General features: G+C 42.4%; 5 protein-coding genes across 16 annotated transcripts; all 5 read left to right on the top strand.

The window, feature by feature from the left end:
• The first annotated feature begins 16325 nt into the window (after positions 1–16325).
• On the top strand, positions 16326–48770 carry LOC110501413 (glucose-6-phosphate exchanger SLC37A1). 2 transcript variants are annotated; one of them, XM_036958756.1, is made up of 19 exons: positions 16326–16414; positions 25133–25214; positions 25905–26010; positions 26258–26336; positions 32892–33027; positions 33200–33276; positions 33415–33581; positions 33723–33781; positions 34371–34451; positions 34549–34677; positions 38183–38273; positions 41475–41537; positions 41785–41870; positions 42094–42142; positions 42332–42405; positions 42538–42616; positions 42765–42862; positions 45971–46047; positions 47148–48770. In XM_036958756.1, the coding sequence occupies exons 4-19, from the start codon at positions 26290–26292 to the stop codon at positions 47161–47163; spliced, it is 1329 nt and encodes a 442-aa protein (XP_036814651.1). In that variant the 5' UTR covers positions 16326–16414; positions 25133–25214; positions 25905–26010; positions 26258–26289; the 3' UTR covers positions 47164–48770. The 2 variants fall into 2 exon arrangements, with proteins under 2 accessions (XP_036814651.1, XP_036814650.1); XM_036958755.1 differs by having other exon boundaries at positions 16328–16564.
• A 232-nt stretch (positions 48771–49002) lies between these two features.
• On the top strand, positions 49003–84637 carry LOC110501414 (high affinity cGMP-specific 3',5'-cyclic phosphodiesterase 9A). Of its 6 annotated transcripts, none has more exons than XM_036958759.1 (19): positions 49003–49633; positions 61517–61587; positions 61890–62000; positions 63355–63398; positions 64927–64981; positions 65283–65353; positions 74154–74238; positions 74726–74786; positions 75642–75716; positions 76049–76135; positions 76289–76393; positions 77065–77147; positions 77266–77422; positions 77515–77628; positions 77855–77959; positions 83683–83811; positions 83926–84021; positions 84141–84199; positions 84316–84637. In XM_036958759.1, the coding sequence occupies exons 1-18, from the start codon at positions 49571–49573 to the stop codon at positions 84186–84188; spliced, it is 1560 nt and encodes a 519-aa protein (XP_036814654.1). In that variant the 5' UTR covers positions 49003–49570; the 3' UTR covers positions 84189–84199; positions 84316–84637. The 6 variants fall into 6 exon arrangements, with proteins under 6 accessions (XP_036814654.1, XP_036814653.1, XP_036814655.1 ...); XM_036958758.1 differs by lacking the exon at positions 75642–75716 and adding an exon at positions 75794–75868 and having other exon boundaries at positions 49017–49633; XM_036958760.1 differs by lacking the exon at positions 75642–75716 and adding an exon at positions 75794–75868 and having other exon boundaries at positions 49024–49633; positions 61923–62000.
• A 12303-nt stretch (positions 84638–96940) lies between these two features.
• On the top strand, positions 96941–105603 carry LOC110501412 (fibrous sheath CABYR-binding protein). 2 transcript variants are annotated; one of them, XM_021578962.2, is made up of 7 exons: positions 96941–97071; positions 97488–97573; positions 98145–98244; positions 102361–103509; positions 104893–104956; positions 105063–105187; positions 105274–105603. In XM_021578962.2, the coding sequence occupies exons 2-7, from the start codon at positions 97529–97531 to the stop codon at positions 105303–105305; spliced, it is 1515 nt and encodes a 504-aa protein (XP_021434637.2). In that variant the 5' UTR covers positions 96941–97071; positions 97488–97528; the 3' UTR covers positions 105306–105603. The 2 variants fall into 2 exon arrangements, with proteins under 2 accessions (XP_021434637.2, XP_036814649.1); XM_036958754.1 differs by having other exon boundaries at positions 96986–97071; positions 97508–97573.
• A 2514-nt stretch (positions 105604–108117) lies between these two features.
• Positions 108118–112396, top strand: LOC110501411 (NADH dehydrogenase [ubiquinone] flavoprotein 3, mitochondrial). The gene is made up of 3 exons (XM_021578961.2): positions 108118–108455; positions 108894–108999; positions 112034–112396. Exons 1-3 carry the CDS (start codon positions 108411–108413, stop codon positions 112201–112203), a joined length of 321 nt encoding a protein of 106 aa, XP_021434636.1. The 5' UTR covers positions 108118–108410; the 3' UTR covers positions 112204–112396.
• Positions 112397–112776: 380 nt separating this feature from the next.
• On the top strand, positions 112777–125669 carry LOC110501410 (homeobox protein PKNOX1). Of its 5 annotated transcripts, none has more exons than XM_036958752.1 (11): positions 112777–112923; positions 114517–114628; positions 117014–117144; positions 117357–117528; positions 121601–121789; positions 123442–123547; positions 123694–123791; positions 123878–124006; positions 124132–124208; positions 124388–124548; positions 124805–125669. In XM_036958752.1, exons 2-11 carry the CDS (start codon positions 114575–114577, stop codon positions 124975–124977), a joined length of 1290 nt encoding a protein of 429 aa, XP_036814647.1. In that variant the 5' UTR covers positions 112777–112923; positions 114517–114574; the 3' UTR covers positions 124978–125669. The 5 variants fall into 5 exon arrangements, with proteins under 5 accessions (XP_036814647.1, XP_036814646.1, XP_036814648.1 ...); XM_036958751.1 differs by lacking the exon at positions 112777–112923 and adding an exon at positions 112939–113184 and having other exon boundaries at positions 114570–114628; XM_036958753.1 differs by lacking the exon at positions 112777–112923 and adding an exon at positions 112940–113184.
• Positions 125670–126526: the final 857 nt, after the last annotated feature.

Raw genomic sequence — 126526 nt, 5'->3', positions numbered from 1 at the left:
AGCTGAGGCTGAAAGTTAGAGAGCGAGATATAAGACTCCAGCTTCAGTGATTTTTGCTATTTGTTCCAGTCATTGGCAGCAGAGAACTGGAAGGAAAGGCGGCCAAAGGAAGTGTTGGCTTTGGGGATGACCAGTGAAATATACCTGCTGGAGAGTGTGCAATGGGTGGGTGTTGCTATGATGACCAGTGAGCTGAGATAAGGCAGGGCTTTACCTAGCAAAGACTTATAGATGACCTGGAGCCAGCGGGTTTGACGACAAATATGTAGTGAGGGCCAGCCAACGAGAGCATACAGGTCGCAGTGGGGGTAGTATATGTGGCTTTGGTGACAAAACGGATGGCACTGTGATAGCCTACATGAGTAGAGTGTTGGAGGCTATTTTGTAAATGACATCGCCGAATTCAAGGATCGGTACGATAGTCAGTTATACGAGGGTATGTTTGGCAGCATCGGCGAAGGAATGCTTTGTTACAAAATAGGAAGCCATTTCTAGATTTAATTTTCAATTGGAGATGCTTAATGTGAGTCAAGAAGGAGAGTTTACAGTCTAACCAGAAACCTAGGTATTTGTAGTTGTCCACATATTCTAACTCAGAACCGTCCAGAGTAGGGATGCTAGTCAGGCGGGAGGGTGCGGGCAGCAATCGGTTGAAGAGCATGCATTTAGTTTTACTAGCATTTAAGAGCAGTTGGAGGCCACGGAAGGAGAGTTGTATGGCATTGAAGCTCGTTTTGGAGGTTTGTTAGCACAGTGTCCAAAGAAGGGCCAGATGTATACAGAATGGCTTCGTCTGCGTAGAGGTGTATCAGAGAATAACCAGCAGCAAGAGCGACATCATTGATATATACAGAGAAAAGACTCGGCCTGAGAATTTAACCCTGTGGCACCCCCCTAGAGACTGCCAGAGGTCTGGACAACATGTCCTCTGATTTTTACTCACTGAACTCTATCTGAGAAGTAGTTGGTGAACCAGGCGAGGCAGTCATTTGAGAAGCCAAGTGTAACCAGAAGTGGTCTTGTGATAATTGTTTGTTTCTGCTGGCTTGAGGGAGAAGGTGCTCTGCGTTAAATGAATGGGGGCAAGAAATGTGAAATGTTTTGCTCTCAAGAAAAGTGTGCCATTGAAAGGAGTGATTACTGCGGTAGCAGTAAATGTAAAAGTTGACCAACTGAATTGGAAGATTCCTGGTGTTTGTGATGCTCATCGTTTGGTGCGACACAGACAGGGTGGCATGAGTGGTGAAACAGAGGAGTCATTTTCTGTTCTTTTGAATTTTTATGTGGAGTCTTTGCCCAACAAAGTGATGTTAGGATATATAAATTATCATGTACGTGCTTTTGTGCCAAATACATTACGTTGTTACAGGTGTCAAGCTTATGGGCATGTGGCAGCAGTGTGTAGGTGGGAGGTACCTTGGTGTGAGAAGTGTGCATAAGGACATAATACAAAGAAATGTGTAGCTTTGGGGAAGGTAGTGATATGTGTTAATTGTAGGGGTGCCCATGGAGCTGGGGATCAGAAATGTTCCGTGCGAGAGAGGCAGGTTGAGGTTTCCAGGGTTAGAGTTGTGCAGAAGTTGTCAAATGCTGAGTCAGGGAAGAAAGTAGAGGAAGATGGGTCAAGGGGTAGGGATCCTGAAAGAAGTGGTGTGAGTAGTAGATCTGTACCAGTACAGAGGGATAGGCCAACAAGTGAAATATGTTCCAGTAAGATTGGATTTTTCGCAGATAATTGAGATTGTGGTGGCAGCTGCAAAGAGGTATTTGGGTGTGCGAGACATAACATCAGGAGAGTTACAGGGTGTGTTAAGTGGTGGTGTCTCATCCTTTCAGGTTGTTGGCCTGAGGTAGGACTAAATAGATTTAAATAGTGGAGTAGGGTGGTGGTATTATTCTTCTTCTTTTTTTCTGAGTGTAGCGTTAGATGGTAGGGGATTTATTTTTTCAAGCAAAGTTGTACTCCAGCCTAGTAGGTGGTGGTAATGCCACATTTATTGGATGCCAACTGCCGTTAAACCTCATCAAAGAAGACACACACACACACACACACACACACACACACACACACACACACAGAGAGAGAGACACTTGACGTGGGGAGGAGTTGGAAATGTCGGCGAGTAGTGCGGACAAAATGGAGGAAAAGGATAAAAAGTTGGTGAAGCAACAGCTGTGCTGGAATGCGAACAATGTGTGTGTCAATTCTGATGGTATGGAGCAGGAGTATGAGGGTCAAGGAACGTAATGGTCGGTTGTGGAAAGACATGGGAAGAAGAGAGATCATGATACAGAAAGCAATCTTGTAAAGAAAGCAGAAAGAGGGCCAAGGTAGGAAGCAAGAGTAAAGTGTTGGAGTGGAAAGTGGTGATAGTTTTTGATGAGACCACATGGCCTCACTTACACCCTATCCAACTAACTAATACAGTAGAAAAAGAGGTAGGTGAAGTGAAATTGGCTCGGTTCATTGGAAATGGTAGATTGTTAATATTTTGTGGTAGCCTGGCAAAGCAAGAGAAGACTCTGAAAATAGAAAAGCTTAATGGGAAGAAGATTAAAAGCCATGTCCCTGGTGCTTATGCTAGGTTGAGGGTAGTCATCATTGATGTCCCAATATCTATTTCCATAGATTATATTAAATCAAATGTGAAGGGAGTGATGGAGGCCAAAAGGTTAATCATTAGGAAAGAAGGTAAAAGAAGTGAAAGCCTATCAGTGCTGCTGAGGTTTGAGAATGTTATGCCTGGGAAAGTACAGATAGGATTTCTTTGTTTCAATGTGAGATAATTTGTCCCATCCCTTTAAATGCCAAATAATGGGATTATGTAGCTAGCGGTTCAATGTATAGGAAGGTAAAGAGTTGTCAAGTGTGGAGGGGAACATGATTATGGTCAATGTGGGAGCAATGTGAGGGTTAAGTGTTGTAATTGTGGTGGGGAACATAGTGGTGCAGAAAGAGGCTAGAGAGGCTCAGAGATATATAGTTAGTCATGATTGCATGCAGAACCTGTAAAACAGATTGGTGGAACTACATTGTGGAAGGATGGAGCTTCCATGGTTGGCACTGTAGTAAGTTGACCTAATGTCTGGGTTGGTGTTTCTGCTGGATCAGGCATGGTTAGGAGGCCTCTTCAGAAATCTTGCGCTCATGAATGTGCAGTGTCAAAGGACACTTTGATAATGAAAAAAAGTTGACTGCATAGTTTTTATTGGTAAGGTTATCAATACGACTCGGGTTGTGGAAAAATACACTGCTCAAAAAAATAAAGGGAACACTTAAACAACACAATATAACTCCAAGTCAATCACACTTCTGTGAAATCAAACTGTCCACTTAGGATGCAACACTGATTGACAATAAATTGCACATGCTGTTGTGCAAATGGAATAGACAACAGGTGGAAATTATAGGCAATTAGCAAGACACCCCCAATAAAGGAGTTGTTCTGCAGGTGATGACCACAGACCACATCTCAGTTCCTATGCTTCCTGGCTGATGTTTTGGTCACTTTTGAATGCTGGCGGGGCTTTCACTCTAGTGGTAGCATGAGACGGAGTCTACAACCCACACAAGTGGCTCAGGTATTGCAGCTCATCCAGGATGACACATCAATGCGAGCTGTGGCAAGAAGGTTTGCTGTGTCTGTCAGCGTAGTGTCCAGAGCATGGAGGCGCTACCAGGAGACAGGCTAGTACATCAGGAGACATGGAGCAGGCCGTAGGAGGGCAACAACCCAGCAGCAGCAGGACGGCTACCTCCGCCTTTTTGCAAGGAGGAGCAGGAGGAGCACTGCCAGAGCCCTGCAAAATGACCTCCAGCAGGCCACAAATGTGCATGTGTCTGCTCAAACGATCAGAAACAGACTCCATGAGGGTGGTATGAGGGCCCGACATCCAGAGGTGGGGGTTGTGCTTACAGCCCAACACCGTGCAGGACGTTTGGCATTTGCCAGAGAACACCAAGATTGGCAAATTCGCCACTGGCACCCTGTGCTCTTCACAGATGAAATCAGGTTCACACTGAGCACATGTGACAGACGTGACAGAGTCTGGAGACGCCGTGGAGAACGTTCTACTGCCTGCAACATCCTCCAGCATGACCGGTTTGGCGGTGGGTCAGTCATGGTGTGGGGTGGCATTTCTTTGGGGGGCCGCACAGCCCTCCATGTGCTCGCCAGAGGTAGCCTGACTGCCCTTAGGTACCGAGATGAGATCCTCAGACCCCTTGTGAGACCATATGCTGGTGCGGTTGGCCCTGGGTCCCTCCTACTGCAAGACAATGCATGTGGCTGGAGTGTGTCAGCAGTTCCTGCAAGAGGAAGGCATTGATGCTATGGACTGGCCCGCCCGTTCGCCAGACCTGAATCCAATTGAGCACATCTGGGACATCATGTCTCGCTCCATCCACCAGGAGCATACAGGAGTTGGCGGATGCTTTATTCCAGGTCTGGGAGGAGATCAAATCAAAATCAAATCAAATATATTTATATAGCCCTTCGTACATCAGCTGATATCTCAAAGTGCTGTACAGAAACCCAGCCTAAAACCCCAAACAGCAAGCAATGCAGGTGTAGAAGCACGGTGGCTAGGAAAAACTCCCTAGAAAGGCCAAAACCTAGGAAGAAACCTAGAGAGGAACCAGGCTATGTGGGGTGGCCAGTCCTCTTCTGGCTGTGCCGGGTGGAGATTATAACAGAACATGGCCAAGATGTTCAAATGTTCATAAATGACCAGCATGGTCGAATAATAATAAGGCAGAACAGTTGAAACTGGAGCAGCAGCACGGTCAGGTGGACTGGGGACAGCAAGGAGTCATTATGTCAGGTATTCCTGGGGCATGGTCCTAGGGCTCAGGTCCTCCGAGAGAGAGAACGAAAGAGAGAATTAGAGAGAGCATATGTGGGATGGCCAGTCCTCTTCTGGCTGTGCCGGGTGGAGATTATAACAGAACATGGCCAAGATGTTCAAATGTTCATAAATGACCAGCATGGTCGAATAATAATAAGGCAGAACAGTTTAAACTGGAGCAGCAGCACGGCCAGGTGGACTGGGGACAGCAAGGAGTCATCATGTCAGGTAGTCCTGGGGCATGGTCCTAGGGCTCAGGTCAGTTGAAACTGGAGCAGCATCACGGCCAGGTGGACTGGGGACAGCAAGGAGTCATCATGTCACGTAGTCCTAGGGCTCAGGTCCTCCGAGAGAGAGAAAGAAAGAGAGAAGGAGAGAATTAGAGAACGCACACTTAGATTCACACAGGACACCATCCGCCACCTCATCAGGAGCATGCCCAGGCGTTGTAGGGAGGTCATACAGGCACGTGGAGGCCACACACACTACTGAGCCTCATTTTGACTTGTTTTAAGGACATTACATCAAAGTTGGATCAGCCTGTAGTGTGGTTTTCCACTTTAATTTTGAGTGGGACTCCAAATCCAGACCTACATGGGTTGATAAATTTGATTTCCATTGATAATTTTTGTGTGATTTTGTTGTCAGCACATTCAACTATGTAAAGAAAAAAGTATTTAATAAGAATATTTCATTCATTTAGATCTAGGATGTGTTATTTTAGTGTTCCCTTTATTTTTTTGAGCAGTGTATATATTTAATATTTGAGATTCTTCAAAGTAGCTACGCTTTTCCTTGATTACAGCTTTGCACACTCTTGACATTCTCTCAACCAGCTTCACCTGGAATGCTTTTCCAACACTCTTGAAGGAGTTCCCACATATGCTTAGCACCTGTTGGCTGCTTTTCCTTCACTCTGCGGTCCGACTCATCCCAAACCATCTCAATTTGGTTGAGGTCGGGGGATTGTGGAGGCCAGGTCATCTGATGCAGCACACCATCACTCTCCTTCTTGGTAAAATAGCCCTTACACAGCCTGGATGTGTGTTGGGTCATTGTCCTGTTGAAAAACAAATTTTAGTCCCACTAAGCCCAAACCAGATGGGATGGCGTATCACTACTGAATGCAGTGTGCCTTGAATTCTAAATTCTAAATAAATCACAGACAGTGTCACCAGCAAAGCACCCCCACACATAACACTTCCTCCTCAGTGCTTTATGGTGGGAAATACACATGCGGAGATCATCCATTCACCCACACACGTCTCACAAAGACACGGGGGACTCCAGACCAAAGGACAGATTTCCACCGGTGTCCTTTTTTTGCAGCAATTCGATCATGAAGCATTTATTTGGGCTGCAATTTGTGAAGCTGGAAACTCTAATGAACTTATCCTCTACAGCAGAGGTAACTCTGAGTCTTCATTTCCTGTGGCAATCTTCATGAGAGCCAGTTTCATAATAGCGCAAGATGGTTTTTGCGACTGAACTTGAAGAAAGTTATTGAAATTTTCCGCATTGACTGACCTTCATGTCTTAAAGTAATGATGGACTGTCGTTTCTCTTTGCTTATTTGAGCTGCCATAATCTGGACTTGGTCTTTTACCAAATAGGGCTATCTTCTGCATACCAAACCTTGTCACAAAACAACTGATTGGCTCAAACGCATAAAAAAAAAAAGAAATTCCACAAATGAACTTTTAACAAGGCACACCTGTCAATTGAAATGCATTCCAGTTGACTACCTCATGAAGCTCGTTGAGAGAATGTCAAGAGTGTGCAAAGCTGTCATCAAAGCAAAGGGTGGCTATTTGAAGAATCTCAAATATAAAATATATTTTGATTTGTTAAACACTTTTTTGGTTACAGCATGATTCCATATGTGTTATTTCATAGTTTAGATATCTTCACTATTATTCTATAATGTAGAAATGAGTAAAAATGAGTAGGTGTGTCAACTTTTGACTGGCACTGTATGTACAGTATTTGAAACACTGCCGATTTTGCAGGTTTTCCTACTTACAAAGCATATAGACGTCTGTAATTTTTATCATAGGTACACTTAAACTGTGAGAGACGGAATCTAAAATAAAAATCCAGTAAATCACATTGTATGATTTTTAAGTAATTAATTAGCATTTTATTGCATGACATAAGTATTTGATACATCAGAAAAGCAGAACTTAATATTTGGTATAGAAACCTTTGTTTGCAATTACAGAGATCATACGTTTCCTGTAGTTCTTGACCAGGTTTGCATACACTGCAGCAGGGAGTTTGGCCCACTCCTCCATGCAGACCTTCTCCAAATCCTTCAGGTTTCGGGGCTGTCGCTGGGCAATACGGACTTTCAGCTCCCTCCAAAGATTTTCTATTGGGTTCAGGTCTGGAGACTGGCTAGGCCACTCCAGGACCTTGAGATGCTTCTTACAGAGCCACTCCTTAGTTGCCCTGGCTGTGTGTTTCGGGTCATTGTCATGCTGGAAGACCCAGCCACGACCCATCTTCAATGCTCTTACTGAGGGAAGGAGGTTGTTGGCCAAGATCTCGCGATACATGGCCCCATCCATCCTCCCCTCAATATGGTGCAGTTGTCCTGTCCCCTTCGCAGAAAAGCATCCCCAAAGAATGATGTTTCCACCTCCATGCTTCACGGTTGGGATGGTGTTCTTGGGGTTGTACTCATCCTTCTTCTTCCTCCAAACACAGTGAGTGGAGTTTAAACCAAAAAGCTCTATTTTTGTCTCATCAGACCACATGACCTTCTCCCATTCCTCCTCTGGATCATCCAGATGGTCATTGGCAAACTTCAGACGGGCCTGGACATGCGCTGGCTTGATCAAGGGGACCTTTCGTGCGCTGCAGGATTTTAATCCATGACGGCGTAGTGTGTTACTAATGGTTTTCTTTGAGACTGTGGTCCCAGCTCTCTTCAGGTCATTGACCAGGTCCTGCCGTGTAGTTCTGGGCTGATCCCTCACCTTCCTCATGATCATTGATGCCCCACGAGGTGAGATCTTGCATGGAGCCTCAGACCGAGGGTGGTTGACCGTCATCTTGAACTAATTCCATTTTCTAATAATTGCGTCAACAGTTGTTGCCTTCTCACCAAGCTGCTTGACTATTGTCCTGCAGCCCATCCCAGCCTTGTGCAGGTCTACAATTGTATCCCTGATGTCCTTACACAACTCTCTGGTGTTGACCATTGTGGCGAGGTTGGAATCTGTTTGATTGAGTGTGTGGACAGGTGTCTTTTATACAGGTAACGAGTTCAAACAGGTGCAGTTAATACAGGTAATGAGTGGAGAACAGGAGGGCTTCTTAAAGAAAAACTAACAGGTCTGTGAGAGCTGGAATTCTTACTGGTTGGTAGGTGATCAAATACTTATGTCATTCAATAAAATGCAAATCAATTACTTAAAAATCATACAATGTGATTTTCCAGATTTTTTTTTTTTAGATTCCGTCTCACACAGTTGAAGTGTACCTATGATAAAAATGACAGACCTCCACATACTTAGTAAGTAGGAAAACCTGCTAAATTGGAAGTGTATCAAATACTTGTTCTACCCACTGTATATATCCTATAGCACAACGTGTGTATATTTTCATTTACAATTTAATTCATCCATGAAATAAATAATACTAGCACATCAAATTACGTTACTATTGTACACTAACATTCTCCCCTATTAACACAAGACATATTTAGGCATACTGTGTTAAGGCAAATTTGGTTTATTTGAAAATAACATATTTATTGTTGATAACGTATTGTCAAAAGCACGTAGGCAATATAATTTCCTAACAATATTGTTTAAATACTTAAATACAGCCCACTTACTCCTCAATCGAATCAAGGACATCTTGGTAATTCTTTTCATAGTTTCCTTAAAGACAATCTGGGGCAGACACTCTCTAAAACCGTGTCTGCCAAACGAACACTTTAATATCTGTGTCACAGCCGAGCTCTCAAAATCTATGCCTGTGTTTCACTCTATGTATGGTCCGTGCTATCCGGATTCCTTGGGACGTCCCTACCATGACCCCTAAACTATAACTCTTATCTTAACCATTTCACATTTCTACTTGATTGAGGTAGGGACATCACAAGGATCCCAAATAGCAAGTATCCTCTGGGAAAGCCTATGAACTCCTCTATTTGACTGAAAGCCACAGACACAACTCTTATGGTGCTGTAATGTAGGCTACTGGGAACTGGTAACAACATAGTCTGTGATTGGCCAACAACATTTAGATCTGTATACAGCAAGATAAGATAACATGCTTTCCCATGGGGTGTTGAGGGAAAGACAGATTACCTATAGATTGGACATAATATTTTTTAGGCCATTAGCGATAACAGGAAATACACAAGCCGTAGGCTACACTATAGCTCAAGGTGGCTACATCCGAATGTTGGCTTGCACGGGAAAAACTAAGTTTCTAACATTTATGGTTGAGATTTAATTAATATAAATTTAAACCATGCACCTTATGACTTTCATTAACACGCAGGCATCACGCAGACGTTAGTAAGGCATTGGTATGACGACATGTTAGTTACACGTTCAATGGTAGGTGACAGCCACACAATGGTACTGTTAACTAGGCTGAATTTAGGCCTTTATCACCCCGCATAGGAGAGCATAGATGTGAGAAGGAATACAATATGGCTGCTATGAAAGTGAACTGTGTTTATGATTGATCAGGGGTGTATTCATTCCGCCAATTCTGTTGAATAACTTTTCTTAAACGGAAGCAAACGGAACGAAATGGAGATAAACATACCTGAATTTGTCCAGTAGAAGCTCTCGTTTGCAACTGTTTGATTAATGATTACACCATAGATCAGCTAGATACAGGCAAGAGTGTGCAAGGCGGTATTGAATGTGTCACTGTCTGTCACCTCAAATTTTCTCTTGACCTGTGCACCTACATTATAAACTTTCATTCACAGGCTAGGTTGTAGCAACCTCATGATGTGTACAGGGAAAATGTTAGTATCATGTAGTAGCCTAAACCTATCAATGTTACATTGAACTGGGTGAATGGAATATGAATGAGAGTCATCCAATATGCTGTATTATAAGGCCATGCTCATGAAAAGTAAAGATCATCCTCCCTCTTAAACGGCACCGACCGCCACTAATATATCATGTACAGTGTATATAATATATATTATCTTGTTACCTCTCATTCACAGGTATCCATCTCAATGAACCATGGAGTACCTGGAAGTACTGACACCCTTGTTGTCGGAGAGTCAAAGAATGCATTTGGCATCATGGCTGCAAGGATTCTTAGTCATCCAATCAGTGTACCCCTGAAATGGTCATGTGTGGCCCTCCACAACTATCTGTCCTCCACGGATGAAGCCCATGAGCCAAATGCAAGATACGTGGCTCTTCTGTATGTTGTCAGCACTGGATGTTCAAATAGAATGCATTGAAATTGACCTTTGTATTGAGATGAAGAAATGCCAAAAGAGCTTTTTCAGCACACAAAAATAATCCATTATTCTTTCTTCTGGGCTCTGAAAGTAAACCACAATACAAAAGTGTCTGCTGAGAACAGATAAGCCAACATGTTTCTATGGCCTAGCTGCTACTCTCTAAAATATACTATGCACAGTCATCAAAGAGAAAGAGGACCAAGTGTTGACCATGCTATGCACAGTGTTGGTATACGCAGGGGATTAAGGATAACATTGCATTGAATTCGAAAGGCATCATGTCTGCACGCAACTCCATGTCTCTTCGCATGAATATACTCTGTACATATATGTAAATATATTTTGAATTCCCCTCATATACTGTGTGTACATATATTATAATATATTAGTTTTTCCGTATGAGTTCAAACATTTATTATATGTTTCCATATTTTATTTTATGGAAAAGAGATTGTATGTGTCTGGACGATGCACTACGCTACCTTGGTGACCAAATGACCGAGCGGCGCAGATTACTGTTCGATTTGATAACAGTGCTCTTCCCTTCACGTTTTTGTACTATGACGTGGCAGGTTTTGGCCGGGTTCAACCGGGCCAGTATAAAATGACTCCCTCAATGTGTGACTCGGGTTCAGACACGTAACCTATCGAGAATATTGGTAAAAACATAAATAAACCCGCAAAAAAAAAGAATAAATAAACATCAATATGTTCAAAACTGTTGCATTAAGATCCTAACTTTTTTTTGTTCCATGTAAAATATGTTCAGGCTTATCATATATTGACAATATGTATCCGTTACTGGAAAACCAAACAGGGCTAATCTGGCCTATTTGAACAGGATGATATATCCTTATCATTAAATCCCATTAAAATAGGCCAACTACAGGCTTTTTGGTTTTCCAGTAACAGATACATGTTTTATCTAATTCCCTTCTTGATTCACTTTGTTGCCACACCAAAATGCTTTCAAAAAAATATATAGCCAGGAACATCAGACACAGCGGTTCCTTGTACTATTCTGACGTCATTTGTAGACCAAAGGAGCGGTTGGGCGACCAGTGTGATTGGGCGGATTCGATTATGCTGAGCCGCGGGGCACCGGGCAAAGGCCCGTCACGTCATCGGGAGAAAGCGGGGAGGGAGGAGCCCTGATATCAAATCAACCAGTTGTCTGTGCCACTTGGTCATTATGTCAACAAGGCAGCATGGTGCATCGTCCAGAAACATATTTATATTCCCTAAGTAACTGTTTGAATGTTCTGACTATTTTTCATTGGGAAGGCAGATAATAAAAAAAATAATAAAAAGCCATCACTTTCGCATGGGAAACAAAGATTCCAACTAATTACTACACATGCTTAGATACGTCACTTTTGCTTTGAGCCTACTTCGCCGTGGGCTTTGAACGGGACACGTGGCTCACGCCTGGGAGGCAGCGCGGTTTCATATTAAATGCAGTCACATTTCAACCAATGCAAAACACGCCTACACCGGCGAGATTTATCGAAACCCCTCACTGAAGTGTGACAGTTACACCTTGGTCTGAAAGAAGAAGGAAGTTGTAGTTGACAACCTGCCGCCTTTTTGGACGAGAAACAAGACGTGTCTTTTGGTTTCCCCCCTGTATTTCAACCACGGCAAGTTTGATAATGTCTCTCGGTGTCTGTGAATTGATGGGCGCGGCGATTTTCCACAGATAGACCTCCTTTTCTGTCAAGCGTCGAACGCACGAGGATGAGCAGAAAGTGAATTGGAGAGCACGGTTACGTGCACACAATAATGCGATTATTGTGTATAACGTTAGTCGAATTAATAGAATAGTTAGATTCACAAATTTACATGTTTTGCAAGAATAACGATTAACCTAATAGTCATATTTTACATGGGCACATCTGAAATCAAGCTACCTGATGGCACTGATCAATGCAGACCATGTTAGTTTTGGGAAGGATATTTTATTCTAAGTAAGGACATACATTTTGTATGTGAAAACTACTTCAAGACCCACACATTTTTTTCCTGACTCATTTCGCGAGGGAGGGAGGCTCGCTCGGCTGGTGGTAGGACATGGGCAGATTAAATAAATTGCTCGAAGGCGGATTAAAAGTGTTTACATTTCGAAAGATTGCCCAGAAAACTAGGTGTTTTAATCGGTTTTGACCTTATGACGATTTAAGATGAGCAGAATAAGGTGTTTACATGACTATTGCATAATGCCTACTACCATACTCAGTTTAATATCGAGTTATTAGTGTACATATAAACATATGTAAGGAAATTGGAGAAACGATTGGTTACAAAGTAGCTGATGATCATAATCATTGAAAACATAGTATGGACGGTGGCTTACTAGCAAATATCCTGCAGTATGCTTCTCTCTTTGATGGCTGTCACACAAGGACGTCCTATTTTGATTTTATATATATATATATATATATATATATATATATATATATATATATATATATATATATATATATATATATATATATATATATATATATATATATATTTTACAACAACCCAAGATAATTAGTATTTGGCTCTGTATACAACTGATCTCAATTGGGATGCTAGATAATAAGTCCCTAAATTAGGAAAAATATATTTATTTTAAAATAACAGGTTACACCAGTATTGACTACTGAAGTTCAGTTGCCTAATTAACTTCAGTAAATCATTTAGAGGCTCTGCAACTGCCACACATCTAAATATAAAGCCTGGTCCAGTTGATGTGCAGTCCAAGATTCCAAGTATGAGGTTTTGCAATTAGCTCTACTGCAGGCTGCTGTAGTGAATGGTTGTGGTGGAGCAAAAGTTTTAGCGTGTTACTTAGTAGCCTGTGTATAATTAATCCATTCAACTTTCACTTTAAGTACTAAAATGACGGTGACCATATCAGTAGTGTAAATGACTAATGTCGTGGCAGAGACCCATGATGGAGTTAAATAGTACAGTAGGTGTAGCTACAAGCAAGCCAAGCTGTCGCTAGATACACAGTTGGTGGTTCAGTGCTTGGCAACGTCATGTTTTCAGACCAAGATTCCAGCATAGTAGGTTATTCATGTCTGGTAATAAAAGCAATGATACTTCTGCTCTCCTCTGCTACACATCTGATCCCCAGAGTACGAAACAGAAGTTGTTTGAATGCCAGGAATATATCTGATCCCTACTGAGATGAGTTGCTTGGTGGAAAGTTTACTGTAGCCTACAATGCCTTCCTTGGACATGTGCAGTGCATTTGGAAAGTATTCAGACCCCTTATTCCACATTTTGTTATGTTACAGCCTTATTATAAAATGTATGAAATATTATTTTTCTCACCAATCTACACACAATACCCCATAATGACAAAACAAAAACAGTTTTTTAGACATTTTTGCAACTGTAGTTCAGTTTTGTATTTGTAATATCACATTTGCATAAGTATTCAGACCCTTTACTTAGTACTTTGTTGAAGCACCTTTGGCAGCAGTGACAGCCTCAAGTAGGGTTGCACATTTTGGGGAATATTCAGAGGTGGAAACTTTCCTTGGGCATTTAACCGGAATACCAGATACACGGCACGCCACTGTATTAATACCATTTAAATGTAGATGTTTTTTGCATTGGATAAACACCTTTTACCTTATCATAAGTAGACATAATTGCAAATGTTTAAATCATTCCAAAATAAAAATAAAAAACAATTTAGTTACGAATTAAACTTTTAATTAAATTAGTTGACTCTTCACATGGGATGATTTCACTGAACAACAAAATAAAGGGAATATTGAATGATCCCAAATGATCCATTGTATGTTTTCAAATTTAAATTGATAGTCTAGAAACTAAAGCTTTGGTTGTCTTCCTCTCAGCCTTCCATGTCTTCTCCCTGGACCTCCTCAATGCCCACCTCTTGAACATCAGACTCTGAGGCCTTATCTTCACTGTCACTTCCCAACCTTGTTGAGGATGGCTCATTGTCAGGGTCAAAAAGACTCAAATTTGCCTGGACAGCCACCATTTTTTCAACCCTTGTATTGGTCAGCCTGTTGTGTGCTTTTGTATGTGTGTTCCCAAACAAGGACCAGTTGCACTCTGAGGCGGTTGATGTTGGTGGGATTTGGAGGATGATGGAGGCAACAGGGGAAAGAGCATCAGATCCACAAAGTCCCTTCCACCAGATGGCTGATGCAATATGGCAGTCGTGCCAACATATCGCATCTCCATCCCAAAGCCCTTGCTTTGGCAGCTTCAATGTGGTGCTCTTATTCTTCTCACTTTGCTTGGTGAGGTAGATTCCTGCTATAATTTGATGACCCTTCACATAACTAACCATTTCCTTGGCTCTCTTGTAGAGTGTGTCCATTGTTTTCAGTACCATGGTGTTCTTGAGGAGCAGATTCAATGCATGAGCATCACAGCCAATGGGTGTGATGTGAGGGTAGGACTCCTTCACTTTAGACCAAGCAGCCTTCATGTTCAAAGCACCAGTGCAAATAACTATTGTGGTCCTAGGTCATTGATGACTGCCTTCAGCTCATCTGCAATGTAGAGACCGGTGTGTCTGTTGTCCCTTGTGTCAGTGCTCTTGTAGAATACTGGTTGAGGGGTGGAGATGATGTAGTTAATTATTCCTTGTCCACAAACTTTTGACCACCCATCAGAGATGATTGCAATACAGTCTGCTTTCTATATGATTTGCTTAACCTTCACTTGAACTCTGCATCCAGCAAATTAGTAGATGAAGCATGTTTGGTTGGAGGGGTGTGTGCTGGGCAAAGAACATTCAGAAAAACTTCCAATATACATTGCCTGTGAACATCAGAGGTGAACCAGTTACATACACAGCTCAAGCAAGACATTCATCAGCATTTCTCTGACTACGTTCCTCCATTGAGTCAAAAACACTTCTGATTCCAGGAGGACCATGAGTTGTTGCTATCGATAAGGTCTCTGATTCATCATTTTCACCTCGACTAGAAGTAGAGGAACTTTTGTCAGAGGTTGCTTGTTGTGAGCGCTGAGGGAACTTTATGCACTTGGCCAGATGATTCTGCATCTTTGTTGTGTTCTTCACATATGATTTGGCACAGTATTTGCAAATATACACAGCTTTTCCTTCTACATTAGCTGCAGTGAAATGTCGCCACACATCAGATAGTGCCCGTGGCATTTTCCTGTAAAGATTAGGGAAAAAAGGAGTAAAAAAACAACATACAATTCCATGTACAGATAAATAGTTAAGCAGTTAGAAAAGGAGTTGTTTAATCTAAGAAATGTTTTAAAATAAAATGTGAATGGAAACAGGTGAATTAACACTCCCTCAGTTAGCAGGCTCAAGCAAGCTAAAACCCACACGGTAGCAAAAACGAACTAGCAGAAATTAAGTTAGAAGGGATTTAAACACACTTTGCTGTAGGCTACTGTTTACTAGTAAACAAAAAATCGTGCATGTCATAAAATATTCACCCCACCCAATATTGTAATCAAAATGTACCAGAAAGCATGTAGTCCTCAGCTCAGATAGTTGTAGTAGTGTGGGCTCAATAGCATCTCATTAGTGTGCAAGATCCTGAGAATCAGCTGTGCATGTGATGGAAGAGTGCACTGTGCATGCAGAGGGTTGCAATTCCATTGAAATGGGGAGAGTTTAACCAAAATATGCCACAAGACTGAGAATTGCCTTGTGTATTTGATGAATTTAAGCAAAATTCCCAGCAAAGGGTCTGATTACTAATGTAAATAAGGTGTGTGTGTATATATATATATATATATATATATATATTTTAATCAATTTGTCTAAACCTGATTTCGCTTTGTCATTGTGGGGATTGCTGAGTAATTTCCTTTATTTAATCAATTTTAGGATAAGACTAACGTAACAAAATGTGAAATAAGTCAGGAAAGTATTCAGACCCCTTAACTGTACATCGACAAAGTTGAAGTTATAGAACTTACATTATGGAATGGAGAGAGATGCCAATTTCAGAGACCCTGCTCTGTTTGAAACGTTCTTTTGTTGTTGTGCCTTTTAGGAGAACACTTCTGAGGGGTTATTCCAGAAGGTTCTTGGCCATGTCTCCCAGGCCTAGTGTTGAGCTCACAGGGTTCTTCTGGCCAGAGGTGAGCTGCAGTTCTGTGTGTTGGTCATCATTGCTGTGAGATCTACCTATCTGTTGACCCCTGACCCCGCAGTGCCCGTTATCACCCAATCATCATGGCCCCAGTGCCACCTGGCATCCGCTTTTTGGCCTCCTTCAACAGAGACCAGTGGTGAGTTTTGTATGTCTGTCTGTCAGATCAATACTTTCTGTTGGTTTGTCAGTACAGGTCTGGCTTACACGTGAACTGGCTTACACGTGAACTTAGTTGTAAATTGTTGATGACTTATGATGAAGAGACCTCAGGGCTCAAGCCATAATGTTCACGTGTGTGCCTGTGCAGGAGTGTACATGTGAGTGTGTCTGTGCTTGTAGCTGTTTCTATTTAGTCCTAATTACGTGTTTTCTGCAAGAGAGTGAATTGGCCGGGACACAGAGAAAGAGAACACTGTGCAAATAACAGAACTGTCCTCTAAGTTCCCATACCTCATGTAGAGTAAGGGCATACGTACCATCTACTGTATAGCCCTGTATACTTGCAGGAAGCTTAATGATCATGTATCCCAGTCATTATTAGGGCCAGGAGTTGTTCCTGGTCAGGAAAAACTCCTGATCTTATTTATTATCAAGAACCCTGTTCTGAACCTGACTTTGAAGTATTTCTTATAGCTTTATCACATTTAATTGCGTTCAGACTGACTTGTTATACAGTGTGAGTGACTGGCTGTAGCCAGTCCAGTCTCCCTCTGCACTGTCTCCTATATCATATTTTTTATTTAACCTTTTATTTAACTAGGCAAGTCAGTTAAGAACAAATTCTTATTTACAATAACGGCCTACCAGGGAACAGTGGGTTAACTGCCTTGTTCAGGGGCAGAACGACAGATTTTTACCTTGTCAGCTCGGAGATTCGATCCAGCAACCTTTTAGTTACTGGCCCAATGCTCTAACCACTAGGCTACCTGCCACCCCGTATGTCTGGTCCTATCAGAGAGTTGGCACCAGAGAACATGACTGACGTTTTACATTCTCCCAACCAATTGTGCAATTTTTGGGGATTTTTTTTTTGCGTTTTGTGGAACTTGGTTTTTAACTTATTGTGTACATAATGTTGGTGCTACTGTCTCTTATGACTGAAAATAACTTCTGGACATCAGAAAAGCAATTACTCACCGTGGACTGGAAGAAACTTTTTCCTTTAACGAGTCCAACGAGAAGAATATCCTGCTTTCACTGAAACAGTCCCAGATCCAGGCTCTTGCACGAAAAGGGGACGCAGATCGGGTATCCTTCTGAGAAGCCGGAGGCGAGCGAGTAAACTCCCAATGCCTTCCATTCTTCTTGCTAACGTGCAATCGTTAGAAAATTTAAATTGATGACCTACTATTAAGATTATCCTACCAACGGGACATTAAAAACTAACATCTTACGTTTCATCGAGACGTGGCTGAACAAAGAAACAGACAATATAGAGCTGGCGGGATTTTCCCATGCAACGGCAGAACAGAGACGCTACCTCTAGTAAGATGAGGAGTGGGGGTGTGTGTCTTTTTGTCAATAACAGCTTGTGCCTCTAATATTAAAGAAGTCTCGAGATATTGCTCGCCTGAGGTAGAGTACCTTATGATAAGCTGTCGACCACACTATCTACCAAGAGAGTTCTCATCTGTATTATTCGTAGCCGTCTATTTACCACCACAAAGCGAAGCTGGCACTAAGACCGCTCTGAAACAACTCTATAAGGCCATAAGTAAAGAAGAAAATGCTCCACCAGAAGCGGTGCTCCTAGTGGCCGGGGACTTTAATGCAGGCAAACTTAAATCAGTTTTACCACATTTTTAACAGCATGTCACATGTGCAACCAGGGAAGAAAAAAAATCCAAGACCACCTTTACTCCACACACTTTTGTCGCACTGCTTTGCTTTATCTTGGACAGGTCACAGTTGTAAATTAGAACTTGTTCTCAACTGGCCTACCTGGTTAAATAAAGGTGAAATAAATCAATAAAAAACACACAGATGCATACAAAGCTCTCCCCTGCCCTCCATTTGGCAAATCTGATCACTGTCCTCCTGCTTACAAGCAAAAACTAAAGCATGAAGTACCAGTGACTCGCTCAATACAGAAGTGGTCAGATGCCGCGGAAGCTACACTACAGGACAGTTTTGCTAGCACAAACTGGAATATGTTCCGGGTTTCATCCAATGGCATTGAGAAATACACCGCCTCAGTCATCGGCTTCATCAATAAGTGCATCGATGACGTCATCCCCACAGTGACTGTAAGTGCAGTGCCTTGCAAAAGTATTCATCCCCCTTGGCATTTTTCCTATTTTGTTGCATTACAACCTGTAATTTAAATGGATTTTTGTTTGGATTTCATGTAATGAACGTACACAAAATAGTCCAAATTGGTGAAGGGAAATGGAAAGAATTACTTGTTTAAATAAGTTCTCAAATTAAAATCGTAAAAGTGGTGCGTGAGTATGTGTTCACCCCCTTTGCAAGGAAAAGGTCTGGTGCAACCAATTACTTTCAGAAGTCACATAATTAGTTAGTCCACCTGTGTGCAATCTAAGTGTCACATGACCTGTCACATGATCTCAGTGCATATATATACACCCGTTCTGAAAGGCCTCAGAGTCTGCAACACCACTAAGCAAGGGGCACCACCAAGCAAGTGACACCACGAAGACCAAGGAGCTCTCCAAACAGGTCAGGGACAAAGTTGTGGAGAAGTACAGATCAGGGTTGGGTTTTTAAAAAATATCCTAAACTTTGAACATCCCACGGAGCACCATTAAATCCATTATTAAAACATTTAAAGAATATGGCACCACAACAAACCGCCCACCAAAACTCACGGACCAGGCAAGGAGGGCATTAATCAGAGAGGCAACAAAGAGCCCAACGATAACCCTTTAAGAGCTGCAAAGCTCCACAGCGGAGATTGGAGTATCTGTCCATAGGACCACTTTATGCCATACACTCCACAGAGCTGGGCTTTATGGAAGAGTGGCCAGAAAAAAGCCATTGCTTAAAGAAAAAAATAGGCATGTGGGAGACTCCGCAAACATATGGAAGAAGATATTCTGGTCAGATGAGACTAAAATTGAGCTTTTTGGCCATCAAGGAAAACTCTATGTCTGGTGCAAACCCAACACCTCTCATCACCCCTTGAACACCATCCCCAGTGGGGATGTTTTTCATCGCCAGGGACTGGGAAACTGGTCAGAATTAAAGGAATGATGGCTGGCGCTAAGTACAGAGAAATTCTTGAGGGTAACCTGTTTGTCTTCCCCCAGCTGCTACTCGCTGTTTGTTTGTTACCTATGCATAGTTACTTCGCCCCCACCTACATGTACAGATTACCTCAACGAGCCTGTACCCCTGCACACTGACTTGGTATTGTTCTTATTGTGTTACTTTTTATTATGGCTATTTATTTTAGCCTACTGGTAAATCGTTTCTTCTTCTTGAACTGCACTGTTGGTTAAGGGCTTGTAAGTAAGCATTTCATGGTAAAGTCTACACTTGTTGTATTCGGCGCATGTGGCAAATAAAGTTTTATTTGAGTTGGGACAGTGGTGGTGTTCTGTGGTGTCACAGAGCCACTGACATGTTTTTCACTAAATGACTGGCAACAAGGAAGACACACAGCCAGTGTCCTAACTGTCCCCTTCCTGTCATGTCTTATGAACACAACCCCCTCCCCACTCGACACATGGAGAGAGAGATACAAACACGCACACATGCTGCCCAGCTGTTGTGAATGTGTAAAGGCAATCAGTGATTCTTCCCTCTGGCTACTTTCCACTCCTTAGCAATTGGTCTCTAGGAATGGTTTATGGTGGTGTTAAGACATCCAGACTGCCATAAGTGGCTGTGTTTGGCTCGTGCAGGGGCAGACCCACGTCGAGGTGGCTGCGTTTGGCTAGGTCAGGGTCGTCCAGGGGCAGACCCACGTCATGGTGGCTGTGTTTGGCTAAGTCAGGGGCAGACCCACGTCGAGGTGGCTGCGTTTGGCTAGGTCAGGGGCAGACTCACGTCGAGGTGGCTGCGTTTGGCTAGGTCAGGGGCAGACCCACGTCGAGGTGGCTGCGTTTGGCTAGGTCAGGGGCAGACCCACGTCGAGGTGGCTGCGTTTGGCTAGGTCAGGGGCAGACCCACGTCGAGGTGGCTGCGTTTGGCTAGGTCAGGGGCAGACCCACGTCGAGGTGGCTGCGTTTGGCTAGGTCAGGGGCAGACCCACGTCGAGGTGGCTGCGTTTGACTAGGTCAGGGGCAGACCCACGTCGAGGTGGCTGCGTTTGACTAGGTCAGGGCCAGACCCACGTCGAGGTGGCTGCGTTTGGCTAGGTCAGGGGTTAGACGTGTCCGGATATGTTAAACTCAATTTGTTTGCCAATTGCACAAGTCCACAAGGAAATGATTGAGTGAGTGGGAGAGTTAAAGGAACGGCACATCCTGGCCTTTGTTATACTTACCAGTTCTCACTGTGTACTTTAACATTGAATTACAGTTGAAGTCAGAAGTTTACATACACCTTAGCCAAATACATTTAAACTCAGTTTTTCACAATTCCTGACATTTAATCCTAATAGAAATTCCCTGTCTTAGGTCAGTTAGGATCACTCATTTATTTTATGAATGTGAAATGTCAGAATAATAGTATAGTGATTTCTTTCAGCTTTTATTTCTTTCATCACAATCCCAGTGGGTCAGAAGTTTGCATACACTCAATTAGTATTTGGTAGCATTGCCTTTTAAATTGTTCAACTTGGGTCAAATGTTTTGGGTAGCCTTCCATTATCTTCCCACAATAAGTTGGGTTAATTTTGGCCCATTCCTCCTGACAGAGCTGGTGTAACTGAGTCAGGTTTGTAGGCCTCCTTGTTCGCACACGCTTTTTCAATTCTTCCCACAAATTTTCTATAGGATAATTTATAGGCTACTTTCCACTCCTTAGCAATTGGTCTCTAGGAATGGTTTATGGTGGTGTTAAGACATCCAGACTGCCATAAGTGGCTGTGTTTGGCTCGTGCAGGGGCAGACCCACGTCGAGGTGGCTGCGTTTGGCTAGGTCAGGGTCGTCCAGGGGCAGACCCACGTCATGGTGGCTGTGTTTGGCTAAGTCAGGGGCAGACCCACGTCGAGGTGGCTGCGTTTGGCTAGGTCAGGGGCAGACTCACGTCGAGGTGGCTGCGTTTGGCTAGGTCAGGGGCAGACCCACGTCGAGGTGGCTGCGTTTGGCTAGGTCAGGGGCAGACCCACGTCGAGGTGGCTGCGTTTGGCTAGGTCAGGGGCAGACCCACGTCGAGGTGGCTGCGTTTGGCTAGGTCAGGGGCAGACCCACGTCGAGGTGGCTGCGTTTGGCTAGGTCAGGGGCAGACCCACGTCGAGGTGGCTGCGTTTGGCTAGGTCAGGGGCAGACCCACGTCGAGGTGGCTGCGTTTGACTAGGTCAGGGCCAGACCCACGTCGAGGTGGCTGCGTTTGACTAGGTCAGGGGCAGACCCACGTCAAGGTGGCTGCGTTTGACTAGGTCAGGGGTTAGACGTGTCCGGATATGTTAAACTCAATTTGTTTGCCAATTGCACAAGTCCACAAGGAAATGACTGAGTGAGTGGGAGAGTTAAAGGAACGGCACATCCTGGCCTTTGTTATACTTAAATTGTTCAACTTGGGTCAAATGTTTTGGGTAGCCTTCCATTATCTTCCCACAATAAGTTGGGTTAATTTTGGCCCATTCCTCCTGACAGAGCTGGTGTAACTGAGTCAGGTTTGTAGGCCTCCTTGTTCGCACACGCTTTTTCAATTCTTCCCACAAATTTTCTATAGGATTGAGGTCAGGGCTTTGTGATGGCCACTCTGATACCTTGACTTTGTTGTCCTTAAGCCATTTTGCCACAACTTTGGAAGTATGCTTGGTCCATTATTGTATTGTCCATTTGGAAGACCCATTTGCGACCAAGCTTTAACTTCCTGACTGATGTCTTGATGTTGCTTCAATATATCCACATAATTTTCCTTTCTCATGATGCCATCTATTTTGTGAAGTGCACCAGTCCCTCCTGCAGCAAAGCACCTCCACAACATGATGCTGCCACCCCCGTGCTTCACGGTTGGGATAATGTTCTTTGGCTTGCAATCCTCCCCCTTTTTCCTCCAAACATAACGATGGTCATTATGGCCAAACAGTTCAATTTTTGTTTCATCAGACCAGAGGACATTTCTCCAAAAAGTACGATCTTTGTCCCCATGTGCAGCTGCAATCCGTAGTCTGACTTTTTTATGGCGGTTTTGGAGCAGGGGCTTCCTCCTTGCTGAGTGGCCTTTCAGGTTATGTCGCTATAGGACTTTTAATGTGAATATAGATACTTTTGTACCTGTTAAAATGCTGGAGGAAACGAGGTCCTTTGCTGTTGTTCTGGGATTGATTTGCACTTCTCGCACCAAAGTACGTTAATCTCTAGGAGACAGAACGCGTCTCCTCCCTGAGCGGTATGACAGCTGCGTGGTCCCATGGTGTTTATACTTACGTACTATTGTTTGTACAGATGAACGTGGTACCTTCAGTCATTTGGAAATTGCTCCCAAGTATGAACCAGACTTGTGGAGGTCTACCATTTTTTTTCTGAGGTCTTGGCTGATTTATTTTGATTTTCCCATGATGTCAAGCAAGGAGGCACTGAGTTTGAAGGTAGGCCTTGAAATACATCCACAGGTACAGCTCCATTTGACTCAAATGATGTCAATTAGCCTGTCAGAAGCCTCTAAAGCCATGACATTTTCTGGAATTTTCCAAGCTTTTTAAAGGCACAGTCAACTTAGTGTATGTCAAATTCTGACCCACTGGAATTGTGATACAGTGAAATAATCTGTAAACAATTGTTGGAAAAATTACTTGTGTCATGCACAAAGTAGATGTCCTAACCAACTTGCCAAAACTATAGTTTGTTAACAAGAAATTTGTGGAGTGGTTTAAAAACAAGTTTTAATGACTAAGTGTATGTAAACTTCGGACTTCAACTGTATATTACAAAGATTTGCAAATTACTTTGCTTGTGTCTTGGTGACACCCTCCCAGGTGAAATGTTTGATCTCCATTCAGCTCATTTACGCCACTATAAACGAAGCCAGCCAGTCAGTCCAGCCAAGAGGTCCAATGTCCAGTTGTCTTCCACCCTCTCAGAATATAAGTTAACATAAACTCAGCAAAAAAAGAAAGATAATTATTTGTAAAGGGTTTTAACACTGTTTCCCATGCTTGTTCAATGAACCATAAACAATTAATGAACATGCACCTGTGGAAAGGTCATTAAGACACTAGCAGCTTACAGACGGTAGGCAATTAAGGTCACAGTTCTGAAGACTTACGACACTAAAGAGGCCTTTCCACTGACTCTGAAAAACACCAAAAGAAAGATGCCCAGGGTCCCTGCTCATCTGGGTGAACATGCCTTAGGCATGCTGCAAGGAGGCATGAGGACTGCAGATGTGGCCAGAGCAATAAATTGCAATATCCATACTGTGAGATGCCTAAGACAGCGCTACAGGGAGACAGGATGGACAGCTGATTGTTCTCGCAGTGGCAGACCACATGTAGCAACACCTGCACAGGATCGGTACAGCCGAACATCACACCTGCGGGACAGGTACAGGATGGCAACAAGTGCCCAAGTTACACCAGGAACGCACAATCCCTCCATCAGTGCTCAGACTGTCCGCAATACACTGAGAGAGGCTGGACTGATGGCTTGTAGGTCTGTTGTAAGGCAGGTCCTCGCCAGACATCACCGGCAACAACGTTGCCTATGGGCACAAACCCACCGTTGCTGGACCAGACAGGACTGGCAAAGAGTGCTCTTCACTGACAAGTCACAGTTTTGTCTCACCAGGGGTGATGGTCGAATTCACGTTTATCGTCAAAGGAATGAGTACACCAAGGCCTGTACTCTGGAGCGGGATCGATTTGGAGGTGGAGGGTCCATCATGGTTTGGGGCGGTGTGTCACAGCATCATCGGACTGAGTTTGTTGTCATTGCAGGCAATCTCAATGCTGTGCATTACAGGGAAGACATCCTCCTCCTTCATACCCTTCCTGCAGGCTCATCCTGACATGACCCTCCAGCATTACAATACCATACTGCTTGTTCTGTGCATGTTTTCCTGCAAGACAGGAATGTCAGTGTTCTGCCATGGCCTGCGACGAGCCCGGATCTCAATCCCATAGAGCATATCTGGGACATGTTGGATCAGAGGGTGAGGGCTAAGACCATTCCCCCCCCCCCCCCCCCACAGAAATGTCCGGGAACTTGCAGGTGTCTTGGTGGGGGAGGTGGGTAACCTCACCAGATACCGACTGTTACTTTTGATATTGACCCCCCCCCCGCCTTGTTCAGGGACACATTATTCCATTTATTTTAGTCACATGTCTGTGGAACTTGTTCAATTTATGTCTCAGTTGTTGAATCTTGTTATGTTCATACAAATATTTACACATGTTTAAGTTTGCTGTTAATAAACGCAGTTGACAGTGAGCGAATGTTTCTTTTTTTGCTGAGTTTATCTAAGGACATATCTAGGATTACCCTAAACCCAAACCTCACACTGACCATTGTGGGAATGATTCATCCCTGACCGCTCTCAGTGGTCAGGGATGAATGCTACCCACTGATGACCTCCTCCTATCCAGCCCTTCTCACTGCTGCCCCCTTGTGTTGTGTTGTCTCCCTCCAGGTACCGAGCCTTCACATTTAGCCTCACCTTCCTGCTGTACACCAGCTTCCACCTGTCCAGAAAACCCATCAGCATCGTCAAGGTAACGTGTGTGTATGTATGTATGTATGTATGTATGTATGTATGTATGTATGCATGTATGTATATATATTTATATATCTGATGTCCCTATAGGGAATTTACTGGACTATACTGGCATAGCACATAATAAGAGATTTACTAAATATACACTCCTATCCACACATTAAATATACATGTTATCAGCACAGGTGTTATTGTAACCTGAACAGCCTCAATGTGATTCATCCTGCTACTATATCTGGGGCGCAACATTCTGAAATTGCATTTTCGTCCCCCCCAGTTTTATCATTGGAATATGATACAAAACGAGGCAACGGTGTGCTTTCGAACCATGGGACACTTCCGAGCTGTCGGGTAGGCTGTTTGGAGTGTTTATCCGACTGGATACAAAATAAATTGTCCCCCCCCCCACCCCCAAAGTTGCGCCCCTGTCTGTGACAGTATATCAGAATGACAGTATCCCTCCCAAAGCAGAGCCAGGGATCAACTATTTATGTAACCAATGTTATCCACCATTGTTTACCTTGGAACCATAGCATGGCTGGAAGCACCTTGACATTTAGTATTAAATATATTTTAGATTAATGTTTGACCAGCTATATATGTTGGGTTTACTGTAGTTTGTGCTTTTTTTGTTCAGTGCGTGCACACACACGTGAATGTTTGCTCAATATGATTATTTGTTCCACAGAGTGAGCTGCATAAGAACTGCTCAGCTCTCAATGAGCTCTCCACAGCCAGTAGTAACCAGCTGCCAAACCTCCACACAGCTGCAGAGTGCAGCTGGAAACCCTTCGGTGAGACCCCACTCAACCCTTGTTCCCCCCCCCCCCCCCTTTCAGTCTCTCAATCCCTCTTTCTCCCACTTGCTCTACTAAATGTTATGCATCCTCTATCCCTACACTTATCACTAATCACACATTTGTTACTATTCATTCACACATTGTTGTCGATCCCCATAACCAAACCCAGGAGCCTGTATTCAGATGAGTGGTCCTTGGTTGAATTGATGTCATTCTCATGTAAAACTACCTCCATATCTAGATAAAAGCAACTATAAGCAGCTGCTGGGAGCCATGGACTACTCCTTCCTCTGTGCCTATGCTGTGGGCATGTTCCTCAGGTAAGGCTAAAACTAGGCTGTCCACATTACCTGATCAGGAATACCTCTGGCCTCTAGTTATCGGATAAAGCGCTTCCCCCATCTCTCATCCTTCAGTCAGTCAGTCACACTGCAGAGTCTAGGGCTGTTGCGGTGACCGTATTACCGCAGGTGGTCACGAGTCTTGAAGGCAGTCAAATTCCACATGACCGTTTAGTCACAGTGATTAGGCTTCTCCAAGCTCTGATGCTGCTGATGGTCATTAGTAACCTACCAACTTGCTAACTGCCTGGTACTCCGCACTCTATTGTCCCTCTCATCACTCTGACATCAATGCAAATGTCTTCGAAAATCCAATCAAACACTTCATGAGAGTTCATGAGCTCATGTTGTGCAACGTTTTTCTATAGGCTATGAAATGGTGTGAGAAAACAAGAGTGATGGCCTCTTAAAAAGAGGATCCTTTAGCTTTCTATAGGCTAGGCCTACTATAATTTATTTCTCAACTTTCCTAATATTAAGTACATTGCTTATTTTACAACAGGAGGATAGCCTACCTGGCTGGCATGGAAATGAACCACAGGAAAAGTGTCCTCCTTTTGGTACATAGATGACATGCGTTTCTTTTTTTCTCCTGTCACAGTTCTGAGACGGGTGCATGAAAATGGTCCATTCTAAATCAAAACATGTTTCACGCATATATATAGTATATGTAAAGACCAGATTAAATCAAGAATAGTCTGATGGGTGACAATATTAGCATATCACTCGTGAATGATGCCCAGCGTAAGACAATGCCTTTTTTTGTTGTTGCGGCTTTTATTCAAATCATGGTGTCTGTCACACCTTATGTAGCCTGGCCCATAGGCCTACATTTTTTTTGATAAGGTTTGTAATCAACTAACGTGGCCAAAATAACTTCTTAAAATGAAGAACATTCATTCGCTTTACAAGGGGTGTAGAGCCTAACTGGCAGCGTTTGAGTTTCAAGTTTGGGGAGGATAATTGTTCACCATAAAAATGCACCTTTTATAATAAAAGCATTACATGAATAATCACATTTGTGGTCACTTTTGATAATGGTGTTTTCCTGCTAATGGAGCACTTTTGCTTTTAGCCTTCTGCCATGTGCACTTTGCTGCACTTACAGTGTGAAGAAACAGCCTAATAGTTTAGCAACATTTAAAGCTAAACGTTCTGCTCTGTTGCGTCAGCCACATTGCGTCATTTCTTTTTTTTGACTCTCGTGGTTGTATTAATTTGGGACCTATCACATCCCGCAGCTGTCCCGGACTATGTTTGGAATATTTATTTCTCACATAGAGTTGATCAACTTTGGTACTATGGGGGATAGTAGATTGACAGGCTAGTGCTTTTGCTGTTTGTTAGGCCTATTCTTCTTGATGGCTGACAAAGTAAATGTGGACAGTTCTTCCGATATCTTCAATATGCACCTCAGAATTGGATAAGTACGCGCGCAGTTGCGTCCCCAGTGTGTCTGTTTTCACTTGTAACCTAAAAAAAGACCCAATCACGTGATGGAAAGCCATGTGAGTGAGGGGTGCTTTTGAGCACTCTGGGAGAAGGGCACAACCCAGCACTCCGGGCCAAGGACACAACGGCCACGCCGCAAAAGGCATGGCTTTTTTTCCCGGGTGCATTACGGCCACACAAAGGGGATGCAGCCAGGAAATTCAAGGCATTATCAAGTGCTTGTCAGATTGTGAATGAGAGACGACTGAGGAAGTACGTGTGTGTGTGTACAGTCTGTGAAAAAAAACAAAGCGGAGCTCATGCCATTTCAAGCAACTTTTAAAAAATCATTAGAGTTGCATCATGCAGCCTTACAATGTATTAAAAATCTAAACATATAGTCCAATGTTTGTAGAACAACTAAAGTTACACGAATAACTCTAAAATTAAGCAAATAGAAGTATCTATTTCTTTGTTAGCCGCATGTGCGCACTCCCTCACGTCGTTTGGAGAAAATATCCATTCTATTTTATTCAGCTTTGTTCAGTAGTATTCTTCGTACTATAATATAAAATAATTCCAAGGAATTCTAAGAAACTCTTGTCTGCTAAATGAACTGGTGTAGGCCACAGCCATTTAACATAGCCAGATCAGGACCTAACATAAGGACAACTCAGAGTTACTACTACTGTTGCTACTCTGTTCTTCTGAAATGGACTACATTTCCCTATCATGTTTCTTTAGACCTGTCTAAAATAAATAATGGATTTATTGTGGCGGTGTAGGCTATATTACATGGAGTTATTAGACTTTTAAAAATGTAGATGTTCTACAGGTCTGTATCAGTGGCTTGTAGGCCATGTGCGGAAGCCAGGAGATGCTAAATGTGTTTATGTTAATTAACGGTCAATTACCATGAGAGGGCAGTTATTTGCTTGAGAATCACCGGCTGATGAAATTTTGTGACCTCCACAGCGCTAGCAGAGTCTAGCAGAGTGTTTGTCCCATTTTGTGAATTCTTGGTTGGTGAGCAGACCCTGATTCAAAAATTTGAACTGATATCAATTATTTTTAGTCAGATCCTAATTGGGATATTGAATTTTATGTTCCTTTTTATGGCGTAGAAGGCCCTTCTTACCTTGTCTCTCAAATCAATCACAGAGGTAGGTATAGTTTGTGCTCTAGGGAAATGGTATCTAGATGGAATTTGTATTTGTGGTCCTGGTGACGGGACCTTTTTTGCAACACAATTATTTGTCTATTTTTTTTATTTTACTTTTTTACTGTCTGCGCTTCCATTCAACATTTTGGGTCAATTAGAAATGTTCTTGTTTTTGAATGAAAAGCATGTTTTTTTTGTCCATTTAAAATAACATCAAATTGATCAGAAATACAGTGTAGACATTAATGTTGTAAATGACTATTGTTGCAGGAAAAGGCAGATTTTTTAAACGGAATATCTATGTAGACGTACAGAGGTCCATTATCAGCAACCATCACTCCTGAGTTCCCATGGCACATTGTGTTAGCTAATCCAAGTTTATCATTTGAAAAGGCTAATTTATCATCAGAAAACCCTTTTGCAATTATTTTAGCACAGCTGAAAACTGTAGTCCTGCTTAAAGAAGCAATAAAACTGGCCTACTTTAGACTAGTTGAGTATCTGGAGCATCAGCATTTGGGTTTGATTACAGGCTCAAAATGGCCAGAAACAAATAACTGTCTTCTGAAACTCGTCAGTCTATTCTTGTTCTGAGAAATGAAGGCTATAATATTAACAATGTCTACACTGTATTTCTGATCAATTTGATGTTATTTTAATGAACAAAAATGTTTATTTTGACCCCAATCTTTTGAATGGTAGTGTAGGTGCTGCTGTAGGCCCTCCTTGGTTGGTGACAGAAGCAACAGATCATCAGTAAACAGTAGACATTTGACTTCAGATTCTAGTAGGGTGAGGCCTGGTGCTGCAGACTGTTCTAGTGCCCTCGCCTATGTATGTATGTATGTAATGTAATGTATGTACAGTTGAAGTCGGAAGTTTACATACACTTAGGTTGGAGTCATTAACTCGTTTTTCAACCACTCCACAAATTTCTTGTTAACAAACTATAGTTTTGGCAAGTCGGTTAGGGCATCTACTTTGTGCATGACACAAGTAATTTTTCCAACAATTGATTACAGACAGATTATTTCAATTATAATTCACTGTATCACAATTCCAGTGGGTCAGATGTTTACATACACTAAATTGACTGTGCCTTTAAACAGCTTGGAAAATTCCAGAAGATAATATCATGGCTTTAGGAGCTTCTGATAGGCTAATTGACATCATTTGAGTCAATTGGAGGTGTACCTGTGAATGTATTTCAAGGCCTACCTTCAAACTCAATGCCTCTTTGCTTGACATCATGGGAAAATCAAAAGAAATCAGGCAAAAAAAAATGGTAGACCTCCACAAGTACGCAATAGTACGCAAGTATAAACGCCATGGGACCACGCATACCGCTTCAGGAAGGGAGACGAGTTCTGTCTCCTAAAGATGAACTTACCTTGGTGCGCTAAGTGCAAATCAATTCCAGTACAACAGCAAAGGACCTTGTGAAGATTCTGGAGGAAACTGGTACAAAAGTATCCTATATCCACTGTAGAACGAGTCCTATATCGACATAACCTGAAAGGCCACTCAGCAAGGAAGAAGCCCCTGCTCCAAAACCGCCATAAAGAAGCCAGACTACGGTTTGCAACTGCACATGGGGACAAAGATCGTACTTTTGGGAGAAATGTCCTCTGGTCTGATGAAAAAAATAGAACTGTTTGGCCATAATGACCATCGTTTTGTTTGGAGGAAAAAGGGGGAGGATTGCGAGCTGAACAACACCATCCCAACCGTGAAGCACGGGGGTGGCAGCATCATGTTGTGGGGGTGCTTTGCTGCAGGACGGACTGGTGCACTTCACAAAATAGATGGCATCATGAGGGAGGAAAATTATGTGGCTATATTGAAGCAACATCTCAAGACATCAGTCAGGAAGTTAAAGCTTGTTCGCAAATGGGTCTTCCAAATGGACAGTGACCCCCAAGCATACTTCCAAAGTTGTGGCAAACCCAACTTTTTGTGGGAATCTTGTGGAAGGCTAACCAAAACGTTTGACCCAAGTTAAACAATTTAAAGGCAATGCTACCAAATACTAATTGCATGTATGTAAACTTCTGACCCACTGGGAATGTGATGAAAGAAGGAAATCTGAAAAATCATTCTCTCAGATATTATTCTGACGTTTCACTTTCTTAAATATTGTGGTGATCCTAACTGACCTTAGACAGGGAATCTTTACTAGGATTACATTTCAGGGATTGTAAAAAACGGAGTTTAAATGTATTTGGTTAAGGTGTATGTAAACTTCTGACCTTAACTGTATGTATGTTGAAGAGGGTGGGTGTCAAGCTGCATCCCTGCTTCATCACACAGCACTGAGGAAAGAAATCTGTTTGTTTTTAAAATTTTAACCGCACACTTGTTTTGTGGATTTTATGTTGTTTATACCGCATTCCATCAATTTATTTAGCCGACCCCTATGTCAAATTGAGTCAAGCTTTTTTCAAAACAAGAAGATTTTATTTTGTTTGTTTTTAGGGTGTGCTGGGTGAATACGTTGTCTGTCGCATGGTAATTTGGTTAAAAGCCAATTTTTTAATTTGCTCAGGATGTTTTCACTGAGGAAATGTAGGAGGCTGCTGTTAATGATAATGAAGAGAATTTGCTGTTGATGCAGATCCCACAGTAGTTTTTGGGGACCAGTCCTTGGTTCCAAGTATTGGGGAAGATGCCAGAGCTGAGGATTGTTAGATTTGTAATTGATCATGTCTATGTTTTTGTTCTTTCTTCATAGGGCCAAAATGAGAAGTGGTTTATCCAGACGCCTCTGTTTTGGATAGTTAGCTCTTCGTGTTGTTGTTTAGTGTGTTCGGATTTTCCCCGACGTGGTTCGATTCTATGGATTCTTCAATAACATTGAGCTGGTTTCTGGTGTGCTGTTCCTTTTTTCCTTAGTATATTCCTGTACCGTTTCAGTGTTTAAACATAGTAAAGGTGTCATGTTTTCTGGGTCTGTTTTTGGTTGGATATGTTTTTCAATTTCTTTCTTAGGTTTTTGCATTCTTCATCAAACCATTGTCATTTTTAGATTTGATGGTGAAGCTGGAAGGTCAAATATACTGTTTTGGCTTTCTATTGCCAGTTTTACGCATTCACTATTGCAGTGAAATGTTTTGTCCAGGAAGTTGTCTAAAAGCTATTGTTTTTTCCTGTTGTTTTTTGGTATGTTTCTACACTACTTTCTTTCCATCTATAACATTTCTTAATAGTGTGCGGTTTGTTTTGGCTTTGTCTCGTGATTTCAGTGTTGCTCTGTTCAAGTAGAGTAGACTGATTTTGCTGTGATCTGGTAGGAGTGACAGTGGGCTGACTGTGAACCCCGCGAGACTCTGGGTTGAGGTCGGCGATAAAGTAATCTACAGTACTACTGCCAAGGGATGAGCTGTAGTTGTACCTAATAGTAATAGCCCCCTCGACGCCTACCATTGACTATGTACAGGCCCAGTGTGCGACAGAACTGCAGGAGTTGTGACCCATTTTTTGTTGGTTGTTTTTATTGTAGTTGTCAAGGGGGGAATATCTCCCCCCTCGCTCCTTGTGTTCTCTTCTTTTTTTTTTCTTGTCTTTCGCTCTAACCTCTCACTCTTTCCCTCCCTTTCTTTTAGCCCTGAAAGGGTCCTCATTCTGTCTCTCTGTGTTTCCACAGTGTTACAACATGAACACAGTGTGCTTTTCAAGGACCGTGTTGCATAACTAACTCTGTGTCCCAGCAAGGTCAAATGGCTTCTAGCCAAGCTTGTGGTGTGCTGGATGTCATGCCGAATAGTGTTGATATTTTAATGTTTTTTTTTTTCATTCAAAATTGATGTTTCGTTTTTATATAAGGGGTGGATGAAAAATTCTCAATATGCCAGCCTATTTTTATGCTGAATATGCTAGCCATTTTTGTCAGCCTGCATGAACTTTTCTTATGCATTGTTAAAATGTCATTGTGCGTCCTGCAGTGGCATCATCGGTGAGCGCCTGCCCATCCGTCTGTACCTGACGTTTGGCATGCTGATGAGCGGCCTCTTCACCTGTCTGTTTGGCCTGGGCTACATTTACAGCATCCACAGCCTTGGCTTCTATATATTTGTCCAGGTAAGTCACAAAGTGGACCTACTGTAACTACCTACACATGTACAATATCAGTCATAGAAAAGCCATAGAAAATTCTTGGTCTGACATTTCATAGGAAGACTAGTTGAGAATTCAGAGGACAACAGTTCTATATTCTGAATGTTTTTCTAACTCTGTTTCTCCTCTGCCTCAGGTGGCTAATGGCTTGGTTCAGACGACTGGCTGGCCCAGTGTTGTCACATGCATCGGGAACTGGTTTGGCAAGGGAAGGTAAGCCACAAGATCTGTTAAAATGAAACGATTCCTCCATAGTTCAGATACACTGACATTATAGGAGATGCATTGAATATAAAATAGTTATAGAATATACATTTGAAGTTAGAATACTTTAACTGGTGTCTCCAATAGGAGGGGTCTGATCATGGGCATATGGAACTCCCACACCTCGGTGGGCAACATCTTGGGCTCTCTGATCGCAGGCTACTGGGTCTCCTCCAACTGGGGCTTGTCCTTCATCGTTCCCGGCCTCATCATTGCTGCCATGGGAATCATCTGCTTCCTCTTCCTCATTGAACGTGAGTACTGCTACGTGATTGGTTGGACGAGTGAAAGACTTGTTCCATTTGCCTTTGTTTAGCTTTGATGCAGGATTTATGCGACGGTCAGATTTTTGCCTGCTGATATTAAAACATTTAAACTCTGTGTTTTGTCTGTAGATCCAAATGATCTTAGAAGCATCCATGCTGTACAGAACCCTGCTCCCTGCAGGAACAATGTGAGTACTTAGGATGTCTCTCTTGTTCTCAAAAGCATCTCTACTTAGTATAGACATAATATTTAGGACATTTCAGAGGTATAAATTCACAGATATAGACAGGAAAAAGTCCCCATTTGGTTCAATGCTTAGTTTAAATACTAGTTTGAAAATGTGTGTCCAAGAATGGGATCATTGTGTGGATCACACGCCATCAGAATTTACCTGGATAGCATCACATCTGTCGCACATCGCGCCCGACCGTTTCCTAGACAACTGTCGCCCACTTTAGCTCCTTGCGTAGACGTAGAGTACCTGAGTGTCTCTGAGTGTGGGCTGGCTCTGGTAAAAATGCCTCCCTGGAGACGGACACACAAATCAAAAGGGATGAAACATGATTAACTTTTACCATGTGGGCAGATTCCTTGTATAAGCTTTATTTAGGGTTCTTCTTGATTGACAGGTATCATTTTCAGTCTCCCACGCTACTGTGAACTGCATTAGTTTTCTTCACTAGTAGCTGGTGGAACACTGTGTATAATAGTGATGTTAAACTATAGACTCCGTAACATTGTGGTAAACTGTATTGTACATTTTTTTTCTCATGCAGCAAAAGCTGACAAAGAACTGGAATGGGACGAATGGACACAAGCAACTGTACCATTCATACAAACAGGGAGACAAATATGAGGTGTGCCTGTTTTTTATCGGAGTTTGTCTGTGTTTATGTTAGTGTCTGTTTGTGGATCTGTGTTATTAACCAATGTTTTCCCCTCCATCTCTCTCAGAACTGGGACACAGAGCTGCTGCTCCCTCAGGACAACAGTAGTGTTTCTGTCCCAGTACAGCAGGTGGTGGTGGTGAAGAGCGAATCAGAGCCCTCGGCCATCAGCTTCATGGGAGCTCTACGCATTCCGGTCAGTCGCCTGACCTCTCACACCACCCATATCTCTCACACACAATAGCAAAGGCCCAGGCCCTGTTCCCCAAAGCCAGGGCTGTTAAACTCAATTCCTGGAGGGCCATTTATCTGCTGGTTTTTATTATTGCCTTTCAATTCATGTCCAATTCAAGACATAGATAACCAGGTGCAGTGAGTTTCTAACCAATCAATGACCTTAATTGACCAGTCAAGTACCAGGAAGGGGTGAAAACACGCAGATGAGGACATTGGAAAATGGCGACTGTGCTTTAATCGGAAAGTGCGGCAAGTGAAGTGTGATAAGGAATGGAAAATAGTGAAATCAAAGAATGGATCAAAACAAGCAAAAGTTGTAGTAGAAGACAAGGACCGGTCCAATAATGCATTTCTTATTAAACTGTTTTTTGGACAAGGAGGTTCAGTTGCAAAATCCATTTGTATTATCGAGCATTGAAGAAAGCAGTGGGAAAGGTGGGTTCAATCAAGGTGGCTAGAAGCGGCCTTGTTTTGGTTAATTGTGTCATTGAAGAACAGAAGAAGTGTGGACTGGATCTGGCAAATTTGCCCACATCAGAAGTAACATGTATTGCTCTTCGGAGCAGGGTGCCTGCCAAAGGAGTTGTAGCGCTATGATAAAACCGGCTCTCATGAGGACCGCCACGGGAATGGAAGACCCAAAGTTACCGCTGCTGCAGAGGATCAGTTCATTAGAGCTACCAGCCTCAGAAATTGCAGCCCAAATAAATGCTTCACAGAGTTCAAGTAACAGACACATCTCAACATCAACTGTTCAGAGGAGACTGCTTAAATCAGGCCTTCATGGTCAAATTGCTACAAAGAAACCACTACTAAAGGACACCAATAGGAAAAGAGACTTGCTTGGGCCAAGAAACACAAGTAATGGACATTAGACCGGTAGAAATTTGGCCTTTGGTCTGGAGTCAAAATTTTAGATTTTTGGTCCTAACCGCTGTGTCTTTGTGAGACGCAGTGCGGGTGAATGGCTGATCTCTGCATGTGTGTTTCCCACCATAAAGCATAGAGGAGGTGTGATGGTGTGGGGGTGTTTTGCTGGTGACACTGTCTGTGATGTATTTGGAATTCAAGGCACACTTAACCAGCATGTCTACCACAGAATTCTGCAGCGATACGCCATCCCATCTCGTTTGGGCGTAGTGGGACTATCATTTGTTTTTCAACAGGACAATGACCCAACACACCTCCAGGCTGTGTAAGATCTGTTTTTAACAATAATTTGTGATGGAGTGCTGCATCAGATGACCTGGCCTCCACAATCCCCCAACCAAATTGAGATGGTTTGTGATGAGTTAAACCTCAGAGTGAAGGAAAAGCAGCCAACAAGTGCTGAGCATATGTGGGAGCTCCTTCAAGACATTCCAGGCGAAGCTGGTTGAGAGAATGCCACGATTGTGCAAAGCTGTGGCTATCTGAAGGGTGGCAATTTGAAGAATCTCAAATATAAAATATATTTTGATCTGTTTAACAATTAAAAATATTTAAAAAAAAATTACTACATGATTCCATATGTGTTTTCATAGTTTTGATGTGTTCACTATTATTTTACAATGTAGAAAATGGAAAAACCCTTGAATGAGTGGGTGTTCTAAAACTAGTGACCGGTAGTGTAGATGACGAGTACCTTAGTCAGAGAATTCAATGAATGGTCAGTGCATGTCGCCTATTTAACTAGGCAAGTCAGTTTAGAACAAATTCTTATTTACAATGACGACCTACCAAAAGGCCTCCTACGGGCCTCTGATAAAAAAAATATATATATATATATATACAATATAAATATAGGACAAATCACACGAGACACACTACATAAAAAGAGACCTAAGACGACAACATAAGGCAGCAACACATAACACAGCATGGTAGCAACACAACATGACAACAACATGGTAGCAACACAACATGGTAGCAGTAAAAAACATGGTCCAAACATTATTGGGCACAGACAACAGCACAAAGGTCAAGAAGGTAGAGACAACAATACATCATACAAAGCAGCCACAACTGTCAGTAAGAGTGTATATGATTGAGTCTATGAATGAAGAGATGGAGATAAAACTGTCCAGTTTGAGTGTTTTTTGCAGCTTGTTCCTGTCGCTAGCTGCAGCGAACTGAAAAGAGGAGCGACCCAGGGATGTGTGTGCTTTTTGGGACCTTTAACAGAATGTGACTGGCAGAAAGGGTGTTGTATGTAGAGGATGAGGGCTGCAGTAGGTATCTCAGATAGGGGGGACTGAGGTCTAAGAGGATTTTATAAATAAGCATCAACCAGTGGGTCTTGCGACGGGTATACAGAGATGACCAGTTTACAGAGGAGTATAGAATGCAGTGATGTGTCCTATAAGGAGCATTGGTGGCAAATCTGATGGCCGAATGGCGAGAGAACACCCTTACCTGCCAATCTATAAATAATGTCTCTGTAATCTAGCATGGGTAAGATGGTCATCAGAATCTGGGTTAGTTTGGCAGCTGGGGTGAAAGAGGAGTGATTATGATAAATCTAGACTTGGTTTCCTCTAACTTTAGCCAGCAGCTTTGATATGTGCTGAGAGAAGGACAGTGCAACCACTGTATTGGTAATTGAAGGAAGGAGAAAAGCCTATCGATATTATTGTTTGAGGAGACGATACCTGAATATGTGAAGCTTGGATATGTGAGGTATGCGGTGAGAGCGTTTGTGTCCAAACCATCAGTATGGGAATTGTAAAGGATATGGTCAAGTGTCAAATGTTTGCAGGCAGGAGAAGTATGGTATTGAAGAATCAGATAATTTTTTTTGTAGATGTGGTGGGGTTCATACTTCAGACTTCCTTGAGTGCCCTGTTAGGGTGAAGGAGGTTGAGGTGTCAAGGATCAGGGATCTATGTGGAGCCGGTGAAAAAAGTCAAAGGAGCGAGAGGCAACAGTGTTGACGACATGCCTTGCAACCAGTTGCTAGTGTTTTAAGTCAGTCGAGTGATCTGGTTACACTCATTGTGAAGAAGGTAGATATTGTGGCATTTATAGCCACAGTGATTCATTGTACAGCACAAGTGTCAAAGAAGTCCACGAAGCTGGACATCATATCTGCAGATGTTTTTAGGTCTCCAAGACTTCATGGCAGAAGCACTGTCAGGACTATTTTCCTTAGGAAATGTCATGCCCTCACGGGAATCTTCTGAGCCTGTGTGACCTAATTTAGAATGTAAATTTTTTTTTTTACAGAAAAGCAGGTTGGTTTTGTTTAGTTAATTTATATTGTTCATCAAATTGTTGCGAATACCATTTCATACTGTAGAAAAATACCTGCAGACACATGTTCCTTATACACTTAAATAGATCTGAAAGAAATGCATGGGTACTGTACAAGCACCAGGGAAAACCCATGGCACCTAGCATACACCATACAAAGTACCACGCCATTCTATTCTGGAGAAATGTATAGTTTTTATTTGTTGACAGTATGTTTTTCTTTCTCTCTCCAGGGAGTGATAGAGTTCTCGCTCTGTTTGCTGTTTGCCAAGCTGGTCAGCTACACCTTCCTCTTCTGGCTGCCGCTCTACATCACGAAAACGGGTATGTACATTTACACTACATCAGTGGTTCTGAACTGGTGGATTATGGGTTTTGAATGGGTTTTCATATTTTTTAATAAAAGATACTCCTGTCTGAATTGAAACTAATACCAGGTAGAAAGTGTGTAGAAATGACAATGAACCTACTTTTTTGTTTTATAAATTATTCTCTGGAAACTATTATTCTTCAGTCACAGTATTTTCAATATTAACTCAAAAAAGGAACGTCCTCTCACTGTCAACTGCATTTATTTTCAGCGAACTTAACATGTGTAAATATTTGTATGAACATAACAAGATTCAACAACTGAGACAAACTGAACAAGTTCCACAGACCTGTGACTAACAGAAATGGAATAATGTGTCCCTGAACAAAGGGGGGGTGAAAATCAAAAGTAAGAGTCAGTATCTGGTGTGGCCAACAGCTGCATTAAGTACTACAGTGCATCTCCTCATGGACTGCACCAGATTTGCCAGTTCTTGCTGTGAGATGTTACCCACTCTTCCACCAAGGCACCTGCAAGTTCCCAGACATTTCTGGGGGGAATGGTCTTAGCCCTCACCCTCCGATCCAACATGTCCCAGACGTGCTCAATGGGATTGAGATCCGGGCTCTTTGCTGGCCAAGGCAGAACACTGACCTTCCTGTCTTGCAGGAAATCATGCACAGAACGAGCAGTATGGCTGGTGGCATTGTCATGCTGGAGGGTCATGTCAGGATGAGCCTGCAGGAAGGGTACCACATGAGGGAGGGGGATGTCTTCCCTGTAACGCACAGCTTTGAGATTGCCTGCAATCTATAAGTAGTGCCTTTTAGCACATGTTGTGGTTTCAAATAAGTGAGTTGCCAAAATTCTTCATCAAGAATATGAGTAATATGGAATTATTGACAATGAAAAGGTGTGATTGTTGTTCCCTTATCTAATATAATTGCTAAATTTATTGTCTATAGCATTAAAAATTGTTTTCCAGATTGCATTTTGCCCAAACGCGACTGAGATAACATGGTTCAATTTGGGTCCCAAGGCAAAACCAGTTGAGAACCACTACATTACACTGCACCAACACCCTCACCCACTGCTACATTCGTATAGGAACTCTGTCTGTTTGGTCAAGTATACAGTACATGAATCCAGGGCATTGTGGAGAGCTCTATAAGAAGTGTCAGGGCATGCATTCTTTGCTCGCTACCTGCTAGACTTTGTCTGAGACATACTGAATCTATCTGCAATCTGACATTTACAGTGCAGTCGGAAAGTATTCAGACCTCTTGACTTTTCCCACATTTTGTTATGTTACAGCCTTATTCTAAAATGGATTCTATCTTTTTTTTTCTCATTAATCAACACACAGTTCCCCATAATGGCAAAACAAAAACAGTTTTTTTGAAATTTTTGCAAATGTATTACAAATACAAAACTGATATCACAGTTACATAAGTATTCAGACCCTTTACTCAGCACCTTTGGCATCGAGTACAGCTTTTAAGTCTTCTTTGGTATGAAGCTACAAGCTTGGCACAGCTGTATTTGGAGAGTTTCTCCCATTCTTCTCTGCAGACCCTCTCTAGCTCTGTCAGGTTGGATGGGGAACATCGCTGCTAGATATTTTCAGGTCTCTCCAGAGATGTTCGATAGAGTTTAAGTCCGGGCTCTGGCTGGGCCTCTCAAGGACATCAAGACTTATCCCGAAGCCACTCGTGCGTTGTCTTGGCTGTGTGCTTAGTGTCGTTGTCCTTTGGGGCGAAGGTTCACCTTCCAAGTCTGAGGACCTGAGCGATCTGGAGCAGGTTTTCATCAAGGATCTCTCTGTACTTTGCTCCGTTCATCTTTGCCTCGATCCTGACTAGTCTCCTTGTCCCTGCTGCTAAAAAACATTCCCACAGCATGATGCTGCCACCACCATGCTTCACCGTAAGGATGGTGCCTGGTTTCTTCCTGACGTAACGCTTGGCATTGTGACCAAAGAGTTCAATCTTGGCTTCATCAGACCAGAGAATTTTGTTTCTCATGGTCTGAGAGTCTAGGTGCCTTTTGGCAAGCTCCAAGTGGGCTGGCATGTGCATTTTACTGAGTGTCGTCTTCTGTCTGGCCCCTCTACTATAGAGGCCTGATAGGTGGAATGCTGCAGAGATGTTTGTCCTTCTGGAAGGTTCTCCCATCTCCACAGAGGAACTCTGGATCTCTGTCAGTGACCATCGGATTCTTGGTCACCTCTCTGACCAAGGCCCTTCTACCCCGATTGCTCAGTTTGGCCAGGCAGCCAGCTCTAGGAAGAGTCTTAGTGGTTCCAAGCTTCTTCCATTTTTAAGAAGGATGGAGGCCACTGTGTTCTTGGGGACCTTCAATGCTACAGAAATGTTTTGGTACCCTTCCCCAGATCTGTGCCTCGACATAGTCCTGTCTCGGAGCTCTACGGACAATTTCTTCAACCTCATGGCTTGGTTTTTGCTCTGACATGCACTGTCAACTGTGTGTGCCTTCCCAATTCATGTCCAATCAATTGAATTTACCACAAGTGGACTCCAATTAAGTTGTAGAAACATCTCACGGATGATCGATGGAAACAGGATGCACTTGAGCTCAATTTCGAGTCTCATCGCATAAGGTCTGAATGCTTCTGTAAATAAAGAATCTGTTTTTGATGCAAACATTTCTAAAAACCTGTTTTTGCTTTGTCACTATGGGGTATTGTGTGTAGGTTGATTTTAAATTAAAAAAAAGATTTCTACATTTTAGAATACGTATTTATTTTATTTAACTAGGCATGTCCGTTAAGAAAAAATGATTGTTTACAATGACGGCCTACCCCGGCCAAACCCAGACGACGCTGGGCCAGTTGTGCAACGCCCTATGGGACTCGCAATCACAGCCGGATGTGATGCAGCCTGTATTCGAACCAGGTACTGCAGTGACGCGTCTTGCACTGAGATGCAGTGTCTTAGACCACATAACAAAATGTTGAAAAAGTCAAGAGGTCTCAATACTTTCCGAATGCACTGTATGTCTTGATAATCTGTGGTCAAACCAGCTCTACCTGTTAGGACAGAGGTTCCCAAACGTTTTCACTCGGGGCCCCTTTCCAGCAGTTTGGGAACCACTGTGAGAGGATACCTATGCTTTGTTTGTTGTTTTTGTTAGTATCCTGTGTCACTTATTTAGTTTGCCAGAGGGTGTGTGAAGATAATAGACCTGTCTCTCAGCTCACCTAGATGCCAAGAAGGCCGGAGATCTCTCCACTCTGTTTGACGTGGGAGGAATTGTGGGTATGTTCCCTTTTTTTAGTTTTTTCAGTGGTTGTTTGTAGTTCTGATCCTTTTGTATGACTCTTTCTACGAACCAAATAACTTTATGATCTGGATATTTGTGTACTCCTGTGTGTGTTGCCAGAGATTTGATTTGTATGCATGAATGAATGATGTCAGGACTTCCTAATTCATCATTGGAATTGAACTACCCGCAAACCACACATCTTGATTGTTGTGCTAATCTAATCTCTTTCTCTGTGTGTAGGGGGAATATTGGCTGGGGTCATATCTGATAAGCTGGGAAAGAGAGCCACCACCTGTGCAGTGATGCTGCTGCTGGCTGCTCCTATAGTGAGTCTCTTTCCCCGTGTGGCTCCATTTCTTTCTCTCTCTTTCTCTGTTTCTGAGAATCAAACCAACTATCCTGGTGTTGCAAGAACCATGCTCTACCAACTGAGCTACAGAAGATCGCTGAGCTTCAGAGGACTGTTGACCATCTCAAGGGCTAAACATAAGCATGCATCATTAATCTTATAGGACATATTTTTTTTAATGTTTTTGTTCTGTATCTCAGCTTTATGGCTTCTCCATGATCAGCGAGTTTGGACTGGGACCGACCATAGGTAAGGATCTATTTATATTACTAAGTCCAGTTTGTGTTGCTCTTGTGAGAGGGATTGTAGACTGACTTCATGAATCACGCTCCTGGGCCCGTTGACATAATGGCTGTGCTATTCTGACTGTCAATAACGCACAGGTGAACAGAGCTATGATCAAGTGGATAATGTTGTGATGGGCCATTTTCTTCATAGGTATGCTACTGGTGTGTGGAGGACTTGTGAATGGGCCATATGCCCTAATTACAACAGCAGTGGCTGCTGATCTGGTAAGTGTGTAGTGAGTGAGTCTTTCTCACTGTTGTTTTACACTTATATAATCCTCCCTAGTAGTAGTGGGGGGGGGGGGTCTGTCTCTGACCTCATATCCCGTCCCACTCTGTTTTGACCTTTGAACCTAGGGAACACACAAGAGCCTCAAGGGCAATGCCAGAGCCCTTTCTACTGTCACGGCCATCATTGACGGCACAGGATCAGTAGGTCAGTCTCTCACCTCCATCCATACCAGTAGATCCTATGTGATAAGTTAGCTCCATGAGGGGATAGCTAATGACATGGGGTTGCTTTAGAATTTAGCATAGGTCTAGCTCTGTGACTTACAAACTGTCCTGTGATCTGTTCTTTTCAGGTGCAGCAATAGGCCCCCTTCTGGCAGGAGTGTTGTCGTCACAGGGCTGGGATCAGGTCTTTTACATGCTGATGGCAGCTGACTTCCTAGCACTGCTGGTAGGTGCTGATGCTTGTTAAAACCTGTTGGGGCAAGGAGTTCCCCTCAGTCCCCCCCCCCCCCCCCGTTGAGCTGAAAAGGTGGTGCAGGGAATTCAATATATACAGTGCCTTGCGAAAGTATTTGGCCCCCTTGAACTTTGCGACCTTTTGCCACATTTCAGGCTTCAAACATAAAGATTTGTGAAGAATCAACAACAAGTGGGACACAATCATGAAGTGGAATGACATTTATTGGATATTTCAAACTTTTTTAACAAATCAAAAACGTAAAAATTGGCCGTGCAAAATTATTCAGCCCCCTTAAGTTAATACTTTGTAGCACCACCTTTTGCTGCGATTACAGCTGTAAGTCTCTTCAGGTATGTCTCTATCAGTTTTGCACATCGAGAGACTGAAATTTTTTCCCATTCCTCCTTGCAAAACAGCTCGAGCTCAGTGAGGTTGGATGGAAAGCATTTGTGAACAGCAGTTTTCAGTTCTTTCCACAGATTCTCGATTGGATTCAGGTCTGGACTTTGACTTGGCCATTCTAACACCTGGATATGTTTATTTTTGAACCATTCCATTGTAGATTTTGCTTTATGTTTTGGATCATTGTCTTGTTGGAAGACAAATCTCCGTCCCAGTCTCAGGTCTTTTGCAGACTCCATCAGGTTTTCTTCCAGAATGGTCCTGTATTTGGCTCCATCCATCTTCCCATCAATTTTAACCATCTTTCCTGTCCCTGCTGAAGAAAATCAGGCCCAAACCATGATGCTGCCACCACCATGTTTGACAGTGGGGATGGTGTGTTCAGCTGTGTTGCTTTTACGCCAAACATAACGTTTTGCATTGTTGCCAAAAAGTTCAATTTTGGTTTCATCTGACCAGAGCACCTTCTTCCACATGTTTGGTGTGTCTCCCAGGTGGCTTGTGGCAAACTTTAAACGACACTTTTTATGGATATCTTTAAGAAATGGCTTTCTTCTTGCCACTCTTCCATAAAGGCCAGATTCGTGCAATATACGAATGATTGTTGTCCTATGGACAGAGTCTCCCACCTCAGCTGTAGATCTCTGCAGTTCATCCAGAGTGATCATGGGCCTCTTGGCTGCATCTCTGATCAGTCTTCTCCTTGTATGAGCTGAAAGTTTAGAGGGACGGCCAGGTCTTGGTAGATTTGCAGTGGTCTGATACTCCTTCCATTTCAATATTATCGCTTGCACAGTGCTCCTTGGGATGTTTAAAGCTTGGGAAATCTTTTTGTATCCAAATCCGGCTTTAAACTTCTTCACAACAGTATCTCGGACCTGCCTGGTGTGTTCCTTGTTCTTCATGATGCTCTCTGCGCTTTTAACGGACCTCTGAGACTATCACAGTGCAGGTGCATTTATACGGAGACTTGATTACACACAGGTGGATTGTATTTATCATCATTAGTCATTTAGGTCAACATTGGATCATTCAGAGATCCTCACTGAACTTCTGGAGAGAGTTTGCTGCACTGAAAGTAAAGAGGCTGAATAATTTTGCACGCCCAATTTTTCAGTTTTTGATTTGTTAAGAAAGTTTGAAATATCCAATAAATGTCGTTCCACTTCATGATTGTGTCCCACTTGTTGTTGATTCTTCACAAAAAAATACAGTTTTATATCTTTATGTTTGAAGCCTGAAATGTGGCAAAAGGTCGCAAAGTTCAAGGGGGCCGAATACTTTCGCAAGGCACTGTGTATATATATATATATATATATATATATATATATATATATATATATATAACTTTCACACAAGTCCAATACCTCAAATGAAAGATAAACATCTTGTTCATCTACCCATCATGTCAGATTTTTAAAATGTTTTACAGCGAAAACACACAAAACCAAACCAAAGAAAAAACGCAGCCATTTTTTCCAGCCAAAGATAAAATCACAAAAGCAGGATTATAAATAAAATGAATTACTAACCTCTTGAAAATCTTCATCAGATGACAGTCATATGACATGTTACACAGTACATTTATGTTTTGTTCGATAATATGCATTTTTATATCCACAAATCTTGGTTTACATTGATGCCATGTTCAGAAATTCCTCCAAAATATCCGGAGAAATTATAGAAAGCTACGCCAGATAACAGAAATACTCATCATAAACTTTGACTAAAGATACATGTTCTACATATAATTAAAGATACACTGGTTCTTAATGCAACCGCTGTGTCAGATTTTTTTTAAACGTTACGGAAAAAGCCTAACATCGCAATAATCTGAGACGGCGCTCAGACGTAACCGCCATGTTGGAGTCAACAGAAATACGAAATTACAACATAAATATTCCCTTACCTTTGATCTTTCATCAGAATGCAGTGCAAGGAGTCCTAGTTCCACAATAAATTGTTGTTTTGTTCCATAATGTCCAATACTAGTGTCCAAGTAGCTGCATTTGCTATCACTTTCAGCTCACGTGCCCAAAAACTGACTGCTGGTCCAAGATAACTTGCACGAAAACTTCCAAAATATATATTCCAGGTCGACTAAACTGGTCAAACTAAGTAGAGAATCAATCTTCAGGATGTTATTATCATATATATCCAATAACGTTCCAACCGGATCATACGTTTTCATCTGGGGCCGAATGGAACAGCCGTAGCACCCACAGAGAAATGCGCCACAGCAAAATGGCATTCAGTCGGGACACTGACTATTTTCCCTCCCATTAGGTCAAAGTTCACAGCAAATGCTCCATTACACTTTCTACTGCATGAGGACATCTAGAGGAAGGCGTAGGAAGTACTTCCAGATCCATATCTTGTTGGGAAAGGAGGGGGCGATGACGTCAAAGTTGCCCCAACTTTCAGAATTTATTTTCTTGTTTGGAAGATTGCCTGCCCTATGAGTTCTGTTATACTCACAGACATAATTCAAACAGTTTTAGAAACTTCAGAGTGTTTTCTATCCAATAGTAATAATAATATGCATATATTAGCAATCTAGGACAGAGTTTGATGCAGTTCACTATGGGCACGCAATTCATCCAAAGTGAAAATACTGCCCCCTATCCTCTTAATGTTTGTCTTATGTGGATCTTATAGAATGTGGCTTTGTGTGTGGATGTGTTTCCTCTGTAGCTGTTGCTGCGGCTGGTGATGAAGGAGCTGACCTCTGGTAACGTGGTTAAACCTCGTTCTGGCAGCACCACTGTAGAGTAAGTGACTTGTTTATATTCTACTTGTTGTAGTATGGCGGTATCGAGTGGTATCTAGGCTTTGTTATAGTAACTGATGCCATTGATCATGTTCTATGATCTATGTTAATGACTTGTATTTCATTTTTCATTGTCTTCTTTTATGTTGTTTGCTGATGACACCATCTTTTTCTCTGATAAAGACCGTCAGAAACGCATCACTAAATTAACTCCAAATAAATTGTGAAAGGTATTGGTGTCATCAGATGAATACAACCTCTTTTCCCCCCAAAAAAACAATTTGGAATCTGTACTACACCTTACTCTATCCATTTATCTCATATTGCAATATATGCTGGGTCAGTACTCATAAAAGCAACCCCAATAACTTCTTCATTCTCCAAAAACATTTTGTGAGGAAGCGCAACTCAGACTGTCGTGCCAGTTCCTCTCCATTCTTTCATCGCCTTGAAATCCTCAAAATGTATATCAACCAAATCTGTTTCTATAACAAATGAATCTACACCCTGTTTCTTTTCAAATGCTATTCAAATTCAATACTGGGGTTCATTATTCTACAAGAACTGCCACTGATCTCCACATCCCTCCTTCCATACAAGATTAGGTGAATATTCCATCACTTAAAGGTTGTTCTTTATGGGAACAGTCTCCTGGACCACCTTAAGCACTGCAACAGCTTCAACTCTTTCAAATATAAATAGAATGCTTGGCTGCTGTTTGACAAATAAAATGGATTACTCTTTTGTCCATAATCATCTCATCATGTAGGCTATACTTGCACTGTAGCCTAACTGTGAGCTGTTGGCTAGAGCACACGTGCCAATAGCAGTGGGCACACTCACTATATAACATAGCATTTTTTTGTGGGAGAAAAAAAAAGAGTTGAAAATGCATTGGAAACCCATTTTAACTTGTTTTTTTTATTTTTATTCGGTACGTCAGAATTTAACCACAAAATGCATTTATATGTGCACTAGGTCATCACGCACAGCCTTTTTATCAATTTGATGGAAACACATCTCTGGTGGGAAACTGCACATTGTTTTTATGCAGATTTTTGTTTAGGGATCAAAGTCTGTTTTTCTGTTTCCGTCTTGTAGGATGAAGGAGCACTAAGCACTTTGCACTAACTCCAGACCGAGAAGTGAAAAGACTGTGGCCCTCGCTCAGCACAGACACACTGCATCCTATACCACTACCCTGGACCGGACCTTTTAACTGAGATGACCTGAACCCACCCTGCCTGTGGTCACCTCTCAACCTTAACCCAATCCCTATAAACCAGGGCCCAGTTATCTGGATTTTAAGTCAATGATTTGTCTGTTCAATGAATATGCCTTTAATACTATCTGATAGTTTTTGAAACACTGAGCCCAAGACAATAGACAATGTTCACAAAGAGACATAGACAGGCAACACTTCTTTCTAAAGGTCTGTTGTCACTGCGAGCTTGGCTGTATCGCCGTCGATTCAGCAGTAGCTGACATGAACTAGTGTGTAGCAGCACCTATTGGAACCGAATGAAAGTCAATGAAGATGGAAGTAGCGGAGTAGAATAAGCAACCAACCAAGCCATCCAGTCCCTCTGAGCACATACCACTTTTTATTTAGATTTTTTTATATACATCTAGAGCATATTGGGCCCACTTCAGCCTTATGTAACCAAAGATTGTGGGGAAATGCACAGTAATTTATATGGAGAAAAAAAAAAAACATTCTGGTGGTCTATGTATTTTCTCTGTTTAGGAAGTATATGAAGGTACTGATATTTTGTGTTCCTATATGATCAGCAAATTATGGTACAGTTTGTTATGTTTTGGGACTTGAATGCTATGAATGTAACATTTTGTGTTTGAGTATGGAATTCTGCATATCAACTCCCGAGGAGGATCAACCATTTCTCAAATCAGTTATTTATGCAGTGCAATGTTAAACTGTGATAGTAAAAATAACAATGTGTAGAAAACACCAAATGCCATCATCCCAAACCTTAAAATGCTCACATTCATTCTGCCTTTGTGAACATTTTAAAGACGTTCCTGTGACTAATGCTTCCTACCTCCGAGTTTAAAGTGCCAAATGAGTGAAGAAAGGTAGCCTATGTACCTTCATGAAAAAGTAATCTATATTCTTATGAACTTTCATTCTGGCAGATGTGGTTAATTCCAATTCACCGGCCGTATTTAACTGAATTGAAATGGAAGGGACCCCATCCAGTAACGTGTCATTGTTCTTTGTGGCGATAGAGTATTTCTTGGTGGAAGCTGAATCATTATCGCAGTGCTTAAATGGTAGTACTTGAAATACTGTGTACCTTTTTTTTTGGTGTTTGTTCATTGGTCAGGCACTTGCTTTGTTCAGTTACTTGTCTGATTCTTACCTGACTCATAAGTACACGGTCTTGGTGACAATTGTCCATTTCTGAAGATATCTTGGTAGATAAATAAAAAGCGAGTGGCTGTGTTGCTGAATTCTCTGGAAGCTTCTTCACAAAAGATCTGTCTTGGTTTCTAAGCATAATGTTGAATTGTTTTGTTCACCAGGCTAAGTGTGTTCCAGTTAGGCTGAGTGGTCTCAAGTCTCCCAGCTGGAGGTGGCAGGTGGCAAACAAAATGTACACTTCTGAAAGCTAGTCCTCCACTCAGTGACACAGGCAGGCACACACAGGCAATCTCTCTTTGTTTCTGAAAAGTACTGCAGGCCAAATCAAATATGAATTATTATTCTCTGAAACTGTCTTTTTAAAAAAATGAACAATCAGTTATTGGGACTGGTAGGTTCTCATAATAAACCAAAACGTAATTATACCGGATTATACACTACAGTCAATGACGGGTTTTATTGAAAGTATTAGTATGTTTTGATTGCCCATGACTTCTCTCCCACGCATAGCATCACAAAACCCCTGAGCTGACTCGAGCCTACAGGCTTGATTTAATATGTCATCAGGGGAAGCGCGTGGGCGCCCATGCAAGAAACTAAATTACATGTGAAACATCTCTTTTTCACGGCGCTTGCTGGCTGCTTTTTGGTTTTCTTTCGTCGGTTCCTTTCTTCTCGTGTGCTTTGACCAAAAATACCGTTTTTAGAGACTATATAGGATTTGAATAGCCATATTATCAATAGAATATGGCCTCGTTTGTTCGTAAAAGGGAATGAACATCGCGAACAGACTGGGGGCTGTGTGGGCAGGCAAACTACCCCACTCACGCGTCCTTGAGGAGCCCCGGTAACTATGGCGATAAGAGAGAACGTACGACGATCCCTGCTCTTCAGTTTTCCCAGTGTGTGTTTGTCTGCGTGCGACTCATTTGAGAGCGGCTGAGGGAGGGGGTTTATGAGATGAGAGCTCGCTAGGTGCTCCAGAGAGAAAGAGATGTTGAAACGCTAACTTCATTTGCCCATTCAGAGAAGGACAGACGGCTCTCGGGTTTTCCAATTCGGGCACGGAACGGAGTGGTAGCCTATAGCCCGCAATCCGACTCCTCGGCAGCGGCGAGAGAGGCTTGAGGGGTGGAGAGAGATGGGATCAGCTTCTTCGGCGTACCGAGTAATCTACCTGGACGTGGATGGCAGAATTCAGAAGGTATAACTGTCAATCAACCGTTATATCATGTCAGCCTGTTTCATCATCAACCTACACCCTGCCCTGTAGGCCTAACTGGGAAGAGGTCCAATATTGCATAGGAAAGATTTGGAAGAACGGTGCAATGATAGTTATGCTGTCTATAGAATAGGAAACCCTCAATAGCATATTGTATAATATTCATATACAAATCGTGGTTAAAATGAATAGCCTAATGTAATTGATAATGCAAAAAAAATCTATTCACTTTTTGATGGATTATGCATATGCCAGACACTTGATTTACTGTTTAACGGATGCGCAGCTTCACTTTTCGCCCCCGCTTCACTTTTATTAAAATATGTATCGTTTTTTGTGTCCCTTGAGGATTTCCCAAACTGGTGAGAGAGAATCAGAGACCAAACCACCTCAGATCACGCGCTTGTTATGTTCGGGCCTCTGATTGGACACTGACGCACAAACGTTCGGGACCTGTATGTGCAGATGTTAATTTTCTTTCGCATTCCAGCATAGCTGAGGACGACGCAAATTCCTACTATTTGTGTCCAGGTTTACCGTGGTGGGACGTCCCTCGTTATAAACAATCGGTTAAATGCACGGTTAACGCATAATATTTTTACCTATTAGAAGCAATTAATACCCGAAACAACGTCATCATCGAACCAAAACGACTGGCCAGAGATCAGGGCATTCCTCAGCAAAGCTTTTCCTGGCAGCCGGATGAGGCAATCGAAGGAGGAAGCAGTGATTTGACTATATAGGCCTACTGTAAAACTTGCTCTGGAATGGATTTATGCTTTTAATTGCGCATTTTGAATATCAGTTATATTCTGTAGATGATGCTATAGTTTATGGCCGGATTGAAATGTACTTTTTCCAATGCTACATTAATTTGACAGACCTTACTTGAATGATTGTCCCTCTTTCTTCAAAGTAAAGGCCTAGTCTATGATAGGCCTATTCATTTTGTATTACTATTTTGTTGCAGGCTATAGGCTAATAGGTCATGAACACATTATAAATTAACATTTTATTTTATTACATTTATTTATTGTTATTCTTGAATTAGAAAAGCATACATATTCTACTATATAGCCTGTATCGCATTCAATTACATTTTTATCCTGTAGATATGTGTTGAATTGCACTTATTTGATAGCGGTGCTTGACTTACACTAGGAGCCAGTACTCATTTTGGGTGCTGGTACTGTTTATATTTAGGTGCAATACTTTTGAGCTAATATTCTGTAAGAGGAACAGGAGCTCAAGCAGTGGGACATTTGAGGTGCTGGTGAGTTCCTGCCCAAGTCCAGCACTGTTTGAAAGACCTAACTTGAATGATTGGCCATCTTCAGTAGCCTATTTCTCCTATAAAGTGTGGTCTACGATAAGCCTTTTTAATATTTGCATTGTATTCATATTTAATTAAAGTATAGTTAGGCTATACATTTATAGTAATGAACCGATTATACATTTGGTCAAGTTTTTTTCATTTGAAAAAAAAACACTTGATATTGTATTCTATTATACATATGTTAATAATGCTGTTATTGACGTTTATCAGAGATATGTTCAGAATAAAGAAACTGTCATAATGCCCATTCTGTTTCATTTCACGTGATTATATCAATTAACATTGTACCTTCATCTGCATCCTTTTTCAAAATAACACAGGAAAGATTTCCTAGCATAGGTTTTTGCTTGGAATAATATAACTCTTGAAGGCCTAAAGCTTGCACAGATGGGTAGGACAATGTGGTAAAGTACAAATGTATTCATTCTCCACTATTTATGAAAAACTCTCACTTGGAGTCCATTTTATTTTGGGGGATTGTTTTTTTTGCTTCCTCGCCTCACTTTTATGAAGAAGAAAAAAGCAGTTAAACAGTAAATCAACTTTGTCCAGCAATATCAAAAACTGAATTTTCAGAATCTTGTCTGTTGTTTGGACACATTCACTGTCCTCTCTATGTGTATATGCATGCGTGTGTGTTAGATCTTTATCAAGTTTTACACATTTGCACAAGAAACTGCACAGTTTTTGTGAACCTGTGTGGAGTGGCAACATGTAGGGCTCTATTTTTGGCTGGCGTTAAGGCGGCGCTAGTCTCAAACGCACGTTAGTTTGCAATTTCATCATGTAAAAACTGTCAGACTGGCATTTTCTAACCCTAATTTCTAACTTTCTAACTTTTTTCTAATTTTCTAACCCTAATTTGATATCCTTAAAAAACAGTATCCAAAGTACTGATTTCAGGCAGCGCTGCAAGGGTTATTTAAGACCAACCAAAATCTGGTATTAGCAGTAATGCAGTTGGTTATGGCATGGGTTTTTACAGCAGAAAGGCAGCCTGTCCAGCCGTGACGCACAATGCGCATGGAGGAAGAGTAGCCCAATGTGCTTTTGGTGCCTGTATATTTCTTTTTTTTTAATATAAAAACTAACTTTTTCCCCCATTTTGTTTTATTTGATTTAAAACCAAGCATACAGTAGCCTTCCCTCCTCTCAATTGAGGCTTTTGTTGTCTGCCCAATGTTATCGCGAAGTAGGCTAGTCAAGACTGTCGATAAAGGGTTTGGCTCCTGAGACCGCTTGTAAATACATCTTAATCACCAAAGCTTTATTAAAATATAAGGTTTGAGAGGAGTAAAACATTGAGCTGACATTTTCTTTTTATCTATGCATTGAAGGCAGGCCCACATTATTTTAGCCATGCAGGTAACGTTTTGGATGTGCGTAAAACCCCATCCATGATGTAGGCTACGTGTCCATGCCCACCGTGAAACGAGAGATGAGTACCTCGGTGAATGGATACCGGTGAACCTCGTATTTAGAAGTTCTGTAACCTGTAAAATTTGAAAAACCCAAGCCCTCCCTTAGGCCTACCATAACGAAGGCTAATTCAATAGCAATGTGTATTTTTTTAATCCTGGCGATTGTATTACATTTTACATTCATGTATTGTTGTAAAAAAAAAAAAATGCTAGTTTTTTGTTGAATTTTATTACAACCAACCTTTAGTATGATTCACCTTCCTGGTTTCATGGTGACAACGTCAGTGGCGCGCTTGCAATGCAACTTCTGGAGATGTGTGAATTCGAGGTGATCTGTAAAATGTTTCCGATTATTGTCGTAAAGCATAGGCCTATTGTGGAGCATTATAACGGTGAATGGACATTCGCCCTTTCTAGTTATATTCGATTGTTGTCCAGCTACTGTGAAAAGTTTGGATGTGCGTATAACCCTCCGTAGTCTACATTGTTTTAATATTATATACCCACGGGGAGAAATTGTAGTCTGGAAGTGACGTAGGCTATTTAAAACAAGTGGTTTTGTTTAGAATTTGATTAGAATTGTTCATTATTTTTTTTAGGCCTTATAAATAATGAATTTAATCTTGCTTAATCTTGATAATGTTTGGCATGCCAATGCTCAGCCACAATTCAATTTACAGTAGGCCTAGCCCCTATATCAGTGTGAATGCTACTGTTGCCATACAATTACTTAGAACAATGTCGAGTGAAATTGGGTTCAAGTTAATGTATTTATCAAAGATATGTCTACATTTTGTTTCTGTAAGCCATTTAACAAACTATGATGGACTAGCATTGGGAGTGGAGTTGATTCCAAGGCAATACATATAAGACCGTAAATACACAACTTGAAGCAACCACATTTCGCCATGGAACACGTTCTGATTGGCTAGTGATGGGCCAAGCCCCAACACACCCACAGTTTGTTTATTCTTCAAAACCCGTCACTTTCGCGCCAACGCCAGCAAGTACGCTGATAATTGTGATAGTGAAAATAGCAAAAATATTTCTGACACACCCCTGAACCTATAGCGCTACCACCTGCGCTTAGATTTACCATTGCGTTAGGTTTATTAAAATAGAGCCTGTAGAGTTATATTTTGGTGAAAGCATGATAGCTTATCATTCATTTGAGTGGGAAAAAATGACAGCTAATCATTAAATGCTTGATGAAATTCCTTAGAGGAAGAATAATTAATTCTAAGATTAAGATGAGAGGACCAGATATTTAATGTGTTTTACAGTGCAAAAGTATTCATCCCGCTTGGCGTTTTTCCTATTTTGTTGCATTACAACTTTTTTAAATCGTTTTTTATTTGGATTTCATGTAATGGACATACACAAAATAGTCAAAATTGGTGAAGTAAAATAAAAAAACAAATGGAAAAGTGGTACGTGCATGTGTATTCACCCCCTTTGCTATGCAACCAATTACCTTCAGAAGTCACATAATTAGATTGCTCACAGGTGGACTTTATTTAACTAAGTGTCACATGATCTCAGTATACCTGTTCTGAAAGGCCCCAGAGTCTGCAACACCACGAAGCAAGGGGCATCACCAAGCAGGCAACAGCATGAAGACCAAGGAGCTCTCCAGACAGGTCAGGGACAAAGTTGTGGAGAAGTACAGATCAGGGTTGGGTTTTAAAAAATATCCGAAACTTTGAACATCCCACGGGGCACGATTCAAATCCATTATTAAAACATTTTAAGGATATGGCACCACAACAAACCTGCCAAGAGAGGGCCGCCCACCAAAACTCACGGACCAGGCAAGGAGGGCATTAATCAGAGAGGCAACATAGAGACCAAAGATAACCCTGAAGGAGCTGCAAAGCTCCACAGTGGAGATTGGAGTATCTGTCCATAGGACCACTTTATGCCATACACTCCGCAGAGCTGGGCTTTACGGAAGAGTGGTCAGAGAACACCATCCCCACAGTGAAGCATGGTGGTGGCAGCATCATGCTGTGGGGATGTTTTTCATCGCCAGGGACTGGGAAACTGGTCAGAATTGAATTCATGATGGATGGCTCTAAATACAGGGAAATTCTTGAGGGAAACTTGTTTCGGTCTTCCAGAGATTTGAGACTGGTACGGAGGTTCACCTTCCAGCAGGACAATGACCCTAAGCATACTGCTAAAGGAACATTTGAGTGGTTTAAGGGGAAACATTAAATGTCTTGGAATGACTTAGTCAAAGCCCAGACCTCAATCCAATTGAGAATCTGTAGTATGACTTAAAGATTGCTGTACACCAGCGGAACCCATCCAACCCGAAGGAGCTGGAGCAGTTTTGCCCTGAAGAATGGGCCAAATACCAGTGGGTAGATATGCCAAGCTTGCAGAGACATACCACAAGAGGCTTGCAGCTGTAATTGCGGCAAAGGGTGGTTCTACAAATTATTGACTTTGGGGGGTTGAACGCTCAAGTTTTCCGTTTTTTGTTGTTGTCTTATTTCATGTTTGTTTCACAATAAGAAATATTTTGCATCTTAAAAGTGGTAGGCATGTTCTGTAAATCAAATGATACAAACCCCCCCAAAATCAATTTTAATTCCAGGTTGTAAAGCAAAAAAAAATAGGAAAAATGCCAAGGGGGTGAATACTTTCACTTTGCTGGCCCTTTGTACAATTCCAGTCTGGAAAAGTACAGGAACTGTCTATGTAGACTGCCACTACTATCATCTCCCGCACATTTTAAACCCAGCATGTAGTCTACACATTTCTATTACAGTAGATATACCGGCCATTCTAGATTCCAGGATGAAATGCTAGCCCCCGTGCTTCTACGTCTGTATTGCTTGCTGTTTGGGGTTTTAGGCAGGGTTTCTATATTTGTATTTGGCTGATGCAAAAAAGGGCTTTGCAAATACATTTGATTTGATTGAATGCTCAGGTTTCGTACATATATGATCAAAACTTCAGCATGTAGGGGCCACATCTTAACTTGAGATTTGTTTGTGTAAATCACTGGAACAGTCGCCACATGAAACCTCAAGTGACTTACTTTCATCTTATGTAAGGATTTGGCCTAAGGACAGTTTTGTATAGTGTCACAAACTCCTTATTCTACAATGGGTTGATCAAAACAACTATTGTGATTGGTTGAGACTCGTTCTAAACCATACTAAAAAAACTGTTTTAGCACGGGTAAGCCTATAATGCAAAATTGGGAATCTTGTTCCCTGCTCCTCCACAGCCCAGCCAGCCAATTCATTAACTTGATCTCCCCTGTAAAAGGCATCTAGACATTTTTTCCCCTTGCTTCCAGCCTAACATTTGGTTTGCAACATCTGGGGGTTGTACAAACATTGCTGTCTGTCTCTCAACATTTGCAACATAGTTTCAATAGTGAAATTCGTTCAAAGTCATTTAGCACGCCCTCTCGTGTGCAATTGCTTTAATCTCACACAGACTATACCCATGTCAATTAGCCTCCACAAACAGAGCCAGAATGGTGGGTCTAGATCCCGTCCAGAGGGCTCTTTACACTTACACCCAGTGGAGTGGAGGAGACTGAGGACCAGGACAATAAAGGAACAAGACTTTTATGCTCCACTCCGATGGCACTTTGCATTTATTGCAGACCGTGTCACTTGTTATGGAATTCATTCCAAGTCTGCATTATGTTTGTTTGGTGTTTTTCTGTGAGCCTGTTTGTTCAGCTGGTTTAGGAAATGCTGTGGTGTAGGCTCGTAGTCAGTGACTACAACTGTGAGCTCATAGAGATAAGTCAATTCATCTCTGACTGTGTGTAAACTTTTGTTCTGGATTTCTGATATTGTTCGGTTGCCATTGGTCAGTTGTTGCTGGGGTAAAAATATGGCACCTCCTCTCTTTCTCTCCCCCATCCGCTGTTGTTTTCTCTCCCTCTCTCGTTCTCTTGTGTCTATGTGACGCTGCATTTTTCTCACACTGTTGATCTATCAATCGCACACACACACACACACACACACACACACACACACACACACACACACACACACACACACACACATTCTCTCTCTCCTTTCCTTGATCCCTCTCACACACTCCTCTCTTTCTCTCTCACGCTTGCATTCCTTTATCTCCCTCTCTTTCGCTCTCTCTCTCTCGCTCTCTCTCTCTCCTCTCTCTCTCATACTTATTATCACTGCTCAATCATTTCTAAATATGACTTCCCATCAGACTAAATTAGTGTCGTACCTTACTTCTCACAGCTCAGTCATAACAACAGGGACCTATCGGATCTTATCATAGTTCCAGCACAGCTCTGTGCACAGGAGCACATTACTAACCACTTTTCCATCCACAGTTTTTATGCGAGTGGAGTCTTACCGTAGGACCAAAAAATGACAGCTTTAATGTAAACGGGAAGTTTCAGTGCAATTTTATAAATGCCGACAGAATTTGTTTGTTCGACATGGTTGGATCTTTCTGTGTCGGTAAAATTAATTATGCGAGAAATGGCATTGGAAACACCTTTTATGCACAAGTATTGATACAATAACCATCATATCAAAGTCAACTTGGAGTTATGCGATGACTTGGTGTGTGGTCCTCCCACTACGACTCAGGAAACCATGCAGTTTATTAGGCTATAGATGAAATAAGTTATGATGGGTAGTGAAAGTGCACGGTGATGACCTTGATGCTCCTTTCCAATAAATATCGAGGGTCATATTCTGGTGACATGATGATCGATGCTTGACTGCTGTTTGAGAAATATGAATATTCCCACTCTTATTTCATTATGTAGACTAACCTACCCGCACAGCCTACCCATACTGTATCTGCGAGCTGTTGGCTACAGCACACATGCCAAGACCAAAGTAGGCACATTTGCTATTCATTGCAACAATTTTTGTGACAAAACTATCAGTAGAGTTGAAAATGCGATGGAAACACATTGAACTTCTAGATTTTCATTCGGTACATGAAAACTTAAGCGAAAAAGTACATTTTGGGTGCACTATGTCATCACAAGCTGATTTTTATCCACAACAAGTCAGTTTGGTGGTAAACTCTGCCGAGTCCCCAACAACCAGATGTTCCGGTTTTCAGGGGAAATGGAAAGAGAGCCTGTGACCCCACTTCCACTTTTGGACTAAGAAGGCGACACTCCATCTTAACTCTTCCCCACTCCTGGCCTTTGTCTGACCTGAAAGTTGATGATGTTTGACCTACATTCTAATTTGGACTCGAACATTGTGGTTTTAGGGTCTATGTTGGTTTGAACTCATTCAATTATCAGAGATTGTTGTTTTTGTACTGATGCACAGATCATTTGCATCTTAAGGCTATAGCCAGATGGGTTCCAGGCTCCAGTCCATAGTGAATAATGAGGAGTGTTTCATTCACTTGCAGTGTGACTGACTGTGTAGCGCTGCCATTGTGTGTTTTATTATCTAGCTTCCTTGTTCAGAAATTATGCTGATTAGTTCCTGCTTTACGTGCTCCATTGTTCTTCTGCATGTTCTGTGTGTGATTGCATTTGAATACGGTATTTCCTGTGCCGTTGGATAATCAGGAGTGTGGATTTATGTAATTTTGCATGTTGGTTTAGGTGTCCATATACAATGCCTTCGGAAAATATTCAGAACCCTTGACTTTTTCCACATTTTGTTACATTACAGACTTATTCTAACATGGATAGTACAAAGAAAAATCCTCAGCAATCTACACAATACACCATAATGACAAAGCGAAAACAGGTTTTTAGAAATCTTTGCACATTTATTAAAGATAAGAAACAAAGACCTTATTTACATAACTATTCAGACGCTTTGCTCTGAGACTCAAAATTCAGCTCCGGTGCATCCTGTTTCCATTGATCATCCTTGAGATGATTCTACTACTTGATTGGAGTCCACCTGTTGGAAATTCAATTGATTGGACATTATTTGGAAAGACACAAACCTGTCTATATAAGGTCCCACAGTTGACAGTGCATGTCAGAGTAAACACCAAGCCATGAGGTCGAAGGAATTGTCAGTGGAGCTTCGAGACAGGATTGTGTCGAAGGCACAGATCTGAGGAAGGGTACCTAACAATTTCTGCAGCATTGAAGGTCCCCAAGAAGACAGTGGCCTTCATCATTCTTAAATGGAAGAAGCTTGGAACCCCGAAGACTCTTCCAGAGCTGGCCACCCGGCCAGACTGAGCAATCGAGGAGAAGGGCCTTGGTCAGGGAGGTGTCAAAGAACCAGATGGTCACTCTGACAGAGCTCTTGAATTCAGCTGTGGAGATGGGAGAACCTTCCAGAAGGACAACCATCTCTGCAGCACAATCAGGCCTTTATGGTAGTGGCCAGACAGAAGCCACTCCTCAGTAAAAGGCACATGACAGCCCGCTTGGAGATTGCCAAAAGGCACCTAAAGACTCTCAGATCATGAGAAACAAGATTCTCTGGTCTGATGAAGCCAAGATTGAACTCTGGAGGAAACCTTGCACCATCCCTACGGTGAAGCATGGTGGTGGCAGCATCATGCTGTGGGGATGTTTTTCAGCGGCAGGGACTGGGAGACTAGTCAGGATCTAGGGGGGAAATGAACAGAGCAAAGTACAGAGAAATCCTTGATGAAAACCTGCTTCAGAGCACTCAGGACCTCAGACTAGGGCAAAGGTTCACCTTCCAACAGGACAACGACCCTAAGCACACAGCCAAGACAACGCAGGAGTGGCTTCGGGACAAGTCTCAATGTCCTTGAGTTGCCCAGCCAGAGCCCCGACTTGAACCCGATCAAATATCTCTGGAGATACCTGAAAATAGCTGTGCAGCAACACTCCCAATCCAACCTGACAGAGCTTTAGAAGATCTGCAGAGAAAAATGGGAGAAACTCCCCAAATACAGGTGTGCCAAGCTTATAGCGTCATACCCTAGAAGAGTCGATGCTGTAATCACTGCCAAAGGTGCTTCAACAAAGTACTGAGTAAAGGGTCTGAATACTTATGTAAGTTGAATATTTCCATTTTTTTTTTTTTTTTTATAAATTAGCAAACATTTCTAATGACAAAGGGGGAAAAAAACAATTTAATCAATTTTAGAAAGAGGCTGTAACGTAACAAAATGTGCAAAAAGTGAAGGGGTCTGAATACTTTCCGAAGGCACTGTATAGAAACTCAACAAGAACAGAACTCGGGTATTAGAGAGGAACTGGTTATTCATCAGTTATTATTAGATGACATGGAGGGTCCATAAACATCCAGGTTTGTCAGCACTATCTACGGACCTGGTTCCTCATACAAGAGAGATCCTATGCTTACCCTACCACCTTATGCTCTCTGTCCTTTAGCATACTCTCTGCTGTCAAGCTAGCGTCATCCATCATCGAAAACAGAAGCGGGCAGCAGCGCCAGGCTATTACATGAGCACCTCCACATGTTTAAGCACACACAGCAACATACACACACACACACACACGCAATGAAGAGAGTCAGAGCCCTACGTGCATCATGCCATCCTTCCTAAGCATGACAGATGACAAAGACAATGTTTACCCCTGACCCACTTGTATTACTTTTACCAAAGGGCTGTTGTATGTCGCTGTATATTATGCATACTGAGTAGGTTTCCTTGTTGCATCCGCTCAGATGTTAAGGCACTAGTACTGTTACTGTAGAGAGGAGATGGACAGGATGTTATGGTAGGTCTACTACACGTCTCTAGAGAGGAGATGGACAGGATGTTACGGTAGGTCTACTACACATCTCTAGAGAGGAGATGGAACAGGATGTTACTGTAGGTCTACTACACGTCTCTGGAGAGGAGATGGACAGGATGTTACGGTAGGTCTACTACACGTCTCTAGAGAGGAGATGGAACAGGATGTTACTGTAGGTCTACTACACGTCTCTAGAGAGGAGATGGACAGGATGTTACTGTAGGTCTACTACACGTCTCTAGAGAGGAGATGGACAGGATGTTACTGTAGATCTACTACACGTCTCTAGAGAGGAGATGGACAGGATGTTACGGTAGGTCTACTACACGTCTCTAGAGAGGAGATGGACAGGATGTTACGGTAGGTCTACTAACGTCTCTAGAGAGGAGATGGACAGGATGTTACTGTAGGTCTACTACACGTCTCTAGAGAGGAGATGGAACAGGATGTTACGGTAGGTCTACTACACGTCTCTAGAGAGGAGATGGACAGGATGTTACGGTAGGTCTACTACACGTCTCTAGAGAGGAGATGGACAGGATGTTACTATAGGTCTACTACACTTCTCTAGAGAGGAGATGGAACAGGATGTTTCTATTCTTTGTTGAATTACAATTTCACACCAGTGAAAATGGAGCCTACATAGCCTTTATGTATTTCTCTGAAAACGGATATGGGAAATTGATTAACAATAACTAAGTGAAAAGTTATGATTTCTATTGTATTTCATGGTGAATTGTCTGTTTGTGAACATAAGTGGCTCTTGCTTACGTGTCTCTGAACTAAACACATCACTGTCTAACACACCTGACAGCCTGCCACTGACAGACAGGTTTCTGGAGTGCTCTCTGTCTCTCTCATCAGCCCCCCCCCCCTCCTCTCTTCCTTCTTACCCTACACATTTCTCCGTCTCCTTCTTACCCTTGTTGCCTTGGTTCCTTTTGTCACCTATTGTCGACTTTGTTGCCCCTGCCAATGGCATAAGAATCAAGATGCTTTTATCTACATGGGTCAAAGTCGTCTGTGTTGGTGAACCTGGGGCTGACACGAGAAATGACTGACGGAATGAGAGACCTGTTCTTCGTCTCTCCCTAGTGGGGGGGTTGGTCCATTTTTACACTGTACTCTGGTGGTGCTTGAGAGGATAGTAGACTGACTAAATACACCGGTTTGGTGGTCTGCTGTTCCACCCCGATTACTGGGAATGCATTCCACGTCTGGTATCAGTATCTCCAACACTTCTGCATATATATTTTAGAATATATACTCTTAGAGAAAAGGGTTCCAAAAGGGTTGTTTGACTGTCCCCATAGGAGAACCCTTTTTGGTTCCAGGTAGAACCCATTTTGGTTTCATGCATTATATGTCACAAATGTACTAGATCGTGACTATGTTTCATGTCTTTGCTACCCTTCCCGTAGGTGGTCTTCAGCAGATTCTGCAGCCCGTATGATATCAAGGAGTTATTCTGTACCGCTCTAGGTCTTCCAAGGTAATTCTCTGCTCTCTTTTCCCCTCTTCAGTTCTGCTGTGAAGCTTAGAGTCGTCTCTGTCAGCGTCCTGTCGGGATCCTTTAATCTCCCTGTCTGATAGGCTGCTTTTCTAATGTTGTTTTGAGGATCACTTCTATTAGATGCCACGTTGAGAACTCATATTAGTGACAAGATAATACTCTGTAGTGAGTGGCCTAGTCTTGACTAGCTTTCATCTTTCCCTTGGTTTCCTTGATTGATATTTGGAATGTGCCCAACACCTACACTCTCTTCATTGAACCATAGTGGGACACATCCTCAGAGAGAGTGTCCCTGCTTTGTCTGTTTTGGACAGGAACACCACCTTGTCTCTGCTGGATTCCACGGGAGCCATGGTGTCCATCGACCCCACCATGCCACACAACACCGAGAGGTAGGCCCTGATACATCTACATTCAGGGAAGCCCGGGGAGCTAGTGGGACACATTTTCTACTAGCCCGTTCTGAAAAGTACTAGCCATGGGCTAGAGGGCTACCTTCATTTCCATCTGTGTTTACATTTATAGCAGAAAAATACATATGCTGGTCCTTAAATGCATAATCTGTCATTTTGGCAGTCTAAACTCATAAGAAAAAGTTAAATTCATCAAGGGTAAAGGTTTATATTATTGATTTAAATGTCCATTCAACAGCAGGAAATATCCCAGATTGTGCCCTATTGCCTAGGACTTGTTAGGCTGAAAATACTAACCATGGTCAGGGTGTGATCAGTGAGCTAGACACTGCTCACACACACACACACACACACACACACACACACACACACACACACACACACACACACGCATGTTTTACTAACCCTAACCCTAGGCCAAATGGCCTAACTCCTAATTCTAACCCTAAACCTAACACCTAACATGCTGACCAGACCGCTCACGCCATTGCGTGCATGTTGATTTTGTCCACCCACATCAGACGCGATCAGGACACGCAGTTGGAAATATCAAAACGAACTCTGAACCAACTATATAAATTTTGGGACAGGTCGAAAAGCATTAAACATGTATGGCAATTTAGCTAGCTAGCATGCTGTTGCTAGCTAATTTGTCCTGTGATATAAACATTGGGGTTTGTTATTTTACCTGAAATGCACAATGGTGATTGGCAACCAACTTTAAGGTGCATTACCACAACCAACTGGACTGGAGTGTGGACCTCAGTTCATCCTTCAATCACCCACGTGGGTATATGATCCTAAAAACCAATGAGGAGATGGGAGAGGCGGGACTTGCAGATGGTCAAGCGTCACAAATAGAACCAAATTCTATTTTAGCGCCTGGCTGCGTAGACGCGCGCGAGCAGTGTTGGTGCAATTATTGAATAACATGTATGTGTACATTATTTTACAATGCTTGCTCACGTGACGTGAGCGGTATGGTCAGCATGTAAGCCTAAAATAGCATTTTTCCTTGTAGGAACCGGCAAAATGTCCCCACCTTTCCTTGTTTTACTATCCTTGTGAGGACTTCTGGTCCCCACAATGATAGTAAAACCAAAAAGACACACACACAGCCCCCAGCGTGTCCTCACACTTCAGACGCTGAGTAAGAGAGTGGGAGGAAGAGGACATTCACAGCATGTCTGATTAGGAGGAAGGGGGAACACATTTGAGTGCTGCACCACTTGCTGTCTAAACTGACTGGTGTGTTTGTGTGTGTGTGTGTGTGTGTGTGTGTGTGTGTGTGTGTGTGTGTGTGTGTGTGTGTGTGTGTGTGTGTGTGTTGAAGGTCACCGTACAGAGTGGTGCCCCTGACTGGAGGACAGCTAGCTGGTGAGTCCCAGAGGGCCATTGGCTTTTCACACACATGCACTGACTATGCAAATAGACAAGCTTCGCTGACATCACATATGCAATAGCTTATTAGCATATGCATAGGTACCATTTCGTATATAGCATATATGTAAGCAAGCATGAGTACATACACAAAGCACAGCACACTATCCCACATACCTGATGTGCACACTGCACATAAACAAGCATAGTCATCAAAACGTGTAGGCAATAGACACAAGGATGTAAACACACTCAGACACACACACACACACACTATTTATTTATTGTTTTGCTTGGTTAGTGAAGTTACATGGTTCATGACCTCCGTTTATGGGAAATGTCACCTAGTAAACCTGGCTGATTTAACAGTGTGATGAGAACCAGTTCCCCAGTGCAGGGAAGGCGACAAAACAACATCCTTATTTTCGGTCATCACTCACACACAAGAGTACACAGACAGGCCAGCTGAACATCTGGGAAAAATTCCATGAACAGCAGCTTGTGTCTTTGTTCCACACTTTTTGAAAGCTTTATTTTAGCAGGCCCAAGATCTCTTGGACAAGGGAGCCCTGCACTTTTTTACAAATACCACATAATACAAATATTAAACATTAAAGAGAACCAATCACATTCCTCAGTAAAGAGGTCCTCAATCAACAATGTGAACTGCCCAAGAGGCACCAGTACGTCTAGTGGTATGGTGTTACGGTGTACAATAGGACAGCATTAATGTGACACAGTGTACATTAGGACAGCATTAATGTGACACGGTGTACATTAGGACAGCATTAATGTGACACTGTGTACAATAGGACAGCATTAATGTGACACAGTGTACATTAGGACAGCATTAATGTGACACGGTATACATTAGGACAGCATTAATGTGACACGGTGTACATTAGGACAGCATTAATGAGACACGGTGTACATTAGGACAGCATTAATGAGACACGGTGTACAATAGGATCAGTCCAACAGGTGCCAGATGGTTTTACTAGTTCACATACCTGCACTTTTATTGGCCTCTCAGGTGAACTTTGGCCATAAGTCTGCACTGCACCAATAGCAGAGCTTTGTTTTTGTCATGGAGTTATTTTCTGTGTGTGGGAAGGGATATTACAAGTGCCTTGTTAACATATCAAGCTGGCACCATCTCGAAACGCGACTACTGCGTTCAGTAGTGAGACAGAGAAAACACTCTCTCTTCTTTTGCCATCTGTTGTGTTTGTTTCATTCTCTTGTTGTTGCTGGTTTACATAAGGTGTGTGTGTGTGTGTGTGTGTGTGTGTGTGTGTGTGTGTGTGTGTGTGTGTGTGTGTGTGTGTGTGTGTGTGTGTGTGCGTGTGCGTGTGTGTGTGTGTGTTTTGCGTGTGATAAAAGGGGCACTCGATATCTGTTACACCCCCAGGCTCTGATATAATGAAATGCTTCAGACGTGTGCAGTGTTGTCGTTACAGCACAGAGAGACGTGCATGAGTTGTGTTTTTCCTGTGTGTAACGTAGCACCATCTTTTTCTTCCAGATAAAGAGGAACTCTTCCAGAATGTATTGACACAGGTGGCAGAGCAGTTTTCCAGGTAAGAGCACTGATGTAGCTTTTGTGGAAATGTTGCCTCTGGCTTGGTAAATGCTTTTTGTTCCCTTCTTCTCGTAAATGTATGCTATTTGTGTGTCACTGTATTATTGTGTGCTGCTTTCAGATAATGATTGCTCTATGTCCCTTTTGCTCTATCTTTCCCTCTCTCTCTCTCTCTCTCTTTCTCTCTCTCCCCCTCTATCTTATTTTCTCACTCTTTTTCCGTCTCTTTCCCTCTTTCTATCTCCTCTTTCTTTTCTTTCCCCATCTCTCTCTGTCTGTCCTCCACTCTTTCTTTGCAGAGCGTTTAAAATCAACGAGCTGAAGACGGAGGTGACGAACCGCTTGGCCATGTTGGAGAAGAGAGTGGAGTGTGAGTACTGTGTCTGTCTGTGTGTTTATTTCTCCCTAGAGAGGAGACAGCCTCTGCTTAAATCGCAGTATTGTTACCTACCATGGGGAATACTACAGAACAAATACACTGAATGCAGAAAATAGAAGAATACAGTATGGTCCTTTTAACAGATGATTTTGTTCTATGGTGACTCTTAGTTAAAGAGTGGCATACAATGGAGAAAAAAAACAACTTAAATGTAATACCAAGCAGATGCCCTGAAACCATATTCCAAAAATCAAATAATATAAAACGTTATTGGTCACATACACATGGTTAGCAGATGTTAATGCGAGTGTAGCGAAATGCTTGTGCTTCTAGTTCCGACCGTGCAGTAATATCCAACAAGTAATCTAACAATTTCACAACAACTACCTTTTACGCACAAGTGTAAAGGAATGAATAAGAATATGTGCATGTAAATATATGGATGAGCGATGGCCGATTGGCATAGGCAAGATTCACTCTCAGTAAGTTGATGTGTGGCCCGTGTATGAGGCAATCGAACCCTCACTGAAACTCTGCAATAAAGCGTGCAGTGAACATTGTTCTACTACTGTATGTGAGCAGGCATATTTTAATAGGTTTTAATCGCCACTCATTAACTTGGCTGGATGGGAAATGTTAATAGAAATGGTAGCCCTGGGAGATTGAGTCATAAAAAATGTCCCTTTAACATCATAAAAAAATTAAATAAAGAAGTTAAAGGGAAATTTCACCGCTGCTCTATTTCACTATACACTGAGTGTACAAAACATTAGGAACACCTTCTCTTTCCATGACATAGACTGACCAGGTGAATACAGATCCGTTATTGATGTCACCTGTTAAATCCACTTCAATCAGTGTAGATAAAGGGGAGGAGATACGTTTAAATAAGGATTTTTAAGCCTTGAGACAATTGAGACAAGGGTTGTGTATGTGTGCCATTCAGAGGGTGAATTGGCAAGACAAAATATTTAAGTACCCTTGAACAGGGTATGGTAGTAGGTGCCAGGCGCACCTGTTTGAGTGAAACACTGCTGGGTTTTTCACACTCAACAGTTTTCCATGTGTATCAAGAAGGCAGGCCAGTGGTTTAAACGGGTCATTGATGAAAGGGGAAAATGGAGGCTGACATGAATTGTGCAGAGCAACAGATGGGCTACAGTTAGTCAACTGACAGTCCAGTACAACAATGGTGCCCAAAGACCCATAAAAGAATGCACAACTCATCTTACCTTGACATGAATGGGGTATGGCAGCAGACGACCTTACAGAGTTCTACTTCTTTCAGCAAAAAAAAATAACTGTGGTTGCAGTGAGCTAAGGAACGAAAACACTGAACACTGGAGAATTGGAAAAACATTGCCTGGCCTGATGAATCCCGGTTCCTGCTGTTTCACGCTGATGGGAAGACTAGGGTATGGAGAAAACCACGAGTACATGCGTGTCAACATTGAAGGCTGGTGGTGTGTTTTGATGGCACGCATTGGGCCCCTTGACTAAAGTGGAGCCAAGTTTGAATGCCACAGGATATCTCAAAATCATTTCCAATCAGGTGCATCCCTTCATGGCAGCAGTGTATCCATCTGGAAATGATTTTTTTCAGCAGGATAATGCCCATGATTGTCCAGAAATGGTCCCACGAACATGACAGTGAATTCAGCTTACTGCAGTGGCCTGTCACCAGTCACCAGATCTCAATCCAATTGGGGCGGCAGGGTAGCCTAGTGGACTAGTAACCGGAAGGTTGCAAGTTCAAACCCCCGAGCTGACAAGGTACAAATCTGTCGTTCTGCCCCTGAACAGGCAGTTAACCCACTGTTCCTAGGCTGTCATTGAAAATAAGAATTTGTTCTTAACTGACTTGCCTAGTTAAATAAAGGTTAAAAAAAGAAAATAAAAAAAAAAGAAATCTGTGGGATGAGATGGATCGAGCTGTTCGGAGTGGAAGCCATGGAGTCAACATGGGCCAGCGTCCCTGTGGAACGCTTTCTACACCTTGCAGAGTCCATGCCCTGAGGAATCGAGGCTGTTCTGAGGGCAAAAGGGGGGTGCAACTCAGTATGAGGAAGGTGTTCCTAATGTTTTGTATACTCAGTCCATTAATATGTTGTTAATATATTATATGTGTCATAGACATTTTGAATCTCCTCACTACATGCAAATACGAGCGTTTCTGAATTTCACCAGTTGAAACAGGGCAGCTAAATATCCTGGTTGTAAGCAAACCACAATATCCAGAATTTGGAGCGATTCCAGGACATTCCCAGGGCAAAAATTCTGAAATATATCTATAGTGCATAATTATCTCTGAAACACTCTCTCATCCCTTATAATCAAATCAAAATCCAATCAAGTCTAATTTTATTGGTCACACACATATTTAGAAGATGTTATTGCGGGTGTAGCGAAATGCGTGTGTTCCTACCTCCAACAGTACAGTAATATCTAACAATTCACAACAATACACACATCTATAAGTAAATAATGGAATTAAGAAATGTATAAATATTAGGGCAAGCAATGTCGGAGTGGCATTGGCTAAAATACAGTAGAATAGAATACAGCGTTGGCAGACAGCACCAGCCTCTCGAGAGCCCTGCGGTTGCGGGCGGTGCAGTTGCCGTACCAGGCGGTAATACAGCCCGACAGCATGCTCTTAATTGTGCATCTGTAAAAGTTTGACAGTCTTAGGGGCCAAGCCAAATTTCTTGAGCCTCCTGAGGTTGAAGAGGCGCTGTTGCGCCTTCTTCACCACACTGTTTGTGTGGGTGGACCATTTCAGATCAGTGATGTGTATGCCGAGGAACTTGAAGCTTTCCACCTTCTCCACTGCTGTCCCGTCAATGTGGATAGGGGCGTGCTCCCTCTGCTGTTTCCTGAAGTCCACGATCAGCTCCGTTTTGTTTTGTTGACGTATTGTTGTGAATTGAGAGGTTCATTTCCTGGTACCACTCCGCCAGGGCCCTCACTTCCTCCTTGTAGGCTGTCTCGTCATTGTTGGTAATCAGGCCTACTATTGTTGTGTCGTCTGCAAACTTGATGATTGAGTTGGAGGCGTTTGTGGCCACGCAGTCATGGGTGAAGGATCAGTGAAGTGGAGGTTGTTTGCTACCTTCACCACCTGGGGGCGGCCCATCAGGAAGTCCAGGACCCAGTTGCACAGGGTGGGGTTCAGACCCAAGTTTGATGATGAGCTTGGAGGGTATTATGGTGTTGAAGGGTGAGCTATAGTCAATGCACAGCATTCTTACATTGGTATTCCTCTTGTCCAGATGGGATATAACAGTGTGTAGTGCAATTGTGATTCCATCGTCTGTGGATCTATTGGGACGGTAAGCAAATTGAACTGAGTCTAGGGTGTCAGGTAAGGTAGAGGTGATATGATCCTTAACTAGCCTCTCAAATAACTTCATGATGACAGCTGTTCTGCGCATGCTCTGAGGACGCGGCTAGGGATGCCGTCTGGGCCGGCAGCCATGCTAGGGTTAACACGCTTAAATGTCTTACTCATGTCGGCCACAGAGAATGAGAGCCCTGGAGTTGTTGAATTGCGACTCCACTTTCTCTGTACTGATGTTTTGCTTGTTTGATTGCCTTACAGAAGGAGTAACTACACCGTTTGCATTCAAACATATTCCCAGTCACCTTGCCATGGTTAAATGCGGTGGTTCGCGCTTTCAGTTTTGCGTGAATGCTGCCATCTATCCATGGTTTCTGGTTTGGGTAGGTTTTAATAGTCACAGTGGGAACAACATTCCCTATACACTTCCTGATGAACTCAGTCACCGTGTCCGTGTATACATCATTGTTATTCTTACAGGTTACCCGGAACAAATCCCAGTCCAAGTAATCAAAACAATCTTGAAGCATGGATTCTGATTGGTCAGATCAGTGTTGAATAGACCTTAGCGCAGGTACTTCCTGTGCATATAGGAATGGGGGAGCAAAATGGGCGGGGGAGGGCCTTGTAGGTATCCCGGAAGAGAGAATAGCAGTGGTTGAGTGTTTTCCCAGCGCGAGTACTGCAGTCAATGTGTTGATAGAACTTCAATAGTGTTTTCCTCAAATTTGCTTTATTACAATCCCCAGCTACAATAAATGCGGCCTCAGGATATGTGGTTTCCAGTTTGCATAAAGTCCAGTGTAGTTCCTTGAGGACCATAGTGGTATCGGCTAGAGGGGGACTATAAACAAATATAATTTTCTTGGGAGGTAATACGGTCGGCATTTGATTGTGTTCTAGGTAGGGTGAACAAAATGACTTGTGTTTCTGTACATTATCACAGTCACACCATGAGTGGTTAATTATGAAACATACACCACCGCCCTTCGTCTTCCCAGAGACTTCTTTATTCTTGTCTGTGTGATGTACTGAGAACCCATCTGGCCGTATGGATAGGGACAGTATATCCAGAGAGAGCCATGATTCCATGAAACAGAGTATGTTACAGTCCCTGATGTCTCTCTGGAAGGAGATCCTCGCCCTGAGCTTGTCTACTTTGTTGACCAGAGACTGAACATTAGCCTTCTGAGTCGGACTACAAGTCCACTCTGAATACCGTCTTGGAGCAGCCTCTGGGATAAGTTCAATTACCCAGGGGGGTGCGAACAAAGGATCTAATTCGGGAAAATTGTATTCCTGGTCGTAATGCTGGTTACTGCCGCTCTGATATCCAAAATGTATTTCCGGCTGTATGTAATAACACAATTAGCCCAGAATGTTTTTTTTATGTAAGTAACACCCCAAAAAACTAAATACTGCAAAGTTGCTTAGGAGCTAGAAGCAAAGCTGCCATGTCTGTCGGCGCCATCTGTATGCTTTTTAGGGAGACTGGAAAAACACCCCAAATAGTGTCTAGCGGGAAAGTTTCCTTTTAAGGTTAAGAAAAGTAACGTACACCCCTGAAGGAGGGGGATTTAACTATTTAGTAGGGTTTGAATGGGGTGTTTTGTCTTGAGCTATTTAGCAATGCAAATTTGTTCAGCTTTAAAACATACTTGTGTCTCGTGGTTGTTAAACAGTGTTTTTACATTTCAAATAGTGTACAAAACTGTCTACTAACCAAGTTTGGATCTTTGATTTTATATGTGAGCTTTTTTTTAACATAATAGACTGACATACCATACATTCTCTATTCACCTGTTATACACGGGGTGGGTCTAATCCTGGATGCTGATGGGTTAAAACCGCGTTCCAGCCAGTGCCTATTCCACAAGTTACTACCGGCTAAGGCTATGACGTTGAAATGCCTATTTACTGTTCCATCTCACTGTGCTATCCATCAACCCAACCAGGCAATTTATAAACTTTATAAAAATCTCCACTGTAGAAAATCATCTTAGACATGATCTCTAATTTATTTTGGACTAGAATTTGTTTTTCAACAGCGGAGATTTGTATAAACCGTGCTATCTGTCTCTGCGACATTTGCAACATTGTTTCAATATTGAAATTCGATCTCCAGCTGTCCCATATTAATGAACGAGTTGTGAGTCGGGACGAGACAGAGAGGCAGGCAGCTTTTCTCAACCAGCCGAAATCATGAATTAGCGTAATCTTTATGGATATGTATACAAAGAAATGTCAATAGAAAAACAGGTCAAGTTAAATGAAATGCAGCTAGTTTGCTGTATTTCCAGCTTCAGTTTGAATTGATTTTGTTAGCTGTGTTGTTGGCTAGCTCCTCTAAACAGTGTCCTGACGAGAGAGCACATTTTCATTAGCTCATTGTTATAGATGTATCCAAATGCTAGAAAACAGCTTAAATAAATGCAAATCATGCTACTTTTCTGTTATTTGGGTTTCACTGTTTGACGTGACTGTGTTAGCCCAAGTTGGCTGGCTAGCAAGTAAGGGGATAACAACTGGCAATAGAGGGGCCTCCCGAGTTGCGCAGCGGTCGAAGGTGTTGCGGTGTCACGACAGCATGGGGTTTGATCTCAGGCTGTGTCACAACCGGCCATGACTGGGAGTCCCATAGGGCGGCACACAATTGGCCCAGCGTCGTCCAGGTTAGGGGAGGGTTTTTAGGGGAGGGTTTGGCCAGGGGGGCTTAACTTGGCTCATCGCGCTCTAGTGGCGGGCCAGGCGCCTGCAAGCTGACCCTCATCGTCAGTTGAACAGTGTTTCCTCCGACACATTGGTGCAGCTGGCTTCCGGGTTAAGTGAGTGTGTGTTAAGAAGCAGCAGGACTTGGAGGGTCATGTTTGGAGGATGCATGACTCAATCTTCGCCTCTCCCAAGCCCGTTGGTGAGTTGTAGCGATGAGACAAGATCGTAACTGGATTACAATTGGATATCACGAAATTGGGGAGAAAACTGGCTTCTGAGGTTTGACATTTCCAGGTTGAAATTTCTGACTTGATTTTCCCTTATGAAAAATGTATCAGCCTCTACACAAATGTCCATTAATTATAATCAACATAATAATTCACATTTCCTGTTGCAGCAGGATTATTTTCCTGCTGTGGCAAACTGGCTCAAATGAACCTCCTACATCAGTATTATGTTCTCTACTCTAGTTTAACCTCATATTATTATTTTCTGACCTCATGTTATTCACCTGGACATTGACCAAAGAGAAATCACATAGAAAAACTATAGACTAGGTGGGAATTATGCTTTATCATAAACTTGTACAATGCTAGCTGTAGCCTTGACATGTATAGCCACTGCTAGACACTATACAGTTAAAGTCGGAAGTTTACATACACTTAGGTTAGAGTCATTAAAACTCGTTTTTCAACCACTCCACAAATTTCTTGATAACAAACTATAGTTTTGGCAAGTTAGTTAGGACATCTACTTTGTGCATAACACAAGTAATTTTTCCAACAATTGTTTACAGACAGATTATTTCACTTATTTTTTTATTTTATTTCACCTTTATTTAACCAGGTAGGCAAGTTGAGAACACGTTCTCATTTACAATTGCGACCTGGCCAAGATAAAGCAAAGCAGTTCGACACATACAACAACACAGAGTTACACAAGGAGTAAAACAAACATACAGTCAAGAATACAGTAGAAAAATAAGTCTATATACAATGTGAGCAAATGAGGTGAGATAAGGGAGGTAAAGGCAAAAAAAAGGCCATGGTGGCGAAGTAAATACAATATAGCAAGTAAAACACTGGAATGGTAGATTTGCTGTGGAAGAAACTTATAATTGACTGTATCACAATTCTACCTCTGAGAGATGAACGTACTTTGGTGCGAATAGTGCAAATCAATCACAGAACAACAGCAAAGGACCCTGTGAAGACGCTGGAGGAAACTGGTACAAAAGTATCCATATCCACAGTAAAACGAGTCCTATATCGACACAACCTGAAAGGCCGCTCAGCAAGGAAGAAGCCACTGCTCCAAAACCAGACTACGGTTTGCAACTGCACATGGGGACAAAGATCGTACTTTTTTGAGAAATGTCCACTGGTCTGATGAAGCAAAAATAGAACTGGTTGGCCATAATGACCATCGTTATGTTTGGAGGAAAAAGGGGGAAACTTGTAAGCCGAAGAACACCATCCCAACCGTGAAGCACGGGAGTGGCAGCAAGCATCATGTTGTGGGGTGCTTTGCTGCAGGAGGGACTGGTGCACTTCACAAAATAGATGAAGTCATGAGGGAGGACAATTATGTGGATATTTGAAGCAACATCTCAAGACATAAGTCAGGAAGTTAGAGCATGGTCGCAAATGGGTCTTCCAAATGGACAATGACCCCAAGCATACTTCCAAAGTTGTGGCAAAATGGCTTAAGGACAACAAAGTCAAGGTATTGGAGTGGCCATCACAAATCCCTGACCTCAATCCTATAGAACATTTGTGGGCAGAACTGAAAAAGCGTGTGTGAGCAAAGTGACCTACAAACCTGACTCAGTTACACCAGCTCTGTCAGGAGGAATGGGCCAAAATTCACCAAATTTATTGTGGGAAGCTTGTGTAAGGCTACCCGAAATGTTTGACCCAAGTTAAACAATCTAAAGGCAATGCTACCAAATACTAATTGAGTGTATGTAAACTTCTGAGCATTTCTGTAGGGGATGATACACTCTTCCTAAGGGAAAATCAAGTCTGAAATTTCAAAGTGGAAATTAAAAACTTCAGAAGCCTTTTTAAACATCAAATACACTACACATTTTAAATTACCTGCATTGCTGGAAAGTTATCCTACAACATGGTGATCAAATTAAGATCCGACATCTATGCTAGCTGTCCTTGACCCTATAGTAAATCATAGTGCTGCCTATTTAATCTATTTCTGTCCATTTTGTTGTGTGCAAGGAAGTTTGTTTACACTGTCCCACACTATGCTCGCTGGCTTCCCTTTGAGCTTTGATTTGATGTGTTAGATCTCTCTGATCAGATTGTAAAAACAGATATAAAATTGAATTGATATAGATGGCTTGATATGCCTCATTCCGTCAAAGTACCGGTAGTACATTGGATTTCCTCCAATTTTTGCACACTACTGTATGTTTAAAAGGCCTTTATGGCCTTCAACTGTTCTGTCACAATTTGTTCCATACACGCATGGTGCCCCAGCCTCACTGTGCAGTCCAGTGGGAACATTTAATCAGTAATCAATCTTTAATCATTACATCGTCCTTCACTGTGAAGTACTGCTACTGTGATGGCTGGGGGGGGTGTTTTGAGGTTAATTTGTTCCGGGTGACTGACTGCTTCAGGCCCAGGTCACCTGATTATTGGTTACATAGGATATATTAACCCCTCTTTCTCTCTCTCTTTTTTTCTTTCTTTCTTTCCCTCTCTCATTCTCTCTCTGCAGTGGAAGGGATGAAGGTGGTGGAGATAGAGAAGTGTCGCAGCGACATCAAGAAGCTCCGGGAGGAGATGGCCTCCCGGAACAACAGGTTAGTCACATGGTTATCTGATCATCTTTGAACCTTGACCTCTAGCTTTGACTTGAATCATGATAACGATTAATCTTGACCCTTTAGCTTTGACCTGAATCCTGATAAAGATGTCCAATGTAAGCCTGAATGGTGTTTGTTTTCTGCGTCTTACATTGAATAGTCTTTCTTAGCTCCTAGTTAGAGGAAGTTAGTAGAGGAAGTGTTGGAGGAAAACTTCCTCTCCCCTGTCTGTCATTAGCAGGGCTTTAAAACGACTGCCCCCAGATCAGTAAGTAGCTTTGCACGTGCCTTGGCTTGTGCGAGCAGTAATGGCTCATACTGATATTGTTACAGACTGTTACATCCTGTTATATAGGCCTACTGATATTCTTACGAAGGCTTGCTTATATCTTAATATTTAATATTTCATTACAGTCTTCGCACTATGTTGTGTGTGTCTATGGTTGGATTTTATTAATTGGTTACTGCTTGCTTTGTACTGTAGTCATTTCCTGGATGACAACAAGAAGCTGACACCTCGCAGAGATGTGCCCTCTTACCCCAAAGTAAGTGAGTGGTCTGCAAATTCCTCCTACTTCATTGTCACTGTCAGTCTGTGTTTTGTCATTGTCAATGAGCTTGTTATCAGGTATTGTATGTCCATAGCGTCAGAACACCACTTTTGAATGTCCAGAATCAGTTGTGTGATCCTCTGGTCCTCCGTAGCGCAGTTGGTAGATCATGGTTCTTGAAACATCAGGATAGTGGGTTCCATTCCTGGAAACACCCATACGTAAAAAAATGATGCACACATGACTTTGGATAAAAGCATCTGCTAAATGGCATTCAAATTAAAATAGTGTGAGAGATGCACCTCCTATTATCAGACACAGCATCAAAGATGATTTCCATTCAAAAAATGGTCAAGGTTCCTGTCTGTGTAAGTGGGCGTTCCCTCACTTGCGTGAGCATGATTTCCCGTGTGAGCTCACGGTTCCTCTGTAATATCTGGCGTGCTCATAAGATAGAGGGAACGCCCACTTACACAGACAAAATTGCTTTCAATGGGAAACTGCCCAACAACAGTCATCTCTGGTCTACTTATTCCCCCCACCCACGCTCACCCGCCCCGCCCTACCAGAAAAAAATTACCCTGTGAGATGTTCATTTCCGTCTCTGACAGCTTGTCCCTAGTTAGGTGTACCCATCTTAGATGTGCCTGTGTTTCCCCTAGATTTCATTGGTAGGCGGAGTGCAAAGGACCTAGTGGCAAGCTGCCTCACTTAAAGAAATACAGGGTGAAACTAACTGAGGTTAAACCTGTAGTCAGGTATGCCCAGGTGTGTGTGTATGTGTGTGTAGAGGTGAGCCCACAGCCAGCGGAGAAAAACAGGGTTAACTGGGAGCTCTGTCGCCTGCAGTACATGCTCTCGCAGCAGACCATAGATGCCCTCAGAAAGCCTGCCTTTGGCCTCTGGCTGTGGGAGTCCAACGAGGTAAGATGCTGACTTCACTTTGTTCTTCTCTCTCCGCCCCTTCTGTTCTCTATCTGCATGCGTGTGCGTGTGTGTAGTACCACCTGTCTCAGGAGACAGTGGAAGCTCTCAGACAACCCACCTTTGATGTGTGGCAGTGGGAGCCCAATGAGGTGAGGACAGGGGGTTGGGCCCTAGAGGTTCAACTTCCATAAACACTCAACTCAACCATAGAGTTGTTGACCATAGAGGATCAACTACAACCATATATAACTGTTGACCATATGTGGTCAACCGCAACAAAGTATCGCTCACCTTCGGTCTCACTCCTCCTCCTTGCTTCATGTGACCAGATGCTGAGCTGCCTGGAGCACATGTACCACGACTTGGACCTGGTCAAGGACTTCAACATGAACCCCATCACACTGAAGCGGTGGCTGGTAAGACGGCTAGAGATATCTACAACTTTTCAGAATCTGCTGCTGCTCCACTTGTTTCATGTTACGAGTGGTAGGTTTGTTGTTGCTGTCTAGTGGTCTTACACATTCACTCATTCTTCCCTCTTTCTCTCATCCCCTCCTCCCTCCCTGCAGCTTTGTATCCATGACAACTACAGGATGAATCCCTTTCATAACTTCCGTCACTGTTTTTGTGTCACCCAGATGATGTACAGCATGATCTGCCTCTGCAGCCTACAGGTAATACCGCAGTAATACCACAGTAATACTAGAGAGAAGCTGAGAGATGTGTCTGAAAGATAAATTCTACTCCTTTGGAGATGCTCTCTTAGACAGTAATACCACAGTAATACCAAAGGTAATACCAAAGGTAACACAGACGGTAATACCACAGTAATAATACTACAGTAATACAACAGTAATACTGTAGGTAATACCACAGTAATATACTACAGTAATACCTCAGCGCTATAAAAGGGCAGCACTAATACTGGAGGGATGAGAATGAGGGGTTGGTGAGGAAGAATGATGTTTGTACTTGAAGAGGAGGGGCGAGGAGGAGGGAGAGAAAAGCTGAGAGGTGTCTGAGAGATAAATTCTACTCCCTTGGAGACGCTCCCTTAGACATCATCTCGAACCCTGTTGTCATGGACAACCATTCATGACAGGTTTATTAATCAAAGCCTATAATGGCCGATTACAAGACGCCCATGTTAATGATGTGCTAATGAGATCTCACAAACACACACTCTTTCACACAACACACACTCACTTACACAAACATGCATGTACCTACGTGTGCATAGTTGCATGATGCACACACACAAACATACACACACACATGCTAACACAGATGGCCCATTAGTTGTGCCACTTATAATAATAATAATTGTGAATTGTGTGTCTTCCAGGAGACGTTCACCCAGGTGGACATTCTGATTCTGATGACAGCTGCAGTGTGCCACGATCTGGATCACCCCGGATACAACAACATGTAATCCATGCTTTTATTCTCGCTCTCTCTCTCTCTTACTCTACCACTGCCATCTGTCTATCCTAGTTCGATATAGTCCAGGTTCCATTCAACAAACAAGCCCCTCTCTGTCTCTCAGGTACCAGATAAATGCACGGACGGAGCTGGCAGTACGCTACAATGACATCTCCCCTCTGGAGAATCACCACTGTGCCGTAGCCTTCCAGATCTTCTCCCAGCCCGACTGCAACATCTTCTCCACCTTTGACCCCGAGGCCTTCAAACAGATACGCCAGGTAGTGTGTGTGTGTGTGTGTGTGTGTGTATGTGTACTACTATAGCAGTAGTCTAGTCTATATTCTGATCTAACCGCCTATTTCTGTCTTAGGGAATCATCACACTGATACTGGCCACAGACATGGCACGACATGGCGAGATACTGGACTCCTTCAAGCATAAAGTGGACAGCTTTGACTTCACTGATGAAGAGCATGTCACTTGTGTAAGGATACACATGACTATGTATTTGTCCCTACCATAGAATGCATATTTTCCACTCCCTTACAGTTTGTGCAGTGTCTTTGTCCTACTGCCCGATGCAGTAATGCTATATTTACAACTTCACTATGTATGTTTGTTAGTCCTTTGTGCTGCTATCTATGTGAAAAAATCGAGTAGACCCCTTCCCTATACTGAACTCTGCACTGTGTGACCTTTGGCCCGCCCAGCTGAAGATGGTGCTCATTAAGTGCTGTGACATTTCTAACGAGGTGCGACCCATGGAGGTGGCTGAGCCCTGGGCGGACTGTCTGCTGGAGGAGTACTTCATGCAGGTATGTGAATCCCTATCTATACTGTACACTTACCTACCTATGCATGTATTTCAACAGTAGTTCTAACATGTTTAATTTGGCTCTATACTCCAGCATTTTGGATTTGAGATTAAATGTTTCATTTGAGGTGAAATTTGTCCAAATACTTATGACATCTTCAAATGGGGGGACTAGATATATGAAAAATACCCTCAAATAAAAGGTGACATTCTGTACTGTCACTGAATGTGATTTAATCTCAAATCCAAAATACTGGTATAGTATAGAGCCAAATAGAACTGTCCAAATACATACAAATACATACAAAGGGGAGTTTTTTATTTATTTATATAGTACATAGCCTACTGTGTAAACCCCCATATACTGTATATGTGTTTTTATACAGTACATAGCCTACTGTGTAAACCCCCATATACTGTATATGTGTTTTTATACAGTACATAGCCTACTGTGTAATTCAAGGTATGTGTCATACCTGCCTCATATCTCAATATTGATACATTAGTCTGTGTGAAAATGGAACAACACATTTCCTGAAACATTGTATTTTGACATACAGTATACAGTGCCTTCAGATATATCCCTCAACTTTTTCCACATTTTGTTGTGTTGCAAAGTGGGATTACAATTGATTGAATTGCCATGTTTCTAACATTTGTAAAATAAATATGAAAAGTTTTTAAAAAAAAACGAATATAGTATTCAACCCCCTGAGTCAATACATGTTAGAATCACCTTTAGCTGTGATTACAGCTATGAGTCTTTCTGAGCTTTGCACACCTGGATGGTACAACATGTATTATTTGTTTTATTCTTTACGCTCTGTCAAGTCGGTTGTTGATCATTGCTAGACAAACATTTTCAGGTTTTGCCATATATTTTCCAGACGATTTAAGTCCAAACTGTAACTAGGCCACTCAAGAACGTCCAATTTCGTCTTGATAAGCAACTCCAGTGAATATTTGGCTTCCTTTTTTTCACTCTGTCATTTAGGTTCATTTTGTTTAGTAACAACAATATTGTTGATCCATCCTCTGTTTTCTCCTATCACGGCCATTCAACTCTTTCACTGTTTTAAAGTCCAAAAGCTGAAGAACATGCGCACATCCAGGTACTTTCCACAGGTGCTGGAGTTGTAGCCAAACTCCTGGAAAACAGAAAGGAAAACACTGCTCACTGCTGCTCATGCTCCCAGGTGATATTTATTTAGAACTACGTTTCGACCCTTAGGTCCTCATCAGGCATCAACATCTCAGGTGGGTGTAGAAGGTCCTATGTATAGGGGCAGTACTCAGTGACTTCTTGAAACATTAGGTAAACAAAAAAAAAATGTTTAACACATTTCAATGTATCAAAATATATGATCACACTATCACGACTCAGGATATGACCCAGATGCAGAGGAGGAGGCGGAGAGTACAGTTGTCATAATATTTATTATACAAGGGGACAGGCCAGGCCAGGGCAGGGCAGGTCGAGGGCAGGCAGAGGTCAGTAGTCTAGGGCAGAGTCAATGAGGTACAGAATGGTAGGCAGACTCAGGGTCAGGGCAGAGTCAATGAGGTACAGAATGGTAGGCAGACTCAGGGTCAGGGCAGAGTCAATGAGGTACAGAATGGCAGGCAGGCAGAATGGTCAGAACCGGGAAGACTAGAAAACAATAACTAGAAAGACTCAAAACCGGGAAAACACGCTGGTAAAACTTGACGGGACAAGACGAACTGGCAACAGACAAACAGAAAACACAGGTATAAATACACAGGGGATAATGGGGACAAATGGGAGACACCTGGTGGGGGGTGGAGACAGGCACAAGACAGGTGAAACAGATCAGGGCGTGATACATACACAAGGAATGTGATCAATATTTACAGTAATATACATACACATACAATATTCAATTAGGATTCAAAAAAACTATTAGGACATATTGAAACTATAAAAACAGTTTCAAGTCAAACTCCTCGTTAAGGCCAAGAGGAGACAGTGTGTTCAGCCTGTGGATCCAGAAAGAATCCCTTTGAAGAAGTTTACTCTCAATGTCCCCTCCCCTGCATAACATCTTGACCATTTCTATTCCAATGTATCTCAGAGAACTAATAGGATGTCCAGTACAAAATGAACAGAAACCATATTTCTTGTCTCACCTGTCCGTATATTGCTACGGTGCTCACTGATCCGTGTCTTAAGGCTTCTACGGGTTTCCCCTATGTAAGACAGACCACAAGGACATTTCCAACATGTAAATAACATTGGTGGATATGCAGATAATCAGGCCCTTTTAACTTAAATCTTTGTCCCGTGCGGTTGGTGGGTAAATGAGTTGCATTTGTACGTGAAGCTGCATTGAGCTCATTGGCCACATTTGTAATTATCCTCCGGAAAGTCTCCCTTTTCTCTGGTGGGTAATCAGATTTAACCACGATGTCTCTCACGTTTGTGCGTCTTTTTAAAGACCGTATGTGGGGATATTTAAAAATGGGTTTCAATTGTGGGTCATTATCAATAATGTACCAGTCCTTCCTGATAATGTCCTTAAATGCCTTCCCCAATGTTTCAGTATCGGTGAGTATTGGGTGAAGCATGATGGGACACATTCTGCTTTTTCTTGAACTTTTGTTTGAAGGTTTTCTAACTGTGTCCTTCAAACTGATCATTGACATGTTTTACCCGATTGTCTTTGTACCGCATTTCCTTAAACCTTTGCGTGAGGTCCGTGGTCTGGTTCGGATAAGAGGCATCAGAGCGGCATTTTCTTCTGATACGACTGAATTGACTTATAGGGAGACTTTTAATAAGTGGACGTGGATGAAAGCTGTCACCTCTGAGGGTGTTCCTGTCCGTAGGTTTCGTATAGACATCTGTGGAGAGGGAGGTTTTGTCCTTGATAACCATCACATCAAGAAAACTGATTTGTGATAGGTCATAGTTAATGGTGAAATGAAGGTGTTCATTCATATAGTTTTGATAAGCATGGAATTCCAAAAGTTTGTCCTGGGTGCCTGCATAGTTCACGAAAATGTCAACCAAATATCTCAGAATTAGGAGAATATTGGAGAGAAAGGGGTTAAGGTCTGGATTCAGCACCAACTGTTTTTCAAACATTCCTAGAGATATATATATATTTACAGTATAGCAGTCAAAAGTTTGGACACACCTACTAATTCAAGGGTTTTTCTTCATTTGTTACTATTTTCTAGAGTAATAGTGAAGATGTCAAAACTATGAAATAACACATATGGAATCATGTAGTAAGCAAAAAAGTGTTAAACAAATCTAAATATATTTCATTTTAGATTCTTCAAAGTAGCTACCCTTTGCCTGGATGACACCTTTGCGCACTCTTGGCATTCTCTCAAAGGAATGCTTTACCAACAGTCTTGAAGGAGTTCCCACATATGCTGAGCACTAGTTGGCTGCTTTTCCTTCACTCTGTGGTCCACCTCATCCCAAACCATCTCAATTGGGTTGAGGTTGGGTAATTGTGGATGCCAGGTCACCTGATGCAGCACTCAATCACTCTCATTGGTCAAATCACAGACACCAGCACCAGCAAAGCACCATCACACCTCCTCCTCCATGCTTCACGGTGGGAACCACACATGCTGAGATCATACGTTCACCTACTCTGCATCTCACAAAGACACGGCGGTTGGAACCCGAAATCTCAAATTCTGACTCATCTGACCAAAGGACAGATTTCCACCGGTCTAATGTCCATTGCTCATGTTTCTTGTCCCAAGCAAGTCTCTTCTTATTATTGGTGTCCTTTAGTAGTGGTTTCTTTGCAGCAATTTGACCATGAAGGCCTGATTCACGCCGTCTCCTCTGAACAGTTGATGTTGAGATGTCTGTTACTTAAACTCTGTGACGCCTTTATTTGGGCTGCAATCAGAGGTGCCGTTAACTCTACTGAACTTATCCTCTGCAGCAGAGATAACTCTGGGTCCTCCTTTCCTGTGGCGGTCCTCGTGAAAGTCAGTTTAATCACAGCGCTTGATGGTTTTTGCAACTGCAGTTGAAGAAACTTTGAAAGTTATTGAAATTTTCCGCTATCTTCTGTATACCAACCCTACTGTACCTTGTCACAACACAACGGATTGACTCGAACGCATTCAGAAGGAAAGAAATTCCCCAAATTAACTTTTAACAAGGCACACCTGTTAATTGAAATGCATTCCAGGTGACTACCTCATGAAGCTGGTTGAGAGAATGCCAAGAGTGTGCAAAGCTGTCATCAAGCCAAAGGGTGGCTACTTTGAAGAATCTCAAAAATAAAATACATTTTGATTTGTTTAACACTTTTTTTTTGGTTACTACATGATTCCATATGTGTTATTTCATATGTTGTATGTATTCACTATTATTCTACAATGTAGAAAATGGTAATAATGAAAAACCCTTGAATGTGTACTGTAGGTGTGTACAAGCTTTTGACTGGTACTGTATATCTAGAAATGTTTGAAAAACAGGTAGTGCTGAATCCAGTGATGCCGAAACCCAATAAATTACTGGAAGTTTATGTATAGAGTGTGCGACTCTATTTTTTTATAGCTCATAGTTTAGTCAGCACATAAAATAATTATCTCTGGGTGTGTGCCAGCTCATGTTTTTTTATTCAAGTATATAGAATGGTAACATGAAGAGTACACAGAATTTAATTTTCAGGTATATGGTCCACAATTTTTTTTTAAATATGTAAAATCAATAGAGTCTCTAGCATACGTGGGGAGGGAGATCGCCCAGGGTTTCACAAAATGGTTTACAAAGGTAGAGATATTCTCTGTCCGTTACTACTCACAATGGGCCTGCCTGGTATAGGTGGTGTCATGCTCTTGTGAATTTTGGGTAGCGCGTATATGACAGGTATGTTTGGGCAGTCAACTTTCATATACTCATATTGTCTTTGTAATTTCCCCTCCATTCAAAAATTGACAATTTAATATGGATCAGAGTTGAATTGATTAGTAGGGTTCTTTGGGAGTCTTTTGTAAAATTCATCATCACCATGTTGTCTCAGAATTTGTTTTAAAGTCACAATTGGCCTCATGGAGAAATTCATGAGCGGTTTTCATTCTCTCCAGCAACTGAGTTAGGAAGGACGCCTGTATCTTTGTAGTGACTGAGTGTATTGATACACCATCCAAAGTACAATGAATAAGTTCACCATGTTCAAAGGGATATTCAATGTCTGCTTTTTATTTTTACCCATCTATCAATGGGTGCCCTTCAATGCCTCTGAAAACATCCTTGGACTTTTTCCTTGGTTAAATCTGTGTTTGAAATGCACTGCTCGACTGAGTAAGCTTACAATTATCTGTATGTGTGGGATACAGAGATGAGGTAGTCATTAAAATATATGTATGTATATATTGTACACAGAGTGAGTCCATGCAACTTATTATATGACTTGTTAAGCACATTTTTACTCCTGAACTTATGGCTTGCCATAAAGTGGATGAATACTTATTTACTCAAGACATTTCAGCTTTTCATTTTTAATGAATTTGTAAAAATGTGAACTCATCGGATATTGTTGGTATGCCAGTGACACACAATCTTGACTTCATCCATTTTAAATTCAAGCTGTAACACGACAAAATATGGGGAAAGTAAAGGGCTGTGAATACTTTGAAAGTACTGTAGATACACTATTTACCATTTGTATAAAGAATTATGGATTGCACTGACATCTTTCTCTCTCTTCTCCACCCTTTCCACAGAGTGACAGGGAGAAGGCAGAGGGTCTGCCTGTGGCCCCCTTCATGGACAGAGAGAAGGTCACCAAACCCACCGCTCAGATCGGTTTCATCAAGTTTGTCCTCATCCCCATGTTTGAGACCGTCATGAAGGTGAGCCATGGATGGATGGGACTATAAAAAGAGAATGTTGGAGTGATAGGACTGTGATGATGATGATGATGATGGTAAACGCCTGCCTCCTTTCTCTCTCTGTGTGTGTCTCAGCTGTTCCCTCAGATTGAGGATGTGATGGTCCAGCCTCTGAGAGAGTCGCGAGACAGATACGAAGAGCTCAAGCAGATTGACGATGCCATGAATGAGGTCAGAGGTATTTGTGTGTGTACATGTGTTTTTTATATTTTTTATATAAGAAGGACATGTTTGCATGTTCTTATGTGTAGCAGCGGTGACTAACAGTCCTGTGAATGTTTCTACTTTAGGTGCAGAAAAAGAAAAGTGAGAACTTGACTATGGGGAAGAAGAAATGAAAAGCACAAAGGTAGGTGTTTTTAAACTGGCTGCATTGAGCAAAGTCTTTCTCTATACTGTATGGCTCTGGTGCGGTGTAGATGAAATGAATGTGTGTTCCTCTGTTTTAACTCAAACTTCCTACAGTGGTAAAGGTTGAGTCAGCATAGTCTGAGGAATGGGACCAGAGGAAGATGGAAACAGACCAAGCTACTTGACTGACTGGCCGGATGGACAATCCAAAAGCTTTTATCAGGGAATGTCGACTTGTACAGCAGACTACTTCAGTGAACAATATTTAGATTTTCTCTTGTTTTTTTTTATGTTGTTTTATACAGAATGTACAGATTTTTAGTTGCCTTCGTTGTTTCCTACAAAATAAAAGGTTTACTTTAATTATAACCTTTCACATAATGTTTTTTTATTTTGTTTTAAAACATATATTGCCATTATTAAAGCTTATTAGTCTTATTTCTAGACGTATTTATGTTCATTTTAGCTGTGGATAAGTTTCATATGATTAAGATAGACAGAATGGATGAGGAGCACTTGTTACACTCTCTGTTCTACTCTTTGCCATGTAGCGCGTCAGCCTGTGCACTCAGCATTCTGAACATTCCAAACATCATACACACGTGGCCTTGTTGCTGTAGATCAGAAATGTGCCTTCCTTCCATATGCCTCCACTCCCTGTTTACTTTCTGCATATTCCTAGCGAACATAGCAACTATTGAAGGTTTAAGGAGCTGTCAGTGTGGGGGTGACCCATACAAAACGTGACTTAGTCAAACAGGATGTTGAAACACCTAAAGCCTTTCAATGCAGAACATACATGCCAAACATACAAGGGTTTATTTTAAGAAGAAAATGCATGGTAAGAGTATTATGGAGGGTAGACAATGAATGACAGATATGCACTGCCACTGCAGCATGATCAGAATCCTGTTCCCCTGGTTAGACGTTGCATTCATCAACCAATGGTTGCGTGCCACGTCAACGACTTTGATGTCGGGCACCAGATTGCTGTGTGGTTAGCTGATAAGTAAAATACCTATCCAGGCATGGTGAGATCTGGCATGAGTCAACAATACCTGGGCAGGGGAACGTGCTCATGATGGCAACATACTGTACTTTGACAGTGGAAGGACTTGGGCCCCCAGTGGTCAAGGTATGACACTACAGGCACATCCTGACTAGTTCAGAGGGGTATTAGTATTTCAGAAAGATGGTTTAACAAATTCAGGGTTCCCTGAACATATCTGGCTTGTGTTAACCAGGTGAGGGAGTCCAGGATTCCTTGGTTCCAGAACAGACGCTTCTCATTTAAGTTGTTAGCCTAAGTGGAGCGCAGATTGGTTGATCGGGCGCGTGCACGCAACATGAAAAAAGGTCCTCAAGTCGATGACAGAAAAAACAATTGATACGGAGTCAAAAGACAGAGCCCAATATTTCACGTCTACAACAAGAAACAGTTGTAAGAACACACAACGAATATGTTCATATATTCACGAAAACAAGTAATACATCCACTGCCGCAAAAACCATAGAGGGAACCTGGCAGAAAATGGCAGACAGAGCTTGGCCAAGTGTAGTGACACAATTCCAATGTCCAATGTCTAGCTCACACACATGGCTGATTAGTAACAACACTTTGCACTTTATAGAGCACTTTTATTGCACCGCTGGTGATATTAAAGTGTCAAGGCTTTGGCCTAATATGGAAGTTGTTGTAGCCTATGTCACAATTGCAGGTCCATTTCATAGCCTAATGTAGGATTAATAATAATGTATTGAATTCATAGTGCTTTTCATGACAACATGGGCAACAATGAGTTCTCTGTTTAGTTATAACCCAATGGAGGTCACAGGTCATCTGACAAAAGAAGGAAGATCATTTCATGACTGTTTGTGAAAATGATTTGATTTGTGTAGGCTACAGTATTCAATAGCTAGCTACCTGTTTGTTTATGCTGTGAATCGATTTTCTCCCCTTCATTTTGGTCTAGAATGGTCTTTGAATGGAGGATATGTGTCCCACCTATAGCACCAATGACGTTTGGAAAATCTGCGGGATGAATTTGGCTATTTATCATGTTTATTATGTTGCTTAGCTTTATTAATTTGAGGTTAGCAAAGCATCGCTGGCAGTCAACCTATCACAGCCTACTTACTATACCTGCAATTCTGTAAAAGTCCTCATTGATTATTATAGGGACAGCTTGATGGCCAGGGAATGCAACAAATACATACAAATATATATTCAATGCGATGTAGACTCTTTTTACGGTTCTACACACAGTTGCCTTGCCAAATAGTTGAGCATCGCCCACATTGTACAGGAAACTTCCAGTGGAAAAACATACACAGAGTTTGTATAGCAGTCATAGCAAAACCGCGTTGAGTTACATTTGGTATGGGTTGAGTAAATTGACCAGATATATTATTGACTGTGCGGAAAAATAATTCTGAATTCTTTATGGTCTAAAGGATGTATTCTAGGTCCAATAGTTCGTTCCTACTGGAGAGCCCGGCGAACAATTCAGGCTCCGATTTCAAGTGGATTTTCCAAGAAGGGATAGGCGGTAGTGATGAACAAGAATCTGTTTGGCGGAGAAGTCTTATATTTATTCACCGGACAGGCTAAAATCAAGTTGACGTAGTAGGTAGCAGGTTTGATTCAGAGCATTCGTTGCTATGGTTTCTGACCAGGCTCTCTTTCTGGAGCCTGGAAAGTTTTCACAAATTCGGTTTTGACACATTTCGCTAAATCACTAATCCGGTTTTCTGGAATAGTCCTCTGGAATACCCCTCAAGTGTTACGATACTGATGATTTGTCGCGACAGATTATGTTTCTACTGTTGTGGCTAGGTGGAGTAGGCCGACAGTGCCATCTAGTGGCCACATCAGGGAAAACCGTTAAATCAAATGTTATTTGTCACATGCGCTGAATACAACAGGTGTAGACTTTACTGTGAAATGCTTACTTACGAGCCCTTTCCCAAAAAGGCAGAGTTAAAAATTAAGAAAAAATATAACAAAATAACAATAACGAAACTATATACAAGAAGTACTGGTACCGAGTCAATGTGCAGGTGTAGGTAAGGTAAAAGTGACTAGGCAATCAAGATATATTATAAACAAAGTATCAGCAGTGTGTGTGTGTGTGTGTGTGTGTGTGTGTGTGTGTGTGTGTGTGTGTGTGTGTGTGTGTGTGTGTGTGTGTGTGTGTGTGTGTGTGTGTTTGTTTGGGGCGTCAGTATGCATCTGTGAGCATTTGTTGTGTGTGTGTGTGTGTACTGTATGTATGTGTGTGTTGGAATGTCAGTGAATGTTGGGAGTAAAAAAAATATGAATGTAAAGTCTCCTCTAAGTCTGACTACTTTGCATTAGAACTACTTAGCTCAGGGGAACATTAGGAGGCAGAAAGGGAGCAGAGTGCATACACACCGCAGGTTAGTTCTGCGCTTTACTGAGGGATGATGAGGGGGCGATGTGGTAATTTGTCGATGTGATGACTCACCCTGATGTGCCTCCCAATGTGGCTGTAGGTTTTCTCTCTTCAACTCCGGGCTTTCACTGTTGCACTGCAGGGAACAAACAACAACACGGGGGCTCTGTGAACAGTACAAACAACACAGTGAGAGTATAAGAGATACAAACCAAATCTTGGTGTTTGTGTGTGTTTACTAAGCCAATACTGTATAATCTTGTGTTTTTTAAGTCGTGTTTGCTCTACACCTGTACCTTCCAGCTGCTGAAGGGCAACAACCGCTCCTCTGCCCCTTAATCCATCCCAAACAGCTGCACTGAGGGAACTCTGGAAAACACATGGCAAACATTGAATCCCAGTTCCACTCACACAAAGCAAGTGTCATCTACAGTGGGGAGAACAAGTATTTGACACACTGCTGATTTTGCAGGTTTTCCTACTTACAAAGCATGTAGAGGTCTGTAATTTTTATCATAGGTACACTTCAACTGTGAGAGACGGAATCTAAAACAAAAATTCAGAAAATCGCATTGTATGATTTTTAAGTAATTAATTTGCATTTTATTGCATGACTTAAGTATTTGATCACCTACTAACCAGTAAGAATTCCGGCTCTCACAGACCTGTTAGTTTTTCTTTAAGAAGCTCTCCTGTTCTCCACTTATTACCTGTATTAACTGCACCTGTTTGAACTCGTTACCTGTATAAAAGACACCTGTCCACACACTCAATCAAGGACATCAGGGTTAAAATTGTAGACCTGCACAAGGCTGGGATGGGCTACAGGACAATAGGCAAGCAGCTTGGTGAGAAGGCAACAACTGTTGGCGCAATTATTAGAAAATGGAAGAAGTTCAAGATGAAGGTCAATCACCCTCGGTCTGGGGCTCCATGCAAGATCTCACCTCTTGGGGCATCAATGATCATGAGGAAGGTGAGGGATCAGCCCAGAACTACACGGCAGGACCTGGTCAGTGACCTGAAGAGAGTTGGGACCACAGTCTCAAAGAAAACCATTAGTAACACACTACGCCGTCATGGATTAAAATCCTGCAGCGCACGCAAGGTTCCCCTGCTCAAGCCAGCGCATGTCCAGGCCCGTCTGAAGTTTGCCAATGACCATCTGGATGATCCAGAGGAGGAATGGGAGAAGGTCATGTGGTCTGATGAGACAAAAATAGAGCTTTTTGGCCTACACTCCACTCGCCGTGTTTGGAGGAAGAAGAAGGATGAGTACAAGAACACCATCCCAACCGTGAAGCATGGAGGTGGAAACATCATTCTTTGGGGATGCTTTTCTGCAAAGGGGACAGGACGATTGCACCGTATTGAGGGGAGGATGGATGGGGCCCATGTATACCGAGATCTTGGCCAACAACCTCCTTCCCTCAGTAAGAGCATTGAAGATGGGTCATGGCTGGGTCTTCCAGCATGACAAGGACCCGAAACACACAGCCAGGGCAACTAAGGAGTGGCTCCGTAAGAAGCATCTCAAGGTCCTGGAGTGGCCTAGCCAGTCTCCAGACCTGAACCCAATAGAAAATCTTTGGAGGGAGCTGAAAGTCCGTATTGCCCAGCGACAGCCCCGAAACCTGAAGGATCTGGAGAAGGTCTGTATGGAGGAGTGGGCCAAAATCCCTGCTGCAGTGTGTGCAAACCTGGTCAAGAACTACAGGAAATGTATGATCTCTGTAATTGCAAACAAAGGTTTCTGTACCAAATATTAAGTTCTGCTTTTCTGATGTATCAAATACTTATGTCATGCAATAAAATGCAAATTAATTACTTAAAAATCATACAATGTGATTTTTCTGGATTTTTATTTTAGATTCCGTCTCTCACAGTTGAAGTGTACCTATGATAAAAAATTGCAGACCTCTACATGCTTTGTAAGTAGGAAAACCTGCAAAATCGTCAGTGTATCAAACACTTGTTCTCCCCACTGTACACATGTTGCTTATGAGTGCAATTCCCACTACTTTTGGATTATACATGGATTTTAAGGCTTGCATGAATGTCCTGCTTAATGTTTGTGTCATCTCAAATCAACTGCATTATACTTAAAAAACACTTCAACCAGTAAAATGGCTATTTGGCTAGCTTTTCCTACAGCCTGTATCAATGAGTGTTAGCATTATAGCTAACCACTGCTGCATACAAAATAGTTATTTTGCAAAGCTCACAACCAAATATAATCTTAGTGACTGTTCAATCAAGAATCAAAACAGCGTTGTAGGTGAGAACCCCAAAAATGTATTTTATTTAGAATAAATGATGGCAATAGCTTTATTACTGCCGCATCTGTGCGTGACGGCATTACTTTAAGGACCCAAACAGCTTTTGATTTACAATACCAGTTTCCTTTTGTCGTTGAAAAACGTCCTGTTAAACTGGCTGATTTCCACAAACAAATGCTTCATTGTTTGTCCCTTCAATACAAACAAATGTTCCACTCATATGTATATTTATATGGAATAATCTTGTCATAAAATATTAAAACAAGTCACTGTTTTTAGAACATTGGTTTAGGAAGGACATTTTACTTGTGGGCCAGCTGCTCAATGTTTGAGCTCCCTGTCTCACCAAAGGGAAATTAAATGATGTGTAAAGCAATACCAGATGGTGTTCTAACCCTTTAGAAACAAACTGTGGTCAATACAGATCCATCACTTGTAAATTCAACCATAGTAGTTACAGTAAGTAAGTAATTAGAGAAGCTTTTTATGACAGTGATGTTCCAATAGCAAAATGTAGGTGGAACTTGCAATATGTTTGCAAATTGGCCAAAGGTATGGACTTATATACAAAGTATGTAAACACCCTTTCAAATTAGTGGATCCGGCTATTTCAGCCACACCCATTGCTGACAGGTGTATAAAATTGAGCACACTTCCAATGCAATCTTCACAGACAAACATTGGCCGTAGAATGGCCCATACTGAAGAGCGCAATGACTTTCAACTTGGCACCGTTATTGGATGACACCTTTTCAACAAGCCAGTTCATCAAATTTCTGCCCTGGTCTACTGTAAGTGCTGTTATTGTGAAGTGGAAACGTCTAGGAGCAACAACGGCTCAGCCGTGAACTGGTAGGCCACACAAGCTCCCAGAACAGGACCGCTGAAGCTCGTAGCGCATACAAATCATCTGTCCTCGGTTGCAAGTATCCTTATTACACCTTTAACATTAGAATGGCGCCGGAGGGGATGTCTGCCGTTTTACGGGCACCTAACCAAGTGCTATTTTGTGTGTTTTTTCACATTGTTTATAACTTATTTTGTAAATAATGTTGCTGCTACCGTCTCTTATGACCGAAAATAGATTCTAGATATCAGAACAGCAATTACTCACCTTGAACTGGACAAATATGTTTTATTTAATGTGTCCCACACAAGGGATATACTGTTTCTCCAAGACTAGGCTCAAATCCTTGTTATTCACGTGAAGAAAAGACGGAGGTACAGTGGGCGGAGATCGGGGTACCTTGTGAGAATTTGTTGGCGAGTGGGTAATCCGCCTGTACCATCTGTTCTATTGGCCAACGTGCAATCACCGGAGAATAAACGATGAGCTCCATTCGAGACTATCCTACCAACGGGACATTAAAAACTGTAATATCTTACGTTTCACAGAGTCGTGGCTCAACTATGACACAGATAATATACAGTTGGCTGGCCACACTCAACTCTAGACCACCTTTACTCCACACACAGAGCCCTGTCCAAAGCTCTCCCTCCATTTGGAAAATCTGACCATAATTCTATGCTGCTGATTCCTGCTTACAAGCAAAAACTAAAGCAGGACGTACCAGTGACTCGCTCAATAGAGAAGTTGTCAGATGACACAGATGCTATGCTACAAGTCTGTTTTGCTAGCATAGACTGGAATATGTTCCAGGATTCATCCAATGGCATTAAGGAGTATACCACCTCAGTCAATGGCTACATCAATAAGTGCATTGAGGACGTCATCCCACACAGTGACCGTACGTACATATCAAAATCAGAAGTCATGGATTACAGGCAACATCCGCACCGAGCTAAAGGTTAGAGCTGCCGCTTTCAAGGAGCGGGACACAAATCCAGACACATAAGAAATCCCGCTATGCCCTCAGACGAACCATCAAACAGGCAAAGCATCAAAACAGGACTAAGATTGAATCCTACTACACCGGCTCTGACGCACGTCGGATGTGTCAGGGCTTGCAAACCCAGCCGCGAGCTGCCCAGTGACGCGAGCCTACCAGACGGGCTAAATGCCCTTTATGCTATCTTCAAGGCAAGCAACACTGAAGCATGCATGAGAGCACCAGCTGTTCCGGACGACTGTGTGATCACGCCCTTCTTAGCCGATGTGAGCAAGACCTTTAAACAGGTCAATATTCACAAAGCCGCGAGTTCAGACGGATTACCAGGACGAGTACTCAGAGCATGCGTGTACCAACTGGCAAGTGTCTTCACTGACATTTTAAACCTTTCCCTTACAGAATCTGTAATACATACATGTTTCAAGCAGACCACCATAGCCCCTGTGCCCAAGAAAGTAAATGTAACCTGCCTAAATGACCACAACCCCATAGCACTCATATCGGTAGCCATGAAGTGCTTTGAAAGTCTGGTCTTGGCTCACATCAACACCATCACCCCGAAACACTAGACCCACTCCAATTTGCATACCACCCCAACAGATCCACAGATTACGCACTCCACACTGCCCTTTCCTACCTGGACAAAAGGAACACCTATGTAAGAATGCTGTTCATTGACTACAGCTTTGCGTTCAACACCATAGTGCCCACAAAGCTCATCACTAAGCTAAGGACCCTGGGACTAAACACCTCCCTCTGCAACTGGATCCTGGAATTTCTGATGGGCCGCCCCCAGTTGGTAAGGATAGGTAACAACACATCTGCCATGCTGATCCTCAACACAGGGGCCCCTCAGCGGTGTGTGCTTAGTCCCCTCCTGTACTCCATGTTCACCCACGACTGCGTGGCCAAGCATGACTCCAACACCATCATTAATTTCGGTGTTCCTCAAGGTTCCGTTGTAGGACCACTATTGTTTTCACTATATATTTTACCTCTTGGGGATGTTATTCGAAAACATAATGGTAACTTTCACTGCTATGCGGATGACACACAGCTGTACATTTCAATGAAACATGGTGAAGCCCCAAAATTGCCCTTGCTAGAAGCATGTGTTTCAGACATAAGGAAGTGGATGGCTGCAAACTTTCTACTTTTAAACTTGGACAAAACAGAGATGCTTGTTCTAGGTCCCAAGAAACAAAGAGATCTTCTGTTGAATCTGACAATTAATCTTAATGGTTGTACAGTCGTCTCAAATAAAACTGTGAAGGACCTCGGCGTTACTCTGGACCCTGATCTCTCTTTTGAAGAACATTTCAAGGACAGCTTTTTTCCATCTACGTAACATTGCAAAAATCAGAAACTTTCTGTCCAAAAATGATGCAGAAAAATGAATCCATGCTTTTGTCACTTCTAGGTTAGACTACTGCAATGCTCTACTTTCCGGCTACCCGGATAAAGCACTAAATAAACTTCAGTTAGTGCTAAATATGGCTGCTAGAATCCTGACTAGAACCAAAAAATGTGATCATATTACTCCAGTGCTAGCCTCTCTACACTGGCTTCCTGTCAAAGCAAGGGCTGATTTCAAGGTTTTACTGCTAACCTACAAAGCATTACATGGGCTTGCTCCTACCTATCTCTCTGATTTGGTCCTGCCGTACATACCTACACGTACGCTATAGTCACAAGACGCAGGCCTCCTAATTGTCCCTAGAATTTCTAAGCAAACAGCTGGAGGCAGGGCTTTCTCCTATAGAGCTCCATTTTTATGGAACGGTCTGCCTACCCATGTCAGAGACGCAAACTCGGTCTCAACCTTTAAGTCTTTACTGAAGACTCATCTCTTCAGTGGGTCATATGATTGAGTGTAGTCTGGCCCAGGATTGGGAAGGTGAACGGAAAGGCTCTGGAGCAACGAACCGCCCTTGCTGTCTCTGCCTGGCCGGTTCCCCTCTTTCCACTGGGATTCTCTGCCTCTAACCCTATTACAGGGGCTGAGTCACTGGCTTACTGGGGCTCTCTCATGCCGTCCCTGGAGGGGGTGCGTCACCTGAGTGGGTTGATTCACTGATGTGGTCATCCTGACCGTGCTGCTGCTCCAGTTTCAACTGTTCTGCCTTATTATTATTCGACCATGCTGGTCATTTATGAACATTTGAACATCTTGGCCATGTTCTGTTATAATCTCCACCCGGCACAGCCAGAAGAGGACTGGCCACCCCACATAGCCTGGTTCCTCTCTAGGTTTCTTCCTAGGTTTTGGCCTTTCTAGGGAGTTTTTCCTAGCCACCGTGCTTCTACACCTGCATTGCTTGCTGTTTGGGGTTTTAGGCTGGGTTTCTGTACAGCACTTTGAGATATCAGCTGATGTACGAAGGGCTATACAAATAAATTTGATTTGATTTGATTTGATTAAGTTTGCTGACGACACAACAGTGGTAGGTCTGATCACCAACAACGATGAGACAGCCCATAGGGAGGATGTCAGAGACCTGGCAGTGTGGTGCCAGGACAACAAACTCTGCCTCAACGTGAGCAATACAAAGGTGCTGATCGTGGACTACAGGAAAAGGAGGGCCGAACACGCCCCCATTCACATCGATGGGGCTGTAGTGGAGCAGGTCGAGAGCTTCAAGTTCCTTGGTGTCCATATCACCAACAAACCATCATGGCCCAAACACACCAAGACAATCGTGAAGAGGGCACAACAACACCTTTTCCCCCTCAGGACACTGAAAAGATTTGGCATGAGTTCCCAGATCCTCAAAAAGTTCTACAGCTGCACCATCGAGAGCATCCTAACCGGTTGCGTCACCGCATGGTATGGCAACTGCTTGGCATCTGACCGTAAGGTGCTACAGAGGGTAGTGCATATGGCCCAGTACATCACTGGGGCCAAGCTTCCTGCCATCCAGGACCTATATACTAGGCAGTGTCAGAGGAAGGCCCAAAAAATGATCAAAGACTCCAGTCACCCGCGTCAGACTGTTCTCTCTGCTACCGAACGACACATCCAAAAGGCTTCTTAACAGCTTCTACCCGAAGCCATAAGACTGCTGATCAGTTAATCCAGGTGGCCATTTGACCCCCCCACCACCCTTTGTTTTTACACTGCTGCTACTCGCTGTTTATTATCTATGCATAGTCACTTTACCCCTACCTACATGTACAAATTACCTCGACTAACCTGTACCCCCTGTATATAGCCTCGTTATTGTTATTTTATTGTGTTACTTTTCATTTTATTTTATTTAGAAAATATTTTCCTAACTATTTCTTGACCTTCATTGTTGGTTAAGGGCTTGTAAGTAAGTATTTCATGGTAAGGTCAGCTGTTGTATTCGGCGCATATGACAAATCAAATTTGGTTTGAAATGGGTCAAATATTGCACCTTTAGTAACTAAAAACTGGAAGCCCTATACAGTGTGTAATCTTCATATAGGGCTAACCCCCATGAATAGGAATGCAAAAACAGATATATTTTTGCTGACATGTAATCACAGATATTGGACTTTTACACGGTCCCTAAACCATTTAAGTGCTAGAAATAAGCATATTGCCTCATTTTTGGCTCTGTTAAGGGAGGAGTTAGACCATCGATAAAAACAAAGGGTGTACCTTGCTCTCTTCCATCATCTGATCCTACAGTAGATACGGTGCATTCGGAAAGTATTCAACCCCTTCCCATTTTCCACATTTTGTTAATTTACAGCCTTATTCTAAAATGTATTAAATCATTTTTCCTGAATCAATTTACACAAAATACCTGAATAGGTTATTCGAAATGATTGCAAATTTATTACAAGTAAAAAACAGAATTACATTATTTACTGAGTATTCAGACCTTTTGCAATAAGACTCGAAATTGAGCTCAGGTGCATCCTGTTTCAATTGATCATCCTTGAGATGTTTCTTCAACTGGATTGGAGTCCACCTGTGGTAAATTCAATTGATTGGACATGATTTGGAAAGGCACACACTTGTCTATATAAGGTCCCACAGTTGACAGTGACATTCAGAGCTAAAACCGAGCCATGAATTCGAAGTAATTGTCCGTAGATCGCCGAGACAGGATCGTGTTGAGGCACAGATCTGGGGAAGGGTACCAAAATATTTCTGCAGCATTGAAAGTCCCCAAGAACACAGTGGCCTCCATCATTCTCATTCTTACTGCACACATTTAGTTAATTGCTGAAAAGCTTTAAGATAAAATATAAGTCATATTTTCAGGGTCAAAATCAGGTGCAATAATTGACTAATTATTGATGGAAATATTAAAAGTATTAAACATATGGTTTTATAAATCCTTGTGGATTAGTAGAATATTGAAATAAAAGACAGGCCTACTTCTTATTTGTTAAATTCTGAAAACAAACGTACTTAGTCATAATAGAACAACAAATGAGGAAATTCAATTGCCAGGGTTAGAGCTTCCAAGCCCGTTCTATTCATTAATATTTATATGGTAGGGACGTCCCAATGATTCGTGATAGCACGGACCAGCATAGAAGCAAAGACAGTACAGTATGAAGATAATTAGAAACTGCTTCTCCAGTATACATCCTCGATTACGCTTGTGGGCGTTGCCATGGCGACGTTGGCGAGCTAATAAACTCATGCACAGAAACACATAATCGGGTCTAACGGTCGAATCTAGTTTGTACCTTTAGATTTCGATCAAATTAACCATGGAAGAAATGTTAACTTCTCTCATTTACTAATAAAATCCTGACCTGGTCTGCTTCACAAGCGTTTCCGGAAATTTTGTGATGTTGCACCTGAAACTCTGTGACAGATGTGCGAAAGAATTTGTCGCACCTCATTTACGTCATCAAAGAACAAAATGTACACTTCTTTGAATTATGAACTGAGCTTTGTTGCTTTAAAATAAGTAAGGTGACTTTAACAAGGGAGAAAACTATTGCCTGAATAGAGATTTACATAACTCATGTCAAGATGAGTTGAAAAACTGTTTCATGTGTTATGCAGCTGGACCTGAATACAAAAGCAGTATGAAAACAAAAGGAAGTGCGGAAAACAAACTTGATAGCTTCCATCAACTGTGCATTATAAATGTTGATATTATGTTGAAAGTTATATAAAAACTGTTGCACACTGTTACACTGATAGAACAATGGGTTAGTTATAAAAAATATTTGCTGTTATCTTTGCCACAAGCACTTTCATTGCACTGATGTGTTCCGACTGGAGGAGGGGGCGTGTACTGTCACTGGTTGAGCTTCTGTTACGTAAAGCCGCTTGATGCTGTGACCACCAGGCAGACAGGAGCTTCAAGATTTGCCCTTCCAGACCTATTGGTAGATATCCTATTTTAATTCTAACTTCATAGCTAGGCTATAGAAATATAGCAAATATCCACCATTGGTCGAACCTTAGTTTGAGGATGCTTCCTGACTAAAGAAGCCATTGAACTTTACTAAAGTTTGTAAAACTTTCACTGAATTTATGGCAACGGCATATTGGCCCCGAGCTCACATTCGTAAAGAAGAATTAAAATACAAACTGGCAATCGCATAAATTATCAATCATGTAATCGTTCTATATTGCAGACGTGTAATAACTATTGTTATTACTGCTTCAATGCACACGTTTCATATTTGTTAATTGTTAACTCACTTCCCTAACAATGATCACATGCATTCTGTTATAAAGTGATGATAAAAAAAATATGGAATATATTTTTATTTGTTTTGTTATTAAAACACACACACAGATCAAGCAGTGTTTCCATAGGAAGGATTTTAAAGCGCAAAGATGGCGGCTTCCTTGCTGAGGATAGGGCGACTTGGCTCTCTCAAGGTAATGAAATGTCATGCACATAACCACAGTATTCTTTAAAGTTTTAACGCACCGTTGTTTTCGAAAAGACACCTATAATAACCTGCTCCTTTGTTTTTCCATTTGTGCTGAGAAAAACTTGAGTTGTGCGCTTGATTGGATTTTAGAAACATGGAAAGCGCTAGCAAACGTTAGATAACTTAGCTATCCAGCTAACGTTAGCTGTATACTTTTCATATCAAGTGCACACGTGGTTAATTTAGAATATGAGAAAATATTGAGTGAGTAAACAAGTTGTCAAAGTATATAGCTATATCAGCTATTTATTTAAGATTGTGACCGCTCGCTAACTTTCTATACGTAAACGTTGATGTTAGCCAGCTAGATGGCTGGGTGGTGGGGCCTACTCGCCATGGCACGAATCTAGTAGGAGTAGCTAGTCTTCTGCTATAGCTAACATATCTGCGCTTAAATGTAATAGCCAACCAACTCAACATTGACCGTTAACTAACTGCAAATCAAGTTTTGTCTGACAATTATTCGTTTGTTGACGTCATGTGAATTGTCACTAATTCGTGTGTACTTTGATCAGTGCGTGCAGGCGGAGAGCTCTTTGAGGAGAGCTCCTGCAGCTGTTGCCTTATGCACGAATGCTGGTGGTCCCAAGAAGCCCAAGAAGAGCAGTTCAGAGAGTAAGTACAATTATTTGTAGTGTATGATACTTGAGCAGATTAGTGATGTGGAGTTCACGAACGATTGGTTCTTTTTGAACAACGCTTTTTACGTACTCGAGTCATGATTAGTTGTGCATTTAAGCATTTCGCGACACTCGCAATAACATCTGCTAACCATGTGTATGTGACCAATAAGATTTGATGATTTGAGTGACTCGTTCATTTAAGTAGTTTGTTTGACCTGCTGACAGAAGGGTTGGTATATGCTCCTGCGGCGCTAGAGTCAAATCAAATTGTATTTGTTAAATGCTAAGTAAACAACAAGTGTAGACTAACAGCCCATGTGCTGGGATGGGAGGTAGATGCAAGTGCCTAGGGAACGTATTAAGACCCCTTGACTTTTTCCACATGTTGTTACTTTACAGCCTTATTCTAAAATGGATAAAATAAAAATCAGTAATCTACACACAATACCCCATAATGAGAGAGAAAACAGGTTTTTAGATTTTTTTTGCAAATTTATACACATTTAGAAATAGATACCTTATTTACATAAGTATTCAGACCCTTCGCTATGAGACTCAAAATTGAGCTCAGGTGCATCCAGTTTCCATTGATCATCCTTGAGATGTTTCTACAACTTGATTGGAGTCCACTTGTGGTAAATTCAATTGATTGGACATGATTTGGAAAGGTATGTAAGAGCAAAAAGCAGGCCATGAGGTCGACGGAATTGTCCATAGAGCTCTGAGACAGGATTGTGTCGAGGCACAGATCTGGGGGAAAGGTACCAAAAAATGTATGCAGCATTGAAGGCCCCCAAGAACACAGTGGCCTCCATCATTCTTAAATGGAAGAAGTTTGGAATCACCAAGACTCTTCCTAGAGCCGGGGGACTATTTAATCCATTTTAGAATAAGGCTGTAACATACCAAAGTGGAAAAAGTCAAAGGGTCTGACTACTTTCCGAAGGCGCTGTATATACAGTACCAGTTAAAGTTTGGACACACCTACTCATTCAAGGGTTTTTCTTTTCTTTTTACATTGTAGAATAATAGTGAATAGATCAAAACTCTGTAATAACACAGAATGATGTAGTAACCAAAAAAGTGTTAAACAAATAAAAAATATATTTTAGATATATTTAAATAATATATTTTCTTTAAAGTAGCCACCCTTGACCAGCCTTGACAGCTTTGCACACTCTTGGCATTCTCTCAACCAGCTTCGCCTGGAATGCTTTTCCAACAGTCTTGAAGGAGTTCCCACATATGCTGAGCACTTGTTGACTGCTTTTCCTTGCCTCTGCGGTCCAACTCATCCCAAACCATCTCAATTGGGTTGAGGTCGGGTGATTGTGGAGGCCAGGTCATCTGATGCAGCACTCAATCATTCTCCTTCTCGGTCAAATAGCCCTTACACAGCCTGGAGGTCTGTTTTGCATCATTGTCCTGTTGAAAAATAAATGATTTTCCCACTAAGCTCAAACCAGATGGGATGGCCTATCGCTGCAGAATGCTTCATAACTATGAAATAACATATGGAATCATGCAGTAACCAAGGAAGTGTTTTTTTTGTTGTTGTTTTTTTTGGTACATCTTTTGTATACCACCCATACCTTGTCACAACACAACTGATTGGCTCAAATACATTAAGGAAAGAAATTCCACAAATTAACTTATAACATGGCTGGTTGAGAGAATGCCAAGATTGTGCAAAGCTGTCATCAAGGCAACGGGTGGCTACTAAACAAATCAAAATATATTTTATAATATTTCTTTTTTGGTTACTACATGATTCCATGTGTTATTTCATAGTTTTGATGTCTTTTACTATTCTACCATGTAGAAAATTACAAAAATACATTACTAAGGTTGCTGCGTTCTATGTTGGGAGTCATTTTATATATTGCATTGATGGTATCGCATTTCTATAACTAAATAGTTCGAAGATTGAGAATATAAGAATAAGACTACATAATGGCAGTTTGTCGGACAGAGGTCTCTCTCGAGCTATCACCAGCTTTCTACTTCCTTAGGTACGGATAACGTGGTTGGAGGAGTTAGTACCATGGCTAGTATATGGATTTTGATTGGTTTACGGTTAAGTTTTTCTCTAACAAAAAAGCAATTTTTTTTGCAAAAATGTGCAAGAATTGACATTACCAATAAATGGAAATATGTTCAGAATAAATAGACACGATATGCAAAAACCAGCTCCCCCTCAACAGAGATCGATCATCTCGAAAGCTAAAGCAGATAGCTTGCTTCGGCCCACCGCCTAAACGTTGAAGTTCGACTTCATGCATCTCTGTTTTGGATCTATTCCAAAATGCCTGGCTGTTGCCTCGACAGAATTTTGCTTTGCGGATTTCATCACTGCTAGCTTGAGTTAGGTGTTTTATTTTTTAATGCACATGACTGTGGCAATAATCAAAGGCTTTGTCCATGGTAATCTCATTTAGACCCTAAGTTTATTTGAAACGGGTGTTTATTTGCTGAAATATGTCGCCATGCTCAGTTTAAAAAATTTAAAGTTTTACGATACTTTGTTTTTAAGCACACTTTTACAAGTCTGTCACAAGTGACCGCTCCAATAAGCCCCCTATGGTGAGCAACATTTGAATGAGAAGCTTGTAGAATCATGACTCAAGTTTAGATCATTGTTCGCCAGCAGGGTGCCCTGCGTGCTCTTGGCATCAACGGACTCGAATGAATGAAATGAGTCAAAATATTTGTTATTTTGACTGGACGAGAGAAAGATCAGTCAGTAAAAAGAGCCCAAATTCCCATCACTAGAGCAGATGTCAATTCTTGAGCACAGTGAGAGTGCTCAAATTGTGGTACAAGTATAATTAGGCAAATAGACTGACTAACTCCAGAAACTGACCCTTTTGCATCATTTTGTTGGATATTTTACAAAGGCATCAAATACTTGGCACACCATGACAAAGTGAGAGACTAGGCTGTGAACCATCTAGAGATTTCATTTAGCTGTAATAAAAGGGCCCAGTTCGGCATTAATCTGTTGCCCCAGGAAGAAGAGGATGAATACCCAGTGATGGCAAGACTGAATAAACACCCCAATCTGGCTGATTAAACACCACACTTGTGACATGACCACTCCATTTGTCCCAGAAGATTTCTATTTGTTGTGAGACTTTTAAATATGAAGTATTGTGGAACATTTCCATAACTAATCACTCCATAATCCTGCCTTTACTGAAGATTGACCAGCACTGTCATTATGAAGTTGCATAGAAGAAAGGTTTCAGATGCTGAAGACGGTGTGTACAGTAGGTGCCAAAGACATTGGCAGAAGTCAAGAAGATGTTTGGAGAAGAACTGAAGATGATAATCTAACTGAAGTCATCTAGGCCTACATGCTGAAGGGAAAGTGACGCTCAAATGTTCTTGGTTCCCTGGAGCATAAAGGCTGAAAAATCTAAAATTCTGAATCTTCTAGAGATTTTTTTTCTGCCTGCTACTTGTACCACAATTTGAGCAATTATCTTGGCTAGTTTAACCATTTAAAAAAAAATATTAAGTTGTGGTGAACATTTTGAATTTAAAGTCTTCCTTCCCCAGGTGTCAACATTTCTCAACTTTCAGTAATAGGCATATAAATCTGTTATTTTTCAAATACCTATATCCTTAAGTTGAATTGTCAATTAAAGTTAGTCTTATCTAGTTGCCAATTTTTGTTTAGTGGCACATAAGCACTTCAATTATGAAACTATACTTTGATTCACATTTGGGGTTTTTAGGAGGCTGGTGAGAGGGGGACAGTTCATAATAATGTCTGGAATGGATTAGTATCAAACTGTGTTTTTATACCGTTAAGTGTGCTCATTCCAGCCATTACTGAGCTGTCCTCCACAATTAATGTGCCACCAGCAGTCCATTTTAATATTACAACAACACTTTTTGTACCCATGCTTGAAATTTGACACTTGTCTAGTCACCATATGTGTCTTGCAAAGGGACATTCTTGAATACTCTGGGGGTAGCCATGTTGTGCTGGGTAAGTTTCGTCCACATTTTTATGGAAAAGTTGGTGTCCAAGCCTTTTAGACTACATAGAGTATGAATAGAAGTAAATAAATCCTTTGTTTTCACCCCTCCTCCGTCCTAGAAAAGTCCCAGGGCAAAACATACTTCGATATAGAGAAGCTTGTCCCACACAGAACATATGTGGAATTTCCCAGGAAAGACGCGACACCAGCAGCTGCTGCCGCAGCAGAACTTGCTGCCACCCTCAAACCTTTTGAAGCAGTTGCCGCAGAGCCAATTGTCGCCACCGCTGAAGCTGTAGCAGCTCCCGCTGCAGTCGAAGCCACACCAGTTGTAGAAACCGTTGCCCTCTCAGGTGAAGCAGTTGCTGAAGCCGCTGCACCGACTCCAGCCGCTGCTCTGGTAGCTGAAGCTGCCCCCATTGTTGAAGCCATTGCAGTTGAAGCCATTGCAGCCGAAGCCACTCCCATTGTTGCTGCTGAAGCTGCTCCCACTGTTGAAGACATTACAGTTGAAGCCATTGCAGCTGAAGCTGCCCCCGTTGTTGCTGCTGAAGCTGCCCCCGCTGTTGAAGCCATTGCAGCCGAAGCCACTCCCGTTGTTGCTGCTGAAGCTGCCCCCGCTGTTGAAGCCATTGCAGTTGAAGCCATTGCAGTTGAAGCCATTGCAGCTGAAGCTGCCCCCGTTGTTGCAGCTGAAGCCGTTGCAGTTGAAGCCACCCCTGCCTTTGAAGCTGCTGGTCCTGCTGCAGCTGAAGTTGCCACACCCGCTGTTGAAACTGCCACTGAAGACGCACCCGCTGTCGAAGCCGTTGCACCCGCTGAAGCCATTGCACCAGCAGCTGAAGCCCCAGTAGAGGTCGCCCCTGCAGAAGCTGCCCCTGTTGAAGCTGCGGCTGAAGCCCATGTTGAAGCCGTAGCAGAGGTTCCAGTAGAAGCTGACCCAGTTGAAGCTGCTGTAGAAGATGCCCCCGTTGAAGCTGCGGCTGAAGCCCATGTTGAAGCCGTAGCAGAGGCTCCAGTAGAAGCTGACCCAGTTGAAGCTGCTGCAGAAGATGTGGCTGAAGCTGCCCCCGCTGAAGCTGCAGCCGAAGCCCCTGTTGTAGCTGAGCTTGTGGCTGAAGCTACTGCAGAGGTTGTAGCTGGAGCTGCCCACGTTGACGCTGCCACTGAGGAGCTGGTAGACACCTCCCCTGTAGTGGCGGAGGCTGCAGGAGAGGAGCTGATTGCAGAGGCCCCGGCTGATGCAGTACCGATTGAGGCTTCTGAGGGTATACACCCCCCCCCTCCCCCTAAACCCTTCTCTCCTCTCTGTGGACCCTACAGTCTACCAACAGTCATATTTGTATTCCCATTTGATGTTAATATATTATAACTGTAAGGATAACTTGTAAAGATACCCCAAATCACAAAAGCGCTTTTTGTTCTTGCATTGGGCAGCTTATTGGCTTATCTTTTTTAGTGGGCTTATTTACTCCATGCTACCACACTTCTACATTCCAGCCATGTAGACTCAAGCCACACAACCCCATTCTCCTCTTTGTATTTGTGGTCCTTCTGGGATTGTGTGCATTAACTTGTAACCATGCTGCTTTGACCACCTTGATGCATGCATCTGGATGCATCATCATTTTCTCATGGGTTCATCTGTGATGGCCTGCACTGATCTGCTTGGCTCAGTGTCTTTCCGCACTTTATTTTGCCATATTTTTCCAGCACTCACTAATTCTGAACTGCCCTCATCTTTGTTTCTCAGCCTCTCCTTTCTATTTTCACTTGATCATTGTGATGTCATTTACCTGCCAATTAATGTATTTGCACAACTCCTCATATCCTCGTCCTCTATTCCCTTCACCAAACATTGTTTCAAAGACTTGATTCTCAATGCCCCTAATTTTGTTTTTTTATAATTAAAACTACTGTTTGGCGTGTTTATGTTAAAGATTATTTGTACGGTTAATGCTAAAGTTACTGTGTACTGTCAAAAGTAATGTTATGGTCATACTAACCGACCAGGGTTTTGGCCAGTCTGTTGCCTCTGGGCAGCTACTGACGGATTACATTGTGAAATGGGGTCTGATTTCCTACTCTTCCCTTGTCGCACTTGTTTTACCCAGGAGGTGCATGATATCAGTTATCTGTAATTGATCCCCTCACTTCTGTATTTGTTTGGTGCTGTATGAGATTACTTTGGAAATGTCAACTTTCCATCCACTTTGTGGTCAATGCACTCGGTGAGTTTGAGTTTGCACCTTGGTTGCTGTGTGTGGAATTAAACATGAGTAGGGGAAGAGGTTGTCAATTATTACCTTTTTTTATGTACATGAATTGGTTATGCAGGGATTTAAATTGGACATCTCAATCTCAAATATAGATCCAGTGTCTGCCAAGTGATGCTATGAACTTGTGATGCCTAGCATGACACGGAACTTATTTAACCTGTTACCTGACCTTTCACACTCAATCCTTTCCTCTCTTACCCCTGTAGATGCTATACTGTCTACCACTCCCAGGTGCTGTTTTGTGCATGAGGGTTTAGGTCACAGATGTGATTTGTTTTTTTTTTTATCATATGGTTTAAGCCAAAGGGGCATGGTCATAGTTGGAATTTCTGTGAATGAATGGAAAATAATTGTATTTTCTTGGACTCTCAGCTCAACTGGACCCCATCCAGAAGCTATTCCTGCATTCGATCCGCGAGTATTCCTCAAAGAGCGCGTAAGTGACAGAGTTATTTTTTTTGTGTGTGGCTAGCGCTTCGGTTTTGCTTACAATCACACCCTTTGTCATCAAGCTGACGTTTAGGCCTATTTTTCTCTCTCAGGGCTAGTGGTGGTTTGGTAGATGCAGGCCCTGCATATGAGAAGAACTTGGCAGAAGAGCTGACTAAACTCCAGAGGCTGTATGGCGGTGGTGACCTCACAGCTTTCCCAGAGTTCAAGTTCCCAGGTTAGTAGTTTTATAAAGGTCATGAATCTTTAAAAAAAATGCGTTACATAGAATTCTCATCTCACACCCTTTCTCTCCTTCTTCAGAGCCCAAGTTGGAGGAAGTTGCCCCCAAGTAAACATCACCAGTCAACTTTTCTGTTGTCTTTTCCTGTCAATCTGTTCTTTGAAGTGGACATCTAGTAATAATTTACGTAGGCTACTATATCAAATCATGTTCATTAATTTTGTTTGTGGGGTATACAGCTGTTTCCGAATATCTAGAAATTCTCTAGCAAATTAGTCTGTATTAGACGTACGTGTTGGAGGACAAGCTGATGCTGCGCTTTGAGCTGTGAAATATGCTTTTGCATAGGATGAAGATCCAGAAATGTTTAAGTTGGATAAGGGAAAAATAAACTGATCCATATTGTTTTACTTTTGTCTCCGTTGCATGTTTCATCCGACAGTGGATCAATATGTTGTAAGTCATCATTGTACATCACATGCAATGCTTAAGTCAAGAGACTACCCATACACAATCAGTGGCCAGTTTATTAGTGACACCCATCTAGTACTGGGTCGGACCCCCCTTTACCCCCAGACAGCCTGAATTATTTGGAGCATGGAAACGTTACCGCCAACAGCTTGTACTGTTGACACCAGACAGAATGGGTAATGGACTCCATTGTTGGTGATAGCGTACCAATTGGAGACGCTTCTTGTTTTTAGCTGATAAGAGTAGAACCCGGTGTGGCAATCTGCTGAAATAGCCCATCCTTGACAAGGACTGACGAGTTGTGCGTTCCGAGATGATGTTATTTGCCTGTTTGTCCCGCCTGTTATCTTGCATGATTCTTTCTGTTCTTCGACCTCTCAATGAGCTGCCGCTACCTGGATGTTATTTGTCGCACCGTTCTCGGTAAACCTAGACACTGTCGTGCATGAAAAGCTCAAGATGCCTGCTGTTTCTGAGATGGCACCAATGATCATACCACGCTCAGTCGCTTAGGTCACTCGTTTTTTCCATTCTAGCGTTCATTCGAACAGTAACTGTGTGCCTGCTTTATATAGCAAGCCACGGTCATGTGACTCACTGTAGAAGCAAACTATTTTTGTGGATTGGGTGGTGTACCACTCAGTGTATGTATTGTACAACTGCACATAAATTCCTATGAATAAGATGAATACAGATTTGCCTTAACCTTTAATTACAGATGCTGTATGTCCACATATTAGATTTGGGGTGCCGTATATTGATGGAACATATCAGTGGAGGTTGCTGAGGGGAGGACGGCTCATAATAATGGCTGGAAGGGAGCAAATTGAATGGCATCAAACACATGGAAACCGTCTTTGTATTTTATACCATTCCACTAATGCTGCTCCAGCCATTTCCATGAGCCCATCCTCCCCAATTAAGGTGCCACCAACCTCCTTTAAAATGTGTACTTTTTTAAATAGGGCAGCAGGTAGCCTAGTGTTAGTATTGGGCCAGTAACCAAAAGGTTGCTGGTTCAAATCCCTGAGCTGACTAGGTGAAAAATCTGTCTGTGCCCTAGCGCAAGGCACTTAACCCTATTTGCTCCTGTACGCATCTGATAAATTACTAAAATCTACTTTTTATTTGGCCCAAAATTCAAAAGGCACTCGCACCTCTGAGCAATCTCTTTGCAGGTGCATGGCAACAGAGGAACAAGATGAAGGAAAAAGGAGGGTGCTGTGGTTGTTTCGACTATGAAAAATATAAAGAAGAAATTCCGAGACAACTCAGTACTGAACGTGTCTACAGAAAACTGAGTGTTGATCCCCACACAGGTGTTCCAAAGGGATATATGCTCTAATCTGGAGCAAGCCCTATTAAACAACCTTATCTCAACCTGAATATGAATATCTTTACTGCAAATCTGCCATAGGTCCATGCCTGTACGTTTTACCGAAATTACACAAACCTTAAAACACAAGGCAATTATCCAGGCAGGCCAGTGGTTGCAGGAATAGGCTCAATGCTAGAGCCATTGTTGAACTTTGTAGACTTTTTAATTAAAACTCACGTGCAAGCATTGCCATCATATGTAAAATACTCTATAGACTTCATAAACAAGATCTCATCAATAACGGGTTTAAAAGAAGACTATTCTGGTCACATTAGATGTCGAGAGTCTATATGCCAGCATCCCCCATGTATGTGTGTGGAGGGTGGGGGGGCTGGCAGCACTAGCACACTTTGGGAGACAGAGATACTAATGAATATCCACCAACAAACTTCATTCTAGAGCTGGCAGAATATGTTTTGACGTATAACTATTTTAGGTTTGATGATGAATACTACCTCCAAACGAATGGAACATCGATGAGCTCCACATTCGCCCCGAGCTATGCGAACCTTTATGCGGGTCTTTTTGAAGAACGTTTTAATAATGAAAACGAAAATCAATTTTGAATAAAGTCCTGAAGTGGTATCGATATATTGACGACATTTTTTGCATATGGGAAGGAACTGAACAAGAGCTGTCAGATTTTATGGCACTACTCAATGACATTGACCCCAATCTCAAATTCACTATTGAATGTGACACTCAACGTGTTCATTACCTCGATATGTGGATTGAGAAATCAAATTGAACCCTGTTTACAACTCTGTATAGAAAAGAAACGGACAGATATACTATATTACAGGGGGACAGCTTCCACCCTGAGCCATTAAAAAGAGGACTTCTAAGAAGACAGTTTTTCAGACTGCACCGTAGGAGATGCGCATTAGGTTTCTAAGAAGAGGCTATTCGCCACAATATGTGGATGTTGGCCTGGCGTAGATCAGAAAAGGATCAGAAATAGACACCCAGGCTAACGAAGGCTGCATTTACAATACAAAACAATGGAATGTTATTTATTTCTGTGCAGGCTCTCCAGCAAGAGAGCTCTGGCCTTTTGAGGAGCCCCTCTGCAACTGCACCCTGCACCCGCCCAAGGCGGAGGAGCCAAAGAAAGCAAGGTAGTGGAACGGTGAGTTTTGTTAAGTGAAGGGTTAGTTGGCAGGATCATTTTATTAGTATTTTTCCCCGTTTTGAATCACATAGTGTAATGGATTTATACTATCCAGTCTAGTTGGTGGCGGTAATGTACCTTTCGGTTGCCAACCGCCATTAAAAAAAAAAAAACACAGGAAAAAAAGAAAAGACGCCAATGATGTGTATGTACACGTCTTTGGTTTCCCCACGGAAAATAATAGAGGGAGCACCAAAATGGCGACTTCCTTACTTTGGCTAGGACGACTGGGGTCTCTCAAGGTAAAATGTTTTGGTTATTGTCTAAATATGTTGTTCTTCAGTTGTAATATTAGAAATAACTTATTCGTTAGATGATTGGTTTGTAATCAACGTAGCCCCAAACATTTTTGTTAAACAACCGACTTCGCCGGTCCTGTTGACCTGAGCTGGACTGCTAGCTGAAGTTTTGAGACTTGGCTGCACCTATGGCTTTTTATTTAGACGTAAATTGTAGTGATGACATTTTATAATGCATAATAAAAAAAAGACGTGCTCATTATGATAGCTAGGTAACACATTAAATAACTGAGCCAGGGCACGGGTGCTTAGGCTGGTCCCAGATATGTTTGTCAAGCCATACATGGTCAGCATGACAATTCCATAAGGAGGGCAGAAATAGACTTACACCAAGGCTAATGAACGCTGCATTTACAATGGAATGCATTTATTTCTGTGCAGGCTCTCCAGCGAGAGAGCTGGGTCCTTTTGAGGTGCCCCTCTGTGGCTGCATTCTGCACCAAGGTGGAGGAGCCAAAGAAAGCTGTTAAAAAGGCGAAGGCTGCAAGTAAGAGCACAGGTTTTTGTTTGTCCATTTTTCCGAACTCCTGCGCTCAATAACCCCCAACAGCACACATTTTTTTGTTGTAGCCCCATACAAACTCACCTGTTTCAGCTTAATGATTAACTTAGTTGACAGGTTGACTCCGGTGTGTTTGTCTGGGGTAAAATGTGTGCTATTTGGGTACTCAAGGACTGGAGTTGGGAAATACTGGTTTACGTTATATGCCATTGCTAGGTCCTTCTTATTTTCCCCTGAGTAGCTAAACCTGAATGACATTTCTCTCTCTGGTATAGCCCACACTTGGCACCAGGATTGTCTCCATGATTCAAACTATGTGCCAACAAACTTACTCCAATGACCAAATTCCTGGAATCTTACAGATAAATCATGACCATTTTCTAAAGCCAATTGTATTTCTGTAGTTCTACAGAACCATTGGGGTTAGGTGAGTTTTCTGTATGTTGTTTGGTAGTTTTATGTAACCTGTACCATTTGCTCAGCCCTAGAGGCCTCAGAAGAGAGGGCAGCACTACTAGCCTACAAGACCACATTTGCCTTCCTGTTAAGCTTTCAGCCTCAGGACTTTTCCCAGCACAGGCTCTAGGTGAAATCGAAACAGTGGCTAGCCCTGTCACTGCCGAAACAATAGTAGTTGCAGATTCCGCATCTGCAGAACCAGCTCCCATTTCCACAAGCCATGCCGAAGCTACGCCTGTAAAACTGCTGTGGCCGAAGAAATGGCTAGTCCTGCTGTCGATGTAGTTCTCCAGTTGTTGAGGTGGCTTCTCCTGCTTCTAAGAGTGTTGCAGAGACTGCAGCTCCTTTAGCAGAGGACGCTGCAGCACCAGAAACACCAGTAGTAGAAGCCGTTGCACCAGTCGCTGAGGCCACAGCAGTCGCCCATGCTATTGCCATTGAAGCAGTCATGACAGAGGCCCCAGTTGAAGCGGAGGCTGTCGCCAAACCTGCCCCAGTCGCTAACATTGCTGCTCCCATCGATTTTGCCTCACCTGTAATCGATGTTGCCACTGAATCGTGGATGCTGCTCCCCCTGTCGCTGAGATTGTTTTTACTGTATGTTCTGAAGCTCCCGCGCCAGAAGACATTCCATTCTCTGCAGAACCACCCGGAGTGGCTGCTGCTGCCTCACTGAACACAGAGCCCCATCGGCTGAATCGTCCTCCACAGACGACAAGTCTGAAGTAAAACCAGCAATCCTAGTAGATTTATTTATGGCCATTGCTGAAGCTGTGCGAGTGGCTACACCTGCAGTGACTCTGGATGCCGTTACTGAAGATAAGGAAAAAGCAACAGAAGTTGTAGCCGAAGAGGTTCACGTGACCACACTAGTGGTTGCAAGTGCTGAGCTGGTTGACCCCGCTCCAGTCCAGGAAGCAGCCCCAGCTCAGCTGCAAGTTCTGAGGAGCTGGTAGACTCTGCCCCTAAGATCTCTGCTGCCCCAGAGGTTGAAGTGACAACTCCAGAAGTCGCGGCTGCATTAGAAGCCACTCCAGAAGCTGTCATGAAAGCTGCCCACAAGGCTCGAGGAGCAGTAGAACAAGTATCTGAAGCTGCCCCTGTAAAAGTTGACGCTGAACTCCTATTGAAGCTGCATCGGGAGCCCCCGTTGAAGCTGCAGCAGAAGCTGCACCAGCCAAGGCTGTTGCTGAAGCTGCCCCAGTTGAAGCTGCCGCAGAGGAGCTGGTAGATTAAGCTGCGGAGGAGGAGCTGGTAGACACCGCCCTTGTTGTGACTGAAGCAGGAGAGGAGCTGATTGCAGAGGCCCTGGTTGATGCAGTACCGATTGAGGCTTCTGAGGGTATACACCACACCTCCATAAAACCCTTGTATTTCTCTCCTCTGTGGACCTTTCCATCCACAGATGGCTATATTTCTTCTAAATGTTGTTTTTCATAACATAACACGTACTGTTAAATGTTAATACTCTAAAGTGCCTAACATAAGTGCTTTTGCTTTGTTTTTTTTCTCCCAGTCATTTTATTATGCCATTTAATTTGCTCTAGCTAGTATTCTTGCCGTGTATAATGCAAAATTCTTAAAGTGAAAGTAGACTCCTCATTTCACACGATAATTTTGGCTACTTCATCCAAGTGCATGACGCATGTTTGCGTTAAATGCTGCGTTTCAACTCGGCCCTGCTCTACTTGCATTTACCTCTGCACTGATGGTTCCCAGTTGGGACTTAGGATCTATATTTGCATATAGAATGTTAATTACATAGCAATGTATTGTATTTTATTTTATATTGCCTTGCCTGCATTGTGCAGATTGAGGTGTTCCTTGTCTTCTTCTAGTTTGGCATTAGTCATGTGAACACTTTACCCTTATTTTGTAGGAATTTATTTTCATTATTGGCACATGTAAACACCTTAATCAGAGTTCATGCCTTGTATTTGATCTGTGCATATGCTATTATGAGCAGTGTGAGCCTACCTCTTTGGCAAGAGTGCGGCGAGTTTGGAAAATCCAACAGTATCTTCAAAATAGTTTAAATACAAACTTTGGCCCAGCTAGGGGAGAACAACTGCCCCCTCTCATTTGAAGCCATGAATGTTCAAGGCTGACTGTGGTACTGCAGGCATTGTTTGCAGAAAACAGGATCCCCGTTATAGTGAATGGAAAAAATGTCAGTCTTAGTGTAAATAAAACAACATTTCGAAGACAATCCTGGTGCCAATACTTGCTTCTTGATCTGATTTATTTTAAAATCTCACACAGAGCAAGTTAAGGAATTTGGTTTGTAATGGTAGCCTGCAGTACCCCGGTCATTCTTCAATTTGATTTACACAATGGGTTGGAGGGAGCACTGTGCTGTCTTTCTGCTAGGTTTTGATGGTTGATAGGGTTCTGAACAAGACTCTAAAAACCAAAAGGGACTCACTAATTCAGCAAACTGCTTATTTCTATATTTTTGAGTTATGGTTTTATTTTTCTAAACTCCAGCCCCTTGGTCAGCCAGGTTACCTATATTACTGTGCTTTCTCTTATACCCGTTTTTGTGTTCTAACCCCTTAAGAGGTGGCAGCGGCACCTCCAGCGCCAGCCCCCGAGTCTTTCGACAACAGTACTTACAAGAACCTCCAGCACCACAACTACAACCATTACACCTTCGCAGACCTGGACCTGGAGATGGCCAAGTATCGTCTGCCCCAGCCCTCCTCCGGCAGACCCTCCCCCAGACACTGAGATGGCCCAGCCTGCCTGGACACCAGGCCACATGACCCCAACCCCATATCCCCAGACACCATGTCTCTGATCCCACTGCCCAACATACCTGCCCCGGGTGTCTTAAGAATTATTTCCCCCTCTACTTTACGATCCCTAAGACGTGCTTGCAATTGTTATAGGAAATGTATGATATTAAACTATACGAAAGGGATATGAGGCTTTGACATTTGTGTAATGTTTGAGGTTTTTCTCTTGTATAAAGTTAGAAAATATCTAACATTTCTTATTTTCTGGGATTAACCTTAGGGGTCATTTGAATAGTGCTGTGCATGCAAATGTTTTTACTCTACGGTCTATTTGAATTACTCCCGAATGACTCTGGGCCTGAAAGTACATGACCTAGTCTCAGCATTCTGTGTAATAATACCCACTGATGTGGGAGGAGGATGGGTATTGGTAAATGACAAGTTAATTACATTAATGTAATTGGTATACGGACTTTTCATTTTGGATTGAACAAAGCTAGAGAGCAGCAGTGGTTTAGATTTAGCCTTGTATGCTACCAGCCGCGTGCCTAGATTCTATGGGCGAGGAAAAAGGCACACCAGACGACGACTCCCACTTTATAAATATTCATGAGTAAATGACCCTGCGTGACCAGACGCGATGACGCAGCGCGACAACTGCGAGTCCCCATTGCTGCAGCCGCTTGTCAGTGTGACGAAGATTGGCACTCAGGTAAGCTGTCACTCAAAATAGTATTTTTCTGTTCCCTATCAATCAAACAATCTGGGACGCAAAGAAAAAATGCCTAGGGCTAAAGCTAGGGACACAGCCAGGCCAGTGGAGTTTATTTGGCAGTGAATAGATGGCCGGAGCCAAGGAAGATGCAAATCTACAAGAGGAAAAAATATGTCCGCGTTTTGGGCGGAGAAGGATTCTGGAAAATAAAGGGCGAGAGCTAGATGAGAGGCCCCAGCGTTATCCCCATCAGTAGAAGTGCGAATGGGGAAGGGAAGGGCATCTGTTCCTTGCTTGCTTGACTGTTGTGGGCAGGATTTTAGAACCATCTAAAATTAAAGAGACATATTTACACATTAACAGTAATAATACTGGAATACAATGTACATACACATTGGATGAACTAGGCGTGTATATGCACTTCATTAAGCTAACAGTTTGTTATCCCGCGCGGCTAGCTAGCGAATCCGTAGCAAACGCTGCTGATAAATATGGCACTTCTGCTAGCTACGTTAGAGTAAATGTGGTCAACCTACGTTTAAAACAAGGATGCTTCACTGGGTGTCTCGGCCGTAGAGGGGGTGATGCATATTATAGTTGACATACATTTGAGGTTTTCGAAAAGATTGTCAAATAAAACTGAAATGTATTAGCTAACGTTACTGACCTAGCTACGTTCGCTGTTTTCGTAAATGACCTACTATAGCTACAGCGTGTTATTTCATCCAGCGACCGTACAATCTGGATATGAAGAGGTAAACATTTTCTATGTAGCTAACGTTCTCAAAAATTGAATTTTCTCGACTGAATTCTCACTCGACCGTCTTCCTTCATATGGTTTACAGCTAATCTGATCCTTGCTTGCTAACTAACCACCTACAAACTAGCTTTGTTGCCGCCAGCACGGGGTAATGAGAAAAGCAAGTCAATTCAACATGGTGGGTGTGTAAACATTAATTATGATAGACGGATATGTTTGACCTTCATCGCTTTCTTGTCAATTCGCTACATTGTATGGTATGTTGCTGAACACAAGTTAAACGTGAACAAAACATTCGAATGGAAGTGAATAAACTTGATACATTGTGTTCCCCTAATCATCAAATGCCTTTCATCTGGATGGAGACATGAGATCGATGCATGTTGTCCCATTCTCTTTGAACACAGACGTTAGTCAAATAGGCAGCTCGATTATATAGTTTTTATGGTATTGAAGTAAAGTAGAAGACCACCTCTGTCAGAGCAATCAAACTTTGCAATGCTCCATTCATAGAAATATGGACATTTAGCCAAGTATAAAAGTGGAATGTTATGGTATTTAGACTATCACAACGATCAAATGTTAATAGCATTTGTTCTGTCAGAAGGAAAAACTATTTACATGAACCATTCAAATAGATTTTCACTGAAGCGCAACAACTTTCTCCCACCACAACCCTACTCTATTCACAATACAATATCAGTACTACCATTGTAATTAGAAGTCAGTTTTTCATATTTGCCCTTCATTAGAATAATCATAATTCATCATCATTGATACAGTAATAGTCTTTACTTTTCAAAAATGTGTGGGTTTATGTCTCTTTCTAGGTCCGCCAACTCTCCACATCCTTATAATGCTTCAGTGTTTGTTGCATCTGCAGTGAAAATGATGGCTGCCCAATCAGTTTCCATGGACAAGTACACAAAGAGAGAGCAGCAGGTGGGTCAGAAGGACAAATTTAGTCTGAGGCTCCGATTTGAGGCCTACTTAAACCTGCCTAAAACCACAAGGGTGGGTGAAGGGAAGATTTGAAGTTCTTGAGATGATAATTGACAAGTTTAATCGGTCAGTTAATGGCAAAGTATCATTAATGGAGTCATTAATGGATTTAGAATGACTAGTATTGCAAAATGTATGGGCAAGGAGATGGATATACAGTGCCTTCAGAAAGTATTCACACCCCTTGACTCTATCCACATTGTGTTACTAAGTGGGATTTAAAATAGTTTTTGTCCTTTTTGTCAATGATCTACACCACAAGGTCAAAGTGGAAGAAAAATGAATTATTTTGTAATGAATGGAAAATAAAACATTTTGATTAGTATTCAACCCCCTGTCAATGCATGTTAGAATCACCTTCGGCAGAGATTACAGCTGTGTGTGTTTCTCGGTAAGTCTCTTAAGAGCTTTTACAAACCAGGATTGTACAATATTTGCCCATTTTATTCTTTTTTTTAATTCTTCAAGCTCTTGTCAAGTTGGAAGTTGATCATTGCTAGACAGCCATTTAAGTCAAAACTGTAAATAGACCACTTGGGAACATTCAATGTCGTCTTGGTAAGCAACTCCAGGTTATATTTGGCCTTGCGTTTTAGGTTATTTTCCTGTGGAAAGGTGGATTTGTCTCCCAGTGTCTGTTGGAAAGCAGACCATCATTGATGGATTTGCCCCAAACATAATGCTTTGTATTCCGGACAAAAAGTTAATTTCTTTGCCAAATGTTTTGCAGTATTACTTTAGTACCTAATAGCTAACAGGATGCATGTTTTGGAATATTTTTATATTTGTACATGCTTCCTTCTTTTCACTCTCATTTAGGTTTGTTTTGTGGAGTAACTACACATTTTTTGATCCATCCTCAGTTCTCTCCAATCACAGACATTTAACTCTGTAATTGGTTTAAGATCACCATTGGTCTCATGGTGAAATCCCTGAGTGGTTCCCTTCCTCTCCGTCACCTGAGTTAAGGATGCCTGTATTTTTGTAGTGACTGAGTGTATTGATACACCATCCAAAATGTAATTAATAACTTCACCATGCTCAAAGGGATATTCAATGTCTGCTTTTTTATCCATCTACCAATAGGTGCCCTTTCCGAGTGGCGCAGCGGTCTAAGGCACTGCATGTCAGTGCTAGAGGCATCACTACAGACCCTGGTTCGATTCCAGGCTGTATCGCAACCGGCCGTGATTGGGAGTCCCATAGGGCGGTGCACAATTGGCCCAGCGTCGTTAGGGTTTGGCTGGGGTAGGCCGTAATTGTAAATAAGAATTTATTCTTATTAACTGACTTGCCTAGTTAAATAAAGGTTAAATTAAAAAAATGAAATAAAACATTTGCAAGGCATTGGGAAAACCTCCCTGGTTTTTATGGTTGAACCTCTTTGAAATTTACTGTTCGACTGAGGGACCTTACAGATAATTGTATGTGCACACAGTACATTGTTGAGGTAGTCATTCAAAAATCACTATTATTGCACAGTGAATCCACGCAACTTATTATCTGACTTGTTAAGCACATTTTTACTCCTGAAGTTATTTAGACTTGCCATAAAAGGGATGAATACTTATTGACTCAAGACATTTCAGCTTTTCACTTTTTAGTAATTTGTAAAAATGTCTAAAAACATAATTCTAGTTTTACATTATGGGGTATTGAATGTAGATCAGTGACACATCTACATTCAATCCATTTTAAATTCAGGCTGTATCAACAAAATGTGGAAAAAGTCAAGGGGTATGAATTTTTCAGCTCTAGGAAAAGTATTTTTAGTGCATTTGCTTTCAAAGTCATGGTGTAAAAGCAGAAGAGGTGGAGCAAGTTGGCTTCCAATCAATGAATGTGACTGACAATCTGAATAAAGCAGCACAAGTTAAAGCTTGGCATGGCTATCAATAACTGTTAAATATGATATGCCACCACCCATCTTTCTATTCTGGCACTGACCAAAGAGATACTGCCATGGCCAGGACACTTCTGCATCATCCACCAATTTTAGAATTGTTAAGATAGGCTATATCCTTTCCATTTTGTACTGAAGTACTCAGTGGTCCTCTGTAGCTCAGTTGGTCGAGCATGGTGCTTACAGTTGGTTTGATTCCTGGGACACCCATATGTAAAATGTATGCACACATGACTAAGTCGCTTTGGATAAAAGCGTCTGGTAAATGGCATTTTATTATGATCATTTTTAGTACCTAAACCTATTGGTCTTGTTGGCATTTACAATCTTCTCATGCCTTATTGTTGAGGAAGGGTTCTGAGCTTTACCTGTCCACCACTATTGCTCCTTACTCTGCTGTGATCTCTCCTCTCCTCATGCAGGGTGTGGAGCAGAAGGAGAGTGATGCTGATCATGATCAGAAGTTCAGTGAGGAGAGGTTGGCTGCAGCCTCCAGTCCTGCCCCCACTGAACCCCAGACACCCTTTGATGAAGATAAGGCCTCCATATACCGGTACACCTCCTAACTGTTGGCCCCCTGCCAAAACTTTAGTCAAGCGACCCCCTCAACTACTTTTAATCAGGATAATGTTAGTGACGATGGCAGTCTACGATGATCGGGCTTATGTGCCCTACCTAAATAAAAGTATGGGGTAGAAATGGCAACATGTGACAACTGTAGATAGTAGCAATTTAGTAATGTTTTTCTTTGTGTGTGTGTGGCAGGCATCCCTTGTTTCCTCTCCTGGCCCTGCTCTTTGAGAAATGTGAGCAGTCGACACAGGGCTCAGACTGCATCACGTCAGCCAGCTTTGACGTGGATATCGAGAACTTTGTCTGCAGCCAGGAGAAAGAGGGCAAAGCATTCTTCAGCGAGGATCCTGACCTCGACAATCTGGTCAGCTTCCTCGTCTGCTGTCAATACTCTGAATGATTTTGCATCACTATGACCTCTAGTGACACTATTCACAAAATATCTGCAATTGACACATCGAATGTCAAATCACATTTTATTTGTCACATGCTTCGTAAACGGCAGCTGTAGACAAACAGTAAAATGCTTACTTTCAGGCCCTTCCCAACAACGTAGAGAGAAAAGAGATGGTTAACCATTAAACAAACTATCAGTCTTATGTCTTGGGGCAGAAGCTGTTCAGGGTCTTGTTGGTTCCAAACTTGGTACATTGGTACCGCTTGCCCTACGGCAGCGGAGAGAACACTATGACTTGGGTGGCTGGAGTCTAACAATTTTTAGGGCCTTCCTCTGACACCGCCTGGTATAGAGGTTTTGGATGGCAGGGAGATTGGCCCCAGTGATGTACTGGGCCGTTCGCACTACCCTCTAACGCCTTGCAGTCGGATGCCAAGCAGTTCCATACCAAGCGGTGATGCAGCCAGTCAGTATGCTCTCAATGGTGCAGCTGTATAACTTTGAGGATCTGAGGGCTCATGACAAATCTTTTCAGTCTCCCGAGTCCTCCGTCTTTGTTTGTACCGTGATAATTCCTTAGTGATGTGTACACAGAAGAACTTGAAGCTCTTGACCCACTCCACTACAGCCCTGCCGAAGTGGATGTGGGCGGGCTTGGCCCTCCATTTCCTGTAGTCTACAATGATCTACTTTTGTTTTGCTGTTGAGGGATAGGTTGTTGTCCTGGGGGAACAGTGAGTATAGGAGGGAACTAAGCACTAGTGCTGAGCGATTAGTGTTTGAGGTCTGTTCGGTTTCTGTTCAATTATTAAAAGAGAATCATGGTTTTTGTGTTTCAATTTTATTTTATTTTTTTACATTAAATGTACTATGCATTATGTGGGTTGAATGCTGAAACACAGACTAAATCAAATGTCCCATGATGGTAGTGACAGCACATTAACCTAACGTAGAAGGAGTAAAATTACTAGACTGGACAAGTAGGCGGCGTTGGATTATGGTCATTGCAGTTAGTTTAGCACAGAAAACTTGGTAATTATGTAGAATATTGGCCTGTTGGAAACTACAACTTCCTACTACATGGCACAGTTCAGGCTTGATCTGATTTATTCTCTAGAGAAACTGTGCAATGTGCGCATTGAGCTCCCAGAGAAGGAAAATAACTGAACGAAATGAAATTCAAATAATTGAACCGACATCAGTCAGTTAACTTTTTAATCATTTTTTTTATTTTTTAAATTGGTTAAAATCGATCAGCACTATTAAGCACACACACACACCCCTGAGGCTCAGTGTGGCAGATGTGTTCTTGCCTACGCTGTCAGAAAGTTCAGCATCCAGTTGCAGAGGGAGGTGTTCAGTCCCAGGGTACAGAGCATAGTGATGAGCTTGGCGGGCACTATGGTGTTGAATGCTGAGCTGTGGTCAATTAACAGCATTCTCACATATGTGTTCCTCTTGTCCCGGTGGGAGAGGGCAGTGTTGAGTGTAATAGAGATTGCGTTATCTGTGGATCTGTTGGAGTGGTATGTGGATTGGAGTGGGTCCAGGGTGTCTTGGATGACTGTGTTGATGTGAGCCATGACCAACCTTTCAAAGCATTTCATGGCTACAAAATGTGAGCGCTATTGGAGTGGTTGTCATTTAGGCAGGTTACCGTTGGCGTTCTTGGGCACAGGGGACTAAGGTGTCTTAGTGGGATTTCTTGTAATAATAATAATACATTTTATTTTAAACACTTTTCACAACACCCAAAGTCCCTTTACATACACAAGAAAATCAGTAGGATAAAAAGCAATAAAATCCCATTAATTAAAGTACAGTGTATTCGGAAAGTATTCAGACCCCTTGACTTTTTCCACATTTTGTTATGTTACCGCCTTATTCTAAAATGTATTAAACAAAAATCATTGTCAATCACAATACCCCATAATGACAAAGCAAACCGTTTACTTTTTTTGCAAATATATAAAAAATACAGATACCTAAATAAGGTAACTATTCAGACCTGTTGCTAGGAGACTCGAAATTGAGCTCAGCGACATCCAGTTTCCATTTATCATTGAGATGTTTATACAACTTGGAGTCCACCTGTGGTAAATTCAATTGATTGGACATGATTTGGAAAGGCACACACCTGTCTATATAAAGGTCCCACAGTTGACAGTGCAAGTCAGAGCTAAAACCGAGCCATGAGTTCGAAGGAATTGTCTGTAGCGCTCCGAGACAGGATTGTGTCGATGGCACAGGTCTGGGGAAGGGTACCAAAACATTTCTGTAGCATTGAAGGTCCCCAAGAACACAGTGGCCTCCATCATTCTTAAATGGAAGAAGTTTGGAACCACCAAGACCCTTCCTAGAACTGGCCGTCTGGCCAAACTGAGCAATCGGAGGAGAAGGGCCTTGGTCAGAGAGGTGACCAAGAACCAGATGGTCACTCTGACAGAGCTCTAGTATTCATCGGTGGAGATGGTAGAACCTTCCAGAAGGACAACCATCTCTGCAGCACTTCACCAATCAGGCCTTTATGGTAGAGTGGCCAGACGGAAGCCACTTCTCAGTAAGAATCACATGGCAGGCCGCTGGGAGTTTGCCAAGAGGCACCAAAAGGACTCTGACCATGAGAAACAAGATAGAATTCTTTGGCCTAAATGGCAAGTGTCACATCTGGAGGAAACCTGGCACCATTCCTACAGTGGTGGCAGCATCATGCTGGGGGGGGGATGTTTTTCAGCAGCAGGGACTGAGAGACCAGTCAAGATCAAAGGAAAGATGAACAGAGCAAAATAGAGATCGATGAAAACCTGCTCCAGAGCACTCAGGACCTCAGACTGGGGCAAAGGTTCACCTTCCAACATGACAATCACCCTAAGCACACAGCCAAGACAACGTAGAGGTGGCGTCGGGACAAGTCTCCGCATGTCCTTGAGTGACCCAGCCAGAGCCTGGACTTGAACCTGATGGAACATCTCTGTAGAGACCTGAAAACCTGACAGCGCTTGAGAGGAACTCCAAATACAGGTGTGCCACGCTTGTAGCGTCATACCCAAGAAGACTTGAGGCTGTAATCGCTGCCAAAGGTGCTTCAACAAAGTACTTAGTAAAGGGTCTGAATACTTATGTAAATGTCATATTTCAGGTTTTTTTAATACATTTCCTAAAATGTCTAAACCTGTTTTTGCTTCGTCATTGGGGGGTATATTGTGTAGATTGATGTGAAAAATGTAACAAAGTGGAAAAAGTCGAGGGGTCTGAACACTTTCCGAATGCATTGTGTATAAAAGTACAGTAAACATGAGACTGCGCATGGAGAACACTAAAGATGATGACAGACTACCCATGTAAGTGAACTAGACTAGCGAGGGATGGTGAGGAGGCCAGTGTCAGAGAAGCAGTGAACAGGTGGGAGTGTAGGGGTGCAGGAGGTCGGTAAGGTATGTGGTCACCAGTCCATTTAGTGCTCTGTAGGTGAGCCTAAGCAATTTGAAAATGATCATATATTGAACTGGGAGCCAGTGGAGTTTGTGGGAGGGATGATACCATTTATAAACGCAATCCCATTTTATAAGTGTCCGGATTAGTGTCCCACTCCTTGAAAGCGGCAGCTATAGCCTTTAGCTCAGTGCGGATGTTGCCTGTAATCCATGGCTTCTAGTTGGGATATGGCTTCTGATTGGTCACTGGGGTCGACGTCGTTGTTGCACATATTAATGAAGCCGGGGACCGATGTGGAAAATCTTCAATGTTATCAGATGGATCCCGGAACATATTCCAGTCTGTGCTAACAAAACAGTCCTGTATCTTAGCATCCGCTTCATCGGACCACTTCCGTATTGAGCGCATCAAAGTGAGCTACTGTTTCATGTCAAAGGGTTAATAAAGCAAGTTGGGTACACATTACACACACACAGCATGACAAAGGCCTTATACCAAAGTAGCTACTAGTGGAATAATGAATGTACTACGTAACACTACAAACATACATGCCATTTCTAGTGCAAACGTCTGCTAACTCCTCCTCCCTCACCTTTGAATCCAGATGGTGAAGGCCATCCAGGTGCTGCGGATCCACCTGCTAGAGCTGGAGAAGGTGAGTGACCTTTGTAAAGACTTCTGCAGCCGCTACATCGCCTGCCTCAAGACCAAGATGAACAGCGAGACCATGCTGAGTGGAGAGCTTGGCAGCCCCTACTCACCTGGACAGGGCTACTCTCCCACCAAGACCCAGGTACACACACACACACACACAGTGGGGCAAAAAAGTATTTAGTCAGCCACCAATTGTGCAAGTTCTCCCACTTAAAAAGATGAGGCCTGTAATTTATCATAGGTACACTTCAACTATGGGGCAGCAGGGTAGCCTAGTGGTTAGAGAGTTGGACTAGTAACCGAAAGGTTGCAAGTTCAAAACCCCCGAGCTGACAAGGTACAAATCGGTTGTTCTGCCCCTGACCAGGCAGTTAACCCACTGTTCCTAGGCCGTCATTGAAAATAAGAATTTGTTCTTAACTGACTTGCCTAGTTAAATAAAGGTAAAATAAAATAAATAAATGACAGACAAAATGAGGGAAAAAAATCCAGAAAAGCACATTGTAGGATTTTTAATGAATTTATTTGCAAATTATGGTGGAAAATAAGTATTTGGTCAATAACAAAAGTTTCTCAATACTTTGTTATATACCGTTGGTTGGCAATGACAAGAGGTCAAACGTTTTCTGTAAGTCTTTACAAGGTTTTCACACACTGTTGCGGGTATTTTGGTCCATTCCTCCATGCAGATCTCCTCTAGAGCAGTGATGTTTTGGGGCTGTTGCTGGGCAACACGGATTTTCAAATCCCTCCAAAGATTTTCTATGGGGTTGAGATCTGGAGACTGGCTAGGCCACTCCGGGACCTTGAAATGCTTCTTACGAAGCCACTCCTTCGTTGCCCGGGCGGTGTGTTTAGGATCATTGTCATGCTGAAAGACTCAGCCACGTTTCATCTTCAATGCCCTTGCTGATGGAAGGAGGTTTTCACTCAAAATCTCACGATACATGACCCTTTGCAGAAAAACAGCCCCAAAGCATGATGTTTCCACCCCCATGCTTCACAGTAGGTATGGTGTTCTTTGGATGCAACTCAGCATTCTTTGTCCTCCAAACACGAGGAGTTGAGTTTTTACCAAAAGTTATATTTTGATTTCGTCTGACCATATGACATTCTCCCAGTCTTCTTCTGGATCATCCAAATGCTCTCTAGCAAACTTCAGACGGGTCTGGACATGTACTGGCGTAAGCAGGGGGACACGTCTGGCACTGCAGGATTTGAGCCCCTGACGGCGTAGTGTGTTACTGATGGTAGGCTTTGTTACTTTGGTCCCAGCTCTCTGCAGGTCATTCACTAGGTCCCCCCGTGTGGTTCTGGGTTTTTTGTTCACCGTTCTTATGATCATTTTGACCCCACGGGGTGAGATCTTACGTGGAGCCCCAGATTGAGGGAGATTACTTGCACAATTGGTGGCTGACTAAATACTTTTTTGCCCCAATGTACATACCACCGTACACTCGTGCTATACACCCACCACAGACACACCCTATGTAGCATATACACCTGATAAGGTAAAAAAAAAAAAAAAAAAATGAAGGCTCAGTTTACCTTTATTTAACTAGGCAAGTCAGTTAAGAACAAATTCTTATTTTCAATGACGGAACAGTGGGTTAACTTAACTGCCTGTTCAGGGGCAGAACGGCAGATTTGTACCGTGTCAGCTGGGGGGGATCTGAAATTGCAACCTTTTGGTTACTAGTCCAATGCTCTAACCACTAGGCTACCCTACCGCCCCATGGCGGAATAGTGTTTAACTCACCTGTGTGTGTGTTCTCTGTGTGTGTTGTGCAGACCTCCAGCTCTTTCAAAGGAACCCTCAGTCCCCAGGGGATTGTGGTGGCAGCGTCAGCCCTGCGGCAAGGCAACGTAACAGTCAACCCCATACAGGTTATGGCAGGTATGTCACCCTGGCATACACCAACCACCACTGCTCACCGCCATCAGCTCAATAGGACTGTTAGTGTACCAGCTGGTTTCAGTCTTTCTCTGTACCTGCAGTTTAAAGTGGTCTGTTTGCAGCCCTTACGTGTGCGTGTCCTCCAGGTGGCGCAGTGTACCAGCCTGTCACAGTAGTCAACTCACAGGGTCAGTTGGTGTCACAGACGCACTCTCCCCAGACTATACACATTCAGAACACACAGGTAAGACATTTGTCTGGACTAAAACATAAAAGGTTGACATTTACTGCCTGCTGAAGAGTGTGCTAATGTAACCGCCTCTCTTGCAGCTTCAGCTGCAGCTCAACCAGGACCTGAGCTTCTTCGGCCACAACGACAGCTCGTCCAAGAACAAGCGTGGCGTCCTTCCCAAACAAGCGACCAACGTCATGCGCTCCTGGCTCTTCCAGCACATCGGGGTGAGTAGAACACCGGCCAACTCTATGGGTTACAACCTGGAATGATTCTGGGATTTGGTTGGCTTGCAGTGTTTTAATCTTGCCCTACGTAATTACTGTTATATTTAATTGTTTTGTTTCCATAGCACCCATACCCCACAGAGGATGAGAAGAAGCAGATCGCTACCCAAACTAACCTGAGCCTCCTCCAGGTCAACAACTGGTGAGTTACATGAACCCATGCCATACTACCATGAATAACCACCTAAGTGCATGAAATGACAGAACGACTTCTCTTAGAGGGAACCTCAAGTAATGTTTCAAACTCTTCAATTCCCTTAAGTGATTGGTCAACACTCGTTCCCCTTCTCATGATGGGTCCAATCTCTCCTTCCGTTCCAGGTTCATCAATGCGCGGAGGCGGATCCTGCAGCCCATGCTTGACGCCAGCTCTTCGGAGACGGCCAAAACCAAGAAACCGCTTCCGAACCGGCCGCTACAGCGTTTCTGGCCTGACTCCATCGCCACGGGGATGACCCAACAACAGGTCCAGATGGCAGACGGTACATATGGCTACTGGCTTGCTACACTGCTCATTGGATCAGCACTGCTGTGTATTGCGAGTTGCTAGAGCTGTTGGCTATACTTGTTTTTAAAGCAACTAGGCACAAGAGAGCTTACTGTATTGGGAATGATAGCCACAAGGCGAATTCAGTCACAAGGCAAAGTCAAGGCTCTCCTGGTAAAACAACTTCTTTCTCAATAAGAGACTAAATGTAATGTCGCTGATGTGTCCTCTCCTGGTTGCCTGTTCCCCAGGCACCATGGTGACAATGAGTGTGGAGGGTCTCCAGAGCCTGACTTCAGACGGCGCCACGCTGGCCGTGCAGCAAGTGATAATCGGCGGGCACAGCGAGGACGAATCAGGAGACAGCAGGGACGATGATGAGATGACTGGGCTGGGCCTGGACAACAGTGACTCCCTGCAGTAGGACACACACAGGCGTACTGTATACAATCACCACAGGAGGCTGCTGAGGGGAGGACAGCTCAATAATGGCTGGAATGGAGAAAATGGAATGGCATCAAACACCTGCAAACCAGGCTAATTTATTTGATACAATTCCACCGATTCCGCTCCAGTCATTACCAGAAGCCCGTTCGCCCCAATTAAGGTGCCACCAACTTCCTGTGACTCACACACAAAAACAAACGTTGTATGCTGCGTTGAAAATATGGTAATTCAGGCCTTCCACAACAAACATACATGATGTATGCAGACTGATATTGAATGATGTAGGCTGCTAATGAAGTGTGCACACACACACTAGCACAAAATCAGATCAATGTTATGCAAAAAAAAAAATAATGGCGGCTCAGATCATGTATGTACTGTAGATACTGATATAGCATTGCACGTGCACACACTCTAAATCAGTTTACACAGCACAACCACAAGATATACGGGAGCACTCCTGATGTCCATTTATTGAACGGAGTGCGCTGTGTGTGAGAAGTTTCATTTCAGAAACTGTTTTTCACTACGTAGTCTGTAGGCGAGTGCACTTTTTTTGTATAATTCTACGCTCCAAAAGACAAAAAGAACAGACGCAGCTAAAACAAATCATGAAGTGTTTTAAAAAATTACGTTTGTACTCCGTTAATAAATGTTGAATGATTCTTATTTTTCCATTTAATCTGCTTTTGGCTGCCAAGTTTCAAGTAATGGTTTGTTTTGTTCACTTTGCATGCCTGTGACTTTTACCCACTCTGATCATGACTGACTCTCAGGCTTACAGACTGGCCCTATAGAGCCATTTTCTGTTTACCATGAAACTTCGTTTAACATTAAAAAGCTCTGTAGCAGGATAGCTAACGCTGATGTCAGGAACTTAACACATTTAAACACTGAGTTTGGGATGACCATGAAAACACTCAAGACTGATGGCTATAGACAACAAATTGTTAACTTGCACAAGCTGCATTTTAAGGTGGATGTGATCGTATCCACTGTATGGCAAACAAGGTATCTGACGAGTAATTTCGTGCCCAACTTTTCATGACACGCCAGGGAAATGGGTCTCTAGAGAGCAATAGCATCGTTTTGTAGGCACTAATGGGAGGTTAACTCCGCCATGGCTCGTTGGCCAACGCCTATGGGGGAAATTGTTGTTAAATGCCGAAAATAAGGTACGTGGTAAACAAGCTTAAGAGATCTTAAACATTTTGTTCTTTGAGATATCAGCAAACATCACTGTTTTCTTTATGGCATTTATGTAATACGTTTTTTTTTTTTTAATGTACACCTTTGGTCAAATGCCTTTGATGTAAAAATATAACATACACGGAACCTAAACCGGCTGTGCGGTGCACCATCATGCATAAATGTATTGTCCCCCCCCACACCAAACGCGAGCACGACACGCAGCTTAAAATATCAAAACAAATTCTTAACCAATTATATAAAATTTGGGGACAGGTTGAAAAAGCATTAAACATTATGGAAATTCAGCTAGCTTGCTGTTGCTAGCTAATTTGTCC

Source organism: Oncorhynchus mykiss, chromosome 22, assembly GCF_013265735.2.
Source record: "Oncorhynchus mykiss isolate Arlee chromosome 22, USDA_OmykA_1.1, whole genome shotgun sequence".
NCBI lineage: Eukaryota > Metazoa > Chordata > Actinopteri > Salmoniformes > Salmonidae > Oncorhynchus > Oncorhynchus mykiss.
The sequence above is the reverse complement of the archived record's forward strand: the minus strand, read 5'-3'. Positions and strand labels throughout refer to the sequence as shown.

Bases quoted from the DNA above. Each gene is read 5' to 3' on its own strand.
- LOC110501413 (XM_036958755.1), top strand. From the start codon at position 16,509: ATGGCCCCAGTGCCACCTGGCATCCGCTTTTTGGCCTCCTTCAACAGA. The intron at 33,582-33,722 runs GTGAGTACTGCT...TTTTGTCTGTAG, and splicing joins CTTCCTCTTCCTCATTGAAC to ATCCAAATGATCTTAGAAGC. The intron at 42,406-42,537 runs GTAAGTGTGTAG...CTTTGAACCTAG, and splicing joins CAGCAGTGGCTGCTGATCTG to GGAACACACAAGAGCCTCAA.
- LOC110501414 (XM_036958759.1), top strand. From the start codon at position 49,571: ATGGGATCAGCTTCTTCGGCGTACCGAGTAATCTACCTGGACGTGGAT. The intron at 64,982-65,282 runs GTAAGAGCACTG...CTTTCTTTGCAG, and splicing joins GTGGCAGAGCAGTTTTCCAG to AGCGTTTAAAATCAACGAGC. The intron at 74,787-75,641 runs GTAAGTGAGTGG...TGTCGCCTGCAG, and splicing joins ATGTGCCCTCTTACCCCAAA to TACATGCTCTCGCAGCAGAC.
- LOC110501412 (XM_021578962.2), top strand. From the start codon at position 97,529: ATGGCGGCTTCCTTGCTGAGGATAGGGCGACTTGGCTCTCTCAAG. The intron at 97,574-98,144 runs GTAATGAAATGT...TACTTTGATCAG, and splicing joins GGCGACTTGGCTCTCTCAAG to TGCGTGCAGGCGGAGAGCTC. The intron at 98,245-102,360 runs GTAAGTACAATT...CCTCCGTCCTAG, and splicing joins CAAGAAGAGCAGTTCAGAGA to AAAAGTCCCAGGGCAAAACA.
- LOC110501411 (XM_021578961.2), top strand. From the start codon at position 108,411: ATGGCGACTTCCTTACTTTGGCTAGGACGACTGGGGTCTCTCAAG. The intron at 108,456-108,893 runs GTAAAATGTTTT...ATTTCTGTGCAG, and splicing joins GACGACTGGGGTCTCTCAAG to GCTCTCCAGCGAGAGAGCTG. The intron at 109,000-112,033 runs GTAAGAGCACAG...TAACCCCTTAAG, and splicing joins TAAAAAGGCGAAGGCTGCAA to AGGTGGCAGCGGCACCTCCA.
- LOC110501410 (XM_036958748.1), top strand. From the start codon at position 114,491: ATGTGTGGGTTTATGTCTCTTTCTAGGTCCGCCAACTCTCCACATCCT. The intron at 121,790-123,441 runs GTACACACACAC...TGTGTTGTGCAG, and splicing joins ACTCTCCCACCAAGACCCAG to ACCTCCAGCTCTTTCAAAGG. The intron at 123,548-123,693 runs GTATGTCACCCT...CGTGTCCTCCAG, and splicing joins CCCCATACAGGTTATGGCAG to GTGGCGCAGTGTACCAGCCT.